The 107,143-nt window shown below is 45.6% G+C and overlaps 4 protein-coding genes and 1 long non-coding RNA gene across 8 annotated transcripts; 2 read left to right on the forward strand and 3 right to left on the reverse strand.

The window, feature by feature from the left end:
* Positions 1-2,316: 2,316 nt before the first annotated feature.
* AMPD2 (adenosine monophosphate deaminase 2) lies at positions 2,317-14,098 on the reverse strand. 4 transcript variants are annotated; one of them, XM_082687493.1, is made up of 18 exons: positions 13,528-14,098; positions 8,460-8,590; positions 8,110-8,240; positions 7,632-7,700; positions 7,420-7,531; positions 6,980-7,166; positions 6,611-6,752; positions 6,411-6,500; positions 6,063-6,192; positions 5,764-5,958; positions 5,546-5,677; positions 5,244-5,407; positions 4,865-4,991; positions 4,608-4,771; positions 4,268-4,388; positions 3,799-3,972; positions 3,483-3,593; positions 2,317-3,354 (listed from the first exon to the last, which is right to left on the reverse strand). In XM_082687493.1, exons 1-18 carry the CDS (start codon positions 13,535-13,537, stop codon positions 3,145-3,147), a joined length of 2,400 nt encoding a protein of 799 aa, XP_082543619.1. In that variant the 5' UTR covers positions 13,538-14,098; the 3' UTR covers positions 2,317-3,144. The 4 variants fall into 4 exon arrangements, with proteins under 4 accessions (XP_082543619.1, XP_082543618.1, XP_082543620.1 ...); XM_082687492.1 differs by lacking the exon at positions 13,528-14,098 and adding an exon at positions 12,516-12,752; XM_082687494.1 differs by lacking the exon at positions 13,528-14,098 and adding an exon at positions 9,824-9,842.
* A 3,618-nt stretch (positions 14,099-17,716) lies between these two features.
* On the forward strand, positions 17,717-31,871 carry GNAT2 (G protein subunit alpha transducin 2). Its single transcript, XM_082687500.1, has 8 exons — positions 17,717-20,663; positions 22,375-22,417; positions 22,706-22,847; positions 23,778-23,935; positions 25,834-25,962; positions 26,185-26,314; positions 27,961-28,114; positions 28,644-31,871. The coding sequence occupies exons 1-8, from the start codon at positions 20,546-20,548 to the stop codon at positions 28,832-28,834; spliced, it is 1,065 nt and encodes a 354-aa protein (XP_082543626.1). The 5' UTR covers positions 17,717-20,545; the 3' UTR covers positions 28,835-31,871.
* A 4,133-nt stretch (positions 31,872-36,004) lies between these two features.
* Positions 36,005-72,827, reverse strand: GNAI3 (G protein subunit alpha i3). Its single transcript, XM_082687499.1, has 9 exons — positions 72,558-72,827; positions 54,029-54,071; positions 53,775-53,916; positions 49,864-50,021; positions 47,541-47,669; positions 44,264-44,393; positions 43,673-43,826; positions 38,504-38,717; positions 36,005-38,416 (listed from the first exon to the last, which is right to left on the reverse strand). Exons 1-8 carry the CDS (start codon positions 72,673-72,675, stop codon positions 38,527-38,529), a joined length of 1,065 nt encoding a protein of 354 aa, XP_082543625.1. The 5' UTR covers positions 72,676-72,827; the 3' UTR covers positions 36,005-38,416; positions 38,504-38,526.
* A 56-nt stretch (positions 72,828-72,883) lies between these two features.
* On the forward strand, positions 72,884-73,739 carry LOC309842773. The gene is made up of 2 exons (XR_014299764.1): positions 72,884-72,956; positions 73,376-73,739. It is a non-coding gene; the product is annotated as an uncharacterized lncRNA (long non-coding RNA).
* Positions 73,740-74,266: 527 nt separating this feature from the next.
* Positions 74,267-81,975, reverse strand: GPR61 (G protein-coupled receptor 61). Its single transcript, XM_082687498.1, has 3 exons — positions 81,848-81,975; positions 76,712-78,959; positions 74,267-76,034 (listed from the first exon to the last, which is right to left on the reverse strand). Exon 2 carries the CDS (start codon positions 78,341-78,343, stop codon positions 76,988-76,990), a length of 1,356 nt encoding a protein of 451 aa, XP_082543624.1. The 5' UTR covers positions 78,344-78,959; positions 81,848-81,975; the 3' UTR covers positions 74,267-76,034; positions 76,712-76,987.
* Between the last annotated feature and the right edge of the window lie 25,168 nt (positions 81,976-107,143).

Below are 107,143 nucleotides of genomic sequence, written 5' to 3' on the forward strand. Positions count from 1 at the left end.
CATTTTATTTTTTACATATTTTATACATAGGCTACATTTTAGAGAGAATGCTATTGCACACTGGAGAGACTGTGGTGTAGTGTAAACGTAAGTTTTATACATACTGGGAAACCAAAAATTAATTCTACTCACTTTATCGTGATATTCGCTTCCTTGCAGTAGTCTGGAATCTCCCTGAGGTATGCCTGTATTTATAAAGGATATATATTTTTTAAATATTTTATTTATTTATTTGACAGACAGAGATCACTAGTAGATAGAGAGGCAAGCAGAGGGGGTGGGGAGAAGCAGGCTCCCTGCAGAGCAGAAAGCCCAATGCAGGGCTCAATCCCGGGACCCTGAGATCATGACCAGAGCCAAAGGTGGAGACTTAACCAACTGAGCCACCCAGGTGACCCTATAAAGGTTATTTTAATGAAACATGAAAGGACCTACATTAAAGTATTTTAGGAACATGAAGTTATTCGTATATGATCTAAACTCAAAAATGCCCTCTTAGAAAAGAGCTGAAAGGAATATATACATATGTATTTAAGATATATAAAGGGGCCCCTGGGTGGCTTAGTCAGAAGACTCTTGATTTCAGCTCAGATCATGATCTCAGGGTCATGAGACCGAGCCCGTCAGGCTCCACACCAGGCATGGAGCCTGCTTAAGATTCTCTCCCTTTCCCACTCTGACAGGATCCCTACATGTGCTCTTTCTCTAAAGATCCACACATGTGCTCTTTCTCTAAAGAAAAAATATATAAATAAAAATAAAATAAAATAAAATAAATAAAAATAAAAAATAAAATAAAATAAAAAATAAAATAACATATTGCAGACATGCCAATGATCAGCAAATAGTTGTTGAAACTGGTAGACTGTGAGCGGGCTTTTTTCTTCTTCCCATTTTTCTATAGTTTCCAAATTCCTCTAAATTAAAGTTATTTTCTTTTCAGATAGGAAAAACTATTATGGCCTTACTGTTGTAAAATTATTTGCTCTCAGTAAATGTTTAAAAGAGCAATTCTTGAGAAACTAAAAAACCAGAAACAAGTCATTTTTTAAGAAGAGGGAGAAGTTGCTAAGGAACTCTTCAACATTGGTCCTATTCTGAGGGTTAGGCCTCAGCACACACTGAGAATGTTACAAAGCATGAGAACATGTTATATGGAAAAGTCACATTCCTTGAGCAGACAAGGCCTGGGGTTGGGGTGGAGAGCCCAGGGCCCTGAGCCCCCGCCTTCTGCTCCAGGACAGCCAGCGTGGGACAATCTCTGGCTAGGCATTCTGCTCTCATGTGCAGCTTCACCATCTGGAAATGGCTAGAACGAATTAATAAATGAGGCCTTCTGGAGCAGGCCAGAGCCCTGGTTCTGGCCAGGCACAAGCCTGGTGGCTGGTGGCCCTCAGGAGGCAGGGGCAGCAGGAGAGCTTCTGCCCAGAGACGCCTGGTGAGTCTGCCAGGGAGAGACGGGGCTGGGGCCCAGCAAGCTGACGGGAGGAGAGGAAGCCAGCCTCCTGCTCACTCACTGGGCCCTCGGTTACTCCCACTCCTGTCCCAGGGCTGAGTGCTTCTGAAGCGCCAGCCCTTCTAGCTCTCACTCAGCTGCTGTAGACTTCTCTGTCACCGACCCGAGACCCTGCTCAGCACAGGTCACATTCCACTTTCCCCCTTACTTGGGCAGCACATTCCAGCAACCTCTGTGCCCACTCAAGGAGGTAACCCGGAGACTGCACGTAAAATGTGGACTGGAGCCAAGTCATTTAAGCCTGGATCCCAAAGACAGAGGCCTGCTCCCACCCCTGTAAGATCATGTGCGGGGGAGCCCGCCAATGGCCACGCCACACCTTCCCCCTGAGGAATCAGCATCCCTGAGGGTAGGACCTGGGAACGGCATTTTAAACAAGTCCCCCAGAAGAGCCTCCTGTCCCAAGTTTGAGAACCACTGGCCTCAAGTCTGCTTGTGAGTGCGGATTCCCACATTGACCCCGCGGTCCCGAGAGGCTGGAAGTAAGAAGTAGGAGACGGAGGGGATACCAGTCCTCCAACTGGTATGACAGGAATGTGCTCCAGACCCGGAACCAAGTGCCCACTTCAGAGGGGGCAGGCTGGACGAAGGCCTGGGGCAGCAGCTGTGTCCCCGGTAGGCCTCGCCTGCCACCCAGCTTCCTTAGTCCGTTTCCATGGGCACACACACACACACACACCAGTCAAGCACAGTCGCTCCCCTTGGGACCTGCCGTCTCCGGATCCATGATGCTCCTGGATCCTCCCTCCGCCACCAGGCCCAGGGCTCTCCCTCTCTGAACAGAGATCCCACCTGCCTCATTACTTAAATAATCTTTATTTCTCATGCACTAGGAAAGATGGGATTGTATGAAACACTGCATTTCACGGCAAAGGCCTCGGTCCAAAACACAATGCAGAGGGCCAGGTGGATTCAGATCTGGTCAAAAACTCTGGGGACTGTCGTGGGACTCCCACCCCCAGGGCTGGTGACAGATGCAGGACCCTCCACCTGCAGTGGCCCCAGAGACAACACAGGGCAGCTGCCCCCTCCCACAGAGGCACAGGAAGCTGACACCAGAGGAGCATGTGGACCAGAGAAAGGACAGAAAAGACTGCTAGGCAGTGACGTGGGGGAGATGGTGGTCCAGTGCCTCCGAGGCCCGAATCCAGGCTGCCAGGGGTGTGACTGAGATCTCCGTCCAGCCGTGCTCACTAGAACTGCCGGAGTGCCACAGATGCCCTGGCAGATCTGCTCGGGCCCCACCCGCCTGGCTCTTCAGCCACACACATGAGACAACATCTGCCCAGGTGGGACCCCAAAGGCTGGAGGGGCCAGCCCCCCTCAACCATCCCAAGCCCCTGTGGACACCGAGACGCCCACAGGACAGCCAGGCTTCAGAAGTTCCCGGGACAGGGCCACGGGCAGGGCAGCAAACCTGGGCCATCAAGTCCCATCTGAGTCAAAACAAGGGCAAAGCAGACTCTGTGCCCCACCTTCCCGGAGGTGGCACAGGGACACACACACAGGTTGGAGACATGCAAGACAGAACAAAAAAGAACAGACACATGCAGACACAACGGCAGGGAGAGAGGGGAAGAGAAAACGTGGTTGAGGTGCTGAGAAGCGGGGCACACGGCAGGCTGGGCTCACTGAGGCCCTGGGCTTGTCGTGACCCCGCTCTCCTCGGGGATGGTCTCCAGCATCTCACTCTGGACTGCCTGTGTGATGAGCGCCAACTCCTGGCACAGAGTCTCATAGCGGTAGCCCACTCGGATGTCCGGCACGTTGGTGCGGCGGATATCATTGCCCTCAGGGCCCTCCTTGGTATAGTTGGGTCCCAGCCAGTGGCTCTTCACCTGCAGTGGGCAGGGCTGTCAGGCAGGGCCACAGCCCCGAACCACCCCAGGGCCAGCCCCCCAGGGACCTTCCCAAGCGCACAGGGGAGGAAAGGGCCGGCACCAGGCTCCAGGTGGGGGGGTAGTACCTTGTGGGAGAAGCCGCTCATGAGCACGCTGTTCCGGGCCAGCTCACACATGTCGCAGGAGCTGAGCTTCCACACCTGGGTGGCGATGCTGTACTCTTCCATCAGTGGCTCCTGCGCAGGCCAGGTGCCCTCAGGAGGGTGCACGCGGACCGGCCACCCAGTCCCCGCCCACCTGTCCTTGCACCACCCCCTTCTGGGCGGGATCCGCCACAGTCACAAGATGTGCCACACTCCACCAGCGGGGGGCAGCACCAGCCCCCAGACCCAGGGACCCGCGTGCCCTTAGCATCCAACTGACCACCTCCCAGGCTCTGACCTTGGTGAAGTGGAACTGCAGGGGATCATCGGTGGACAGAGAGACCATGAGACCACGGGACAGGTACTCGGGTAGCGGGTTCCGGTGGTAGCTGAGGAAAAGACTGTTGTTGCTGAGTGGAGACATGGCGATGCCAATCTGGGCCAGGTAATACAGGTACTGCAGCACTGGGGCCTGGGCAGGCAATAGTGGGGGAGGGTCCGTCAGGCGGCCTCAGGTGGGCAGGACACTGGTTCTGGAGGGTACAGGCTGCAGGAGGAGGGGGTAGGGAGCCTGGGCTGGGCCTGACGTGTAGAGGGTCATTTACAGCCAAGATCTGAACAAGGCCCACGGTTTAGAAGCTGGGGTGTGCAGGGGGCCAAACTGGGGGTTTGGTGAGGAGGAAGATCAGTTGCTCTGTTCAAGAGACTTGAAGGGTTGAAAGGAAGGTGAGTGACTGGGAGGGGAGGCTGGGGGTGCAGACCCTGACCTTGCGCAGAAGCAGCCCGTGAGAAATGTTCTCGGCCAGCATGAAGGCCGACACCAGGTGGTGGATGGGCCCGGCTTCCCCACAGTGTGGCCTCAGCACAAACGTGTGAAAGCCCCTCTGCCTGGGGGTTAGAGAAAGCGTGTTAGTGCCCAAGCCCAGGTTCCCAGGCCCCAACCCGGTGACCCTGTGGACCTGGGAAAAAGGGCCAGGGGCAGATTCTTGGCTGTGAGGGCTGAGACCGGAAAGAACTCGCTGGGTCCAGGAGTGGGGGCATAGGTGGGTCAGGGCTCCGGGGGCCCCAGGGCAGGGGGAGCAGATGCCGCACTGGCAGGACGGGCACCTGCGCAGGTGGTTCAGCGTGGCCATGTTGGCAAAGGTGTAGTACAGGTAGTAGGCATAGGGTGGGTTGTCCTCCTCCACCCACGCTTCGGGGAGAGGGCTCTCCAGGTTGAAGACGTGATTCTCGGGCTTAGACTCATCATCCACGCTGTCAAAGCCATCCACCTGGCATGGGAGCCGGGGGTCAGGCCCAGAACTGCAGCTCCCCCAACCGAGGCAGGCCCCCTTCCTCTCCCCTGACCCGTGCAGCCCCCTCACGTGCTCCAAGAACAGGTGCAGCTCCGGGTGGCTGGCAGGGTGCACGGTGGCCTCGAAGAGCGGCAGGAAGATGTTCTCCAGCATCTCCTGGAAGTTGGCCAGCTGGCCCTTGGTACGGTACACGTCACTGCAGGCAAGACGGATGCACGCAGGATGTGTGGGTCAGTCAGCATGGGAGCCTGGCCTGCACTCACAGAAGCACTTCCGCACAACACCAGGTGGGCCAGGCTGGGCGGACCACGAGCGGAACCAGGGGGCTCCCCTTCCACTCTGATGTGGCTTGGCAGGGAGGCCCTGCCATCCCAGGCAGGCAGGAGGCAAGTGCCATCCCCTTGAACTCTGCCTCCGCATGCTCCCTCCCGCCCCAAAGGACACTCACAAGAGGCGGGGCACTTGCACGAGCCAGCGCACGTTGGGAGAGTGAACTCGGTGCTTCACAGCCCAGCATGCCAGCTTGTCCCACTCATCCCTCGAGCGCCCATAGATGGAGAGCCGCAGCTCTGCGTTCTGGTATTTGCTCTCCTCCAGATCTGACATCACCTCCTGAAAGACATGCAGGGGATAAGGAAAAACCGCCCCGCTTATCCACTCATGACACCGGGCTACTGTGCAGTCAGGTGAAGGGCTGCCCAAGTCTCATGCTGCCCCTGCCCACGGGCCTGGGTGGTCCCTCCTCCTCACCTTGATAATGTGGGCAAAGTACTTTCCAGAAACCCTGTTGTCGGTCTTGATGAAGATCTCTCGGAGGACAGACTCCCCAATGGGGTTGTATTTGGCATTGAACTTGTCAAATCGATGGAAGGTGTTCCTGTCCTGGGGAAGAGGGGCAGGCCCAGGTCACCCGTGCCCCCTGGCCACACTCTGACCCAGCCCCTCAGCCCTGGGCCACCAGGACAGACCGCGTGCATGTCCAGCGTGTCCACACTCAGGTCATATGCAGTGAGATTCATGCTCTCAAAGACCTCCCGCAGCGTCTGCTCTCGGCCCTGCTCCACGTGCACGATCTCCTCCAGGTGTCGCTTCATCGCACGCTTGATGAAACGCAGCAGGTGCTTCTGGTTCATGCAGGACGAGGCATGGATGTGTGTGTCCACCTGGGGTGCAACAGCGGGGGGATGGCCACTGGGTTCCCTGGAGTCCAGTCTACCAAGGGAGGCCGGGTGGGGGTGCAGGACCAGGCCTGCGGGGGAGGCCCCACCTTGCGGATGTTGTAGAAATCCCGGTGTGGCACCTTCTTCTGGGCGGCCAGCTCCTTCATCTCATTGAGCAGCACATGCATCTGGAACTTGGAGCTCAGGTATTGGAGCCGGCGATAGCAGAAGGACTTTCTGGGGAGGGACAGAATGCAGCTGAGGCTCTGGGCCACGTACGGCAGGGGAGAGGGTGGGGAGAGCACTGAGGCTGCTCACGGGGCAATGGATGGGGGGAAAGTCTGGGTTGGTAACTGTGAAAGGGTGTGAAGGGACGGCAGGTGTGTGCGGCAGGGCTGGGGTGGTATGGTCCAGGCTAGAAGGAAGCGGAGAGTCTGGGCCTGGCAGGAACTCACATGGGGCCGTTGATGATCAGAGCCATAAGCACATTGACGTCTGCCACAAATTCCTGCAGGTCAGGGTACGGCAGCTCCACCTCCAGGCAGCTGGCAGGTGTGGGGAGCTCGGGTGAGGGAGTAAGTTGTGCCCTGTGGGCCCTCCCCAGCCAGTGCAGCCCCCACACAGCTCCCCCCCAGCACTCCCCACACCCGCTTACTGCTCATCAGGTTCCCTGCGGGTGTAGACATGCACCACGCCCTGCACCATGCGCAGACCCAAGCCCAGGTCCCCAGGCATGGTGCTTGGCTCACAGTACTCATAGGGGTGCTGCTCCAGCGCGGGGGGGTGCACCGGGGCATCTGCGGGGCAGGGAGGGAAGAGTTAGGGCTTTTCTGGGCCATCAGCTGCCCTGCCCAGAGGCCCCATAGAGCGGGAGATCTCTTGCCCCTGCCTCCACCCACTGGGAGCCAAGAGGCTGGCATGAGCCTGGTGGGAGGGCAGGGAGTGAGAAGTAGGCGGGGTGGAGTTTCCCAGGGAGTTGGGGACATAGGGGTGCTTGGAGCAGGGCAGGGAGGGGAGCTCCCACCAGCGGACACAGGGGTGTCGGGGCCCTGCTCGTAGGTCCGTGTCTCCAGAGGCTTCTCAGCCAGCTGCTGCAGGTAGCGGCGGGTGGTGGGGCAGAAACTCTGCAGCGAGAGGGCCATGTACTTCTCCCGGATGAAAAGAGCCCGCACCACGCTCTTGGCTGCATCCAGCAGGTCTGTGAATGGCACCTAGAGACAAGGACCCTGGGGTCACTCTCCCTGCTCTCAGACTCAGACCAGGCTCACCCTTGCCTCCTCCCCGAAGCCTTGACCCTGGAAAAGAGTGCCTCCGCTAGCTCCCAGCCACAGACCGCTCGCCCCTCCTGCTTTTGGGAAGAGAAATGCCCTCTCTGAGCCACACCCAGCTCCGAGGCTGGGGCAGCCCACTGGGACACATGGGGATGACAGGGGTAGAGAGACCCAAGGCCCTGCCCACACTGACCCCACACTTCTCCTCGCCGGAGATGGTGACCCGCTGAAATTCCCGCTCTAGCACCACCTCTCGCTCTCGCAGGCCCCGGTCACCTTGCCCCTCACCCTGCTCCTTGTAGAGCCTAAAAGGGGTGAGCACAAAGGAGGGGGGCTAGAGCCCGCAGCAGGAGAGGCCCCAGCCCCACATCCCCACATCCCTCTGCGCCCCTCCACCCTCCTCACTGGAAGTCTGAAGTACTATCTGTCTTCAGGAAATCTTGCTTGGCCCGAAGAAGGATGTCTGGCTCCAGCCTAAAAGGGAGAGGCACAAGAGGTCAGGCCAATGACAAGGGATGCCCTGGCTCTCAGGTCCCTGCCCGGTGCTGGCTGCTGTGCACGTGTTGTTCCTCAAGGCTCCCACGTTATAAACGAGAAAGCACACCCCAAAGCTGAGTGACATGTTCTAGGCCACACAGGTGGGTACCACACAGAACCAGGACCCAAGAGCTGTACTCCAAAGCCTGTGCTTCAGACCACTGCTCTATGCTCCCTCCCTAGTGGGTCCCTGAGGGAGGACGGAGTGGGAAAGGGACAGGAGTGGGAAAGGGACAGAGACGGGGTTCTGAAGGTGTCCCAGTGGAGACAGAGGGACACTGGGCAGACTTCCCTGTGCCCCCTCCATGCCATGGCTGCCTGCCGGACTGTAGGGCTGGGGCCTTACTTGACATCCTGGCTGATCTGCCTCTCCAGGCGCTGCCTCCGCTCCTCCAGCTGCTCAATGGGGCTCTCCTCCGGAAACTCGTATGGGGCGCTGCGGAGCTCACTCTCAGCCAGGGAGCGGCTGAACAGCTCCTGGTGGGAGGGAAGGCAGGGTCAGTATGCCAGGCCCTCCCTTGCAGCATCTAGGGCTGGGGTGAGCACAGCAGGAGCTGGAGGTACCTGGGGGAGGCTAGGGGTCAGGGCACAGCCAAGCGTGGAGTAAGGGGATGGCTGAGATGGAGGGGGGTGGGGAGCAGAGACAGGACATGGGGACAGCAGTGGAGGGACATAGGGTGCGGTGCCAGGTGATACCTCGGCGATCTCCTTGCATTTGCCATCCATGGACGTGCGCAGGTCAAGTGGGAAGTGCTTGAGGCAGGGGGCAGGGCCTGGCAGGGATCGGGCCGACTGCAGCGGAGGGGCCCCCAGCCCACCCCGAGCCTCTGTGGAGACATCGATGCCAGGGTCAAAGGGTGGAGGGCAGGGCCTGGGTACACCAGAAGCCCAGGGCCCCCATGCACCCCAGGCCTTTCCCAGAGAGAGGCCAGAGCCTGCAAAGTGGGCCGTGCCTCCTCAGAGGCCGAGGAGTGAGCCTGCCTGTGACTCCCAGAGGACCTCACCTTCACCTTCTGGCACAGGGCCCCTCACCCATTCCAGGCTCAGGCATGGGGGTTCCTGAGGCAGCCTCTAGAGCTAGAGGATTCACTCACTCCGGGAGTAAGAATCCGAATTCTGCACTACGAAGTGCTGCCTCAGTGAGCAGGCAACCTCCTACAGGCAGGCACACACGTACACGTATGCGCACGCATACACACACATACACACACACACCCCCCACGTGCTCATGAAGGACCCAGTGACTGAGCCAGCAGTCCCCAGTCCACAGTTCCCAGGGCAGGCAGGCAGGCCGGCCCTGATCAGACCTGCTTCTGGACCCAGTGACCCTCCTCCCAGAAACCCAGGGTCCAGTGCCCGACATCCCAGACCTTCAGAGCATAGGCAACATACAGCTGCCACTCAGCTCTGACCTGGGCACCAGAACCCAAGGGAAGAGGACAGGAAGCGGAGGGCCTGGATGGCAGCAAGAACCCTACCTCCTCCCCAGGGGCGTGCCCTCTCCCCCAGGACCCTGGGGCTGCCAAGATGCAGCCTGGCCCCAGCTGGCCCCTCCCACTGCTGGCTGCCCCTCCAAAGGGAGCTGCCACAAACAGTCTGCGCCACTCAGAGGCCCCAGGATTTGGGCCGGAGGCCCCAGGGAGGGCCCGGGGAAGGATCAGAAGCCAGGGCCTCTCTACATGGAAGGCTGAACTCCTCAGCTGTACCACCAGGACGCAGGCACTAAAGGCCCTGAAGCTGCTAGTCTGGGGGCTGCCTGAGCTCCCAGGCAACTCAGACCTTCCCTGGGCTATCAGCCCACCCTCCCTACCCCCGCAAAGCTCTCCACACCAAACTCGGCTCTCCCAGCCTGCTCGGAAGGGGACTGCCTTCCAGCACCCTCCTTTCCCCATCTTAGGGATGGACTGGAGGTTCTGCCCAGGTAGCGTGCCTTTAAGTCTGTGGGCTCACTTCACGATCCTCCAGAGTTGGGTCCAGAGGCTGGACAAAGGGAAGCAGAGGTGCCTGCCCTAGAACCAGGACCCAGCCCCCGCTCTCCCTGGTGCCAGCCTGGGTCCTACCTACAGAGTTCGGGCAGCTCCAGCCAGCAGCCCTGGGCCCCTCGCCCGCCCGCCGCCTTGCTGAGTGGAGCAGTAGCCAGTCCCCCAGGACAGCTCAGGGGCCGGCACGGGCTGTACCAAGTGCTGCTGCATGCAGGGGAGACCCTAGGATGACAGAGAGCAGGGGGCTAGGGAGGCCCAGGGGAGCCAGAAATCAAGGGAAGGAGCATCAGAGTTGGGAAATAAAAGCCAGCTCAGAAAGGAACGGCTTTAACCTATAAGATAAAAAGGCCCAGTAAAAAGGCCTGGCCTACAGGGGAGCCCCCAGGGGGGTGCAGCAGGATAGGCTGATACAGGGAGGGTCAGGGCTGAGCCTCCCACCCTCTGGAACAGTGAGCAGGTAGGGTCAGGGCGGCCCAGGGGTAGGGGGGGGAGAAGGGGAGGTCAGCAGACCTCATCTCTGCACATAACAGCCCCAGGCCAGCCTTGTTTTGCTCACCAATGTCCCCTGTGTCCCTGTCTGTGGGGTCCCTGGGGACAGACAAAGCCTCTTCCAGGGAGAGAAGCTGGCAGGCAGTGAGGGAAGTGACTCAGTACAGGTAGGGACCAGGTACTGAGTTTCTCTGCTGCCGATGGGGCCTGATCCATGGCTCCCCAGACCTCCAGTCTCCTTTCGAAGCCTATCATTGGGAACAAACTGTCCAGGAGGAAAAGTGTAGGAGATAAAGGACTAGAATCTGGAGGACTTGAGTCTGACTCAGTTCCCACTTACTAGCCTGTCTCTGCCTCCCGGAACCTTCAAGTCCTGTCTATAAAGGGGCGATAAGCAGAGCCAGCCCCATCTATATCCACCAACCGCCTTAAGGCTCACAGAGATACAGCTCTGCAAGTGTTGTGTAAAACACCATTATCTGCGATTATGAACTCCTGGGACCCTCCAAAACACCTAGCACATACAGTCCAACCTACCAGGGAGACCTACTCGGGCCCAGTGCAGGCCAGCACAACCAAACCATGAAGGACAGGAAAGAGAATGGAACTTGACGGGAGAAGAGACTGGGAGGAGGTAGGGGGACACTATCTAGTCCTTGGAAGAGGGCAGAATAGGAAGAGGAAAGAAAGATGGGCACCTGCTCCATACCCAGAGTATAAGACAGAGTCCCAGGTCCTTGCCTGCCCAAGAACCTTGACCTTACACAACTCCTCCCTCCTAGCCCCCAGCAGGAGAGGCCGCCCACAGACCTCCAGGGCAGCAGGAGCTGAACTGAAGGTCCTAATCTCACCCTCCCGTCTGAGCAGGGTGGCCCAGGATGTCAACAGAAACACTGGAGTGACGAGGACAGGTTCCGGCGGCCAGAACCCTTCCTCCAGGCTGCAGGTCTCCGCACAGGGTTCACTAGAGGTAAGAGGCTCCATGCTCTGAGCCCAGGCCTAGAAGACCCAGCTTCCTGCCTACTGGTCCCTTCCCCAGAGCCTGCGCACTGCAACACACACACACACTCACACACACACACACACACACACACAAGTAGTCCACCAAAAGCCAGAGGGAACTGCTTCCACCAACCAAGATCTTGCCTCCTCATCTACCCTCTGACCAGGAGTCCCTCACTCCCTGCCAGGACTGCCTCAGTCGAGAGGCAGAGACATGCCCAAGGCTTCAACCCCTAAGTCTCAGATGCTCCCCCTGAGTGACCACCCAAAGATTACAGATCTAGCCCCAGGGGACACACTCTCTGGAGGGCCAAGACCTAGGCACGGAAAACACAGACCCTCAGAACAGCCCTGACCCCTGGGCAGGATTTTCAATGGCATAAGAAAATACAGGGGATGGATGGTCAGGCTATAGGTACAGATAGCTGCTGAGGGGAGGCGGGGGAAGACGCTGGCTTGACCTGGTCACCAAAATGGGGGGTGGAGGTGTCCTTCCTTAGCCACAAAGCCTGGGGGCAGCAGACAATAGGTAGATATCCCTCAGCTAGCAGACTCAGGCAGACTCAGGAGATGGACACAGCCACACCACGCTGCCTGCTCCGAATGGTGCAGAGATGCCTCCCAAAGCAGGAGCCAAACCAAAGGGTACAGGAGCACACAAGCAGGCAGTGGCCCCAGCCAGAACCCCCGAAACAGGCCTGGCCCAAGGACACCCCGTACTTCTGAGGAAGTCCACAGGAAAACCAGGAATGGGCCAACAGCAAATGATGGATATGGTTGAGCCCCCAGCCCCCAGGATGCCCAGTAGCAATGAGTGTGCCTGAATATCAGAGCCCCCTCCCCAGGAACGAGATTCCAGATCTAGGGTCCTAGAAAGAACTAACCACTAAGCCCGAGCCTGCCCGGTAAAGACACAGCCACCGGCAGTGTGGCCAGCCCACAAAGCAGCCAGTCCCACACATCACCCTCTCCATTCACACACACTCCACATGCACACGGTCTGAGCACATCCGCACGCTGACACGTGTGCAAACACACCTCTTGCTGCACCCACAACTGCGCCCACTCCTTGTTACCGAGGGCAGCACCCCCAACACAGAAACTGTCACCTTCCACCCCACCTTCCAAGCCAGCTGTCCCTCGGACGGAGGACAAGGAGGGGCATAACCCCAGAGGGGGTGCAGATGCAGCCCCTCCAACACACACATACAGGACCAGTGGCTTGGGCTAGCAGTGGTCGCGTAGAGCCCGAGCCCTAGGCTAGGAAGCCCACACTCACCTGGTACTGCAGAGGAGGCCTGCAAGCTGACCCGCTTCTTAAAGGGATATTTGGCCTTGGGATTGCCGGGGCCAGATGGGTTGGATGCCATGGCTCCAGCCGCGGAGATGGCGGGGGGAGTCCGAGCCGCTCCAGCTGGGCCCGGCTCTGCCACATCCAACCCCTTCCTCCGCCCCGCCCCCAGCGGGAGTGACTGATGCAGGAAGCAGAAGCCCCGCAGGCGGAAGAGGCCCTGGCCACGATTTCTGATGTTGTCTAGGCAACCTCGGGGAGGGGGGCCTTCATCCCCGCCTCTTATCCCCTCCCTTCCCTCCTCAGACCCTGGAGTGACGCGACTGCTGCTAGCTGGGCCTGGGGGGCGGGGGTGGAGGGTGGAGGTTAGCAAACAAGATGGGGAAGGGCCAGCCCCCAGCACTCCACTGACCCCTTCAGGAGCCCTTGCCCCTTGCCAGGGCTCTGGGGCACAGGAGTCAAAGTCCGGGCTAGCTGGTCCAGCCAGCATAGGAGAAAAAAATAGTAATAAACAGAAATCCAGCCCGAGCTCCCCCAAACTCAGAACACACTGTCTCAGAGCAAGCGTTCTCCGTGAAAACCCAGCCCCACTGGGGCACAGTCCCTTTTTCTCTTCTCTATCAGACTCCCAGCCCCAGGAGTAGTCCAGCTCTGGGAGGATGGGGGTAGAACTGAGAATCCCGGCCCAGCAGGGAGGAGCCTGTCTTGGGAAAATTCCACTGACCGGCAGAAGCTACCTTCTAGGACGGCAGGGAGGCCAAGAGGCAGGGGCTTCTGGTTGGGGGGGTGGGGGGCGGCGGCTAGGAAAAAGACACCAACAACTTCAGACTTTTCTGTCTTTTCGCACTCAGGCTCTGCTCTCCCAGGCCCGCCCCAGGAGGAGACGGCCACCTTCCCTAGGTCTGCTGGCTGTGCTGAGACCCCCACCCGCTTGTCATCCAGGCCATGCACTTCTCCGTCCCAGAGACCCTACCCCCAACAGACGCGCACATACACTCACCTGAGGCCATGCTGCCCGAGCCCGGAGGGGTACCGGGGAGGCTGCCCGCCAGGGTCTGCCCAGCCGGGAAGCGGAGGTCGCAAAGGAGGGGAGGAGGGCTGGGACCCAGATCCTGGCCAAGTCCCTCCGAGGTCCCCTGCCCCCGGCACGGATATGGAAAAAGGAAGGCAGTCTTTAAAAAATGCCCGGAGGCGGGAGGTGGGCCCCGGTAGACCTCGGCCGCTGCACGGACCTTTCGCGAAGACCCGGGAGTCCCGACCCCCAGCTCTCTGCTCAAGAGGCGAGCAGGCCACGTGCTTCCCAGAGAGCAGGACCCGGAACTCGTCTGAGCTTCTCTCCACACTCTCTGGGTGTTTGGGATCGGACTACCGAGGCTGGACTGCGGGGGAATCACGCAACAGGTGCGACCCCACCAAAGCCTTGTTAGAGCCAAGGCGCTTCTCCGACGCCTGAGGCCCCGCCAGATCCGAGGCCCCGCCCCCGCCGGGCAGGCCCCGCCCCCGCCGCGTTCCGCTTCCCCGCGCCACGTGGGCAGCCGCCACTCTGCAGTTGGCCGGGCCAGGTCTTGGGCAAGTCATGTGCGTCAGCTTCCTCATCCGTGAAATGGGGTGGTGTAATCGCACTCAAGGGAGTTACTGGGAGCATTGTTAAGCACATTTTCGTGGTGCCTGCCATAAAGTCGGTGGCTAGTAAAAGATAACTAGTAGTGTCTCAAGATTAAATCACTTTTAGAAGTCCTACCCCGGCATTCTCACTCTAGGTCGTCCGTTTTCTTCTGGCAGGCATAGATAAACAACAGGGTGTGCCCTACAATTCTGGCTCCCCTTCCCGCATTTACTTCTATATTTATTGGTTAAAAGTTTAGACTCTGAAGACAGAATACATGGGTTCAATTCCATACTCCTCCACCTACTTTGTGATTGATGTTGGTAAAGTTACTGGTCTCTGCTCTATTTCATCGGAAAATGACTGTGTGAGACACTGCTTTGTATTGTGGTGGTTAAGATAAATGAGTTAATTAAGTCAAGTCCTTAGAACAGTGCCTGGCCTGTAGTTACTATTCAGTTAATGTCTTATCCAGCTATGTCCTTGGCCTTGGTTCCCTGTTGACAACCTCACACGGTAATGATCCTCCTCGCAGCCTATAAAGAAGTGCAGTTTGGGCTGTTTGGGGGGACTGCAGACACTCTACCCAGCTAGCACTCCACTTCCAAGTGACAGAGAATCCTACCTAAAGGGAACTTGAAGGGGGTGTTCCTAAGACCACTGGTATCTTCAGTGTGTTAGCAGCAATTAGTCTTTTTCCTACTTCTCCCCATTGTGGGAGCCCTTTGTCCCCCACACCCAGCTGTACTAATGCTGTTTGTCCAGCTCCTCCCAGTTCTCACCACCCCCACAGCCAGATTCCTTCCCAAACTCTTGCCTCCTCCACCTCTCCCCAGGCTGGATTCTGGACCCTGAACCCTATTATCCCTGTATATCTGGTTTCACCTCTATTGATCTCTGCCTGCTGCTTCTCACCATGGGCAAGCTCAAAAAACCACGCGTCCACAGACCTGGGGGTGGGGGAGTTCACCTCACAAAGAAGCAACACAAGAAGGGAAATTCCATGTTTACCCATAAAATTAACAAAGATTAAGGGGGTCGTGAGATGGGACACACACATACTACTGGTGGGCACCACAAGCAATGTAACCTGTCTGAAGGCCATTTGGTAATACATAATCAAATGTCTTTAAAGAGTTCATTATTGGGCGCCTGGGTGGCTCAGTGGGTTGGGCCACTGCCTTCGGCTCCGGTCATGATCTCAGGGTACTGGGATCTCGGGCTCTTTGCTCAGCAGGGGCCTGCTTCCCTTCCTCTCTCTCTGCCTGCCTCTCTGCCTACTTGTGATCTCTCTCTGCCAAATAAATAAATAAAGTTCTTAAAAAAAAAAAAAAGTTCATTATTACTTGACCCTGTAATTCCACTTTCAGAAAATTGTGCTGAAAAGAGCTGTCAGAAAAATATGCACGAATTTGTTCATCACTGCAATGTTTATCACATAGAAAAGCTGGAAACATTAAGGTCCAACAACAGGGGGATGTTTCAGTTTTGTCAGATGCACGCAATGAAATACAACCATTAAAAATTGTTCTTGGAGAACTTCTTAATGAGGCGGATATTTATAATGTAAGGCTTGGTTTAAAAAAATGAACGTAAAAATCCATACATACAGTATGGCCCTAAATATGTGACATATATGCATAGAAAACAAACCACCAGAAGGTTTACAAATGATTATCTGTAGGCAGTAGAATGGGGAATTATATTTATTTCCTTCTTTATACTCATCTGCATTTAAAAAATTGTCTACAATGCATATCCATTACTTTTATAATCAAGGGCATAGGAAACAACAAATCTGTAATAGCCTCCACACCCCACCCCCAACAGACTCTCCTGGGTCTTAACCCCAGAATAAATTGGTCTTGGGATCTTTAGGAATTTTGAAGCCATTATGCCCTCAACAATGAGTAACAAAATAAATCTCAAAATTAAAAATCAAGCAGCAGGTAACCATGTAGAAGGTCATCTATATTCTGACAAAATGCAAATTTTGACATAGTTTTAAGGGGTGGTATCTTGTATTGGGCTAGGTCTCATTAGGATTCCCCCTTGATTCAGACCTACCTACCTAATCAGCCCATACGTGGCAATCCCTGCCCTCCTCCTCACACAGGCAAACTGGTTCACTAGTCCCTTTGTGCTCCTCCCCAGTCCCACTGCAACACACCCTTCACCTGGTAACCCTCCCCTATTTCCAGGCCATTTGGTACGCCATCCCTGCTTGGAAGTGTGCGCTGATTACAGCTAAGCATCGATCTCCCCACCTACACAACACCAGAAAAAATCTCAGCGGGGTTCACGGTCTACGAAGAACAGTTTGGGAAATGAGGAGTGAGTCATCCCCCTTGGCCTCCAGCTTCTTAATGTTGTCTTTGAGCTTCTGGGATCTTCCCTAGCTCTAACACAGCTTCCTCCCCTCCTACCCTATTCACCAGATGGTTCCTTTTAAATGGCCCTCCCAGAGCCCTAGTCCCCCACTTAATTCTCTGATAAATGCTTCTCTTAGACTCTGGCCTGCAGCCCAACTTCCCCCCAAGCCAGACCACTCTCTGCCCGACACTGGGCTTGGGAGGGAATGCCTGCAGCCTCACACCTGTCAAAGCATCCCCTATGCCCAGATCCTTCTCAAACTAAGCTGCTCAGCTCTTATTTCTCAGCTTGCCCAGACAGCCCTGTCACCCCTAACCCCAGTCCCCAAACACTGTTTATAGCACCATGCAGCTGCACCCAGCTGTACTTGTTTTTGTCTTCAAATGGTTTTAGCCACGCCCTGCCCTGCCACTCCAGGCCCTCACTGCCTAGCCCCAATGCTGCCCCTACACCATCCTCAACTGGCCGACATATCCCATTTCGTCTTTCCTGAGCACAGTTTGCACCTCAGACCTCCACGCCTTCTCTCATGCTTTCCTCTCCCCAAAATGCCTTACCCCTATTTCTATGTTCTGCTTCTCTAATCAAAGTCTGTTCATTTAGTCACTTCCTCCTTTCTTCTACAGAATTTTTCAGTCTGACAGTTAAATATGTTTATAATTTTCTTGCCTATCAGGGGTGGAGGCTGGGTTTTGAACAGCTCTGAATTCTCCAGCAAAGCGTTCCTTTCATTAAACTGTTTCTCTGTGAATTTACCTCTCCTCTTCCTTTGGACTGGAAGGTCCTGAAGTCAGTTCCTCATTCATGTGCTCCCAAGCCCAGCCAGGACAAGGCTTTACCCACAGTCCCCACCACTGAGGGTAAGACAGATCCTGAGATCTCCCCTTAGCCCAAGAAACAGGACAAAACTTGTTGAGAAATGGTGAGTCTTTTTCCACTCATTTGGTTATCAGGCTATTAACCAGGACTCCTGAACTGTAGCTGATCCTAGCTTGTCTATTAAGATGCCGATCCTCGGGGCGCCTGGGTGGCTCAGTGGGTTGAGCCGCTGCCTTCGGCTCAGGTCATGATCTCAGCGTCCTGGGATCGAGTCCCGCATCGGGCTCTCTGCTCAGCAGGAAGCCTGCTTCTTCCTCCTCTCTCTCTCTAAATACTTGTGATCTCTCTCTGTCAAATAAATAAATAAAATCTTAAAAAAAAAAAAAAGATGACGATCCTCTTTCTGTGCTTCTAAATGCGAATAGCACCTACATGCTTTACCTACTCCACTAGGACACTGAATTCAAATTAATAAAGTAGAACAGCCACAGGAAAGGCACAGGAGCTGACGACGGGAGGTAGGAGGTCACTGGCGCCAGGATGGGTCAGCACAATTAGAGGCCAGGCATGGGTCAGGAGCTCCCTTACCAGCTTAGTAGTGGGAATGGGAACCCAGCCAACTAGGAAACAAGTAGAAGCAGCACAGAAGTTTGCAAGGGTGGTAGCTGAAAAAGAAATAGCTCAAACATTTTCCCTATGCGTGAAACAAGTTCATGGTTCTTTTCAAAATGCAATCGCTACTGTTAGCAAGCTTATGCATTTGTCTTTTATGTCCAAGTGTTCTTTTACTGGCTGCTTATATGGGGGTAGTAGAAAGATACCCTGATGTATCTGTTTATTAAGCTTACCTGACCTTGAATAAGTTACTTAACCCTCAAGCCACTGTAAACTGGTGACAGAGTACTTACCTTGAAGTTAGCATTAGAATAAACTGATAGGAGCCACACAACTTGTCTAGCACAGTTCCTGGCAGTCCCCTGCTCCGAACAGAGAAGATTTCGGCACAGCTCTGGCCTGGGTATAGGTTATCAATATTGTGGGTAAGCTAGGGCAGGGTTAGGGAGGTATAATTACTGAAACTTTATAGGTGAGATTCCAAGACAGTCACAATTTCAAAGACACTCTCCTGTTTTCTCTTAAGTCAAGGAGCATTTGCCAAGTTTTGATTGGGAAAACATGATCGCTATGGAAGGCACCTTGGCGGCTACCTACTTCTCCATCAGCCCTGAGTGTCTGGGCTCCAGGCCCAGAGCTTCTCATCCAGATACTCAGATATGCAACTGAAAGGCGGTGGAAGGAGGAAGATGCTCGTGCTCAGCAGGGGCTCAGGGAACCTAGTAGGTAGGAGCCCCAGGTGCTACCTCCCACTTTTTCTGACCCAGTGGACAGGCCACTGCAACACATTTCCACACTAAAAGAAAAGAACACATTAAACCTTTCAAACTCAAGTTAAATCCTCAAGCCCTTGGCTGCACATTAGAATCACCTGGGGGAAATTTGGAAATCTTCATGCCTGGATTGTGTTCCAGGCCAACGAGATCAGGTTTTTTTCCAAACTTGCCACATGATGATAATCACCTATATTACCGATTTTAAAATAGTTTCTCAGGCTCTGGAATTAGCACCATTACCAGAAAATAATGATTCTAAAACACACCCTTTTAAAAATATACAGGATATGTTAACATCTTTGAAATCTGAGTGATCTTCCAGCCAGTGATATCTAAGATTTGATGATACACAGAAACCAGCATCTCAGATGATCCTCGTAATCAGGCAGGTTTGAGGGGAAAACAGTTCCCTAATACTTTCAAGGGCAGCACTTCCTGAATTTTAACATCCTTAGAGTCACCTGCAATTCTGTTACAACGCTGGTTCTGAATCAGAAGGTCTAGGTTGAGGCGTAAGATCCTACATTTCTAAGAAGCTCCCAGATGAACTGTGCTAGGCCTTGCACCAAATTTTGGGGCCACATTCTTAAGAATCTCCTTCTGAGGAGGTTCCACCAGCAACTCATTTAATTAAACTGAAATAACAGGCATAAAGAAATATGACCCATGGAGGGAGTCTCGGATAGGTCCGAGAGGCAACTGCGGGACTGCAGTCTAGCATTTCCCCCCAGGAAGGGGCAGCAGGGATGAGGGCCAGAGGGAGGGCCATCCCAACCTTTGCAAAGGCGGAGGCTAGAGTCCAGTTTCCCAAGGAAGCAGACCCCCAGTCTAAACAGCAGCAGAAGCTCACTCGCCAAGTGAAGGTGGCCTCAGGTGGCTTTAGTGGGTTGACAGGAAGCAGCCTCATTCTGTCTACACATACCCTTTATCTTTCCTTCCGTCACCAAACCTTTACTGAGGGTCCACTGATAAACCACCAAGTCAGAAGGATTCAAAGATGAATTACATCTGGTCCCTGACCTCCAGGGGAAGGAATTCAGCCCAGGGGGAACCCATGTGCAACACAAAACACAGTATGAAGTGGTAAGCGCTAGTACCAGAAGCATGAAGAGAGAGAGATGAGCCAACATAAAGAACAATATGCTAATAGCTTCCTGGTGCAGCAGCCACAGGTGGAGCTGGAAGAAACATTTCTAATCTTTCCACAAAGGGCATCACCCTAAACAAAACTCCTTGCCAGGACCAGCCTGGTATGATGGAGAGGGTGCTTTGATGCCTTGAAGCCTTTAAAACCAAGACTCTTACAATCTGGAGCCTCAGGATGGGCAGAGTTTCCTGCATTTATGCCTCTAATCTATAGCACTAAGATGCAAATGAATCCAAGGAAGTAAGAGACTTTTAGGGGATCAGCCCCTCCATAGAATGGGGCAGCCGTGATCTCATTCCAGAGAGCTTCAGTACCTGCCACCTATCCTCCTGTGCCAGAATCCCGCAGATCATTTTCCTAGTACAGAATCCCAAGTCCTTGCCCTTTGTCATACTGAGCTCTTAATTGGCTTTGACCCATCACACTGCTAGATATAAAGGCTACAATCCCTAGACTAAGTAGATCTCCAGCAGGGTAGGGAGTCTTAGCCAAGACAGGCCAGGCACAAAACCCTAGAGCCCACTCTCTCACCTAGCTCCCTATAGGACCAGCTTTTTAGGAGGACTACAACGAAACAGATACTCAATCCCAAGTTACTTTTTCCTTATCTTCCGTCTCATATAGGAGACTCTAGAGAAGAAGCATAAGGGCTGGAAGCAGCAGCCGAGAAGACAGCAGAAAGATGGGGAGTGGAGCCAGTGCTGAGGACAAAGAACTAGCCAAGAGGTCCAAGGAGCTAGAAAAGAAGCTGCAGGAGGATGCTGACAAGGAAGCCAAGACCGTCAAGCTGCTATTGCTGGGTGAGCGAGATGGGAAGCTGAGCAAGGGAAGGAGAAGGTACTGCTCCTTCCTGCTTATCCTGGATGGTTGGTGGCTTCTAGCCCACCCCGTGGGGAGGAGGGACAGCAGGTCATTTTTCTTCTCCCCAGCCAGTCTCAGGCTAGAGGATCAGGGCTCTAGGGCTGAGCGCAGCCACCCCAAGGAGATGCAGAATGCCAAAGCTACCCTGGAATTGTTCTGCTCTTCCTTGAATCAGGATTGTGCAAGGGCCGGGACAGAGCCATTCATCTCCAAATCTAAATATAATACCTCACAGTTTGGCAAATACAGTGAATCCTGGGCTTGCAGACAGCTACCCAATCTACAGTCAGAGAGCTCTGAGTCAAGGACTCAGGAGAGGACAGTGGACTCAGAAGTCCCACCATATAATCAGTGCCGTGTAGTCCTGGGGATAGGCCCACTGATGCTTGCCAAGTAAACTGGTTCCTTCTCCTTGCTTCCAGTACACAATTTGTATAAATTTTAGAACCAGGGAGCCCTGAGGGAGGAGGAACAGAATCTTTTTCTAGGGCAGTCCTTTCCTAGCTTTCTATTCAGGAGTTGCCTTGAGAGTCCCTGCCAGATCGTAAGTTTATCAACCCGATGAGCTCCTAAGCAGATCACAGGTCTGTGCTGAAAAAAGAAAAGCACTTCTGTTGGTCAGTCAGAGAAGCTGGTCACAGCCATAAATAGAACCAAGACAATGAAGAGTTTGGGACACCTGGCTTAAGGGGGAAACCTCCAGTAGTAGGACAGAGGTAAGTTAGAGCAGGCAGCATTTGTGCAACAGGACATAGCTGGCTGGGTTGTTTTGAAGCCCATGAGGAGCCAGGGAACCAGAGCCCCAGGCCACGGCATCTCCCCTTCCCCAGCTGCTCTCTGAGCATACCGCTGTACACTGGAACAAGATTCCAAGGAGCCCAAGAAGCTACAGAAGGGGAAAGAGATGGCAAGGCCACTGAGAGATCTTTTAAGCCTAAGCAGCTTTCTTCCACATTCAGGATAAGCAGCTTAGAGGGAAGAGGCGCAGGCTAAGTGGGAGGTGGTTAACCCATCAGGGCCACGCAAACTGGAGAAGAGGGTTGAAGGGTGTATGGAGGGGGAACAGAGTGCAAATGGGAGGACACTAGAACATTTTAGCCAATAAAGGAAAAAGCATGATGATGAAAAAAATGGTATTTCAGTGAAGTTATAAAGCTCTCTGCAATCCTGCCCCAAGATCACTCTCTAGAGTAAAAATAGGCAGAGGAGAAATGTGTTAAAGGAATTCCCCTGACTCTATCAGTGGTTCTCAGTGAGATTTTGCCACCACTCCCTCTACCTCCCCCGGACACTGGGAAATGTCTGAGACATTTTTAGTTGTCACAGCGGAAGAGAAGAGTGCTATTGGTCTCTTAGCAGGTAGTGGCCAGGAATGCTGCTCAACACCCTAAAATGCACAGGACAGTCTCCACAAAAAAGAATTGCTCAGCCCAAAATGTCAGCAGTGCAGAGACTGAGAAACTCTGCTCTACATCCAGACTGAATGACCCGAGCTCAAGGCTGGCAGAAATTGAGGGCAGCAGTCATCCCTTTGTGCTCTCCCCTAACAAGACTCACAAGCAAGTCCTAGCTTGGACTTCCCACAGGCCACCTACTGGAGGGTTGGGGAGAACTGGTGGAAAACTGAAGCATAAGAATTTCTCCCTGCAGGTGCTGGAGAGTCAGGAAAGAGCACTATCGTCAAACAGATGAAGTGAGTAGGAACAAAGCCCCAGAAGACAGAGGTAGAGTGAAGAATTCAACAGAGGCATGGAGGATGAAGGGCTCCTTGGCCTCAAGAAACCCATATGTAAAGGATATAAAGAACCTGATTCCCAATGCCCCTCATCTGCATGCCTTTCCCCCCTCACTCTCCACTTTGGGACAGCAATAGGCATGAGATGGGGTTCTTATGACCCTTTAAATCCTTCCAGATTCCCAATCCCTTAGATCTGGTTACTCAGGTCCAACTAAGAGCTGGGTGTCTATCTACTCCTTGCAGGATCATCCATCAAGACGGCTATACGCCAGAGGAATGCCTGGAGTATAAGTCCATCATCTATGGGAATGTGCTGCAGTCCATCCTGGCTATCATCCGTGCCATGTCCACACTGGGTATTGACTATGCTGAACCAAGCTGTGCGGTACGTGGTTAACAATATGTGGTTAATGGGCGCCTGGGTGGCTCAGTGGGTTAAGCCGCTGCCTTCGGCTCAGGTCATGATCTCAGGGTCCTGGGATCGAGTCCCACATCGGGCTCTCTGCTCAGCAGGGAGCCTGCTTCCCTCTCTCTCTCTCTGCCTGCCTCTCTCTCCGTCTACTTATGATCTCTCTCTGTCAAATAAATAAATAAAATCTTAAAAAAAAAAAAACAATATGTGGTTAAGGGTGGAAGGAAAGGCTAATGAGAAGAAATAGCAGCCAACAAGCTATGAGGAAACATGAGTCAAAAAAGTTTCATGTAACTAAATCTCATTTACTAAGCTTCCAGTCTTTTTACTTCAGTCTTGGAGAAGTATGCAATCCCTACCTTTAAAATAAATTACAAAAATCTGCTCTCAGCTTCCTCTGCCTTTTTGTCTTATTTTACCATTTAAATTCTTCTCCTTGGGCTCCTTGCCCTGGCCATGGAACTTTTATAAGCTAAATCTCTAGTTCCAGTTTTGGCTTTTTCCAAGATTTGAATTATTGAAAGAAGGTGATGGTTTCCTGTCTCCCGTGTTGTCTATTTCACGGTCAATCTGGTCTTTAAACATCCAACCTCCCTGTAGCAGAGGATCCACATTTGTGGTGGTACCCTTTTGGACAAAGGCTAGAAGATAGAAACACCACAGAGGAAGCTCCTGGAACCTAGGTTTTCCCATAGGCATCCCAGGATGGGATAAATTGCCACTCTTTATATTCCCGAAGCACACTCAAAATTAATTAGTGTTTTCTTAGCATCTTCACTGGACACTATCTCCATCTTGGGCTTTGGTAGCAAGGCAAAATGCTCTCCTTTCAGCAGTACTCCCAGGAGCCTCCTGGAAAGCCATTACTCCTGTGCCATTCTCAGCCAGGTCTCTGCCTTACAGGATACTGGGCGACAGCTCAACAACCTGGCTGACTCCACGGAGGAGGGCACCATGCCTCCAGAGCTGGTGGAGGTCATCAGGAAGTTGTGGAAGGATGGTGGGGTGCAAGCCTGCTTCGACCGAGCTGCAGAATACCAACTCAATGATTCAGCATCTTAGTAAGACTGACTGGGGATGGGGTGGGATGAGGTGTAAGCAACCAGGACTTCCAGGAGAAATCCCACCCAGCCTAAAATTTCAGGCTCAAAGCTGGAGTCCAAAGAACTGAATTCAGTCTGGATACCTGTTTTGCTTAGGCTTGAGCAGTGTTCTACTATGCTTTGAATGTGATGCCCTTAGAGATACGCCGCCATAGTCGTCACCACTCTAATGCTTTACACTGGCTCACTGCAGCATACAGAGCTGAAGACACCCAGAATCCAAAACAAAGGTGCTCTGTTTAGTAGCATTCAGACTGCTGTCCTCTTCATCAATTCATACACATAGCGTCTCCTTTCAAAACCATGAATGTGAAGACAGACCTGCAGTTCTGCCATGGGCTCTCCCTGGAGGCACTTGATCATGATGGCCTTTCCAGGGTGCCATTTTCTAGCTGGTAACATTAATGTCACCTAGACTCAGGCCACTTACAGTAGCGAATGCCTCATTCACCCATACATAGTATCTTATGCCAGGGTGCCAGGGCATGGAACACAGAAACTTCCAGGGGCAACCAAAGGAAGTTGGTCAGGGATTAAAAAAAACCAACTTTGCAAAGCTGGTTCCAAAATGATAAGGTACACATCAGTCATACCTCTAATGGCATGGAATCTATCATAGATGGGCATGAACTTTGCAGTCAAACAGACCTGGATTTAATCCTTGTTCTGTCACCTAGTTCTGTAACACGGTTCTCATTTGCCGTTCACAGAGCACTGACTCACCAAGGCCCAGGCACTGCTGGGTGCATGACGTACACGGTCTCATTTGACCTGTATAGTAAGCCTTTGAAGTGGAGACTACTTTGTATTAGTCCCATTTACAGATGAAGAACTGAGGTTCAGAGAAGTTAATTAACTTACCCAAGTCCTATAGATAAACAGAAAAGTCTGGATTTGAATCCAGGTCTATTTCACAAAGTTGAAGGCTTTTTACAATACACCACAATGTCTCTTGACCTTGGCCCCAATCATTTAACTCTTCTTAATTTTTCCTTTATCTGTAAAATGGGATATGAAACTTAAAGGTCTGAGGTTAAATGAGAATTTAAATGTGCGAATGCCCCACACGCAGTAAGCACTGTTAATTTTCCTTCACTTCTGTCTTCTCACTCCGTATTTGCCTTCTTCCTGTCTTTTAAGATTTTTTATAATAACTGTCAAACATATATGAAGGCAGAATAATATAACGAATCACCTGGCTTCCACTGTTAACTCACAGCCACTCTTGTTTCACCTCCATCTCCTACTGGATTACTCTGAAGGGAGTACCACATATTCCAACATCCTAAAAATTTCATTATGCATCTCAAAAAAAAAAAAAAAGACTTAAAGAACATAATCATCACACACCTAAATATTTAATAATTCCTTAATGTCATCAAATACCCAAGTAAGTGCTCATTTAAGTTTCCTAGTAATCTCAAAGGTTTGCTTCCCAACTTGATTCAGAATATAAATAAGGTCTCATGCTAGGCACTGAATCACATCTCTTAATGTCTCTGAAGTCCCTTTTAGTCTACTCCTGAGTCTTGATGGAAATTTTGGCACCCATTTAAACCACCAAATCTTGCTGAAGGGTCTAGAAAACCTTGAAGTCAGGCAAAACTTAAGGAAATGTTATCTAACTTGACTTATGTGATAGAACCCCTGCCTCAACTGGGCATGCCTCTCAGCCCAACCCATACTCCCTTTTGTAAGGACACATGAAGTTTGAAGGAATGAACCTGAGGTTTAACAGTATGGATTCTAGTCCTGGTTCTATCACCAAGTTAGCTGTATAACTTTGGGTAAGACCCTTTACCTTTCTTGGCCTTGGCTGTGGAAAGTTTATGTCAATTCTAAGCTCTTTTCCCTAGCTACCTGAACCAATTAGACCGGATTACAGCCCCTGACTACCTCCCTAATGAGCAAGATGTGCTTCGATCCAGAGTCAAAACCACAGGCATCATTGAGACCAAGTTTTCTGTCAAAGACTTGAACTTCAGGTAAGTCCACAGTTCCCTGGGGCACCACAGATAAAACACATGGTTCCAAGTACACCTCAGATACCAAAAAAGGGCAAAAGGACATGTTTCTTAGCCTTCACTAAAGCCCCATCTGAAGGACCTCCCTATTTCTCCCCTTTTCCCATCTCATTGCCAACTGGCCCCAAAGTGGCCACCTCTCTGGGGTAAACACCAAGTCCATGTGCTGTTTTTTCCCCTCAGGATGTTTGATGTGGGAGGGCAAAGATCAGAGAGAAAGAAGTGGATCCACTGCTTCGAGGGAGTCACCTGCATCATTTTCTGTGCGGCCCTCAGTGCCTATGATATGGTGCTAGTGGAAGATGATGAAGTAGTAAGTGGCCTTTGCACAAAGCAGCTTTCATAGTTCCCCTGCAACCCTTCCTCTAAGCTTTGCGTCACCAATTCTTCAACTTGGATGATTTCAAGACACTCTAGCAGTCCTCCAGCAGCCAAATCATTGTCTCAGGCAAACAATTCTAGAAAAACCTCTTTTCCAGGCTCTAGGTTAGCACTTTAGAACTCCAGATTTATTGGGAGTGAGCCTGGTCTCAGATCAGCCATCCAAGAATCACTTGGACATCACACAGCTCACAAAAGGAATTGAGAATTAAAGAGACAAGGGATCACAATGGGCTTGGTAAAGCATGGGAGTTACACTTAAGACTCTCCCAGGCTGCATATGGAAATAAAGGATAGGAGATGAAAATGAACAAGCAGAAGGACAATGTATGATGTGTATCTTTGTGCAACATGACAGAGGGGTTGGACTACTCATCTCATTTGCAAGCCTAAATATGTACTGTCAACAGGACTAAGGAGAGACTGGCAAACCAGGTTTCTCATGTGCCACTTAAGCTGGCAGCTGGAGGATGCCACCTCACCTGAGGGGGAGTCTCTTGAGCCTGCAGATTTTAACAGAGGCTCTGCAGGTCCATGGTCTGCCCAGCCTAGTTACCTCTGGAGTTTGAGACAGAGGATATCACTGCATGGAAATGCTAATGGAGGCCCACAGCTTATGGATATCAGACAAAGCACCTATACTCCTATTCCTTGCTCCAGTTCTTCTCCCTTCTCCTTAGCAGAGTTCAAGTTCACATGAGAGCTCTATGAGTATCTTCTGTGCAAATTGATTTTTCAAGATCTCTTCCATCTCTAACCCTGAAGTCTATGAGGTTTTAAGGGGTTCTGCAGGAGTATTAGCAATGATAAAAGGCCACAAAAAGTAGATTTGTTTTCTTTCCTCATTAGATGAAAAGACTGAGCCCAAGCCAACTAATAGCATACTTCAAATCCTAAAGATCTGCTCCCTGAAAACAGGCTGGTCTGGGGAACTGGAAACATCTAGACTGCGCAGATACACAGCACAACTTCTCAAAGTGGCACTCAGAGGAGGAAACAGGCAGAAGCGCTGGTGGTGTGGCATAGAGAAATTCTCTAGCCCTTACCATTTGACACCAAGGCAATAATCCCTATTGTTCCTGCCCAAACTGAGATCCAGTACTCTATAATAGAAGCCTATCAAAATCATCCTGAGAGGTGGGAAAAAAAAGTCATCGGAGACACAAACAGGCACATGAAAACTCAGGCCTAGCTTCAATTGTGTATCCACTGCACCTACGGGCGTTGAAGTCCCTGGCAATGCCCTGGCAGCCTAAGCTCAGCATAACATTGATTATACAACTCTACGTCACCCACTGCCATGCACTACATACACGATCTCATCAGACCTCTATAATAACCCTGATAGGGAAACTGAAACTCAGAAAAGCTCAGTAATCTGCCCCAAGTCACATGGCTATGACAGAACAATTAGGAGGGCAGCTACATCATCTGGGCTCTATCCCACCACATCAAAAGGAGATAAACTCTTCCTCTTACATTTGGAGCACTAGTTTCTCCAAGGGAAACAGGAACAGGAAGGAGAAAATATACCCGTCAGCTCAATCTGAAATCTCTGATGGTGTTTCCTCCTCCTAGAATCGCATGCATGAGTCACTGCACCTCTTCAACAGCATATGTAACCACAAGTTCTTTGCGGCTACTTCCATTGTCCTCTTTCTCAACAAGAAGGACCTCTTTGAGGAAAAAATCAAGAAAGTCCATCTCAGTATTTGTTTTCCAGAGTATGATGGTAAGTATCAAGGGCTGGAGACAAGGGTAACAATTTCTTCTTAATGACTGGTGATCACCTGGTTTCCTATACCAAGGAGACACGAAGGAACCTGTCTTTAAGGAGTACTAAGTCTAACTCCTTTGCTTTCCTGGGTTGATGATCCTTTACCCCTTTAACTCAGTTCTTATGTGCCTTGTGATATCCGAGTGATCCTTGGATGTCTAATCTGAGAAACTTGGGTATTCAGTCACAGGTTTAAATTCAGATGTCCCTGGAACAGAACAGATGTTAGATGCAGGAGAGCCGCCAACTGTTCAAATGATACCTACCAGAAATCAAGGGTGGAGACACCCTCTCCTCAATTTCATTGTCCAGCTCAAGTGATAAATACTGGAGTGCAATAAAGGAGAAGATCCTCCCTCTAAAAATAGGCCCCCAAGTGCAGCTGTCCAACACATTTCATGGATCAAATTGGTCACCTAAAAATGTAAGCAGTTATGAAGGGTTAATTTATCCCACTTCTTCACTATTTTTTCTGGGAAACCAGGAAACAACTCTTATGAAGATGCAGGGAATTACATCAAGAGTCAGTTCCTTGACCTCAACATGCGAAAAGATGTCAAAGAAATCTACAGTCACATGACCTGTGCTACAGACACACAGAATGTCAAATTTGTATTTGACGCAGTTACAGATATTATCATCAAAGAAAACCTCAAGGACTGCGGGCTCTTCTAATTCTCATTTCTCTTCATGTACACATTCCCTAAACGGGCTTGGAATTTGGCTAATTTCAAGCAGAAAAGCATAGATCAACATACCACGGCATGAAGAGTGAAATCAGTCTCCTTTAGAGATGGACTTATACATGATCGCAACTGTGTCCTGTTCCTTTCAAATTGGGATAGCTAGTGCAGTTTAAAGAGCACAACGCCGGAGTCAGGAGACCCAGGAGCCAGAACTGGTTCTTTTACTACAAGGTATAAATATTTCATTTCGCTGAGCCCTGAGTCACTCATCTATAAAATAAAGATAACTTCTCCACCACTTCACAGGGTTATTCTAATGATCACAAACATAAACTGAATGTAAAGAGCATAAAAGCTATGTGGTTAGAATCACATAAAAAAATCTATATAAAAGCAGTCACTTAAGAAATTCAAGATCAAGTTTTTAGATGAACTATCCCAAAGAAAGCAGCAAACCTTCCCTATATTCTGCAAAAGAAAACAATTAAAAACAAGACCTCAATAAACCTACCACCATTTTTTACAAACAGACTTAGCTTAGCTCAGAGATCTGAATTACTGGACTGGAGATAGGAGTTTCTAAGACACATGTCCAAAATTAACCATCTTTATTAAGCAGACTATCCCTCTGCAGCCACCCCCCCCCACCCCCCACAACTGCCATTATCACTGTAACTGTCTCAGATATACAAGACACTTTTTTTAAAAGTAGGCTCCAGGGGCGCTTGGGTGGCTCAGTGGGTTAAGCCTCTGCCTTCAGCTCAGGTCATGATCTCAGGGTCCTGGGATTAAGCCCCACATCGGGCTCTCTGCTCAGTGGGGAGCCTGCTTCCCCCTCTCTGTCTACCTTTCTGCCTACTTGTGATTTCTGTCTGTCAAATAAATAAATTAAATCTTTAAAATAAATAAAGTAGGCTCCATGCCCAGCGTGGAGTCCAGTGTGGGGTTTGAACTCACGACCCTGGGATTGAAACTTGAGCTGAGATCAAGAGTTGGACGCTTAACCAACTGAGCCACCAGGTGCCCCTCTGGTATACAAGACACTTTCTGAATAAACTTGGAAGACTTCAGCACACTCCCACTTAGAGTACTAATGATTTTATTGCTACCACTTACTGGTCACAGAATTTTTTTTGTAAGTGTATTTATTTAAGCAATCTCTGCACTGAACGTGGGTCTTGAACTCATGACCCTAAGAAGAAAAGCTGCATGCTCTACCGACTAAGCCAGCCAGACGTCCCTCAATCACAGAATTTAAGGTAAGCAAAGCCAAAATTTCCATTTCAACTGCTATTGTTTCAGAACCAAAAAAAGCAGCCGATCTTGCTTTAGGCACTGAAAATCTCTGCAGTTGAATCCATGTGATGCCTGGCTGCAAACAACATCTCCCTATACAGAACAACAAATAAATTATTTCTTTGAACCTCTCTGAGGGGAAACGAAGCTTGCATTTATCTTGACAGGAGGTGGTGAAGTCAAGTACAGATTTAGCATTTAAAACTACTAGTGAGGAAAGCTCTTGGCATCCAAGACTTAGTATATAAAAGAAAGTGTCAATTAAAATGAAACTGCTCCTTGCCAGAAACACATATTCACACTTAGGCTGCTACTAGCAATATTGATACTAGAGAGCCATATGAGCCTGAAATACACTGAAGAATAAATTTGGGGCTGTTAAAATTGGATTCATTTAATAGTCTTTCTGATTCCATGAAAAGAAATCAACTTGAGAAACTATCAGAGAAATAAGGGAAAGTGACTATTGCTGGTTAAAAAACTTCACCAAAGAAAAAACCTGGGCAATACTTCATGCATCCAAGAGCTGTTCGGGGACTACATTCCAAATGGCATATTCCTACTATACTAACCTGTTTGTTTTAACTCAATATACAGGGGTTATGATTCTTTTTTTGTATCATGGATCCCTCTAACAGTCCAATGAAACCTATGGCCCTCTTCTCAGAATATTTAAAAATGCAAATTTGGGAGTATTAAAAGGGAAACCAACATGATAGGAATATAGTTCTGTCTCCCCAGCCCTGAAGCCCCAGGTTAAGAATCCTTACTATGGCTAAGATCTTGTCTATTCAGGCCCCAAATTTAATGTATCTAACTTATTCCATCTTCAATTAGGGTAGCCCAACCTCACCACAAATTGCACCAGACTGTTTGCTTCTTTCATTATCTTTTCCTTGATCTCTGACTCCAAGCAGGACTTGGGTTATAGGCCAAACTATAAGAGACCAACCGTCTACGTGGTTATGGATGTTCATGTAGGACCAACCCTCTAGTCCCAGCATGAAAACAGAGCCAGTGGGCCTCATCTTCTGGTATTCTACTCACTTCACTATCTTTATATTTTTGCTTCATTTTAAATTTACACTACAATGCTGAATCTTATGCATCCTCAGAAATCTTTTTTGTAACAAGGTAGGTCAGAACCAGTTAAACCCTACTTTCACAAACTGTGATCTTTATTCTTAAAATGAGCAAACTTCTAGAATTTTAAAATAGTCTAGGCACTGGACTATTCACTAGCAATTTATGGGTAAGAAACTGAGGCCCAGAGATGTGGAATGTCTTCATCAAGATCAAACTGCTAGAAGTAGAACTACAATTCCAAAACAGGTCTTCTGAATCCCAAGCCAGTGTTCTCTACATGCAACACGCTACTGAAAGCCCACCATATACTATAACGTCAAAGTCAATTTTCTTATTTCCCTAAGCTCCTCCCACTCCCAACCAAATTCTTGGTTATTTTTAAATTACGCCATCCTAAATCATAGCTATTTAACAGTATCATCTCCAAACTGAATACAAATCAGCCTCAAATCTGAATGTGAATTTAGCATAAAACAAAAATATAAATAGCTTTATTTGTTGAAGGTGTAATTAATGATCTGTTCATATCCTTAGAGGGCAGAGATCTGAAAGCAGTTCCTTTGCAGTGCGCTGGACACTGATGTCAGTAAGCCAAATGTGAATTAGGTTCCATTTCTTGTGAATCTGATGACAGTTGCTTTTCTTTTTCTACAAAAATACAGTATGATTAACTCAAAAGGACAAATGTATGATTCCACTTATAAGAAGCATCACAGTAGTCAAATTTATAAAGACAAAGTGGAGTGATGGTTACCACAGCTGGGAAGAGGGAATATGGGGAGTTCGTGTTTAATGGATACAGAGCTGTAGTCTGAGACGGTGAAAAAAGTTCTGGAGATGGATGGTGGCGATGGCTGTACCACACAGTGAATGTTCTTCAGACCACTGAACTATGTACTTGAAAATGATTAAGATGGTACAGTTTATGTTATGTGTGATTTACCACAATAAAAAAATAGTGGAAAAAACACAATATAATTGGTAATGTGCATTTATATGTTCTATGGGCAAAAGCAGCACAAAAATCCAGTCTTAAAAGCAATATAAAAGACACATTTACTTGTAACAATTCCTACTCTGATAAAAAATTGACTTCCATGTACCCCAAACAGTTCCAATCAGGGTAGTCCCATCCCCTGGAGAAGAAATAACAGCATTCAAAACCCGCTCTACAATTGGAGATGTGCCGTAGACCAAAGTGTGCCGGCCATGCTGGGTGGAGAAGGTGGTGAAGGGTGAAGAGCTCTTACCTCCCACTGCCCTCTCTACCCGGCACAGCCCCCGGAGCACAGATTCCAGGAGGACTTCAGTGTTGGCCCAGGGCCCCAGCCTCTGGTGTTCCTGCTAGGTAAAAACATGAAGACATTTCTGTGAGGTCCAACAGACAGTGCAGACAGCAGAAGGGTACGTTTCTGCTTTTCTGGCCATGAAAAGCAAGCACTAGTATGAACAGAAATGAAGAAGTGGATTTAAACACAAAACGAAGTGAAGACCTTTCTTTTCACCCCGCTTAACAAATTTTAGAGCAATTTATAGTTGAACTTCATTTTAGGCATTCAAAACGAATATGGGAAAAGTAACGCTGAGAAGAAAACCGGCTACACTGAATACATCTGCTGGTATCACCTTAAAAGATTACTTGTTTTGCAGTACAGTACGTCTTGAGTGTCATTAAGAATATTTACAAAGCACTTTTAAATATATTATTTCAACTGTATCACACCCACAGTACATTATGGCTGGAAGGAATAATTTAGTCTACCTTTAGGTAACAAATAAGGATTTAAGACAAAGATTTCATAGCTGGTTGAAGCAGAGAAAAGACCAGAGCCGGGTGTGACAAACAGCTCTCTAAGATTTCGAGAGGTCTCAGGACCTTTATTCTCCATAAGCAAATATGGAAAGTTAAAAAAAACAGTTAATTTCTTGTGATTTGAATTATGTCTGCTGGGAACCTTACATTTAAACAAGCCTCTAGGTAAAAGTTTGGATAACCAAAAGGAATATGGGGGTGGGGGACAGGGGGTTAGTAGAGGATAGGTGAGAGATAAATCACATTTTACAGAATATTCCACCTGTCAAAGGTCTTACATCTGGATGCTGATATATGAGATGGTGTATCCCAGCAGCATATTTTCTAATACTGAATTATTTCTGCTACCTTATAGATTCCCATTAGATTTCAGGGCAACATTAGCAGCAAGCATACAAAGACTTTTCTATTTGACTCCTCAATCATTCCCCTTCCCTACTCCTTCCCCAGCCTTGTCTCAAACAGATTTCCCAGTCTATAATCTAGAGCTAAGCTTTGCTCTTTATCTACCAACTGTAAATGAATATTCATGTTATTACATATATATAGCTAGACCTCTATCATGGGATTTTATCTTTGATGTTTCTTTCAATTTTCACTGAATAAATGCAGTAACACAAATGAAACAAATGTTTGGAAACTCCAAGTCTCTTGTTTTGTCTTAATCTTGTATAAAAACTAAATACTCTGTAACAAAAGTGTAGGAATATTCTTTGACTAAACAGTTCTCTTACTAATTTTTTTTGTGACGAGCACTCCAAGTCATGTACAAACGGTACAAAAGCTGCTTATTTATTGGCAAATAAAAAATACCTCAGTTGTTTACTAGTGACTTTTAAGGTAATATGTCTACTATTTATGCTGATCTTTTTTTAAAAATGTATTTATTCATTTTAGAGGGGCAGAAAGGAGGGAGGGAGAATCTCAAGCAGAGTCTGAGCAGGGCTTGATCTCTCAACCCTGAGACCATAACCTGAGCTGAAACCAAGAGTCAGATGCTTAACTGACTGAGCCACCCAAGAACCCCATTTGTGTTGATCTTTAACATAAGGTCCTATTCAGTTATTGGCAAATGTTGCCCCAGTTAGCTCTATCAGAACCACAGAGGAGTTTATTTAAAAATACATGTTCTCAGGACCTGTCTCCAACATCTTAATTTAGTAGAGTTTAGCCAGGGAATCTGTATATGTAAATTTTGTACTTCAGGTATCTACTATTATAACCTTCTGGATTAGCTTTAATTCCTAAGAAGACTTGAGTCAAGCCAGGTATGTAAGCTTGACATAGTATCAGGAAAAAAACTAGCCTGTCCTGACTTGTTCTAGAGTATGCTCTCCTAGCAGAAGTAATTCATAAAAGTTATGAGAAAATGCTGGGCGTGGGCGGGGGGGGAGTAGTTAAAAACTAAACAAAGATAAAAAAACAAAGATCCAGACCATCCAGGAAGTTTGTTCCCCGGTGCCTCACCTAAATCTTCTATTTCCTGAGGGTTGAAGCAAGACCAACTTTTAATTTCAGGTCTCAAAATAGCCTAGTACACTCTTGTGCTTAGACAGCCATAAAGCTACGTGGAAAGCTGTGGCTGGTCCAGGTCAGAGCTCTACTTGTATGTACTATGAAGCCTGAAGAACACAAAAATGACCTGGCAGTACTGGGAAACTGAAATAACTTTGTTCTTAAATTCAGTGTAAGATATGAAGGAATTCACGAATAATAAGAGTGAAGAAAATCAGTGCTCTTTTAGGTATGTTTAAATGAGTAGAGGACTGTGGTTTTTTCAACATCTGGAAGGGGAAAAAGATCAACCAAAGGGAGGTTTTTAATTAGAGGGAAAGAGTAACTTTACCTTATATGTAACTGCTAATACAGCAACCAGCTCTGCAACAGGATGCTCCAGAACCAGGCTAAACAAATGCATACATACATGAAGTAACTAGTCAGGCTAGGCAAGGATTTCCAAAGAAAGTCACAGCTATGTATAGGAGAACAGTGGCCAGGATATAAGACTATAAGGTGGGCAAATGAATTAGAAGAACCAGCAGTTATTTTTAAATGCTCTAAATAATGTGCATGTAATACAAACAAACAACACATAAGAGAGTAGGAAACAAGGCAAGAAGATACTTTTTTTAAAATTTGGTTCACCTCTTAGAGTACAGCACCTTGTAAAAAAAATAACAATCCATTACTGGAAATAATAATAAAACGATCCACTGAACTAGAGATTTAGAATTCAAACTATCAAGATGAAATGTCATCCCAAGATCCACTTTGAATAACTGTAAAGGGTTTTTTTTGTTGTTGTTGTTGTTTTTAAGATTTTATTTATTTGACAAAGAGAGAGAGAGTGAAAGAGGGAACACAAGCAGGGGGAGTGAGAGGGGAAGAAGCAGGCTTCTCGCTGGCCAGGGAGCCGGAGGGATGCAGGGTGCCTGATGCAATGCGGGGCTCAAGGCTCCATCCCAGGACCCTAGGACCATGACCTGAGCAAAAGACAGACACTTAACCGATTGAGCCATCCAGGTGCCCCAAAAGTTTTTGGAATATTCATGTCAGGAGGTGCAATCTGTTCCAAGTGTGAATTTATATGGTTGGGGAGGACTGGCCATTAAGGAGAATACTTCCTCTTTACACAGAGCCTAATGAATGGCATTTTTTTTTTTTACAGCCCAAGGTTTTAATCAGGTGAAGATGTGACTGTCAACAAAATAAAACTATTGCTTGCAGTCTTTCCTACTAGAGTCTATTTACTGTTCTTTATTCATTAAAATTTAATTTTCCTGTATGTGCTGGTTTCTTAGATGGTCCAAAGCCTGGCCACATGAATACTGAAATGCGGTCCATCACAAACCTCCAGCATTCTCCACAGAAAAGATACAGGGCAACTTTTAGTTTCATTGATTACAAGTATCAATCCTTTTTCTCCAGGCTAGTACACATGATGTTTCACCCCCACACTCTGGCTCTGCTATTAGAAAAGATCTTTATTTCAAAATAACAACAGTGATTTGCAAAGCAATGATCAGAATCACCTTTTAAAAATTATATATCACTAGCCCACCGGCCAAGAGTTAATCACTGAGATGGATCCTGATTCTGACTTAAGGCATATTTGAAAACCACTGACTTGATGAACTGTGTGCCTGTGTCCTCAAGGAATGTGTATTTAAATAAGTTACATGGAATGGTGGGGTAGGAGGTGATCTTTAGAACAAACGTAAATGGTATAAAAGCAGAAAAGTGGAGAACTACCATTTTTCATTAACAGAAAAGCTAAAAAATGAACATATCAGACAGACATATTTGAATGAAAATACAAAGTGCATTTCAAAGTATAATTAAAAAAGTATAATTAACTTAGATTATTTGTTATTTTGGATCATCAACAATATCATCCCATTAGCTCTGACTGTAGAAAAACTAGTTAAAACAATTTTCCACCAATTCTCATTTCCAGATGATCCTGTATCACAGAATACAGTGAGGAAAAGATATATTCAAAATGCACATGGACTATCAACTTATGTGGGCATAAGTTAATCATCACCAATTGAAGCTGATCGTTTTCTTTTAGATCCAGTTTTCCCAACCCTAAAAAAAAAAAAACTGTTCAGATAATAACAGTTATACCATCTGCATAGTTATACTTTTCCAAAAAGAGTAAGAAAAAAATTCCAATAAAGGCACTGAACTGCTGTCACTTGCTTTTCTGAACCAGCTTTGATGATCACCAATCTTTTTGTTTTGTTTTAAACTAGTAAAAGATTACATCAAAAAATGACACAGAATCCAATCCAAAAAGACTGGACCCCAAAAGGCACTGCTCAATCTGTTGATTTGGAATGCTCAAAATGCATTCTCTTTATCTGCCTTCCCCCAAAGACCCACTCCATATTTAAGGACATTTGCTGTACATTATACAAAAGGACCTGCAGGCTGAGGTGAATAAAGCTCTCCACAAAACCAAAATGTAAACCTGGAAAATGGATTATGACTGCATGTCACTTACACAGATAGGACATAAGACCCTCAGTCAGACCAAGCTTCAACAATACCACTACACCAGAAGACTAGCCCTTCAGGGAACCCTCTACCTAAACCCATTCTTAGACAAAGGCCAAAGCACATTCAGTGGGGACAAAAAGAAACAGAAAAAAATATTTCCAGAAAGAACTAGTTACAAACAGGAACAAACCTGGACTCTTTACTCACCATTTTAATACTGCTGCCAACTATTACAGATTAAAATCTGTACACACAACATTGTGGAAAAAGTCCCAAAATGCAATAGTTTCGGCAAAAGAAGGTACTGACTAAGGATTACTACAATTAACATTGCTACAATAAAAACAATGGCAAACAGGGATTTGGCACCACATTTACAAAGTAAAAGCATGCATTGTTAATACACTTTAGATGTTTCCCAACAGAAAAGGTCATGGAAGATGGAAAACAAGGGGCATCTTTTTTTTACAGAACTCCCTATGACTGAGACAAACAAGCAAGAACCAAAGTGGTCAATTTAGTAAATCTGTAGCAGCAAAGTCACTGTTTCTGTTTGGAATTTAGCAATTCGCATTTCTAATCAACAGCTGCCCTGGCTGTGTCTGTATCCAAGAAGCTAACTTTACATACTACATCAACATTTACCTAATGATTTGGTAATCAGCATAAACCAGGTTAACCTTACACCATAAGCTTAAACAAAAGTTAGAGAGCTAGAGTCTTATTACAGAACTCTCCAATGTAATTACCATTTAGAAATCATAATGGTACTTTGAACAGGAGAGTAACGTAAATTTCATCCAAAAAAGCTACAATCATAGCCCCAATAACCATAAAGAATTAAGTAATTATGGAAATATTATGTTCTGACCATACCAAAAGTTAAAAACAAAGAGTTCCTACTAAGAGGAAAATTTTTAAGATGATCTGGCCACATTGTGTGCATAGTTAAGATTGTGTTTTAATAAAGATTCTTTTGCAAACAAATAAAATTTAGTCACGTTATTCTCTCGATGAAAAAAAAAAAACAAATCTTTAAAAATGAACTACTGGTGGTCTGTTAAGGAAAAAAAGAATAAGCTACATATTAAAGTTCTGGAATGCAGCACCTCAACTTCACATCAGCCCTAAACATTTGAGATTATGAAATCCAAGTGATGTCTTGATGATCAAATCATACTTTACAGCTGTTCCAATTCCAATGTCTGACTTTAGCATCTCGTGTCAATTAAGAGTTCCCTAATACAGAAGATTGTGCTAAAGAGTGCTAAGATTCTGCATGCTGCTGCCATTCCCTGGTCCCGTTCATGCTTGTAGCTGCCCAATGAGACAGCAAAAGAAGTCTGGTCTCAACACTCCACACTGTAATAACTAGAAAAGAAGAACATCCTTAATTAGAAAAGTTTACAGTCAAGAGACATCATTATAGCACTAGAACTAAAATGTCTGAAGTTTTACCTTTTATTAACATCCACCTCTTTTCAGTAAAGTCCACATTCCTTTAAGTTGTTTTTAATGATGACATCTGTAACAGCATCAAAAACAAACTGCACATTCTTGGTGTCTGTGGCACAGGTGAAGTGGGTATAGATCTCCTTGGTATCTTTTCTTCTGTTCAGATCTTCAAACTGGCACTGAATATAAGCAGCTGCTTCTTCATATGTATTGGAACCTGAAGCAGACACCCAATATTCTCAGTTCAAATCATTACAGCTGCCTGAATGTAACTATGTCAGGCCATCACCACTTACTTATATAAAGAGAGGGATTATGACCCAAAGGAATGTAAGACAGATTTACTTCTGTAATCACTAGGTTTTTCTCTAATCATTAGATTTTTCTTGAGAGCAGACACCAAAAAAAAAAACAAAATCATCACACAAAAAGATCTAGGGAAACAAAATTTTTTCTTTTTCCCCTTCCATTTAGATATTTCAACTAAAAAACCTAGAATGCATAAAAGGAAATTAGAAAAGCAGGAAGATGAACTGCTAGAACACAACTGTTGAAAAGGTCAGAGAGCCCACGCTCCTTGGAATGATCTTGAAATAAAACAATTCAAAAGAATTAAAATGCTTCTTTTCAAAAGCATATCAATCTTAAAGGGCTTAGCTTCTGAGCCTTATGGCAATATGATGAAAAGTACTAGTAAACTAGTATGATGAAAGGTACTAGTAAACTAGTACCTACTAGTACTAGTAAACTAATATGATGAAAGGTACTAGTAAACTAGTACATGTAAAAGGGAAAGGGGCCTGAATTATACACTTTAAAATGTGTTTTTATAAAAATAAGTAAAATGTGTTTTTGTGACATATAAATTATTTCTCAATGGAGCTGTCATTTTTTAAAAGGTGCAGGGTCTCAAAAGTAAACCTTACTTTCAACATTTGTAATTAACACTCTTAACCACAAGCTTCCTACACCATCTCATCTACCTGTGAACCTTGAGAATATCCCTAGAAATTGACTACAGAACCAGGAAACCTTGAAAAATTAAACACACAAGATTTTATTCCTGTGAACTAGAGGCTGTTTTCAACAAATAACATCTATGAAGTTAAGTGACACTAAGCATGACAACAAATACCAAGCACTAAGTGGTTAAAAAAAAAAAAAAACTAAACAAAGAAAAGCTTAAGAAAGAAAGGATATTATTTAAACAGAATACTTAGAATAATAAAGGAAGATAGCTTGGTAGGTGCCTGAAATAGGTTTTTGTTTTTTTTTTTTTAAAGATTTTATTTATTTATTTGACAGAGAGAGAGATCACAAATAGGCAGAGAGACAGACAGAGAGAGAGATGAGGAGAAGCAGGCTCCCTGCTGAGCAGAGAGCCCTATGCGGGACTCGATCCCAGGCCCCTGGGATCATGACCTGAGCCGAAGGTAGAGGCTTAACCCACTGAGCCACCCAGGCGCCCCCTGAAATAGGTTTATTGAGATCTGAGAAATTCCGTAAATTCAAGGAGAGCTCTGAAAAGAGAATTGTGTCTGGTAGGAAGAGATAACTGATACTTGGGCAATGAGGACTGTGGGAATGAAGTCAATGGAAGGCAGGCTTGGAAGGTGTTCCCCCCAACCTCGTCCCCCAAAAAAGATATGACATGGAGGGCTCTTTGCTATGTGGAAGATTCCCAGTTAGAACACTGTCAATCCTGTTACTTAAGTTTTCTTTCCACTTTAAAACCTGGCTACTTTCTATGAACTCACCTAACGCTCACCTCCCTCCCAATCCTGGCCACATTTCCAACTTCCCTGAGAAAACAAAGGCCAGGGGGCTTAAACTACATCTCAACTCTTGAGCCTACCACCTCACTTATAAGTCACCTATATCCCCCACACATTTGTACCTATGGTCTTAGAGTGGTCTTCCTGGAAGTTTCAAAATTTAACTCCTCTACCAAGATTCTTTTAAGCTGAAGTGAAATTTATGTAACATACAGTAAGACATTTTAATGTGTACAATACAGTGACATTTAGTATATTCACAATGTTATGCGACCAGCACCTTTCTCTAGTTTTAAAACTTTTTCATCAACTAGAAAAACACCCCATTACTATTAAGTAATCATTCCTCATTCCCCTCATTCTAACCACCCCCCCATCCTGGTAACCACTAACCAACCTGCTTTCTGTCTCTACGGATTTGCCCATTTGGGGTATATCATATAAAAGTGATCACACAAATGTGACCTTTTGTGTTTGGCTTCTTTCACCTCACATACATTTACGAGGTTCATACAAGCAGGAACATGCATCAGGACTTCGTTCCTTTTTATAGCTGAGTGATATTCCATTGTATGGAATTCCATCTGCTTACAAATCTTGCTCCACCAATTATATCCACTTTTCACAACTTCTCTTTTGCTATAAAAACTTACCACTAAGCCGATGAACATTCTTCAATCTTTCCTTCCTCTGTAATCCAAGTTGCTTAAGAGCAGGCTACACTGCGTTCATTTCTCTACTTCCCATTCAGTAACTCACAACCCTGGCTCTATGCTCACGGACAACCGCTCTCAGTAACACTCATGATCTCCTTGACTGCTAATTCCAGAGGCCATTTTCCAATGTGTATCTTACTTTATTTGTCTGCACACAACATTGCTGACAACCCCTCACTTCTAAATTTCTTAGTTTTTGATACTTTGGCTTTCTTGATTTTTCTCTTTGCATCCAGCAAAAACCTTTCTTTCTCTCCTGCCAACAGAGTCTGCTATTTCTCTCTCATTCTGCAACATCAGGCGTCGTCATCTCATCCATTTCCATGTTGTATTTATACAACATCTCAGATGAACACATGTAACCGTCAACATCCCACCAAACGCCAAGGCCACGTATATATCTGCCTATTAGATACTCCACCTGGATGGTCAAAAGATGCATCGAAATCATCAAAAAATGCTTCGAAATTTCTAAATATCAATTGAGATCACAGCACCAGCAGCCAACCAAAGCAGAACTCTGGTAGTACTCTTCCCACTTCCTTACCCTAGCTGTACTCTTTCACTTTATTACAGAAAGCTTTACAGCATCTGCTCAGCTAACAAGAATTCTCCTTCCCAGAGTTGGGAATACCCAACTCTGACCTAAAAGTTATAGTGGTGCAACACTGGCATTCATATTTGTGTCCCTGACTTTGACTGACTGGGCTAAGGATTTTTGCTGGCCTTAACCTTGGCCAGAATCTCTCTCCTAAGAATTTAAACTTGGGTCCAACCAGTTTCAGCATAGCCTGGTCTTTATTTCTTTTTAAGATTTTACTTCTAAGTAACCTCTACACCCAATGTGGGGCTCAAACTTAACAACAAAGAGATCAAGAGTCACATGCTCTACATGACTACTGACTAAGCCAACCAGGTGCCCCCTACCCTGGGCTTTTTTTTTTTTTTTTAAGATTTTATCTATTTATTTGACAGACAGAGATCACAAGTAGGCAGAGACAGGCAGAGAGAGGAGGACGCAGGCTCCCTACTGAGCAGAGAGCCCGAAGCAGGGTCCTGGGCCTGAAGGCAGAAGCTTAACCCACTGAGCCACCCAGGCGCCCCTACCCTGGACTTTTAAATGCAGCAGAGACACTGTGGGAGGGCCATCTTGTATCACATAAACTGAATAGCATAGAAAGCTGTTAAGCAGAGAGAGAATGAAGAAGATGCACAGAGGGAGGGAGAAAAAAGAGGAGGAGAAAGAAGTGCTTCCAGGGTCTTTGACAGCTTTCTATTTCCTAGTTCTAAACTCATTTCTTTTAAAGATTTTATTTAATTATTTGACAGAGAGAGGCAGTGAGAGAGGGAACAGAAGCAGGGAGAGTGGGAGAGGGAGAAGCAGGGAGCCTGACATGGGGCTCAATCCCAGAGTCCTGGGATTAAGACCCCACCCGTATCTTAAGATATGTCTGCATTCTTGCCCTTCCCTTCTAGGATATATCCCAGTATCTTCACACCCATGCCAAAAAGGTTTTTTTGCATCCTAAGAGACTCCTTACTAATTCAACTCCCTTACTATCTATCTTTATTGCCATTTATAGCATATCTTTCTAAAGCACAGTTTCCATTACCTCAGGGACCCCAATCAAAATCCTTCAATAGTTCCGCACTATCTCAGCATCAGATACAAGGCTCTCCATGAGCATCCCTGCCCACCACACTAGACTCCTTCCTACCACGTTAAGCTCTGGTAATATCAAATTCCTTCTAGGTTCCAAACATATCATGTAATTTTTTTTTTAAACAATTTCATTTTTAAAAACAATGAGGAGGGGCGCCTGGGTGGCTCAGTGGGTTAAGCCGCTGCCTTTGGCTCAGGTCATGATTTCAGGGTCCTGGGATCAAGTCCCGCATTGGGCTCTCTGCTCGGCAGGGAGCCTGCGTCCCTCCCTCTCTCTGCCTGCCTCTCTGTCTACTTGTGATCTCTCTCTGTCAAATAAATAAATAAAATCTTTAAAAAAAAAAAATTTTTTTTAAATAAAAATAAAAACAATGAGGGGCCTAAACTCGTGACCCTGAGATCAAGAACTGAGCTGAAATCAAGAGTCAGACACTCAACTAACTGAGCAACCCATGCACCCCTCATGTCATTGTTTTTTTTTACCTCTGTATTTTCATATATGCTGTTCCTTCTTCCTAAAATTCTTTTAATCCTGTTTGCCTGGTGGTTTCTAATTCATACTCTCATTATCTCACTACAAGTGTCATTTCCTCTAGAAAAAAGAGGACACTGAACCCACAGTAGTAACCCCTTCTTCTGCTAGTGAACATTTCCGACTACACTGAAATTCTTTGTTTCCCTCTTTCTACAGCTTGTGCTTAAGTGCAATGACTGCATCTTATCCTTGCACTTTTTTGAACATACATAGACCAAATTTTTATCTTTATCTTTTTTCTCTTTTCCTCAAAAAATGAGGAGGACAGAAATACAAAATAAACACAATAAACTCAATTATGTATGGAATAGCACTTTGGACTTAAGGGGCCTTAATCACATGCTTAACGTTAATACCACTACCAGTGAACAATTTCCATAAGGATATACATGCACTGTTCAAAATAAAAGGCAGGTGTAGCAATGTCACTAAAGTGTTCATCTAGGATGTATACCTCCAACAAATTCGTTCATGATCCCTTACCCGTGTATTCTGGATAACAGATAGTTAATGGACTCCTCTTTATTTTTTCCTCAAAAAGGTCTTTCTTGTTGAGGAAGAGGATGATTGAAGTGTCTGTAAACCATTTGTTGTTACAAATGCTGTCAAACAGTTTCATGCTTTCATGCATTCGGTTCTGAGGGGGGAAAAAAAGGGTGTCAATAGCAAAAAGTAAAAGTGAATGAACTTGTTAATGAAAAAAAAAACAAAAAACAAAACAGACCAACAAGTTTTAGAAGCACTGATTGGCACGGATGGAAATAAGCTAGACAGATACCACAAAAGCTAAGTCGGTCCTCATTTTCCTAATTCTTAGAGGCTGAGAGCTGGGAAGAGACTGGCTAACAAGAGAACCTAACCCTGCCCACATACATAGTCAATACGTTGTCCTATCTCTTAAGAATTAGTAGGGTGCGGATCAGTATTTTAAAAATCTAACTCATAGGGGAAAAAAATAAGGAATCAAGATTTGGCTCAATGAACAAATGGATACACAAATGGATATACAAAATCTTACACAAAATCTTCTCCCGGCTACATGAACCAGGCTTTTTACCAGAAGATCCAACATACCATCTCCTCATCCTCAGCCAGAACAAGGTCATAATCACTGAGGGCCACACAGAAGATAATTGCTGTCACTCCCTCAAAACAGTGAATCCACTTTTTTCGTTCTGATCTTTGGCCACCTACATCAAACATCCTGAGTAAAGGGAAAGAATGCACAAACTCAGCAAGGTCACAAATTAACACCTCTCCCTAAACTGAAATGGTTAGGGAACCTCCCACTATTGCATATTCAAAACCCCATTTACAATATAAAAGACAAACAAGAAGCAGATACAATATAGTCAATCTAATACTCTGTGGTACTCTGTGGTTAAAAGTAAAAGAAAACAACATGTAAAAATAAAATCTAGGAATAATTAAAATTCTCATTTTAAATAACTAGTTGCACCTTCTCTCTATCAAAGCTTGTATCAGGTGTGCCAAAAGTCAGCAGAATAAGCATTGAAATGGATTAAAGGGCGGGGGCGGGGAGGAAGACAGGAAAAACAAAGAGCTGAATAATACAACTTAAGGTAATAAAAAGAATACTAACTAATATTTATTGTTTACCATGATGCCAGACATGATCCTAAACACCAAAAGTACACTAACTCATTTGATCCTCACAACTCTCCTGTAAGTACAATTATTTCCAGGGCACAGATGAAGAAACTGAGGCACAGGTATGTTAAATACCTAAAGGCACACCACTAACAAAGGGGGACTGGGGCTTTGAAACCAAGCACTCCAGCACCCAGGCTCTTAGCCATAACACCACTCTACCCCTCCAAATGCTTTACCTCTTCAGTTAAAGAGAACTATGAAAAAATACAAATCTCCAACTTGCATTGTGCTTCCAAAAAGTTTGTTTTCCTTAATTTTTAACTTACTTTCTTTTTTCTTTCCTTTTTTTTTTTTTAATTAAGGTATGGCTGAGATATGTTTTCCTTACTTTAGGGAAAAAATATTTTAGAGATTAATTATGGGGGAAAAGTAAATTATATTTCAGGGTAGGGCTCTAAGAACCCAATTATCTAAAAACAAAACATAACCAGTATTTTCCAACTCTACATCTTACTTGAGCGTAATTCATAACAACAAAGCCTCAGCTGTTCACAAACTTTATGTTCCAATCCAGATTAGTTTTAGTCCACCACTCCTGTCTGGGGGGCTTCCTGGATATCCTGCCTCAATTGCTGTACTTCTGTCAACAGTCCTCATCTACCGCCTACAGTAAAAGGAACACATGCAGTGCTTTTTTTTCTTAGCTGGTACCAGCATCTGAGGAGGTATGCATACAAATGAGTAGATACTCTGAAGACAGACGTGACGAGGACAAAATTTTAAAAGGTAAGCTTTGCTAAGCGGTTTAGTATGTCAGATCTAAAGTGACTCGAGGTCTATTTCCAAAGAATTTTTCCCTGGAGACTGAGAGAAATAAGACATAACTGAGTAATTTCTCAATGTATGCTTGAAAGAGAACAGTCATCTCATCTCTTTATGACCCAGCCTTTTCTTTTGGTTGATCTAGCAGGGTTTTTTTCAGTCTTTGGTCATGACACCTGGAATGATGCAGTCACAAGCTGGCTTTAATACACGGTCCTATTATATGTTTTAGGAAAGCAAACATCATATATATCACTACAGAAGTCTTTCAAGGGGAGACAGACACGCTGGTACACCAATAATTTCAGTTCAACCCTCCATTTTCTTTTACAAAGTCCATAAAACTGGTAGAATACTGTGACATCCCCGAGGTGGACTTTTAGCACATTTAACATTTACAATATAATTCACTAACAGATCAACATTTTATAAACATTACCTCATAACCGAGAGGCAAGTAAGCAATTACACAATGCCTTGCATATAGTAGATGCTCAATTAATGTTTGAATGAATGGATAGTGGTTCTGCCTAGAGAGAAGAGGAAAAGGAAGAAGTGATAGTACTTCATAACAAGGTATCTACATACCCACAATAAAGCTGGTGCAGCACTTTAACTACATCTGGCTGTTGATCCTGACATAAGAAGACCAGTAGGATTTACCCAACTAAAGATCAATCCATGAGAACATCAATAAGAATGCTTCCCACACTAAATAAAGCTCACCACATTTAATTATAAATGAATTACAAATCTTACGGTACACAAAAAGACATCTCATTCTTATGGTGCAAGGGTGATAAATCCATATAACCTTTGCTACTCTAATTAAATAAATTCATCAGTGCTAAAGATAAGCAGCTCTTCTATTCTACAAATATTTAGCTGAACTGCTATTTTCCTGCACCATGTTTCTGACCTATTTTGGTTTACTAAGATTTCAAGACCTCGAGTGGTATCTAGAAATACCTAAACTTTGTGTGGATTTCACAAATCCTGTGAAGCAACTATTTTCAGAGAGAAGAACACAGAGAAGCTCTCAGCTAGAAGTTACATCTGCATGCAACAGTGCTGAGTGAAACAGACCACATATGAACATAAGGAGGCAGCTGGAACAAACATCATATATTGAAGAGGAAAGTTTACTCCCAATCTCAAAGGTCACAAAAGCAGAAAGCAGGAAACAAAAAGACAGTTCTAATATTTACAAAAGACCATTAATGCAGAGACAAGTTGAAGTGTATATTAGAATGACCTATGCTAATAAGAAAGTCCTTTGTATTTTGTACTAGAATTTTCTCTCTCTAAAACAACCACTTGTTATATCTCGTACTTCCCCAAAATACCTCTATCGCCGTATCAATTTTCCATTCTATACTATAGTAAGAACTTAGCTGTAATTGTGCACAAATCAGTCCAAGAGCCATGACAATATTAGCTCCATTCCATTAAACCTAAATGTGCTTCAGGAAGGATCGACACACTGGTAAGCAAAGCATTTCTATTTTAATATCAAAATGGCAGAACAAAGCAACATCACTAAGTATCTATCCCTAGTATTGTTGTTACCCTTCTAAACAACAAACATTCAATACCTGTTTTGATGATTCCAACAAAAAAGCAGCTGAAAAGAATAAAATTAAAAATAAAATAAATTGATAACTATTGATATTTACAATTTAATTTTGAATTTAAATTCCTCCAAATGGACAAAAGTATTCGATACTATTTTGGACAAAGAAGAAAGGTGTGGGCCCCCATTCAGTTAAAACATTCAAATACTGACTAATGAATATGATGGTAGGTTTTTAAACCGAAGTATATTGCCTAGAGAAATTTTACCCTGATTAAGAGATACAAACTAAAGGAAAGATATTTGTCTTTCACACATCTAGCAAAAAGGCTAATGACTTACTTGAAGTACAGGTCTTTGAAGGTGAAATGCGTTTCCACAATGCCTGTGGTCTTTACTCTTGTCCGCAGGACATCTTGCTGAGTTGGAATGTAGTTGGTTTGAGATATTCTATCCAAATCATTTAGGTAACTGAATAAAACACGTATTTGTTACTATCTGGGGAAGTCAACCATATATACAGCAAATCAACAGACTAAACTAGTTCCTTGCCAAAAGTGGATTCTGAACCTGTCATTAAAGTGGCAAAGCAAAAATCAGAGCTTCAGTATCAGAGAAATGATAATGAGAAAAATATGAACCTAACATAGGACAATTAAAGTAGGTTCTATATATGCTACACAAAAGTGGTTTTAATTCTACCAAAATTAAGCTGTCATGGCCAATTAAAAGCAAACAAATATGGAAATGTTATTATTATAAAAAGATTTCTGGGGTGCCTGGCTGGCTTAGTCAGTAGAGCATGTGACTATCTCCAGGTTGTGAGTTTAAGCCCCATGTTGGGTGTAAATATTACTTAAAAATAAAGAATCTTGGGGAAAAAAAAAATCTTGGAGAAAAAAAGAAGATTCCTGAGACTTAATGCTAAATACTGAATCAACAGTGTATTGCACAGCACAAAAACCAAACCAAAAGCCCTCAGACATTTAAAGTTAATGGGTCATTTGTGTTTTCTGATATTTGATAGGACATTTGACAATGTTGTTTGAATTACTAAAATTAAAATTAAGAACTATGTTCATTAGGAATGACTATTTCCTGTTTTCATTCATAAAACAGAAAAGTTGTGCATTGGTATTTATTTTTAAAAAGATTTTATTTATTTATTTGACAAATAGAGATCATAAGTAGACAGAGAGGACAACAGAGAGAGAGGGGGAGGCAGGCTCCCTGCTAAGCAGAGAGCCCAATTCGGGGCTTGATCCCAGGACCCTGAGATCATGACCCGAGCCAAAGGCAGATACTTAACCCACTGAGCCATCCAGACGCCCCAAGTTGTGTTTTTTTTAAATCTAAGTCAAAAACAAATTGTAAACACTTCCAAAGAAATTTAATTTATTCAGTGGAAGAATTAAAAGACTGCTTCAAAGCTAAGTTAATTTTTTTTAAAGCTCAACTAATTTTTGGTAACTTCAGGACTCCTACTAAAGATTTTTTGGTCAGAAAACTGAAGAACAGGTTGCACTATTCTAAGTGCAATCATTAACAAGCTTCTATAAAACTACTTAGTTTTATAACTAAAGTGGTGGTACTTACCACCATTAATGTTAAGGAAGGAGTCAAGCCTTGATCAAACATTATGGAAAAACCCTATATAAAATCACATGTTCTCTGGTATAGTTACAGGATTCAGAGCTTAATGAATGTATGAAATAAAGTAACAATACACCTTTCATGATTATTGGGAGAGTAACTGAAACTACCAACATATGCAACTAAAAAATATTTTAAAATGTGGGCAAGAATACTGAAATGTTTCTCAAGTTAATTTTTCATTCAAGAATAACTAAGTTTTTCAAATATAAATTAACTCCTTCCTATTACAACTTAAACAATAATGAAGGGGTAGGATATAGAATATTGTTGAAAATACCTTAACGCCTAAAAGTGTCCCCAATTAGTACAGATCTAGATACACGGACTTACCAAGTCCCCAAAGGGCACATTAAAAAGTACATTCTGAATATAGGTCTTTATAAATAAACATGTTGTAAAAGGAGCAAAATAGGATAGCATGTAAAGCTTTGCTCAAGTATTAATTACAAATTCTCTCAAACTATGTTAACACTTAAGAGAATTTCCTTGACAAACAGATGCTTTGACTTCCTTCCAAGACTCAACATTCTCTTTCTGTACAAAGTCTACTTTGTGATCTGGCAAAAGAGATGTTAGTGGTGACTGGTACCAAAGACATCCACAGTGCAGCCCAGCCACAGAGCTGGGTGCATAAAAAAGGATATCACAATTCTAATTTCCCTTACGAGTTGGAAATTAATGTAAAGTTCTTATGTAGAGGGAACAGCACTGGAGGAGATCCAGGATCCAGCTCCAAAAGATTTCTCTCCTCTTTCACTCACTTATTATAAATAATAACCACAGAGCTACTTTTCATGGTGCCAATTCTCCCATTTGCATTCCAAGAGGCAATGTTTTACTCCGAGTCATACAAATTGATCAGGGGCCATATAACCCTAAACTGAAACCATCTTTACAAGGGATGCTATAGAGTTCTAAGAGTATCTGTTACTTACATGTTTTGTTAAGGACAGAGCCTAAACTTTCTTAGGGCCACCCAATTATTTCCTGTTATGGAAAAATTACTTACTATGAAGCAGAATCATTGAGCTGATACTCCCTGGATCTGCTGAAGCAAGCTTGCACCCCACCGTCTCGCCATAACCGTTTAATCACTCCTGCTAGTTCTGGAGTCATGACTCCTTCTTCAGCACTGCCAGCCAAAACAAATAATTGCCGGGCATCATCCTGAAGAAAGGAGTTAAGAAAGAGAGACAAATGATTCTCCACTTCTTAAAGACTTGACTAGAGTCTCTCCAAACACAAGCACATTATATGTTTCATTATTTTAACAGAAGTATTACAGAGACCTTTCCAGGCAGGGCAGTCCGAGAGAAGCACAATGAAGTCGTTCCCCCTACTCACTGCACTGTAGTTAGAAGTGCAGAGCTGAGCTGAGGAATGATTTTGGTTCCCCTACCACATACCACCATCTCTTAAAAAGATCTCTTCTGAATGGCCTACAGATCTCTATCCTGCTTACTCATGATTTTTTTAAAAGATTTTATTTATCTGACACAGAGGGAAGAGGGGGCAGGCAGAGGAAGAGAGAGGAGCAGGCTCCCCGCAGAGCAGGAAGCCTAACATGGGGCAATCCCAGAACCCTGGGATCATGACCTGAGCCAAAGGCAGATGCTTAACTAAGCCACCCATGCGCCCCTACTCATGATTTTTTTTTTTAAGATTTTATTTATTTATTTGACAGAGAGAGAGATCACAAATAGGCAGAGAGACAAACAGAGAGAGAGAGATGAGGAGAAGCAGGCTCCCTCCCGAGCAGAGAGCCCAACGCGGGACTCGATCCCAGGCCCCAGGGATCATGACCCGAGCCGAAGGCAGAGGCTCAACCCACTGAGCCACCCAGATCTCTATCCTGCTTACTCATGATTTTTTGACAGAAAAACTGATAAGTTTTTCTGATAGGCATATGTAACACATTCCCATTCTGTCAAAGGAAGCCTACAATAAAAAGAGAAATGAAAAAACTAGCCTATAAGAAGTAAAATCTAAACACGTCAGAGGGAATAAAATATTAATCGAGTTTAAGGAAAAAATACTCTCTTCTCCCCTCTTCAGTTCAGACAGAGGAACAGGAAGAAGAGGAGACTGAGTTATTTAAGAAGCCTGGAAGCCTAGTGAGGGAAATAAATCCCTCAGGAAAAAATTCAGTTTCTAGATTCCCCAAAAAATGAAAGTCCAGGGGCACCTGGGTGGCTCAGAGGGTTAAAGCCTCTGCCTTAGGCTCGGGCCACGATCCCAGAGTCCTGGGATCAAGCCCCGCATCGGGCTCTCTGCTCTCTGCTCCACAGGAAGTCTGCTTCCTTCTTTCTGCCTGCCTCTCTGCCTACTTGTGATTTCTGTCTGTCAAATAAATAAGTAAAATCTTAAATAATAATAATAATAATAAAAGTCCTGTAAATAAGGGGAGGAGGAAGACAGTAAGAGGAAAAGAAAGTTACAAAGAGATTTGATCAAAACTCATGAGTCATAAAGCTCGTAAGTGACTAGTTTTTAAATCTAAAACATGAGATATAAAGAGGACAGAAAAGGGCTATGCAAACTCTGATAATTCTGCTTTATTCTACCCACCCTTACTTGTCAGGTAGTTTAAAAATAAACCCAGGTCCCAAAGAATGAAAAGAAAAAGGAAAGATGAAAGGGAAGGGAAGGGGTAGTGCTCTTAAAAAGGGAGTCCTGAGAGCTCCCTTCTCCTTCTGCCATGTGAGGACACAGTGAGAAGCCTACAAATGATCAGGGCCCTCACCTGACCATGCTAGCATTCTGACCTCAGACTTCCAACCCCAAGAAGTGGACACAATAAACGTCTGTTGTTTATGATCTACTAAGTCTGTGGTATTTTGTTACAGCAGTGCAACTGCACAAGGACAGAAAATGTCAACTGTATTGGTGACAAAGTAGTGTGAGGACCCAAACATTAAATAACAACAAATTTGACAAGGGAAAGAAAAGAAAGGAGGGATGATCAAGAGATATAAAAGAGGACAGACAGTGAGAAATAAAGAAAGAAGAAATGAAAAGGCGGCATAAGTAACTGAGATGAAGAAAAAGCCAACAAACAGAAGGAAGGGACTAAATGCAGTGGCATAGACCAGTTTCTGGATCAGGTGAACACAAAAGAGACACAGAGTTAGGTGACAGGGAGGCATGAGGAAAGGGAGGAAAATAACACTGGAGAGAGCTTGGTGGGAGCGGGGTGCAGAGGGAAGAAAGAAAAAGAAGGAAACAAAAGCAGGAGGTAAAGAAATGATGGAAAGATGTAAGACAGAAATGCACTGCTTATTCTTAGATTCCTTATCCTATTTCTCCCTCTCAGAGGCTTAGAAAAATAAAGTCTCTCATTGTGATGCAGCACCTTTTTTTTTTTAACAAAAACATAAAAGTCATGCCTCACACATTTCCTTGTCCCCTCTTCTGCTGCTCTTCTCTCCAATCATTTTATATTTACATTTTACAATTTCACATTTTACGTTTACCCCACCTCCTCTCTTCCCTTATTTCACTTCTAGGATTCTTAGCCGAATACCATCCAATTATAACCACTCTTTTATGATTTCTCCCAACAACAATTTCCCCACTTGTTTACTGAATATTAATCTGCATTAATAGCTTGTTAATTGATAAATTAAAAGCAGCTATGAGTTCCTAAGCTACCTCACAGACACATGGGCTTTGCCTTCCCAGACAGCCTCCCCAAGTCACTTCCTTTTATTGTCCATAGCACCTACGAACAGCATCCTGAACACAGCTGATGACTCCCTTAGTTCTAGGAAATTGTTCTAGCGGTTCCATGGTATAATGGTGAGCACTCTGGACTCTGAATCCAGGAAATTGTTCTATACATCCCCAGCCTTCTCTTAGGAGTACGCTGGAGATACAATAGATCTCTTGCCTTCATTTTGGCCCTCCCCCTGCTGCATCAAACATCCTAATTTATAAACAAGAACTTCATGGCATACTAAGTATTATAATTAATGAACACAACTTTTAAATATCTGACATGTACAAGAATTATCCTAGGACATGATATAACCCAACTGTGTAGGTTATTGTCCAATGTAGTACAGGGATATGGTATTTTTGAATATCTAAAAACTGTCCTTAAAATTTTGACTTAGGGACACCTGGGTGGCTCAGTGGGTTAAAGCCTCTGCCTTCAGCTCAGGTCATGATCCCAGGGTCCTGGGATCGAGCCCCGCATTGGGCTCTCTGCTCAGTTGGGAGCCTGCTTCCTCCTCTCTCTAACTGCCTCTCTGCCTACTTGTAATCTCTGTCAAATAAATAAATAAAATATATTTTAAAAAATTTTTGACTTAGTGTTCATGTCCTTTTCTTTTTTTTTTTTTTTTTTAAGATTTTGTTTTTTTATTTGACAGACAGAGATCACAAGTAGCCAGAGAGGTAGGCAGAGAGAGAGGAGGAAGCAGGCTCCCTACTGAGTGGAGAGCCCAATGCAGGGCTCGATCCTAGGACCCTGAGATCATGACCTGAGCTGAAGGCAGAGGCTTAACCCACTGAGTCACCCAGGCGCCCCAGTGTTCATGTCCTTTTCAAGTATATTTTAGGAGACTGAAATGTGCCTTTTATCTTTACACCACAGAAAGCAGAGCTATCTCTTTTAGATTACTTCAATTTACTAGCATTTACTCCTACTAAATAAGACTGTGCTATAATAGAGTGAATAAAAAATGGCTGTCACAGAAACCTACAGGATACCCACACAATCCCATTTCCTTGACTCCTCTTTGTGGTGGTAATCGAGTATCTCCTAAAGCAGATGGCTAATACTTTTCGAATGAGCACACAGTACCTGGCTGCATCTTAGCTTGTTATTTAAATTCATTTCCCTAAAAGATGAAACAAATTCTGCTTAACCCACCTACTAAAAGAAAGTTAAGTGAAGAAGAAATGAGAAACACTTACTGCTCTGGCAGCTTCCCCAAAATCAATCTTTAGCCGTCCCATAGCTCTTATGATTGCGATGATGGACTGTATAGTATTGCTGTAGACAACTACTTTATATTGTTTACATTCTTCCTCTGAATAGCCATCCTCATGAATGATTCTTTAAAAAGAAAACCACAAATCATTACCATGGACCTAAAAAAAAAAGATACTATGGACTTTCATGCATTATGAGGAAATGTGGTTTTATAAAATGCCATGTTCCAACTTACTTCATCTGTTTCACAATGGTACTTTTACCAGATTCTCCAGCACCTGAAAGAAAAGAAAACCAGACTTTGAACTCACTTGTAATCAAACACAAAGTATAAAATCAACATGAGTGATAATCCTAGATTAATGGAAACCACAGGTCCTAGGGAAAACTTTAAGTGAGGCTTTCTAATAAGAAAAATTACAAAGCTTTCCCTAATAGAGTTTTTTACTTTAACATAATTTAGCAGCCAAATATAATTCACTAAAAGTAGCCCAGAACTTACTTGATTTTGTGTAAAGTAGGTATGCTCAAGGAGATATGGCAACATAAACACCTCTAGGAACTCATCTTCTATGTGAAATATATCATGATACAGAAACTGAACATAGGCAAAAGTGAAATGGCTCATTTTTTGCCTATTCGCTTTAATTAATTACTCTGTCAATATCCATGGATCTGAGGAATGTTCCAAGAGCAATCCTCTCAGTCATGTGACAAGAGTTCAAAATAGAAGCAGAGAAAGCACTGTCCCCACTGCTTTTTCACTGCATATGCTCTCAAGACCACATTTCCTGGTCCTTCAACTGGAATCACTTTAATGATCACCAACTGTCAGGTCAGCCCTTGGAACTCCTTGACATTTCACCTGCATTTCCCCAGTCAATTCACTTTCCATCTTCCAAGATGACTATTTCACACCACTTCCTCTCCCTCTCTCAAACCTTACAAACTCCTTCTTGCTTCTGACTCTCACCTGATGACCTGTCTCTCTTTTTTAGAAAAATTAAAGCACTCAAAAACCAAATCTACCAATCTATCTGTAGCCCCCCCCCCCAATAATATTCTCTACCTTCAACAATGGATGAAGAGTCCCTGCCAGTCTCTAAAACTAATCCCTCCAGTTGTGCCTTAAACTACCAGATTTTACCTACTCAAGGTCTTGGATACTGTAACTATCCCAAGTCACTCATATGTGAAGCTTTCTCTTCCCACTGGGGAACTCTCATCAGTATAGAAGCTTGCTTGCTGCATTATCTTGCATTTTAAATCAACACACACCCCCCACTCCAACCTTCCCTCGACTCCACATATTCCTCTACCACTCTATTTTTCTCTCCTTCTCTTTGCAGAAAACTCCTCTGAGTTGTCTATACTCATGTTCTCCAATTCTGTACCTCCAATTCTCTCCTTAACCCACTCCAACCAGATATTCTTATCCACCACTCTCACTGAAACCACTTCTCATGGTCACCAACAAATTCCATTTTAACAAACCCACTGATCAATTCCAGGTCCTCATCTTACTCGACCTCATCTTACTCGAGCAGAATTTGTCCAATGATGACTTCTTCCCTGGAAATGTTTCCTTCAGTAGGCAAGCTTCCAGACCCCACAACTTCCTGGTCAGTACCCCTACCCTACCCCTCAGTCTCCTCCCTCCTGTCTCTGAATCTTAAAGGTTCTACTATTTGAGCACTCCTTCATTGGGCCCTTTTCTCTACCTACATCCATTCCCTAGCTCATCTCATCTAATCTCCTGGTCTCAAACACCATTCATAAACTGATAATAATAGTATCTATTGGGTACTACATGCCAGATGCTGTTCTAAGCACTCTGCTTTTATTAATTCATTTAATCCTCACAATAAGGTGAGGCAAACACTTATTTCCATTTTATAGGTGAGATAAATGAAGCCAAGAGATGACAAAGTTAACTTGTCCACCATTAAAGTCAGTAAGTGACAATGCTGAAATTTGTATTCACACAGTTTGGCTCCAAAGTTGTTGTATACTGCCTCGACACTAATGATTTCCAAATTTATTATCTCTCACCTTGGCACCAGAGTCATATATCTAACCACCTACCTGATAAATCTCATTAGATTTCTAAGAGGCATCTCAAACTTAAAATTCCCCAAATTGAGCTACTGTTTCCCTGTGCTTACCCCCAAACATGAACTGTTCCTCCCTGTTCTCTCACCTCAGTAAATACCAGCACTCACCCAGTTGCTCAAGCCAAAAATGGTAGGTCACATGTAACTAATACACAAATGGAATGTGGCACCAGTACCAATATGTGTATCAAATATTAATGAAGCTTAATTTTTTTCCCTCAATACTGCATATACATTTTATTTATTTATTTTTGGTTAAGAATCCATGTTATGGATTTTTATTTTATTTTTTCAGTGTTCCAAGATTCATTGTTTATGCACCACACCCAGTGCTCCTTGTAATACATGCCCTCCTTAATACCCACCACCAGGCCCTCCCAACTCCCCCAGCTTAATTTAAAAAATAAAAAAAAAAAAAGTATAAATATACTGGTAACATTTTTTCTTGTACCACATGGACCATCATGAATACACTGGAAACCACAAGCCTAGATCACTGTTAAAGCTTCCTAAATGGTCCACCACTTGAGACCTTGCCTTTCCTACAGCTAGTTTTCTACTCAGTAGCTGCGCTGAACTTTGTTTTTAAAATTTAAAAAAAAAAAAAAAATCAAATCATGTCACAACTCTGCCCCCATGTTTGGACTACACAGGTCCACTTAACACATGACTTTTTCTTTTTCAATAAACACAGTACAGAATTGTAATAGTTTCTTCGTAAGTTTCTTTTCTCTAGCTTACTTTATTGTAAGAATGCAATATATGATGCATATAACAAACAAAATATATCCTGACTATATTATGGCAGGACTTCCAATCAACAGCAGGTTATTAAATTTTGGGGAGTCAAAATGTTTTACAGAACATTTTTCAGTATGTGGGGTGTGGAGGTGTTGGCACCTCTAACTCCATATTGTATCTCAACTGTACACTCAAAATAAAACCTATAGGCAATAAGGTCAGACATGCTCTGGCCCCTGCGTATCGCTTCACCCTCAATTCCTATCATTCTCAACTTCATTCTCTCTGCTCCTGTCAGACCAGTTTTCTTGCCTTTCTTCCAACATACCAAACTGGTTCTCAGTGAGCTAGATCCTAATTCATGCCCTTTGCCATTTACTATTCCCTCTGCTTGGAGTAACTTTTTTTTTTTAATATTTTTTAAATATTTTTAATTATTTTATTTTTTTTATAAACATATAATGTATTATTAGCCCCAGAGGTACAGGTCTGCGAATCGCCAGGTTTACACACTTCACAGCACTCACCATAGCACATACCCTCCCCAATGTCCAAACCACCCCCACCCTCTCCCTACACCCCTTCCCCAGCAACCCTCCTTTGTTTTGTGACATTAAGAGTCTCTTTTGGTTTGTCTCCCCCCCCCATCCCATCTTGTTTCATTTATTCTTTTCCTACCCCCCTAACCCACCCGGAGTAACTTTTTGTAACACTTTATTCTTCCCTCAAAAGAGCCTTCCCTGACTAATCTAAATAGTCCCCACCCCATCATACTCTCTCCCCACTCTAGGTTATATTTTTTCAAAGCATTTATCACTTCTTCACATTACAATCTGTTCATTTTCTATCTCACTAAAATATAAACCCCATAATGGTTTATTCTTCCTTGTATTCCCAGGGCCTAGAACTGGGTGTGACATAAATTGGCTAGGCAAGAAAGTATTGTTGAACAGATATATTACTAAAGCTTAATAAGCATGATCCTTTACTAAATATTTCTCAACACTACCAATCCAAACTGTTAGTTAAAATAAAATTCAAATAATTTAAGAATTCCAGGCATCTACATTTTTACAGACTCAAAAAGGAATTGACTTTATCTCTGCTCTTAATAATAATAATAATAAATCTAATAATAAATAGGGGTAGCACTAATTATTTATGTTAACTAACAAACAAAGAACTTTTTAATGATACTGCTAGAAAGAAGTGCTTTCTCCAGAGGTGACTGGGGAGCTCAGTCCATTGAGTTGCCAACTCTCGATTTCGGCTCAGGTCATGAGGACTGAGCCCTGTGTCCTGTTGGGCTCTGTGCTCAGTAAGGAATCTTCTTGAGGATTCTCTCTTCCCCACTTCTGCTTTTCTGCCTGCATGCCTACTCACTCTCTAATAAATCTTTTTTAAAAAGTGGTTTCTGCCATGTATACCTACAAAAAAATAAAAATAGTGATTCAATTCTGAAGAGAATATAAAAGTATACCCGCTATATTTGAAATACTAGTTTAAGACACAAAATTCCCAGATGATCCCATGTTAGCACCAGTTATTAAATTTACTACGAAAAGCAGAGGTCAATGAACTAATGTTCACATTCTTTTACATATTGAAAACAGGATTTCTACCATTTATGTTGGACTGAATGAAACAATCAATGAGTCTATTACTCTCTGAATCAATTTCTAGGGGCGCCTGGGTGGTTCAGTGGGTTAAAGCCTCTGCCTTCGGCTCAGGTCATGATCCCAGGGTCCTGGGATAGAGCCCCAGAGAATCAGGTTCTCTGCTCAGTGGGGAGCCTGTTTCCCTTCCTCTCTCTCTGCCTACCTCTCTGCCTACTTGTGATCTCTGTCAAATAAATAAACAAAACTTTTAAAAAATTTTTAAAAAGAATCAATTTCTACCCATTTCATTAAGTTAATCCTATAAACGTGCTGATTTTAAAGAAGTATGTTGCCCTGCCTCTCTCAAGTTTTTTCAAGGTTCCCTGATGTCCCTTTGTCCTTTTCTTTTCTTTTTTTTTTTTTTTAAGATTTTATTTATTTATTTGAAAGACGGAGATCACAAGTAGGCAGAGAGGCAGGCAGAGAGAGAGAGAGAGGGAAGCAGGCTTCCTGCGGAGCAGGGAGCCCGATGCGGGGCTCGATCCCAGGACCCTGAGATCATGACCCGAGCCAAAGGCAGCAGCCCAAACCACTGAGCCACCCAGGCGCCCCCCTTTGTCCTTTTCTTTACTATCAAACTACATATATCCACCCAAGGTTTTACTAGGCATCCAGTGTCACCTCTTAAAGGCACCTCTTACTGAATACAAAACTAAATATAAGATTTATCTTATTGGGCATTCCAGGACATTTTACAGAAATAAAGAATAAATGGGGGGGGGGAGAACTGCTTTATACCTAGTCTTTGACCCATGCAGCTTCCACATCATCAAGAAGTGCTACCATCTTACCTTTCTTCCAAGTACGAAATCTAAGAATCATCTGGAACCCACTCACTCTTCTCGCCTTACATCAAGCTGTAATGAAATCTCTCTTCTTATGCATTTCTCAAATTAATCCTTTCTATTCTTCACATGGCTGAGCCTGACACTGCACCTACTGTATGTTACTGCTCTAATTTTTTGAAACTTCCAGCTCAAAGCCCCTCTTCTTATCATTTCCAAATGGCACTAATAATTCTCTAACATTTTCTATAACCCTTTATTATTAGGTCTGAACGCTTCATTTTTTTAATTTTTTTTTTTTTTTAAATTAACGAATTCAAAGGAACTGCAAAGATACAACCTATGGCTTGGAGAGGCAGGAACTGATGATGACTTCAGGCAGGAGGGAAGGAAATGGGCAGGGGACAGGATTTACAGAGGATAGGGTCTGAAAGGTCCCAACAACAGGAGGGAATGGAATCAGTTCGACTTAGAAGACTCATCCTTAAAACAATATATATCTAAATGACATCTTACATAAAGAGGAAGAAAGGATAAAGGAGGAAGCTATAGAGATTTTTGAGAGAAAAGGGGAAGAAATATCCAAGTTAGATGGTCTTCTCAATAAAAGAGGGCAGGTAATCTGCAGAGGATAAAAGGGTAGAATTAATTTAGAAAATCTTTTTTTTTTTTTTTGAAGATTTTATTTATTTATTTGACAGAGAGAGAGACAGCGGAAGAATGAACACAAGCAGGGAGAGTGCGAGAGGGAAAAGCAGGCTTCCCACTGAGCAGGGAGCCTGATGTGGGGCTTAATCCCAGAACCCTGGGATCATGACCTGAGCTGAAGGCAGACACTTTATGACTGAGCCACCTAGGCACCCCTAGAAAAATCTTATTAACAATCAAATAGGGGCAACCTGGGTGGCTCAGCTGGTTAAGTGTCTGCTTCCGGCTCAGGTCATAATCCCAGAACCCTGGGGTGGAGCACCATGTCAGGTTCCTTGCTCAATGGGGGAGCCTGCTTCTTCCTCTCCCTCTGCCATTCCCCATGCTTACACTTGCTTGCTTGCTCTCTCTCTCCCTCTGTGAAATAAATAAATAAAATCTTAAAAAAAAAATCAAATAGAATGAGTAAGAAGTATGTGTGCAGGTAAGTATGATCACCAACAAGGTCTGATGAAAAATAATTCACTAGTACATAATCTATTGTAAAATCATATTTACCTAAAAACGTCTTAAATTTTATTTTTAAGGAGCTACTGGACAGCAGACACCAACATGTGTTCTCCCTATTTCTTCCTGCAATATATACTACATTACAGGTATGAAAAACAAGAGATGTTTATAATGTCTTTGTAAAATTTTTATAGGTCAGTGAACTGCTAATCTAAGTAAATCATCATGAGTAAACATATTCAACTTACATACATACTGATGTTATTTTTTTAAAGATTTTACTTATCCGTTTTTACAGGAGAGAGAGAGTGAGCGTGTGCATGACCAGGGAGAGGGGCAGAGGGAGAAGCAGACTCCCCACTGAGCTGGGAGCCCGATACAGGACTTGATCTCAGAACTCAGGAATCCTGACTTGAGCCAAAAGCAGAAGCTTACCAACTGAACCACCCAGGGGTCCCGTAACACTAATTTTAAAAACTGATGCCAGGCATGCCTGGTGGCTCAGTCGGTTAAGCATCTGCCTTCAGCTCAGGTCATGATCCTGCAGTCCCAGGATGGAGCCCAGCGTGGGGCTCCCTGCTCAGTGGGGAGTCTGCTTATCTCTCTCCTGCACCCCGCATTCAAGCTCTTGTTCTCTCCTCTCTCTCTCAAATAAATCTTTAATAAATAAAATACACAGAAATTAACATGAATAGATGGTTGATACGCAGAAACATGGTGTCACCTGGTATCTTCTCTTTTTGCCTCTTTCGCTTCAATTAAAAGAAAACTTAAAGCCAGTCCAAGAAACTACATTATGCTTTTACCCTCCCTGCCTTCCAGGCACAATGAACTTACTTATCTGTAAAACAAGGGTCAACAGGAGATGCTTAGAACAGTACCCGCTGTAGTAAATATTCAATAAATGTTACCTAGCTATTATTCATGAATGCTGATTTCACTGGAATACCACTCAGTAATGTTAAGTCCCCAAAAGTTTAACTTAATAAAACCTCTTTATAGATACTGAGGTTGGTTTGGTTCAAATTCCCAGCGGAAGTGATATAACTACTTATCAGCTAGGTCACAATAATAAACCCTAGATGAAGTCTGGATTCACATGCTAAAACAGCAATTTAGACCGTAAATGCCACAGCAAACTATGTCAAACCATTAACCATTTTCTCTACCCCACCATGAGGAACAAAAACAGTCTCTTCCTTAAATATATTTTAAGCCCTTAGACACTCCTAACTACTTCTACCTCCTCTCCCACATTCTCACCCATCTGTACTCATTACAGCTTTTCTTTGAATGTTCCTCAAAGTTTTCTGTACCACTATCATGAGTACTTGTGGTTATTCCAGGAGCAACTGAAACATCTTTCCTTTTAAATACTCCTTTGTTTCTGTGGAGAAATCCTGAAATTTCTAAAAGCACACATTATAACTAGGACATAGCCCTCTTTCTGGAGGTCTGCATAGCTACATCCCAGTATGGCACTATTTTTAGATAACACTCTAGCCAGTGCTAGACCAAGGCACTCTTCTTGGTCTCTCCAGAGCCCACCCATTAGCAGAATTACAATTGGGAAAAACATCATGGAGCAAATTTTTTTAAAAGGTGTTTTTTTTGTTTGTTTGTTTTAAACAAACACGTCTCTTGTATGTGCCTGGAACTGCAGGACACAAATACAATAAAGTTAAGGAATGTGTGGTCACATGGTGCAGTTAGATCTATCTGTGAAATCAGCAAGTTTCCATAGCCTAAAATATCAAAATAATCACTTTACCTAGGCCACTGTCCCTCTTAAGTGTGCCAAGCCTCTACTTATGAACATCCCTGAAACTTCATTCAACTCAAACTTCCAACTCCTTGCCAAAACCATCTTCATTCCCTCTTAAGGGAGATATTACTCCTGATGGCTGACACCGAGTCTTACCTTTCTGCAGAAGTCCTAGAGATTAACTTCTAAAACTAAGTCCTAAACTGTCCTTTCCAGCCTCTTTTTATCTCTAGCCAGGTCTGGCTACTCTAAAAAAAAATTATTTGACTATCTTTCCAGATCCTAATCTTGCTTTTCATAAGCTAATTGGTTTTCTTGATTTTTACTAAAATGATAATTAAACTCTTTCTAGTATGACCTGAAAACCCTTCCACATCTGTGTACTTCTTCCTCAAAGGCATGCTGACAAGGCTCAACCTGGTCCTTTAGCTAGTGTCAAACACCACAACACTAATACTTGGTCAAATTACTGTAATTACTTGGGTTTGTACCTGTTTATAACTCCATTAGTCCTAAACTCAAAAAAGCACACTCCTCGAAAGCACAAAACAATGCCTTCTTTCTGTTTCTACTACCCCCCCCATATCTAGGACAGAGTAGGCACATAATAACTGTGGGATGAACAGCTTGAGTTTCTATGAGATTCCGTAGTTGCCTAATCACATTTTGTAAATGCCAGCTGCCATGAATGGAATTTTCAATGTGGGCAGTTAACAGAAACAGAAGATTTCCATTCCTCTGCTATCTTTATTCAGCGCCACACCCCTTCCTGGCAGAGGTCTTCAACTCTCACCCCACAACTACACCTGACAATACAGTGGAACTCACTCACAAGCTCTATTCTCCTTATTCCCCTCTAAACCTCTCAAACCCTACACCCCAGCTCCCTTGCACCCACCATCCAGTTCAGTGAAATAAACTGCTACAAATCTGTCCTGAACATCCTATATCCCAACACCTAAAAGAGTGCATGAAACATACTACTCAAATACTTGTTCAGTGAATGAATAAATGAATAAATATATTAAAGGTAAAAGCAGTACATTGAGATTGGGACAGAGATAATGGGTCTCTACTGTGGAAAAGATTTTTTTCCTTTAGAGAGGGAGAGTGGAGGAGCAGGAAAGAGAAGGGAAGCAGGAAGAGAAAATCTCAAGCAGCCTCCTAGCCCAGCATGGAGTCGGATCTAGGACTGGATCTCACAACCCTGATATTAGGACCTGAGCCAAAATCAACAGCTTTACAGGCTGAGCCACCCAGGTGCCCCTGAAAAAGAGTTTTCTGGGAAGCAATCACATACCAACAGCCAAAAAGGCTTAAGCACATATAAGAAGTTTTTGATAAAACTTAACTGATACAGGGGTGCCTGGGTGGTTCAGTCGGTTAAGCGTTTTACTTCAGCTCAGGTCGTGATCTTGGGTTCCTGAGATCAAGCTCTGTGTGAGCTCTGTGGTTAGCCAGGAGTCTGCTTCTCCCTCTGTCCCTCCCCCAGCTAGTGCTCTGGCTCTTTCTCTTTCTCTCTCTCGCTCCCTAATAAACAAAATCTTAAAAAGAAAACAAAAAACACCTTAACTGATATATTAAATATAACTTCAGAATATATGCCTGCCCATAACCCCTGGAGAAATCCCTCCTTAGCCTCCTCAGTAGGCAATCCCCCACATAACTGAGTCACGCCTCTCTCTGTGACTAGATAGGGGTAAACACCTGACACAGAAACCACTCAGTCATAGGCTGACAGAGGACCTACATCCTGTGTGTCCAAGCTCCAAAAGATGAGTAAAACCAATCAGATTATCTGAGGACTCTGCCCTAGAAGATACAGAAAAAGTCATCCTGAACTTCGAGATCACAATATGTGAAATCCTAGACTAAAGCAGCTCACTTCGCCACATAGCTCTCCTCAAAATGTTATCACTTGAGGATATGAAAAAGGTAACTTAAGTGTCACTAAAGATCATGTGTTCTCTTGGGGCAACTGGCCAATTAGAGGGAGAGTGGGATTTCTTCTTCACTTTTGTGATATATAAAAAGAATGCTTAAGGGAGCAGTTATTTGTGAGCAAGAAGAGGAATTATCCTCTGGCTGCCTCAATGTTCTAATTTTGGCCTCTGGTGAGTAAGTTTCCTTTTATTTCTTTAAAAGCAGGGCACCAAATAGCCATTTTGGTGCTAACGCTAAATTATATGGTATGTACATTGTACATGACTGAAACTATTTTTGCAAAGGTGTATTTCTTTCTAGCTCTGCCTCAAAATTTTCTTGTGATAGAAATGTAAAATACTCAGTTTTAAACCATACAAATAAATTTTTATATTTAATGGAGTGTCCTCCAAATTTAATTGTAATATTACATCCATTCACCAAAACCCCTATATCCCTAAATTTTACACTTGAAAATGTTAGAATTATATCCCTACCTAAGTTTCCCAAACAATGATGCAGCATACAGCACTTTTCTACACATCTGTTCAATCGAATGCAAATACCACATTTTAAAAATTCACAAATAACAAACCATTATAATCTGAGTTGCCAGGTCATAAGGATTCCTACAATTTCAATTTCCCTTACCATATAAATGTTCATCAGTGCTGTAAGTCAAAACCCAAAAGTTTGGGATTCACACATGTATTTACTTTTACTAACCTTTTGTTACAGCATAAATTAGCAGTGAAATGAGGGAGGAGAATGCAAAGTCCCTAAATGATTTGCCCCAAATTATATCTATATTTATTTCTAGCTATAAAATAAAATATGGTTTTAAAGACTAAAAGTTCAAAAGAACACTCTCCAAATCCCCTGCATACCTTTCCAGCCTTATCTCCCATACTCTTCCTATACTAACCCTTTATCCCAGGCAAATCTATTTGCTCACTCATACTTCTGAGCCTTTGTACATATTATTCCCTCTGTCTGGATGCACTTCCCTCTTGTCTTTGTCTTAAGAGTTCCTATTTGTCCCTTAAGGTCCATGTCAGATATCACCTCCTCTGGGAGTATTTCCCTGACATGTTTCTTCATCCTCTTCCCCAAATCAGCTACTCCTTCTGTAACTACATTCCATACATATTAACCATTGTTTACTCCTGTATCTCCACAACTTTAACTGCTTAAGAGTTGTTTTTTTTTTTTTTAAGATTTTATTTATTTATTTATTTGGCAGAGAGAGAGAGAGACACACACACACACAGCAAGAGAGGGAGTACAAGCAGAGAGGAGAAGCTGGCTTTCCACCCAGCAGAGAGCCCAATGCAGGGCTCGATCCCAGCACCCTGGGATCATGACCTGAGCCAAAGGCAGTTGCCTAACGACTGAGCCAGCCAGGCACCCCTATCTGCTTAAGAGTTTTGTCTATTTCTCAATTATCTCCAGGCTAAGAAAGTACCTGTGCACATAAAAGAGGATCAGAGATACCAAATCATAAATAAGTTAATAAATGAGCTTCCCTGGAGATACTGCCAACACTGAAAACCAAAAAGCTCAATAAAAAGGAGCCCTGACTAAATGCAATGCAGCATCCCCCATTGGGTCCTGAAGCAGAAAAAGAACATTAGTGGAAAAACTGCTGAAACCCAATAAAGTATGTAGTTTGGTTAACATTAATGCACCAATATTGTGCAATGTTGAGAAATGTACCATAGCTATGTGAGATGTCAACATTAAGGGAAACCAGGTGAAGAGTATACAGGTAATCTATGTACTTACATCTCTACAACTTTTCTATAAATGTGTAATTATTCCATAATAAAAAGTTAATTAAAAAACTTGTAAGGGTGCTTAGCTGGCTCAGTTGGTTAAGAGTCTGCCTTTGGCTCAGGTCATTATCCGAGGGGGCCTGGGATCAAGCCCCATGCAGAGCAGGGAGCCTGGTTCTCCCTCTCCCTCTGCTCCTCCTGCTTGTGCTCTCCATTAAATAAATAAATAAAATCTTTGAAAACAAAACACACACGCACACAAACTTGTAAGGAGTCTAGAAAAACTCAAAAAACTATAAATACTGATGAAGATGTGAATGTGGATTTTAGTTATTTTTTTTTTTAAAGATTTATTTATTTGACAGAGAGAAATCACAAGTAGACAGAGAGGCAGCCAGAGAGAGAGAGAGAGGGAAGCAAGCTCCCTGCTGAGCAGAGAGCCCGATGCGGGACTCGATCCCAGGACCCTGAGATCATGACCTGAGCCGAAGGCAGCGGCTTAATCCACTGAGCCACCCAGGCGCCCTGGATTTTAGTTATTTTAGTTATTACCATAGTAACAAAAATGAAAGGGTAAGAAATATATTTATTATAAGATGAAAATATAAGATATATTTATAATATAGAAGATATAGAAAATAAAAATAAATATTATACATTTATATAGATATAACATAGATAATACAATAAAGATATTGTATAAAAATATCTTTATATAAGATAAAAAATTAAAACAACAATAAAAACCCAAAACAAACAAACAAAAAAAAGCAGAGAAGAGGGGGTGGCGGGGTGACCTAGTCGGTTAAGCGTCTGCTGGCTCAGGTCAAGGTCCTGGGATACAGCCCTGAGTGGTGAGCTTCCCTGTTCAGCCGGGGAGTCTGCTTTTCCCTCTGGACCCCTACCCTGTGCTCTCGCACATGCTCTCCCACAAATAAATAAATAAAATTAAAAAAAAAAAAAAAAGAAGAAGCAGAGGAAGGAAGGAAGGAAATTAGTTTTTAACCACCTGAAATTAACTAAAGTATGTGAGGATTTATTAATGCTAAGAAACGGTGAAAGAGATTTGTATCACTAACCTGAAGTCATTCAATGTTTATTTTCAAAAATAACTAACTCAACATTGAAATAACTGCCATGGAAAGTTTAGGACTGCATTATCCTAACACATACATCAGAACCACTTTACCTATATAAATCATGGTAGTGATTATATCATTACATCAAACAGAACCCTGTTTTGAAGTTATCAGTTCTGATGTTCTAACTTCATGAAACAGAGGGGGAAATCTTCCATCAAAAGCATGTCACTCTAAAACAATCCTATAATTTACATCTGTAAAATATAATTTCCAAGATCCTGGGAAAAATCCATTTCCATACAACATTCTCCATTTAATAAAAAAGTATAAAAACTAGGGATATCAATACATGACTAAAACAGAAATCCAAATTCATTATACAATCTCCATAATAAGCTCTTAAAGTTCAAGTGATTACTATTTTGATTTTAAAATTCAACTACCAAAGGAAATTACAAGATGACAAGAAGCAAGCTACCTTTCTAATTAGCTTTAAAGAAGTCTGATTTATATGGTCCGCATGTCACCAGAGTAGTAACTATTAATATCAGACCACATAAATAAAAGCAGGAGAGGGGCACCTGGGTGGCTCAGTTGGCTAAGGGTCTGCCTTAGGCTGGGGTCATGATCCTGGGATTGAGCCCTGCCTCTGACTGACTCCCTGTTCAGTGGGGGGTCTGCTTCCCCTTTGCCCACTACCAAATAAATAAATAAATAAATAAAGTCTAAAAAAAAATAAATAAATAAGGGCAGGAGATACAAGCACAATTTCAATACAAGAGGGTAGGGACACCTCCGTGGCTCAGCTGGTTAAGCCTCTGCCTATGGCTTAGTCATGATCCTGGGATAGAGACCCACATAGAGCTCCTTGCTCAGCAGGGAGCCTGCTTCTCCCTCTGCCTGCCACTCCCTCTGCTTGTTCTCTCACACAAATAAATGAATAAAATCTTTATAAATAAATAAATAAGTGTATGTTTTAATCAAGGTGAGACTTCCCTGACTATACAGCAGTAGATTTATTTACATGAGCAACTAGAAAAACTTTAGAATTAAGCAACAAAATTTTTCTAGATATAAAACACTAACAATGATCCCAAAAACTCAAAGTCTTTTTGTATGAATATTAGAAACATTTACCCATTTGTGAATTACACTTGGTAACAAAAAAAAGTCCCTAACAGCAAAATAGTAATGGAACAATGAACACACTAATATCTCCACTAGCCCTTAACAAATCTCTTAAACTTTTTTTTTTTTTTTAAGATTTTATTTATTTATCAGAATGAGAGACAGCAAAGCAGGGGGAACAGCAGGCAGAGCAGGCAGAGGGAGAAGCAGGCTCCCTGCCAAGTGAGGAGCCCAATGCAGAACTTGATCCCAGAACCCTAGGATCATGACCTGAGCTGAAGGCAGCCACTTAACCGTCTGAGCCACCCAGGCATCCCACAAATCTCTTAAACTTTTAAGTATCTTCCAAGTCCAACTTGAAAATCAAAGGAAATCCACTAAAGACTATACCCTCCTGAAATTTGTTTCTAAGATTACCAGGCCATTATTCAGGTACAAGTCAAACAACGTTGGTTTTCTGGTTCTTCTTTGTTTGGTTTGTATCTGATATATTAATTTCTGTTACAACTTACTAATACCAAGACATGAAAAATAGGTTACTTCATCTACATAGAGAACTGTATCAAAACTGGGGCAATTAAACAGTGCTCCAAAGACAATGTTACTCAGCTCAAGCAGCTTCAATTACATGTATGATACAGATGACTGCTAAGCAGGTAACAGATAGCCTGGAGAGATAAAGGCTTAAAGGTAACTCTAACTTTCTAAACACTGAAAAAAGAATTTTACCAAAATGAAGACAGTTAAAACTGGAGGGAAAATCAAACACTACAACATTTACATTATGTGCACTTTACAAATTTGTGTCTTTAAGGTTTTCCTAAACAGCATTATTACATTAAACTAATTTCAGTCAAATTCAAGAACAAGAGAAATACCACCACAAAAATTACTTAAGGTTTAAGTGAATTAGAGGATCCTAATTCTTTGAACACAACTTAATTTCTGACATACTACCACCAAAAATATCATAGAGAACAAAGCATTAATCTCATTTTGCATAATAATGTTTTCTCAAGATCTGCTAAGGGGAATTATCAAGAAATAAAATCTGAAGATAGCACAGGAGTAAACCATTCAATAACTTACAAAACTAAATTATAGTACCTAATTCTTTTTAATATCACAAGAGTGATATTTATTAAAACTCCTTGAAAACCTTTGAAAAGAATATATTATTTGAAAAAAATCATTTGTCTGAAACACCCTTGAAAAAAGTAGCTAAAATGAAAAGCTTTCACAGACATTATCATAATAACAGAATTTACCTATACTCAATACTTATTGCTAAACATTTTACATATATTATCCTATCGCATATTATAAAACAGACATCACCCCCACCTTATATATGTGAAAATAAGATTCACTGGCTAAGTTATATGCTCTGGGTCTCACACCTAGTAAATGAAGGTGAGAACTGAATTCATTTCTATGTGACTCTGAAAGCAAGTACTCTTATCCATTCATTATACCAGTGCTTCCCAACTTTTGTCACATGATGGCACACACTGAAAATGATAGTATTTCTAAGGCTTACTAAAGTAAGCTGGAAGGGCTTGGAAAAAATAATATGTATTTTCTTCATATCATAAAATTATGACATGAAAAAATACGAAGTATTACAGATGATAATAAATACTAATTGGCATAAACCTTCCTAGTATTTGCAACTGCCATGTTTCCAAAGTTTAAAGAAGAAATCATACTAAAAAATGTTCAAATATCATTTCAACTGTTGCAAAATTTCAAAAAGTTATGAAAATTATATAAAATTTCAAAACTATAGGGGCGCCTGGGTGGCTCAGTCGATTAATCAGCCGATTAAGTGTCTGCCTTCAGCTCAGGTCATGATTCCAGGGTCCTCAGATTGAGCCCTGCATCCCCTGGGGAGCCTGCTTCTCCCTCTCCTTTTGCAGCTCCCCCTGTTTGTGTGTTCTCAAGCTCTCTGTCAAATAAATAAATAAAAACCTTAAAAATTTTAAAATAAAAAAATGAAATTTCAAAACTATAAAAAAATTTACAAACAGCACACTTGTATACCATCCTATATACTGCACTCCAGTTGGGAAGCTTTGCATAATATAATTTTGTCTTCCTACATAATATTGTTATTAAACATTAATTTGACATTATCAAGAACACACCAAGAAACTTCCCAAGAACACACCTAAAGGAAATTCAAATCAAAGGTAATCAAAAAACTGTAACACTTAGGTATTCCTTAACTAATAGAGCCCACCCTGGCTTCTTAATTTGAATTTCTATAGTACCTATAATCTGTAACATTATTTTTGATTTAATAATAACAATAATCCCTCCAAAAAAAAAAATTAAAAACCCCAGTACTATCTAATGAACACCTGTTAGGTGAGAGGAAAAACACAGGTAACTGAATATACCTCCACTTAGACTAAGTTTGACAGTTTCAAAGTGATGAAGTAAAAATGACTTGCATGTGCATCAAAGGAGGTATTCTACAGCAAAAAAAAAAAAGTTATCCATATACTTGATGAGTGTATTCTGCTTAAAGAAAATAAGAGATGACTTTAACTTCTGTGCATTATGATATGGTTCAAGCAAAAACATCTGTGTCTGCAACTATTTATATCTGTTAACTTGCTCAAGAATATTAAAAAATCTTACTTAAAACAATGAAATTGGTAAAAATTAAAAGCAAATGTTTTAGTACTTTGATTTTTACTTACTGCTTTTGCAGTTTGCTAAGTCATCATGTGTTTTATTTTGTTTTTAATTAAATACACTATTTATAAAATCCCGAATAAAGATTTTTCCAGACATTTGCCTGCCTAAATTCTGCCTGCCAAATCCTGCCATTTGGAAGAAAGCCTCAGTTTATAACTGTATTACAATAGGCTAATGTCCTGAGGGGATCTCTGATGGGCTAACGTAAAACAAGGCAAGATGAAAATACACCTTTAATTTCATAACCAATCAATCAATACAGACAACATTAATGCCTTGAGTATTATGGCTTATGTTAAACATCTGAAAGAGCCCAAGGAGCAATCTCCAACATTAAGTGGTTTACACTAGTAAATATTTAAGAAGCATCTACTATGTGCCACGGACCATGTTCATCCACAAATGATACCTGTTAAACAGAGAGTGGCAGTCTAGAATTACAATTTGAATCCATTGTTATGAAAGGTCAGATAGTCAAACCAAAAGCTCAAGCTCCAATGCATAACTTTCCCCCTATATCTGAAGAGCTGTTCCTAGGGCTTCTGCAATCTACAAACCACTAAATATGTCAATATGAAGATACTGGCATGGGGACCCAGCACAACCTGGAATACAAAATAACCCTTGGTTTATGGTGGTGCATTCTGTTCTCCAGAGCTTTATACCATGAAATTTGGCACTTCTCCTAAAGCAACTTCTTTTTCTCAAAAATTGTTTTTAAAAATTTTATTGGGAAAAAAAAAAAAGAGGTTCTATTGCTTACAGAAACCATTACTCCTACTTATTCTTCTCTAACAGAACTGTAGAAAATACTCATAGTAAAGAAACTGTGACTTAACTAATTGGTATGCTGATGCCAGGGTACTTTATATGATTTACTGAGGCTCTAGAAACCAGTTTCAAAAATGTTTAAACTAATCGTGCTGAGTAAAATGCATCTGACCGTACCTAAAAGCTGCTCAAAACGAATGTCAGGTGAAATAAACAGTAATTTTCTGAAGCCAATGTTTTTAGTTTGGAGAGACAGCTCACCAGAAGTCTGTCACAGCTTTTTTAATGTACCAAATTTCATAATTTATTCTAAGGTAACTCCATTCCCACTGTCCATCATACTTAGCAACTATTCAGCAACTCTCAGTATGTAATCTATTGTCCACTACATCTTTTGCTACAAACCTCAAACCATCTAGTCCTTAAATTTCCTCAGCTCACACCACCTCCCCTTTTATAAAAACAGGGAAGGAGTTATAAAACCTCAAGAGAGCAAAAATGATAGAAGGTGGAAAAGGATAGACAGCCTCTGCACCCAAGCTCTTTTCCTTTATACCTGAGACTTGTAAATTATCTCAACCACACACCTTCATGTTCCTGGTTAATCCAAGGTTCCTCCACTTATACAAACAGTTCAAAATGCCCACTTGCTAATAGACGACAGGGTCCTTACGTGACCACTCTGTACCTGCCCCTCCATTTACATTAATCATTCAAGCATCCCAACTTCATCCAAGAGTATCACCATGTTCTAAACTCGTAATCCATTATACAAGCCCCACACACTCTAACCCCTTGCAAAACCTTCCCTAATATCGGCTCTTCCTTTACCAGCGTTTCGCGTACTCCTAATACAGTCTCACTGTCCTCCTGCCGCGTACTCCCAAGCTCTCTACACTAAAGGCCAAATCCAGCTCGGAGTCACACCCTCCCTCCAGCCCAATTCCTACAATCCTAAACCCCACCCCCTCATCACGCCCTCCCAGGCCTAAACCACCAACCCAACACCCCGCCCCGCGGCCGTCACGCCCTCCCGATCCCTTCGGGGTCCTTTCAGCCGGCCGGGACTGACTCCCTCCACCCCCCGCTCCCGCAAGGGCTCCCAAGTGCCTAGGCCCTCCGGCTCACCCCGCCAGCTGCCCCCCCTCAGCCCCTCACCGAGTAGCAGCAGCTTCACTTCTTTGGCCGCTTTCTCTCCGTCCTCCCGCAAGTTGCGGTCGATCATCTTGCTCCGCTCCACCGCCGCCTTGTCCTCGGCGCTCAACGTGCAGCCCATGGCGGCGGCCGGGAGAGGGGACCGAGCCCGGGCTCAACACCGCGAAGTCTGCGGCTCTGCCGACTGAGACAGCGTCTACTGCTGGGCGGCGGCCCTCTCCGTCAGCTACTTGAGCGCCCGAAGGAACCGGATATCCGGCGTTTACGACACTTCCGGCAACGCCCCAAGGCGGTTGCTGCTCAAAACTCTTTGCTGGGGTAGAGGAGGAGTGACGGAAGGCGGAAGTACGGGGAGAGTACCGGTGAGTCCGAGCGGAGTAGCGGTGTCTCGTGGAGTACCTGGTACGCGCGGCTCGACTTTAGTGCCTCTTTTCGTTTTCGGCTGCCTTATTTGAGTTAATGTAGAAAAAGCAGGGACTGGCTTCCCCAGTTGGTGGCGCCTTCCTGAGGTCACACAGCAGGCTTTGGAAGAGGGGTGGGGATTCCCAGATACGAGTCCACAGCGCGCACAGGAATTTATGCTGGGAATTTCTCACTGGCCAGAAAAGCCCCCTTGATTTCTGGCTGTGGAGACCCGAAGCCCCTTCCCAAGTGTACAACACTCTGTCGGGGTTGTCTTAACCCGATCTACAGGATGAAAACAAACAGCAGAGCCTAGGGCCGGCCACGCCTCACATCTTGAGATCTGTAAGGCTGACCACGCCTAGGACCTTAGCATCCCCTTCTCCCCTCCCCTTTGTCCTCCCGTTTCTTGCTCTCAGGATGTATCCAGGTCCTTGTGCCGTTATCTACGAATTGCCTAGCGACTGTGTTGACAGAGGGCCACCTGAAATCGCTAAATATTCTATTACCTGAAAGGTAAGCGTGTAGTTCTCCACAAGATGTCCGTGATACCTTTCTCCAATATAAGCCACTTTAGCGCAGATAAATGACTGATTCCGCGTTAGGTGCTTCGGACTTCTACCAAGATCAGTTAACCTCGGGCCCACACCCCAAAACAAACCAGTGCCTCCTGTGAATCTCCCTACTGAAATTTCCTGTTGTGGTACTACCCGAAAAGGGAGGGTCTAGTAAATTTGTCTGTCAGCTCTAGCATCACCTGAAAATAAACCTCCATGAAAAAGCCCCAGTCTCCGAGCCTTTTCATTCATAATCCTGGGTACTACCCATGTCAGTGGCCATGAATTACCTTTACTGCCAAATAGCTGCACAAATACTATCACCATACATTCCAGAGAGAACTCTTGTTGTCCCCCAAACCGTTCCCTGAGATTACAAACTATTTCCCTAATAGAATCTAAACCTTAGCATATAAGGTCCAAACAGAAAGGTCTATATTATGACAATTCATTAATTAGGGATTTCTTGAGAGCCACCGTAAACAACTTCATCCACTATAACTTCATAATGCCAGTTCTTGAAAGTTTGAAAAGCCTCCTACTCATTCCCAAATGACTGTTAGAATAAAAAAGGATGGCTTTGCCATAATCAATACTTGTGGGGGAATAGGGCAAGAGGAAAGGGTAGAACCAATTATTTATTGAATACCTATTTGCCAGGTATGGCTAGGTGCTTCCACATGGTCATCTCTTTTAATCCTCACAACAACCCTGTGAGGTAGGTAATGTTACCCCTGTTTTTACAGATGAAGAAATAGGCTCAGAATTTAAGCATCTTTCCCAAGTTCACACAGTGAAAAGTAGATGTCTGCCTCCAAATTCAGCCCTTTTCTACCATGCCACTGGGGAAAACTGACAACAGAAAGTTTTCATCTAGGCTTGGAAGTTACCCCAACACCACCCAGGTGCAGGAAAAGTAACTGACGGGTCAGATGTCTCAACCTGTTGATTCTTGAGCCCACTAGAGAGGTCAGATTTTGTCCAGCAAGAGCTTTCACAGCCAAGAACTACACAGCAAACTTTACCAAGTGGTCCTGGTGATTGGAAAACAACTGGAAGATGGTCATGGCAGAAACTGTTGGGAGAATTGTCAACATAATAGAAATTTTTATTTCCTTCATGATCCACTCAGGGAAAAATAAGTGGCAAATGAACCAGCCTATGTCAAATTCTGTAATAAACACCAGTGATTTCAGTGTCAGGAAATACAAGCCTGAGTTAGAGATATCCTTGCACTTAAAATTTTCTTTTTTGATGTATGTGAAGGAAGGGCTGGAGGGCAAGGCAAAGGAGAAGACAAAATAAATTAACAAAATGGCTGCCAGACGATGTTTCCTGTTCTCCCCTCTCCTCACTCCCTCTCCCCACCCCCAACTCCCCCATGCAAGCTCCTTTCCTGTTTCCACTGGACTCACACTGCCACCTGCTGGCGATGCTTAAGGCCTACTAGCTGAACCCTGATGTTTGAAGAGAACCCCTTATCTACAAGTGAGATGTCTCCCTTCTGAGTTTATCTTAAAAGGGAGGAGAGTGAGAAGAGCATGTTTTTCAATCACGAAGGATTCTCCTTGGTAGATGTACTATCTAAGGGATTTCTTCAGTGTAATAGGTTCTAGACTAAAGTAAGTTTGGTGGTAGGAAGACAGAAACCTGTAAATTCTCCTACATCTAAAGGGGGAAAGCTGTTTGCCCAGTTTCTTAATAAATTCTTTTCTGCAGCTAGAATTTCATTTACAACCCTCACACGTTCCACAATCCACAGGAAGCTTCCATGTAGGTATCTTGCTGCAGTGGACTGAGCTCCAATGTATTCTCCAATATATTTCTCAAACATTCTTTAATGCTTTACCAGATATAAGTGCTCTGTAAAAATACAAGATACCTGATAAAATTAGACTATGAACTCCTCAAAGGCAGTGACTGTGTGGGTCCCAGAGAATACTAGGTATTCAACTATTATGCACTGAATTGAACTGAAATAGTAAATGTTGATATCAGAATAACTTTTTATAATAAAAAGTATTTATTGGCCATTCAAAGGGGAAACTATCCCACTCCCACCAGCCCGTCTTCCCTTTAATGTTCAGTGAGCCAGGAATTTGTTCAAATACAGATCAAAGCACCCTCTTGTCCTGCCTCAACCCTTGAATGTTACTTGATCCAACTGAGGGAAGTGGATAGACAAGTAGTCCCAGATGGGTGTCCTGTCCAGTTTGCAACTATTCCCCCTCCCTTGCAAATACCACCACTGATACCAACCAACAAGTTCCTACAGTCTCAATTAGTGAACATCTGAACCCAACTCTCGGGCCCTCTCTCCAACCCAGGGCTGCAGATAGGAGAGAGACTTAAGTCTTTGTCACTGAAGCTAATTTTGAGAGCGATGGATGGGAGTAGGAGGCATTTAATGGACCATGGAAACCCCACCCTTCCCATTCCCAACCTTAGTCTCTTGTACCCGATAGTCCAGGGGGCTGGAGGTGGGTCACTGCCATGAGGAGAGAGATCAAGGAGGCCAATCCTAGGAAGAAAAAACATTTACAGTATTATTGGTCAAGATGATTTTCTGGCTTCTCTGTATGCATCCACCTTAGCAATTCAAACACTAACCCCCACCTTCAGCCACCCAAACCCCAATCTCTCCACTTCTTCATTCTAAAAAATAAGGATAAAGAGCCATCTTGTTGTATCCTTGCCTTTGCTGAGATCAAGCTGGAAGCTTGATCTCCCATGTGCAGGAGAGAGACAGCAAAATAGAACAGAAGGGCTGTTCCCAGAGGGTGGGACAGAGCTGCAGTCAGCTTTTCTGCCTTCTCCTCTTTGTACCCTGCCTGCTATTTCCCCTTGCTTCTGGCCAAACTTAGGAAAGGAATATACCCAGCTGGCCCTCTCTGGTTAAGGAAACCTCAGTTCTAAAACTAGAAAAAGATCCATTAACTCAAATGGAAACACTTAGCTGTACTTCATTTAGTTCTTTTTAAACCTAGCAAGGAAAGGAGAAGACACAGGTCATTTTCTTACCTTGCTTGAATACAATTACTGCCCTGTACAATTACACTGAAAAATGAAATACCCTAAGGGATTCCCAGGATAACTTCAAACCCGGCCTGCTGCTCTATATCCTCCAACTCCTACCCTTGGAGAGTTTCCCTGCTTCTGAGGCATGGAAAATTCACTGGTTGAAAGGCATCATCTCACCTTCGTGACCCTTTATTCTCATTACCATCTCACCAGGTTCCCTCCCCCAGTAGTCAAGGATCATAGCCATGTCCAAGGCTTTTGCCACACGTTCATCCTCTCTGTTGGCATTGTTCCTGACCCAGAAAACACTAAGCAAAAGCTGTGTGTAGAGACCCCAGCCCCAGCCCCTGCTAGCTGGGAATAGGTAATCCCACAAGGTGGGATTCACTTCATTGAATAACTTCAGTTATAAGTGGCCCCAGCCCCATCTCCCTCCAAGTGGCTAGAAGCCCTTCATGATTCCAGTCGAGGTGAGGGGGCGGGACGGAGGTAGCTGTCCGACATGATGATGTCGCTGGTGAGTTGTTGCTCCAGGAACTCAGAGGTCTCTTCAGCTATCTGGCCTGGAATTCGAAAGTCCACAGCAGGTGTCTCCTGCTTGGGGCTGGGGAGGGGTCGGGAAACCCAGGACTCCGTGGGACAGCCTGTACCCTGAAGGAACTGCAGAAAGTTCTCTTCAATGGAGCCCTCCCGGCTTGGTAGCCTCAGCTCCTCCTCTGGAGCCGGCTTGAAGAAGCAGACAAACTGCTTGCTGAGCTCCCCTCGGATCTGCCGGTTGAGACATCCATAAAAGAACGGGTTGGAAGTGAAGCAGAAGTAGCCTATCCAGGTCACGACATTCTCCACCTGCCCAGTCGAAATGGGCTGAGCACTCAGGGCAATGTAGAGGTGGAAAGAAAAGTAGGGCAACCAACAGAGCAGGAACTGTCCCCCCACAGCCAGGAGGACCACTGCAGCCTTCCCTCCCCCGAACGTCCGGTGTGGGGTGGTCTGGGGGGCCCCCGAGCTGGTGACCATAGTGGAGCGGCTGCTGAGAGACTCAGAGCGTTGCCGGGGTGTCTCCATCCACGTGGGCAGCGGTCCGTGCTGCATGGCTGCCACTCGGGCTACTCGGAACATGCTGCAGTAGACCACAAGGATGAGGAGCAGAGGCAACAGGAAGTAAAGGACAGCAAAGACCACCACGAAAAGCTGGCAGTAGGCACTGCGGCTCCATTGGAGTGAGCAGCCTGGGGGGATGCTGAGAGCTCCCTCCTCCCGGGAGGCCCTTCCCAACACTGGCACAGAAGCCATGGCCAAGGCTTTCACCCACACGCCCACCAATACAGAGGCCACCAGCCCCAGCGTCATGCGCACCTCATAGCGCATGGGATGGACAACATAATAGTAGCGTTCCACATTGATGGCCGACACCGAGAGAATGGCCAGGCTGACGAAGCATATGCTCAGGAACAAATAGAGGCGGCAGGCGACCTCCCCGAAGAGGTCATGGTCAAAGAGGGCAGAACTGGAGAGCATGGCCAGGGGCATGAGGGTCAGGGCGGCCAGCAGGTCCACCAGGCAGAGGTGGAAGACGAAGACAAATTTTCGGAGGGCGGGTGTCTTGGCGATAACAGCCATCACAGCAGCATTGCCAGCCACAGCGATCAAGTCCAGCAGGAGCATGAAGAAAAGGGCTACAGATTCCGAGGCCACGTCCCGCAGCCCCACCTCTGGGACCCCACTGGCAGTAGAGGGACCTGGGGTTTGAGGGACCTTCCCCAGAGTGGAAGAGTTCCCTGATGACTGGGGGATGGGAGAGGACTCCATGGGGCCGAAAGAGGACACCCAGGGCACCTCCTGTCACAGGCCCATCCCCCATCCTAGTCCAGTGACCCTGGGATGGCCAGCCCAGGCCCAGGCTTAACAGGCTTGCCAATTTTGTGTAGGGGGATGGGGGGAGAGGGCGCCTCCTGCTGGAGCCTCCCGGACAGGCTCTAATCGCCAGCCTTCCAGGCCTGGCTGTGCATGTAATAGAACGGAGGGCTCAGAAGCTCATCTCTGCTTCCTGGCTCTGGTCTGCCTTTGGTGACCTGGAAGAAGCAGGAGACATGAGAGATGCCAGAGCCTCACTCACTCAGCACTCCACCTTCTGACTGGTCGCCGGTTCCTTTTTCTTTTTCCTTTCCTCTATTCTCCATGCCCTTTTCCTCTCTCAGGGACTGTTATCCAGAGATTCTAAATCCTCTGTCTCCCTCTCCTAGGGTCCCGCTGAGCTTCAGGATAGTGCCCCAGTTTTCAAGTTGCTTATGTAAATTTCCTGATTTCTTGACTCTCAGAATGGCAGGAGCTGTTGGGGCATAGAAGGGACATGAGATCCGGTTTCCAGTCCCAGGTCTGGGAATTACTGTGACTCTTTAGGATTTCAGTTTCCTCATGAAGGCATCTGTAAAAGGAAGGGAATAACGGCCACTTCATGACTGTTTGGAGGATCCTGTGAGACTTCATAACAATACCACCCATAAGCGCTAACATTTATAAAGGTGGTTTCCAAATGCCCAACCCTGTTCTAAGCACTGTATGTAAATAAGCTCATTCAAATCCTCACACAATCTCTGAGGCAGGTATTACTCTCATCCCCATTTTGCAGTTGGTGAAACTGAGGCCCAGAGAGGTCAAGTAACTTCCAAAGGCGGCAAGGTCTGGGTATGTACCCAAGAGCTCCGGCTTCAGGATCAGTACTCCAGCCCACCTGACCATGCCCTCCACAGCAGCTGGAATGCAGTAGGCATTCAGTAAATAGTTGTTGGATCTGAACCGTCTCTAAAAATGTCTGTCAGTGCTCTGGGACTACCACTGGGAAGAGATCACCTGAAAGGGGGGAGGACTGTACTTTAGTCTCCTGTGATATCACCAGCCCCAAGACAAAGAGCTGCCATCTGGGGAAGGAGACTGGGATGTCAGCCGTCCAGGCTCCACTGCCCCCAAAAGCCGGAAGGGCATAGGTCACTTGAAAGCTGCCCTTCTTCACCCACTCATCAGCCTCGCAAGGCCACTGTGCTCCTGCAGGTGGGAGAGGAAATGCTCCTAACCTCCTACTCCCTGGGTCTGGATATCTCTGCTCATTGGAGCAGATCCCTGGCCCAGAGTCCTCTTGGCCCTGGACTGTTAGCACACTCCAAAGCAAGGATGAAGAAGTAGGTGTCTGGGGGGGGGGGGGATAAGAGTGGGGAGGAAATGGGTGACCATAAAGCAGAGAAGACAACTGGAAGGAATAGGGAGGGGAAGAAGTCTGGGGTTTCAGCATCTCTCATTTCTCCTGACCAAATGACAGATCAAATGTTCTATGTGTCTCATTATCCATATTAAGTTTGCATATAATTGAAATAATAATGAAATTAAAAATTATTTTCATTTCCATATCCGATTCTTGCAGTCCAGTTTCTCCCAGTATGATGTGTGACGGTATGCAAATTTGAGGCAAACTGTGGGCATGCCAAGTCTGATGGGCTGTCTGTAGACAAGTCACAAGTTTCCTGGATCATGGTATCCTCGTCTGTAAAAATGGGAAGGTTGAACTGGACGACCTCCAAGATTCCCATATCAGACAACATTTGATGACTCTTGAGTTCCTGGGCCACCAAGGGCCTGGTGGTTACTCGGTTTAAAAACCCACACCTCTCTGACTACAATAAAGTGAACCACGTGCGGCAGACCATCCCTGTTCCCTCCCCTTTGTGACAGCCTTAAAATCACCCTTGGGTTTGGGCATTACCACTAGCTATGCACTAATTTAACTTCAAGCCTGCCATGAGTGCAGTAGGTGTTCAATATAGCTTTGTGAGTTGTATCAAATTCAAACTGGTCTGTTGAGTCCCTGCCCCTTCGTACCAGCTTCAAACATACTCAGTAGGTCAGCTGTGTGCCAGCCAGGGGACTCTGCTCTGGAAAGGGTAACCTGGTCTCCAGGTGCCACCCTAACTTTGGACAATTGCCTAGGGATGTGCCTCTCCCCGGGGATAACAAGAAGCTTGTTTCACAGTTAAAATGGCCACATAGACTCAGGATCTACAGAGAAGGTGAAGAGAGGGCTCAAAAGTGGAGACATCAGCTGCTCATAAGACAGTCTGCCAGGAAAAAGCCAGAAAGCTACGGGAGGGGAGGCATCTTTGCCCCTTACTCTTCATGCTGTGGCTTCCTCGTCCCTTCCAGCTGGGATTGGGGCCCAGAAGACGTGGCTCTGAGGCCCTGGGAGCTAAAGGAGTAAAGGCCCTCTGTGTCTGCATGGACATCAAGAGTCTGCCAGCTAGGCCCTCCCAGGGTCCCAGACTGAGGGAAGCAGACATGGTTTCCACGTGGAGATGGAGAGGCTACTGTGCAGCCATGATAAAGCCCTAGACAAGAAAGCACTGGACATTTCTCGTTTCCAGAGCCCCCTTGGCCTGGCCAGGATCTCTACCCTGACTCCTAAATTCCAGGATTCCCATTTCCGTCATAACAGATGGACCAACATTCCTCCTCCCCAGCACTCCCTCACTGACGGATGGGGGTTAAGGAGGGGAAGACTGTACATCATGGTGTCAAGGGGGAAGCCCAGAGAGCCTCACTCCACTCCTAGCTCACATCATCATGCCTTCTCAAACGCTCTTGTCTTTCACACTGCTTCCTGCCAGCAAGCCCTCCCTTTCCTCCAGGACCTCCCAGTACCTAGCAGGCATTGCCCCCACAGGGGCTCAGGTCTGGCCCCCTAACCAGGGCATGGTCAGGTTACAAATATCCTTGTGTCAGGATGCAAGATGTGCATAAGTGCCCAGCCCAAGGCCAAAGAGGTGTCATTGGGATTCGCATGCACCTGTTCCCCAAATACAGAGAGCTTCCATCCCAGGAACCTGAGCACGGCCCTTCTCAGACAAGAGCATGGCCCTTCTCAGCCAGGGGAGATCTCCAGGGGGCAACCACACCTCTCCCCAGTAGAGTTGCCCACACCCAGGATGCAGAGCTGCCCATCAGCCTACATACCAAGGGACCTGTTCCTAGGATGCGGGGGACCCATTTCTATGACATGGAGTAAGACAGATGGGGAACCCTGCCTGTCTGTAGGATGTGGGTACTCCGTCTGGCAGGAGATCAACCCCCATCTCTAGGCTTCAGAGGTGCCCACACCCCAGTACTGCCTTTGAGATACCTGGGAGCCCATCCCTCAATGAAATTGCCCACCATAAGGTAGGGTGGGCTGGTCCTTGGGACACAGAGCTACCCTCCTGCAGAGTGCCTCAGCGCAACCCAGCAGGCCCTGGGACTGGTCCCATTCCTGGCCTAGTCGGCAACTCCTACCTTTGCTGAGCAGCTCCCGGCTCCCATGTGATAGCTCCTCTCAGCTGATGCTTCTCCAGGGCTGCTGAAGCCTGAACCACTGCAGTGAGCGGTGAGAGGCAGCCGGCAGAGCGGCATGCTCAGGGAGCTTCTGGGTCCTAATGGCCTCCTGCTTCCCACCCAGCCCCTTGGAGCCACTGAAACAAGGAGTCAGGCACCAGTGCCCCTGCGGCTGACGCTCGGGGGTGGTTCCAACCACTCTCAACGTCTCTGGGGGTGCTGGAGTGGCATGTCAAAACCCTCATGGGGCCAGGTGACTGTGGTCAGGAGAGAACTTCCTGGCCCTCCTAATGAAGTATAAAAGGTACTTAGGATCAGAAAATCTAGGTTTAAGTCCTAGCTCTGGCACTTACTAGCTGTATGAACCTGGGCAAGTCACTTCCCATTTCTGACTTTGGTTTCTTATCTGTCCAAAGAAAATATAGGCTAGACAATCCTGAGGCTCCTGACAGCCCTGCCATTGTATGCTTTTGTGTGACGTCAGAACAAAGATGCTCTTGCAGCAGGCCAGTCAGTGGAGACACAGAGTACTAGGGTTAGGCCTGGCTCGGGCTAAGGTCCCAGGGGCTGACTCCTTGGACAGCTGCCAAATGTGTACAGTGGACAAGTTCAAGAGCAGCATTCAGGCTTGGAGGGGAGCTAAAGGACTCGTCCTAACCCTGCCTTTGTCCCCCAGAAATCACATTACTATTGTTTTCTTAGATTGTATGATTATTTGGTGTGGACTGTGAGAACTGATGGAGATGGGGGCGGGGAATCTAACATCCCCACGAACCTCCACAGGTGCTGCCACCACAGACTGTTCCCTGAAGACAGACCGGGCACCAGGAACTCAGGAAGGTTCAGATCACTCTGGATCTGTAGGACAGGACTGAGCTGCGGAACACTATCTGTAGAGGGCCCAAGGCCACATGACAAGGCTTTGAGGGTGACATGGAGGGGCATGGCTTCCCACCATGAAACCCTCAGTTCCCCCAGCTATGTGACTGACACCCAAGGACGGGAGCCTAACATTGCAGAACTGTAAGATACCCTACAGGCCAGAGCATCTGAGTCTTTCTGAGACTCAGAGAGGTGAAGGAGTTGTCCAAAGCCATGCATAGCAGAACCATGAGCCTCAGCCAGGAATTCGGGTATGATACCTACTCCAGAGCCCTCTACCCTGAGACTTGCCCATCCACAAACTCTTTCTGCCTCCAAAAGGGAAGGAAGACCAGACCCAACCCAAAGAACCATGAGAACAATGACTTACCCAGAAAACCCAGAAAGGGCAAGGTGGCTGCCCCGGCTGCAAGTCAACCGCGGGGAGGCTACTGACCAGCCCAGAGGCAAAGCAGTGATCACCAGTATCCCCCAAAAGACTTTCCCCAGATCACACAGATAGGAAGTGCCAGAGCCAATATTTAGACCCAGGCCTGTTTGAAGCCAAAGTATTTACCCCTTCCTCCATGCCCCCAGGACCTCTTTGGAGACCTGTCATGAGCCTCTGGGCTGAAACCCTAAAGCCTGTTACATAGAAGTAGCCATTGGCCTTCCAGGAAATAGCCAAAACCAAAACCTACACCTTAGTATGGGGAAATCAAATGAAAATACCAAATGTAAACCTGTAGACAGTAAAATGTTTTTTTTTTTTTTAAAGATTTTATTTTATTTATTTATTTGACAGGCAGAGATCACAAGAAGGCAGAGATGCAGGCAGAGAGAGGGGAGGAAGCAGGTTCCCCGCTGAGCAGAGAGCCCGATGCGGGGCTCGATCCCAGGACCCTGAGATCATGACCCGAGCCGAAGGCAGAGGATTTAACCACTGAGCCACCCAGGCGCCCCGACAGTAAAATGTTTTTATTAACCCCTGTGCTGACATGTTGGCAAGATTATCTTGAGATCGGTCAAACCCTCTTGAGTCAGGTAAAGCCTGATTAGCACCCATATGCTTCCTGCAGGGGCCCGGCCAATGGTCCCCTTCCAAGGACCAAGAAAGAGCTAGAGCAGACATAGACTCGCCAGCACTATAGAAAGAGAAAGAGCACTATAGAGGAGCACTGGATTGGGAAGAAAACCTTGATTCTAGTTGGGCTCTACTCCATTGGTTGGTGGTAAGGCCTTGGCTGGTGAGTTGGCCATCTGTCCCTTAGTTTTTCTATCTACCTTAGTTTTACTCTCTCTAAAATGGGCAACACTTCCTTCACACACACACACACACACACACACACACACACACACACACAGCTTATTAAATAGGGATATGAAGCCTGCAATATAAACATAGCCTTCTTTTCAGGCCTGGGAAAGCTAGTATAGTTTACCCTGGCTGGCCAGGCAATGGGCATGGTAGCTGGAGAGCCAAGCCTCCAGGTCCTGAGGCTCCTCCCAGAGAGCTGTTAGGAAAGGTGGTTCATCGAGGCCGCAGATCCTGGAGCATCCTCTCAGTTGCTGGAAGCCATTTTGGCTTGGGAGTGTGGAGAGAGGGGAAACTGTCTGTCCTGGCCCAGGGGTAAGTGGCTCAGTCAGGTAAGCATCCAACTCTTGCTTTTGGCTCAGGTCATGATCTCACAATCCTGGGATAGAGCCCCGTGGGGCTCTGTGCTCAGTGGGGAGTCTGCTTGAGGATTTTTCTCTCTTCCTCTCCCTCTACCCCTCCCTATGCTTGTTTTCTCTCGCTCTCGCTCTCAAATAAATAAATCTTTTAAGGAAATAATAATAACAGTGATGATGATGATGATGGTGATGATACTAGTTTTGGGGCACCCCGTCTGGGGAGGCATTGCTGACGCCGTATCTCATCAAATGATCTCAGTCAGGGTTTGGGGCCGCTGTTGACACTCCATCCCCAGTCCACCCAGGTGATCCCTCCCTTCAGAGTTTAACGTGAAGGAGGATGTGGGAAGACGGAGGTGGAGAAACTGGGGTGGCCCCACAACCCACATTAGAGATCCATCACCCCGCAAGCAGCACGCATGCCCCGGAGTGACTCCTGTCCCATGGGGGCAATGGCACCACCTCTCATCAGTATCATGGTGTGTCCCTTGGGGCTGAGTTCCGATTTCTCCATTCCAGACTTGCTCCTCGGGGCAACACTGTCCTGCCCTTGCCAATCCACACCTCTTGACCTGGTCACGTCCACCCCCAGCCACTATTTCCTACACCCTCAAGAGGAGATCAGGAAGCTAACCAAGTTTCTCTCATCCATCCATCCACTTACTAAGTAACTATCTATCGAATGCCTTTTACACACCCACAGCATCCTCCTGGGAGCCCCTCACCTGCTTAGTGGCACCCACTCCCCTATTCTGTTGTCTCTGACTCCATCAAAACCTGCTCTCAGGGGGCGCCTGGGTGGCTCAGTGGGTTAAGGCCTCTGCCTTCGGCTCAGGTCATGATCCCAGGGTCCTGGGATTGAGCCCTGCATCGGGCTCTCTGCTCAGCGGGGAGCCTGTTTCCTCCTCTCTGTCTCTCTCTCTCTCTCTCTCTGCCTGCCTCTCTGCCTACTTGTGATCTCTGCCTGTCAAATAAATAAATAAAATCTTTAAAAAAAACCTGTTCTCAGGAAGGAGGCAGATAAATCCGCTCACACTGATAGCAGCTAATGTGTTCTCTTTCCCAGGGATATTAACAATGTAACAGGGAACAAAGGGAAGAAGCTGAATGCTGGGATTCCAGCATCCACCAGGGGTGTCCCTGAGATCCCACAACACAGATTGTCCATTCAACCGCCTGCTCCCCCAGCCTGGGCTTGCCCCCCAGGATGCCAGCATCACATCCTCTCTGCACCCCCACATAACCACATGGACATCCAGCTCTCCCCACGCGACAGCAGGCTCACAGCTGGGACCTCCCCACTGCAGCTTCCGGCTGCCCAGAGTGCCTGTGCCAACACCAGCCATGCCTGCTCCCCAGGCCCCCACCCCTGCGCCCAACATGTGGGGACCGGGCTGAGGGGGCTGTTGAGGAAAACAGAGGTGAGAGCCTTTCCATTCCCTTTATTCCCCCACAGTCTGGCCTACACCCCCTGCCAGGAACCAAGATCCAACGGTATATTCAGCCTGCAGCTGCCACTGGTCATGTGAGCCCATTGCTAGGTTACGGGGACCCAAAAATAAATCCTTCCCAACCAGATTAGAAACTGGGGGCCTTGGATGAACCAGGCTCAAAAGAGTGGCAGGAACACCCACAGTGCATGTGCAGGCTAGGCCTGTTATGAGACTGGGGAACCTTCCTCATACAGCACCCTCTTCATCCATCAGCTGGAGCTCAATGCTGGACCCCCAAAGAAAAATTATAGAGAGTTCCAGGGTCCTTGTTGATTACACAGTGAATCAGTCTATAGTGGGGGGGAGTTCTTCCTCACTAACAGTCAGGGACTCCTTGGGCAATACCCTTCTCCCTCTTCTTCCCAGCCAACTTCCCCACCATCTGACTACCCCTCGCCACACCGCACTCCACCGCCAGGGCCCTTGCAAGGCACCATGAACCATTGGCCCTGTGGCTTGTGAAGCCATCTGTATCAGTTGTCCTTTTCCAGACTTAGAAGGGGAGATCCGCCAGGACACACAGTCCTGGGCACTTTCACAGAATTTTATGACAATCTGCTGAGTTCATTTTAGTCACTCCATTCAAAAATGTGGAAAGCGAGGCTCAGAGAGGTTAAGTAACTTTCTCAGAGCCACACAGTCAAGCAGCTGGGCTTCAAATCCCAGATCTATATTTACTGAGTCTGGGGAGGTGGCAAGGACGAGGACAGGGAAGCACCCAACAAAGGAAGGAAACTCCCTGAAAACCTTGCCCTGCGCTCTGATTACTGGATGCTTTACTCGCTCTGAATTGGGCACACAGTCTTCTGCTGCCCCATCCTCTGCATCGTCTGAGTCAGGCCACAGCTTTGGGCTGTGTCACCTTCTCTGGGGCTGCCCAGGACCTAGTCAGGGTCATTTCCAGTGCTTGGGCCTGGAAGGGAGGCATATGCAACTCCCCATCGATCAGCACCCCTCTACTTCAGAACCTTGACTGGAGTCAGGCTTGCAGAACTCAAAGGGTCATAGGAGGTCAGGTACCTATTTTACGATGAGGAGGCCTGGAGAGGAGAAGCAACTTGCCCAAGGTCACCCAGCTGACCAGCAAAGGAGACCAGAATTCAAGCCTCTGGATTCCTGCTCCCTTTTTTGCCTGTCATTAGGGCAGACAGCTGAGGTCCACCAGACCTGAGGCTGGGGTCAACCTGTCGTCCCCTTTTACTTGGTGCTCTTCTTTAACCCACTGCATCTCCAAGGCCCGCCTAGCCCCCTCTTCTCTTCAGCAAAGTGCTCCTCTTTAGCAGCAATGTTCTGAGGGTGCCCAGAACCCCCAATCACTTCCCTATACAGGTCCTTGCCTTCCCATTTCGCCCACTCCGATAGTCTCCTAAAGCTCAGGAGCACCCCATTCCCACCTCTTTCAGCTCCCAGCAGCCCAGACGGCAAGCTCCATTTCACCCAATATAAGAAGTGTTTATTGAGCATCTACTGTGCACGAAGCTCCGTGTAGGGGATGCGAGGAAGGGGTACAAAAATGAAGGGGATACAATCCCTGCCCTTTTGGTGCTTACAATGTAGGATGGGGATAAATCAGGTTATAGGCTTCCAGGGAGACTCCAAGTGCTGGTGGAGATTTAAAGGGAAAAAAGTGAACCCACTCCCACAGGAAATCTGGGCAGCCTTCATGAAGGAAGCGCATGGGTCTTAAAGGAGGGGTAGGATTTTAACTGGTGGTAAATGAAGGGCATTGAGGAAGAGGAGAATCAAGGAGGAAGGAGCTGGTCTGGAAAAAACATGGAGACAAGCAAGTTTAGGGAGTATCAGGGCACTGTTACTTGCCCAGTTTGACTGAAAAAATACCCCACATGTTGGGAAGAAGGGAGAACAGACAGGTAGGTTGGCCAGGCTGCGGGTAAGCCAGTCTGAAAAGCCAACACAGCAAAACTGTTTTAAGCAGGGAACCGAAGGGCCTCAGACGTGCTATCCTTCTGTCTTTTTGTCGAGTCAGTCAATAAGTATTTACTGAACTCATAAGTTCCAGAGTGAGGGGTTGAACTCCAGGCTGGGAATTTTCCTTATCCTTCAGGCCTGGAGGGAGGAGGGAAAACAAACAAGTCACCAAGGACATTGTGTCGGTGAGCATATAACCCAGTCATCTCAGAGGAGAGGGGAGGTCAGAGATGAAGCAGTGAGATCCTAGGACACTCGTGCCCCAAGGTGGGGCTCTCAGAACAACCTGTGTGTCCACTCTATGGGGAGGAGGTGGAGGATGGAGAGGGAAGGTAATCTGAGTGCTTGGAACGTCTCCTCTCTGGATTCATGATGTCATAAAGCTGCCCAGCCTGATCTGCAGAGACACCCCAGACCACCCAGCTGCTCATCCTTGTACAGGAATGAGGTCCTCTGCTCTGGCCTAAGAACAAAGAGCGGGGCTGGGTTCCCCAACTTGGGCTCCACAGAGCACAGCAACAGTGCCTGATCTCTGACTTGGAGGTGGCGGTGGGGCGGCCCTGATCTACATTTCTGGGACAGTCCCATCTAAGCGAGGGGTCCTCACTTAGGACCACTCCATGGAACCCTCAGGCAGCCCGATCCTTCCTTCTGCAGGCTGGACACTGCTGGGCACAGAGATACTGTGGCCTCTTTCCCAGACATTCTCTTTTTCTACAGGGCCCTTCCCATGGATTCCTGATCCACCTAAATGCAGGACCCTCCCCCACAGTCGACTCTTTTGCCCCTCAGTCTAATGAAGGGCCAGGGCTGCTCAGGGATTCAGAGAGATGGCTTCGAAGTGGCCCTGGGGCACAGGGGTGCTCATGGTCAGCCTGAGGACTCTATTAGAGAACGGTGTGTGAAAGCTCAGTCTCTCAATGGCCTGGCCTGGAAGGGTAACTCTGTAGGGTCTAAATCCTCCCATCACTGGGGCAGGAGTCCTTGGAGAGGGAGGACCTACCTGGTTTGGGGAAAGAAACCATCCCCCAGGCTGCCCTGACAGCCAGGAGCCACAAGAGGGCAGTGTTGGCTACAGAGACTGAAATTCTCCAGGGAACAGGCTGCTTCTTGGAAGCCCCTACCCTTTTTGTCTCTCCTGGGGTTCTTGATGTCCTGGCGGCCCCGACCTTTTCACCTCTTTGACTTCCCATAGTGTCTGCTGGGAGGTCCAAACAAGAAGGCCAAGCCCCCAGGAGAAAATCCATCCTACTCTTAGAAGGGGCTTAGGAAGAGATGGACAGCCTGGCATCTGGGAAGGAGCCCTGAACTTGAAGTCCAGAGACAGCCTCTGCATAAGTGAGCAGTGCACTTGGGGTTGCTGCTCTCCTATTTTCTCAGAGCCTCCGTTTCAATTGAGGGCTCGGGATAGGCTTGTAGATTCCCTAAGGTCCTTTGCAGCTCTAGATTTTGAGTCTGAGTCAGCGGCTGCCCTTGAGAGGCATCTCTAGCCAGGGCCCTGACAGCTTGAATGATTCAGGGCCCCAGGGGCAGGGGCCAGGTGCAGGAAATAGCAGTGGGCACTTCTACTTTCCACATACCAGGTCATTCCACCGGGAATCACAGTCAGGAAGAAATGCACTGCTGGGACTGGGAAGGAGCCCCAGAAAGAGCTCCCCTCTAAGCACTCCAACGGACTGATTTGTATATGACTGTCAATAGGAGAAAGGCTGGAGGTGGCCTGAAGGATGTCACCTGCTAGGCTCCGGCTACCCAAAAAGCCTGGGGCCACGTTGGGCTGCCTAAAGTGGAGATGGGAGAAAGCCTAGATCCCTTCCTCCCGGGCCTTTGTGCCCTGGACTCCCCAGCAGTCATCTCCCCCACACCCATTGCTCTGACCCCTGCTTCCAGCTCCCTGCCCATACCCTCATCCCCAGGAAGCAGCACCCAGAGCCTGGATTCCAGGGGAAGGTCCTCACCCAGGCCCAGACAAGTCTTTTTGACCCCAGCCATTCTCATGAGACCTGTAATTTCACACCAGGCCCCTGGACACATGGGCCAGCACCTACCCTGATGGGGCATCTGATCTGGCTCCTGGGGCCCAGCTCTACCCAGCACTGGGTGTGTCCTGCTTCTTGGATCGCAGCCCCTTTCTTCCCCATGGCCCCATTTCTCCCTTTCCTGTCTCTTCTTTGGCTTCCCTCTTCCGATCTCCCTCAAGAATTTGCTCTCTCCAAGTCCTGGGCCGTCTTCACCATGGGCCTCTGCTGCCCACCTCTCTGTTTCTTTGCCTCAGTGAACACCTTTCCCTTTCCAGCTCTCTCCACCCTCACGTCCTCCTCTGCAGTGCGCACATTGAGAATCCGATCCATCCTTCTCTGGACTGAGGGTATAAATAGCAGAGGGAGGCCGGGCCGGGAGCCAAACTTGCTCGCAGCCTCTTCCTTACAGTCCCAGTGTTGGGCATCCAGGATCAGGGCTGGGGAGGGACCCAGGCAGGGGCAAGGGGTCGGAGGGTTGGGATTGAAGGCCACTCTGTACAGAGTGACAGACACAGATGGAGGGGTGTGATGGCACCCTGGGAATCCAGGGCTTCCCCTGCAGCCCAGGCTCTCCCCACTAGCCTCTCCACCACTGGCATGGTGACTGAGTCCCTGCTTCTACTGCTAGAGAAGGAGCTCTGGTCAGGAGACTCCCTGGGGCCACTGGAGGGCCCTGCCCCCTCCTCCAGGGCGCAGATGCATGGGCCCAGGTGGCTTCCAGCAGCCAGCAGCTGGGGACCAGAGTGGAAGTGGTCCCCTCAGGAAACAGACTGCACTCTCACCCCAACCAGCTCCCCGGCCTAATTAGACACCGGAACGGGCATTGATCGTCCCTGAGCTCATTATGTCACAGCTGGGGAACAGCTGGCCAGTTTTTTCCAGGCCATTAGCTGCACCATGAAGTGAAGAGAGGGAGGGGGGCGCGCAGGCATGATCAATACCCCGTAGCAGTCTCCTTCGGCACTCACTGGCATGTGTGTCTCTCCAGGCCTGGGCTGCCAGGAGCTGAGCTCCTTGGAATGCTCCTACAGAAGCCCAGCTCCTTCCAGCCTGGGGTAACCAACCCGTGGCTCCCGAGCTGACCCTGACCAGGCCCACTGGTACCCTCGAAGTCTCCTCCTCAGGGCATTAATGAGGTAGGAGAGAGGTTCGGGTTACCCATGTCAGTCTCAGAGGAGACCTTCAAAGTCCAGCTTCTCTCCACCCCCACAGCAAGATGACACCACCTGCAGCTGCTTCTGCTGGCCCCAGGCCCACCTCTCCATGCCTCTGGGCTCAGCGGGGTCTGGTTTCCTGTGGGGTAGGGAGATGGCAGGGGAGACTCTGATCCTTAGGGGATGGGGGTGGGGTGGGGAGAGGAGGGAGCAAAGGGGTGATAGTTCTCCTCTTTCCCTCTCCTCTTGGACCGGGGAAGCAGGTCAGCTAGGCGGCACCCAAGCAGGAGGAAAACTATCCCCACGGCCTGACCCCAGGAGGCCCACTGTCAGAGGCGAGTTCAGGGTGAAGGGAACTGGTTTTTTATTTATGGAGTCATAAAGTGTCAAGGCTGGAGGAGACCTCCAAAATATCCTGAGCTACCCTCCAGAGGGAGGAAGCAAGCTCTAATATGCATTAAGCTCTCCTCTGCCTGGCTGACTATGGTCAAGGGCTGCTAGTTCTCTTTGTTCCTCTCCTGCTTGTTCTGTACTGAGCTCTAACCTACCCCGAGGTCTCTCGGGCACATGTCCTCAGAGAACACATGGAAGCTTCACTCACCAGCAGAGTCCTGAAGACTGTCGGACTCCAGACTCTCCTCCCCCCTGCCTCCATCCCTGCCCCCAGCCCCACCACGGGGGTAGGGGGCTGGGGGGTGGGGAGCCCCAATTGTGGGAAGTCCTGTTGGGTCCAGATACAGAGTTCCTGGGCAGTTTCCCTGCCCTGCTGAACAGAGGCCCGACATGCTCTCTGCACCCCAGATGTAACATGGTAGCCTTGGTTTCCAGAATCAGCAGTTGATAGAGCATAAGAGTGAGAAGTTCTGATTTCCAGACTTCCTGCTGGCTGCGCTCCAGCCCTGAAGAGCTTGCAGACTGATAATAATAAAAAGTACAGAAAAGGCAAAAGGGCCCTTAAAATGTACTCCTCGTGTTACAGATGGAAAAACTGTGCCCCAGTGAGGAGAAGTGAAGCTTCACTGGTTAAGGCAAATCCAAGACAGGTTTGCCAATGACCAGATGGTTGGCTGGTCCCATCTCACCCCAGGACCTCAGCTCTAGGTTCCAAAAGCCACTGATCAAAGTCTAGTGGGTCACCCTTAACCCATCCGGCATGTCCCAACAAACCCAACAAATCTGTCTCTAACACACCCAGAGTGCATCCTCTTTCTCAGGGCTCTCAGAACACAGAGGTGACCTGGGGCCCATCAGAATGCTCCCTGATCACCCATTGCTACCAGAAGTAGCCCCTTCTCCGCCGAGCCTCCATCAGGTCAGGAGCTGCTGCTCCAGGGATCAAGCCAAAACTAGCCAGGCTTTGCTGTGTCTGATGTTCATCTGTCTGTCTGTCCATCTGTCTGGGTCCAAACAGCGCTTAGGGCAGAGGGAGGCTAGTGATAACAGGGGTCCCCTGGAACTTCCTCCAGCCTGATTCACTGGGATGGAGTGAATTAGAAGAAATTAAGCATTGCTCCTTCTGCTGACATTGTGAGGAAGGAAAGGGACTATAGGAACTAGAAGATGATGCAGCAGCTGGCCTGGGTATTAGAAAGGATTCTAGATGAGCTCTTGGGGACAGCTTCCCCAAGCCACTAGCAGGATAGCCCCATCCTCACTCTCTTCTCTCGTGGCTCCAGACAGGGAGTGACATCCGTAAGCAGCAGGTGCAAAGACCCCCAAAACCCTGTGTTTTTCCCAAGACTATGTGGGTGAAGGGGGTGGCCGGATGGGCTGGAGAGGAACTCCAGCAAAGGAGACTTTGCAGTGGACCACTGTGGAAGCAAGTTTGCTGCGAGCAGAGCAAGAAAAAAGCAGTGCACCAAGGTCAGCGAAGGGTCATGGAAAGGTAGTGAGAGAGGAGCCAGGGACAGACCATCTGTAGTCAGAGTGTCACAGGAAGGAGGGCCATCGTTAAAGTCCTGGCTTGAGGTCCCACTGGTGTCGTTTATTAGCTCTGTGGACTGTGGCCAGTCCTGGCCTCTTGGACCGTCAGCTTTCCCTGATCTGTGAAAAGGTACAGGGAACAATGAGAAGCGTGGGTTGCTGCTCTAAGGCCCTCACGAGGAAGGTCAGTGGTATTGCCATCAATGGTCCTCTTTCCTAGGTGCCTCTGTTCTCAGTCCATTAGAAGAGCAATCTTTTTGAGAATAATAATGTCATGATGGTAACCAAGTGAATAAGATGAAGTGAAAGAGATGTCAGGCCCCAAGGGGGAGTTTTGCAAGCCTCAATCATAGTTTGCTGAGAGAAAGCAGATACCACTAATGATTATATTTGTATAACATGTTTTATAACTTTCGAAGGATGGTTCCATGTACTATTATTTAAGCCACATGTCATTTCTGAGAGGCACATACAATCATCTGAGGCTTGGAGAGGTGGAGCGCCCCATTTTTCCAGATCACTCAACTACTAGGTGACAAGCTCAGTCATTTATCCCAAATCCTGTGTGCTTTCAATAACACTATTGCTTCTCTCCTCCCGTGAACTTCCACCCCCACCCAGGGTCTCTCCTGCCTCAGAACAAAGGCACACATGTTCTTCCTGCTATACTCCTGCCCTATACCACATACTACTACAGCCTATGATGTTTTTAACTTTTGATTTTGAAATAATTTCAAACTTATAGAAAAGCAGCAAGAAGGGTACCAAGAACTCCTCCATGCCTTTCGTTGAGTTCCTTGATTTATGTTTCCTTTTTACGCTTCCTTCATTGCTAGTACGACTCACACCTACCTTCCTGCTGTCTCTGCCCCTCCTTTCACATACATACGTATGTAATTTCTGAACCACTTGAGGGTGAGTTGCAGGTATGGTGCCCCATTAGCTCTTTTTTTTTTTTTTAAAGAAAAGATTTTACTTATTTATTTGACAAAGAGAGAGAGAGATCACAAGTAGGCAGAGAGGCAGGCAGAGAGGGGGGAAGCAGACTCAATCCCAGGACCCTGAGATAATGACCTGAGTCAAAGGCAGAGGCTTAATCCACCGAGCCAACCAGGTGCCCCACCCCATTAGCTCTTAACTCCTCAGTATATATTTCTTAAAAACAAAGACATTCTCCCACATAACCACAGTACAACAATTACAATCAGGAAACTAACACCAAGACAAAACTCCCATCTATTCCAGAGAACCCCATCCAAACTATCACTTGGCATTCTAATGTAAGATAGTGCCTTCCCTTCTGCCCATTTATTTACTTGTATCTATATTAATTCATCTGTTTCCATGCATTGAGTTACAACCTAATGATAAAATTATTTATTTTGACACTTCGGTTGTCCCAGTCTTGGCCAGTAGGTAACCCTTCTATATATTTTTGACAGGTTCCCATCATTCTGTGAGCACATCCTTACTTTGTAGCACAAACAGATGTTCCAGGCTCATCTAGTACTTTCCAGGCTGATCAGTCCTGGTTCTTTGTAGTGGAAAATGATATTTAGAAGCCAAGATCTGGGTGCTTGGTGTCCTCACTGCTTTTGGGTTATCACTGTCCCTAGGACCTCATAGCAGACTAGACATTTATTTCTAGCAGAGCTAGAAATAAGGAAAGAGGACAGGAAAGGCACACTTATAGTTTTTTTTTTTAAAGGATTAGATTTATTGAAGAGCTTGTCTTCATCACACATTGAAATCAACTCCACATTCATTCATATAACCTAAAGATAGCTGTTTCAATAACAGACCACTTTTAATGTGTTCAATCAAGTTATGGGCCAATATTTATGAAGTTCTTTCTGGATGAATCTGAAAAACAGATTATAACATGTGTGCATTCATTCTGCATCTCTAAAGCTCTCTCACAATCTGTTTTATATCCATGTTAACTTAGGGAGATGATAATACAGAAGCCCCTTGCCCTTACTGATAAGTTTGGAAACAAAACTTCAAAGAAGGTGTGTTTACCAAACCATTTTCTTTTACCTTTTGCGTGCCTTGCTTGACTACATTTCCTAGCCTTCCCAGTGGTCAGAGATGGTCACATGACTGAGTTCCAGCAAGTGGAAGGTGGGCAAAATTGATGAACCCCACTTCCAGACCAGGCCCATAAAACCTTCCACACAACTCTGCATGCTCCCTGTCTCTCCCCCCATCTGCTGACTGAATACAGGGAATCCAGTGGAGGATTCCAAAGCCTGTAGCAGGTAGAAGAGCCACAGAATGAACAGTGCTGGGTACCTGAACCACCACATCAACTGAAGGCCATCAACTGCACATTGGTATTAAATTGTCACAGGAGTGAGAATGTCCACTTCTATTGTGATGAGCCACCAAGACTTGGGGGTTGTAAGTTACATCAGCTGGGTCACCCTAACCAATACAGAAAGTAAACGAGTGGTCCAAATTTACCCTTTAGAAGCAATGAAGCTGGCTGATTCAGTTGCAGAATGATCTCAGGGTTGTAAGTTCCAGCCCCACATTGAGTATACAGATTACTTAAAAATAAAATCTTTGGGGGGAAAAAAAAAGCAATGAAGTATAACGTTCAATGAAACCTTCTGATCCCTACCTGAGGGTTCTTCCCATCAGATATGGCCAAGCATGCACTTGACACCTCAAGACATTGTAACTCTATCTTTTAGAATCTCTCACTATTCTAAAAGTGACATTTTCCTCCTTTGCTCAAGTATATTACTAGCACCCCCCCACCCCACCCCACTCCTCCCTTTTCTTTCCCCAAGGGAACTGTGGCCCAGAGTTTGCTCTTTCATGGGTTTACTTTTATCAGATGGAAACATCTGGTTTGTCTAACACCTGATCTCTGGCAGAGAGCATCTTATTGACCCCGCAGAGCTGAGTATTCCCAGTGAAAGGGACAGCCCTTTTAAATTTCCTATAAGCAGATTCTGTGGTTGGTGTGGAGGTAGGGAGGTCTGCTAGTCTTGGGATGAACCAAAATCCCTGGGGTGCAAGTTGATTTCTCCCTCTGAACACAGTAGGCCAGCAGTAGTATGGGTCACCTCCACATCCTGCTTTTCACAGGCTGATAATTGCTGGTTCAGCAAGTTAGCCCAGCCCAGGCTGCTAGAAATTTAAACTTTCCCAGAAAGGATGTTCCTCACCCCTCTCCTTTAGGCACGACGTGTTTTCAAGTTTTGAGAGAGTGAGAGAAGTCGGGTAAAGTGGTGCAGGGAAGGTGGGGAACTATGCAGTTTTACAGAGGAAAGGAAAACTCAGCCTGGAAATGTGGACACAAGAGACATCAGGAGATTTCCTAATATCACGGTCCAAATTACAGAGTCAGAGTCACACAGGCCTATTTCTGAGTTAGCCAAAGCCCCGAAGGTCGCCTCACCTTCCATTCATAGAGAGGGAATCAAGGACCAGAGTGATGAAGGAGCCCATCCAAGGTCACAGAGGTAGTCAGGGCTAGGACTAGAACCCAGACCTTTCAAGTCCCAGATCAGCGCTCTTTGCACTTTTCTTCTCTGCTTGCCTGTCTGATGGGAGCCTCTCAGTTCTAATGGTTGGAGAGCAGATGTAATTAGGATACTAAGTGCTGAAGAGTGTGTTCCCTAAGGACCTATCTTTCCATGACCTTGGCCAACCCCCAAGCCTCCCTGAAAGCCTTTCCCAGCTTCTCCCATCACCCACCAGGGTCTGACACAAACAGTCTTTCTGGGGTGAGTCTCTCAATTCCAAGGTGAAGCGGGAGTGGGAACATCTCTACTTAGAACTCCAGAGTGTCTGGGAAGGGAAAGTCTCCAGACTGGAAAGGCATGGAAATTTCCCTGAACCCAGAAGCCTGCTTGGAATAGTATCAGCAGCCGCATCTCCACTCCAGCCTGGCCTTGTTAGTGAGGCAAGCCACAGTCAGGAGATAATTAGCTTGCTGTTATTTATTCCCCACACTAATCAGCAGCCCACTGCTTGCACAGTGGAGAGGGCTCCCGCCCTCAGAGCTGTGGGGGTTCTCAGGGACCTTTAGTTACCAGCCAGGAAACAAGTAGCAGACAAAGGGCTGGGGAGAGGGGGAGAGGGAGGAGGAGCCCTGACCACAGGACTGGGGAACCGCAGGCTTCCGCAGGGCGCACACTCTCCCTGGGGAGAGGCAGACCTGGAATCACCAGGAGCCCCAGGCAGTGCGACACCCCTCTCCGTTTTGTTCTTGGGTTTGGGCTCTGGTCAATAAAGGGCGGCTGGCCTTCAACTCCGTGTTCTGCCTCATTGCAGTCAAATTGCCTTTTTCCAAGGCGACTTTCAAAAAAAAAAATAAAAGATGACATTTATAAAAGCCTGCTGAGTGGTGACCTTGGTGGGAGGGAGAGAGGGCGGGTATACTGTCCTTGGAAGCAGGCAAAGAAAATAAAAACCCAGAGGGAAGGAAATGCTGTCAAACCTCAAAGTTTTTGGAACAATCACGGGAGAGATGGCTGTAGGTTTGAGGACAGACGCTGTGTGCTCATTGGCACCAGCTCCTGCCTCCCTCCTCCTCCTTACCAGCACATTCTCACCTACAGTCCCAGTCTTTCCAGCCCAAGGAGGAGACCAAAGGTGCTCCATTCAAATAACAATCGCTGGGTAGGGCTCAGACTATGACTTGATAACTTCCCGAGGTACTGAACCTTGGATCAGTAGCAGTTGCACAGTGTCTCTATAGGACAGTCTAGGAGGCTGCCATATGGTTGGAAGGTGGGGAGTAAGGGGAGGTGAAAGGTTTGTCCTGAAGCTATGTTTGCGTAGCAGCACGCTGGGATTGTTTTCCATATATTTTTACATCTGTTTGGAATGGTGTAGATAAAGCCTTTCCACATCTTTTCTTGTCCCCAGTTGCCACACAGAGGACTTAGGGGGCATCTGGTCAACCTCTGCCCTTAGGAAGGAGTCCTCACCAGTTCGCTTAATTCTGTCCTCTGGCCTCCTACCTTTTTATACATGGGCTCATATGTCGCCTGTAACCATGTATTGTGACCACTTGTGTCTCAGTTTCCTTCACCAAACCCTGACACTTGAGAACAGAGACAGTTTCTTATGTGTCTACCTCAGTATTGCATTTTTCTATTCCTAAACACTCACAGGAGTTTTTGCTATATGTGAATGAGGTGTGTGTGACTGAATGGATGAACACACACATGAAAGGACGTCTGTGCGGAGTAGTCATCCTTCCCCTGCTTGAATGTTTCCTGCGATGAGGAGATCATTACCTCAAGATGGAAATAATCCATTATAAGACATTTGAAATGTCAGAGGATGTTTCTGCCCATGGGATAGAAATCTGCTTTTCTGACATTTCTACCCGGTAGCACAGTTCTTCCCTTTAGAGGCCCAGAAGAGGTCCTCCACCTAGGATTCCACGGATGAGCTTCTTGAGATCCCTGTTCCAAGAAATATGTGTAAAATTGTGTGTGTGTGCCCTTGTGCTTAGGGAAGGGAATCCATTTGTTTCACAAAGGAGTCTGTATCCCCAAATTTTACAGCCACTCTGCATTTGCTTACTCCCTCTTCCTCATGAAAATGTACACTAGACAAATCAAGTGGCCTCAAAATGCTTGCTTTTGTAGACTTTTCCCTCCTTACTTTTCCAAAGAAAGCAGATCCCCCAGTTGTTATGTGTCCTGAACAAAATTAACTCGCTACTCTAACCTCAGATGATTGGATGGGCGTCAACTCACATACTCAAGTTGACCACGTATGGGTGGGGCACACAGGAGGCCAAAGGAAAGGGCTTGATAGGAATTCTGCTCAAAAGGGTTCTCCATATTGATGGCAGCAATCAGACTCATTTAAAGCCTTTTACAGGGGATATACACATCCTACTGGTACCCACAGAAGGTGGGTTCATCTGCAGTGACAAACCTCTTTCTGCCTTCTTTTTTTTTTTTTTAATTTTATTTATTTATTTGACAGTCAGAGATCACAAGTAGGCAGAAAGGCAGGCAGAGAGAGAGGGGGAAGCATGCTCCCCACTGAGCAGATAGCCCAGTGCGGGGCTCAATCCCAGGAGCCTGGGATCATGACCTGAGCCGAAGGCAGAGGCTTAACCCACTGAGCCACCCAGGCGCCCCTCCCTAGTTACAATAAACTTCTCTGTGGGGGGTCCTACAAACAACCTGTCTTCTAAAAACTATGAGGTATGAGTCTTTGTGGAACCCTCCGGCTTTTCAAAGTGGTTATTATGACTTCCTCCCAAAGTAGAAGGTCTCATTGTTAAGCCATCCCTCATATATGAGCTACCAAAGAATTTATATCCATTCTCATTCAATCCTCAGGAAACTCCTGTAATAGTGGTTCTCAAATTTGGGGGTACCAAGAATCACTGGGCTTCATCTTACATAGATTTCCCAAGCCCCCATCCCCAGAGGTTCTAAGCAAATCTGAGGTGGGCCTTGAAATACTCTTTTTCATCAGGTTCCTTGGAGATTCTGAGGCAAGCAGTCTGAGGTCCACAAAAGGTGAACACTGCCCTAAAGGGTAATGTTTCCAAAGTGTCCTGATGATCAAAATGATTCCCAGACTCCTCTCATGAGATTTCCCGTTCCATGGATCAGAGGCTCTGGAATCTGTACCTTTTATAGGGCAGGTATTACAGCTTCCATTCTGTATGAGAAACCCGAGGCCCAGAGTAACTGATCCACAGCCATTACAACTAGTTGATGACAGGGGTGAGACTAGAACCCAGCTCTCTTGACACTCAGGCCAATGCTCTTTCTACTGGGCCACAAAGGTCATACCGCCTACCTAGAGTCCTGACTGTAAGAGGAAATTGATAGATGTTTGCTAAATTGAATCGAACCCACATACATACATGCAGGGTACTAGAGGGAAGAAAGGATTTCTAAAGCCTATTTGTATCCCACTCCACCCAGCCTCCCCCCAAGGCAGACCTAGGGGTTCAACAGATGTTTGTGAGAGAATGCCTGATGATAGGATTACTGGGCCATAGACCATGCCATCAGCTACCTCTGGCTGTGCTCCAGACTGTAAAGGAGCTGTCCAGAACTGAACTTGATACTCAGCTATGGTCTGACATGGAGCTTCTTTGCGGTTTTAAAGGAACTGCTGCCTGTTCTGGGAAGCTGGACCTTGCCCTTCCTGCTGGTCTGGTGTGCTCTCGCCCAACTAATAGGAACTGACTGTTCTATTGCTGACCCTGGGCCCTTCTCAGCTGCCTCAGTTTCCAGCATAGCTTTCTATTCATGGAATTCTGCTAGGCCTCTTGGGACACCTGGGTAGCTCAGTTGGTTAAGCATCCAATTGTTGCCCAGGTCATGATCCCAGGGTCCTGGGGTGGAGTACCGCATCAGGCGCCTTGCTCAGTGGGGAGTTTGCTTCTCCCTCTGCCTGCTGCTTCCCCTGCTTGTGCTCCCTGTCCTCTCTCTCTATCTCTCTCAAATAAATAAATAAAATCTTAAAGAAAAGAAAAGAAAGAAAGAAAGAAAGAATCCTGAACAAGGACAAAGTATGCAGCCCACTCCTACCCCCTCACATTTATAGAGCGCCTACTGCATGTTAAAGGCCTTATTAGGTACATGAACTCAATGAATCCCCACAATAACCCCATTAGGCAGGTCTTCTTATTGTGCCCATAAGTAATAGCTCAAGTTGCAGAGTAAGTGGCAGAACTAGAACATAATCCCAAGAAGCCTGGCTCCAGAGATTGTACTCTTAACCACAAAGCCACATGCCCTCTCCAGGTTAACTCAGCCCTGGTGTGAACCAGCTTGTGAACTTGACTGCTAAGGTGTCTTCTAGGCCTGGTGGTCTAAATTTCTGTCATTATGGGTAAGAAGCCAGACTGTCTAACATTATGATTATTAGCCTTGGAATCAGCTAAGAATAGTTTATGAGGTTGAAGAGTGAAACTTCAAGTATAAATGAATAGCTAGGGGCACCTGGGTGGTTCAGTCATTAAGCATCTGCCTTTGACTCAGGTCATGATCCCATGATCCTGGGATCCAGCCTCTAATCGGGCTCCCAGCTTGGTGGGAAGCCTCTTTCTCCCTCTCCCATGCTTCCTGCTTGTGTTCCCTCTCTCGCTGTCTCTCTCCATCAAATAACAAACAAACAAATGAATAGCTGAAGACTCAAAATGCATGATTAAAGGAAAAAGATTAACGCAGAGACTTAGTCAAATGGCCTTAGGTAAGGGAGAAAAGTTAACAGTAAACTTAACATTTTGTTTATAATCCTTCCCCAAATTACAAAAGCACTGACTTCCTAAACTAGAATATTAACTTCCCAAATGTATACGAACTAATCAAGGATTCCTATGATAAGAACTTGCTATTAAGTCTCACATTAGTTAGAATTTAATTTTAGGTATAAAGCCTTTAGTAATCCAAGGAGAGGACCTCAGCTACAGGAAAATGAAATATTTCCAGACTGATCACAAAACTTGCTTTTTTTTTTTTTTAAGATTTTATTTATTTATTTGAGAGCAAGAGAGAGACAGTGAGAGAGCTGGAGAATGAGCAGGCAGAGAATGAGCAGTCAGAGGCAGAGGGAGAAGCAGGATCCCCGCTGAGCAGAACCCTGGGATCATGACCTGAGCAGAAGGCTTAACCGACTGAGCCACCCAGGCGCCCCTGATGACAATACGTGTTAATGAAAAATGTCCTAAACTCCCTTTGGAGGACCTCCTGGTTACGCAGGTCCACATGGCAGGAACTCTGGGGGAGTCTTATTTATAACACTGCCCTAAAACGAAGTCTTCCATCCTTGGGGCGACTGGTCAGCTGCAGGGTGAAGGTAGTGGTGGAACCCCGCCCCTGAAGGCTGAGATAACATTTTGTACCAGGAATTTATTTGTCAGAAATATTTCAAAGACACATCTACCTGATGACTCAGTACTGGGTTATTTAGAGACATCCATATGTGAGTGTCAAAAGTCAAGAGAATGTTGGTGATTTAGCCATCAGGCATGATCACTTGCCTACTGAAGGAGAATAACCCTGACCAAGAGCCTGAGCTTTAAATTGAACAAACTGCCTTTGGATTTATTTGACAAGCCTGAAAAGCCCAGGACCCTGAAAGGGGTCTATGGCACACCTCCACCGGCACCCTGCCTAGAGTTAACACCCATATCCTTGGGGTTTCTCCAGATCAAGTGGAGCTTCGAGGCACATGGGCAGGGTTGAGGGGGAAAAGGGTAAGGAGTAGGAAAAAAAGGGAGTCAGATGTCAGTTGTCCAAAAAGAGGAAACACTCGGCTCCTGGGAAGTAAATAATGGGAGGGCACACTAAGGGGCAGATTAAGAGGTTAAAAGCATCAGTGAAATGAGTGGGTGGGCTGGGAGGATGGCAATAGGAATCCTCCAAACTGAGCACCTTCAGGGACAAACCAAAAAGGGAAACATCGGTGAACTGCTAGCTATAGATACAGAAAGGGCTCAAAGCAAAGCTAAGAGCTTACAATTTTGCCCTTTAAGCAATACTTCACAAAGGGACCCCTCCCAGAAATAGCTTAATTTTAGAGCCCCCTCTTTTTGGAGACCCTCCAAGAATTACAAAAATGGTGCTGATAGTAGTAACACCACTGCGGTTCTCCACAAAGTATAAGAATGTTTAAAATTTTTTAAAAAGATTTTTTATTTATTCATTTGAGAGAGAGAGAGCAAGAGCATGGGTGAGGGGAGGGTCAGAGGGAGAGGGACAAACAGACTCCCTGCTGAGCAGAGAGCCTGATGAGGGACCCGATCCCAGGACCCTGGGATCATGACCTGAGCCAAAGGCAGATGCTTAACTGACTGAGCCACCCAGGCACCCCCAAAATGTTTACAATTTAAAATTTTTTTTAAGTTTAAATCTTTTTTAAAATTTGTAAATATTTTAAAATTATAAACAATAAACCAGTGAAGAAGATCTTGTAAATCACCTTGAATGTATGCTCCAAACAGGCAATACCCGAGAATGTGGGTACAGGGCAGATAACTGGGCAAGGTAATTTATACACATGTTGACAGCAAGACCAAGGGATCTCCTGACTCTAATGGGAAAAAACTAGGATTTTTTAAAAAGGTAATATCTACAAATGATAAAGCACTTTCACGAACGTTGACTCATTTGATCCCTAAAATAACCCTATGAAGTAAGCTCAAGTGCTGTTATTGTTCCCATTTTACAGATAATGGAATGAGATTTAGTAGAATAAAGTGAAATACCCAAAGTCACACAACTGGTATAGAGCTATGATTTGTCGGAGCCCAGATCCTATGCTTAGCCTTACTTCCACATCAGGCACTAAGACTAACATATAATAAATGCACTAATTTAGTGCAATTATTTACTAATGTTAATTCAACAAACACATTTTGAGTGCTTACTACTAGCCAACCCAGGGCAAATCCCTGATATCAAGGAGCTTACAATCTAATGGAGTTTACAATGCAATCCTTTTTTTTTTTTTAAGATTTTAAAGTGAGAGTGTGCACACAAATGGGGGAGGAGCAGCAGAGTGAGAGGGAGAAGCAGGCCCCCACTGAGCAAGGAGCCCAGTGTCTGACTGGGCTTGATCCCAGGACCCTGAGATCAAGACCTGAGCAGAAGGCAAATGCTTAACCAATTGAGCCACCCAGGCGCCCCCTCGTGGAGTCTTTAGAATGGAGTCAAAGGTAGCTTCTTAATAGGGTGCCTTCCACCAGTATTCTCCACTTCTGATTCTGCTGGCCAGTACTATTTATTGAGAAAAGAAAAAACTACTTTTAGTATAGAAAGAAGTAATTCATCGAGTGTCATAACCTGGTAGACCTATCCAACCTCTTTTGCTCAAATACTGAGCTGCCCAAACAATCTTCCAAATTTTATTTAGCAACACTAGGTTAAACCATTCCAGCAAGAGGAAATAAATACCCACTATAAATAACCTGTTTATCCTACCAAGGTCTTCTTTTTGTTGCGAATTAATAGATAGTTATTCTGGTCTAGAAAGCAGCTGTGGGAGAGTTAGCATCAGTCAGTCCTCAGGGCCAGTGCCATCCAGTGGAACTTTTCGTGATTCTGTTCAATAGGGTAGCTAGCCACATGTGGCTATTGAACATTTGAAATGCATGGAGGGAAACTGAAGAGGCGATTTGCAACGTTATTTAATTTTAATTAATTCAAATGATCACATGTTGCTAGTGCCTCTGGATTTGAACACCACAGCTCTAGATCCTTGCTACTCAAAGTGTGGTCTGCATCGTCTTATTAGGTTACTAGAAATACAGACTCTCAGGTCCCACCCTAGCCCTCTAGATTCAGAAACTTATGTTAACCAGACCCACAGGTGCTCCGTATGCACATTAAAGTTTGAAAATGGCAGCTCTGGATGAGCTGAAAAATAAAAGGATTGACTGAAGACCGTATTTGTGGTAACCTCTCCAAATTGCAGACACCCACACTTGAGACTGGTGTCCAGCATCAAGGGCCTGCTTTCTTTTCTTTTCTTTCCTTTTTTCTTTCTTTCTTTTTTTTTTTTTTTTTAAGATTTTCTGTATTTATTTCAAACAGAGAGAGAGTAACAAGAGGTGGGAAGGAGCAGAAGGAGAGGGAAAGAAACCGACTCCACTGCTGAGAGGGAGCTCCACATGGCTGGAACCAAGGGCCCTGGGATCATGGCCTGAGCCAAAGGCTGACATGTAAACAGCTGAGACACCCAGGTACCCCTAGGGGCCTTCTTTCTTTGTATCTTCCTCTCCTTCATTCCTTAAACAGAAAGGGGGAAAGGGAAAGAAACATGGAATATGGGGTCCAAGGAAAGTTAGTGTTGGATAGGGGGTGGGAGATGGGATGGGAAGAGCATGTGATTCTCAGGGATACATATACAAAATAAATGATGAACTTCCCTTGATAATTACTGAATATGGATGACGGGTATATGAGAGTTCATTGTACTATTTTCTCTGCTTCTGTATAACTTGGAAATTTTCAAAATTAAAAAATAGATGTGATTTCAAAGATGATGGGTGTGGGGGCACCCGGGTGGCTCAGTTGGTTATTAAACATCTGTCTGGGGGCACCTGGGTGGCTCAGTGGGTTGAAGCCTCTGCCTTCAGCTAGGGTCATGATCCCAGGGTCCTGGGATCAAGCCCTGCATCGGGCTCTCTGCTCAGCGGGGAGCCTGCTTCCTCCTCTCTGCCTACCTCTCTGCCTACTTGTGATCTCTGTCAAATAAATAAATAAAATCTTTAAAAAAAAAAAAAAAGATGGTGTGTGTCCTAACCTCCAAGATGGCCCCCAGTGAGCCTATCCTTCTAGTATTCATGCCTTTGTGTAGTCTTTCATATTGAATCAGGGCTGGTCCGTGAGACCAAAGTGGAAAGAGCAGGCATGACACTAGAGAGGTAGTGATTTCTGCCTTGCTCTCTCTTGGATCTCTAGCTCTAAAGGAAGTCAGCTACCATGCTGGGAGGACACTCAAGCAGACTTGTGGAGAGGACTTTAATAGGAGCTAAGACCTCCTGCCAACAGCCAGCGGTGAGAGCAAGCCACGTGAGCAAGCTTCTGTGGAGTTGGTTTTCTTTTCTTTTCTTTCTTTTTTTTTAAAGACTTTATTTATTTATTTGACAGACAGAGATCACAAGTAGGCAGAGAGGCAGGCAGAGAGGGGATGGGGAAGCAGGCTCCCTGCAGATGCAGGGCTCAATCCCAGGACCCTGGGATCGTGACCTGAGCTGAAGGCAGAGGCTTTAACCCACTGAGCCACCCAGACGCCCCTGGAGTTGATTTTCTAGCCCCAGTCAAGCCTTCCAATACGGCTGCAACTGCCTGAAAGATCTCCAAGCCAGAAGGGGCTGCCAAGCCACACCCGAATCTCTGACCAAAGGAAACTGTAAAAGGCACTCAATGCATATGATTGTATTAAGCCACTGAGTTTTGCAGTAATTAGTTACACAGCAATAGAGTACTGAAGCAACTTCATCTCAGCATTTCCTACTCCTTGAATATCCTCTCCACCTTATCACTAATGCCTCAAATGAATAGGACAAAACCTTTCACACAATGCGTAAACATGCTAATACCCCTTGAAGAGATAATACATTCACTTAAATTCAAAGTAAAACATATGTGACAGATATAAATTCTTTCTTTTTTTTAAAAAAAGATTTTATTTATTTATTTGACAGAGAGAGAGAGAGAGAGATCACAAGTAGGCAGGGAGGCAGGCAGAGAGAGAAGGGGAAACAGGCTCCCCGCTGAGCAGAGAGTCCGATGCAGGGCTCGATCCCAGGACCCTGAAATCATGACCTGTGCCAAAGGCAGAGGTTTAACCCACTGAGCCATCCAGGCGCCCCTAATGATCCCAGGACCCTGAAATCATGACCTGTGCCAAAGGCAGAGGTTTAACCCACTGAGCCATCCAGGCGCCCCTAAATTCTTTCTTTTTAAAACTTAGCAAGCTAATAATGTATTGAGACATTCACTTCAGTCTCGCTCCTGCTGTTGTAAGAGACTGGAAAGAATAAAAAGGTAATTTCTCCCTCAGGGTCTACCATCCCAAGAACAGCTATAGTCTTGAGTTATAAGGTCTAAGATTTTCTTACATCTCCCTCACTTCATGCCCAGCACGTGCACCCCCCCCCCCCGACACACACATACTGGTTAATAGCTTCTTGATGCTAAGAGGCACCAGGGTGGTTCAGTTGGTTAAGCCTCTGCCTTCAGCAGGGGTCATGACCTCAGAGTCCTAGGATCAACCTTGGGTTCCAGGCCCACTGGGGAGTCTGCTTCTCCCTCTGCCCCTCCACCCCACTCATGCACTCTCTCTCTCTCCCTCTCTCTCAAATAAAAAAATCTTAAAAAACAACAACAACAAAAATGCGGCCTCTCGGTGGCTCAGTGGTTTTAGCCTCTGCCTTCTGCTCAGGTCGTGATCTCAGGGTCCTGGAATGGAGTCCAGCATCAGGCTCTCTGCTCAGCAGGGAGCCTGCTTCCTCCTCTCTCTCTCTGCCTGCCTCTCTGCCTATTTGTGATCTCTCTCTGTCAAATAAATAAATAAAATCTTAAAAAACACACACAACCCTCCCCCCACCAAAAAACAGCTTCTTGGTGTTAAAGAAGACCACCACCCCAACCTCTCACTCACCAACCCTTCATCCCAGCTTTATCTTGAGGATTAGGTAATAGAGAAAATATGTTGGAATTGCTCCATAACGGGAGGGGAAGGAGC

This window comes from Mustela nivalis, assembly GCF_964662115.1.
Source record: "Mustela nivalis genome assembly, chromosome: 10".
Classification (NCBI taxonomy): Eukaryota; Metazoa; Chordata; class Mammalia; order Carnivora; family Mustelidae; genus Mustela; species Mustela nivalis.

Bases quoted from the DNA above. Each gene is read 5' to 3' on its own strand.
- AMPD2 (XM_082687492.1), bottom strand. From the start codon at position 12,606: ATGGCATCCAACCCATCTGGCCCCGGCAATCCCAAGGCCAAATATCCC. The intron at 7,701-8,109 runs GTAAGGCCCCAG...TCTCCCTTTTAG, and splicing joins CAGATCAGCCAGGATGTCAA to GCTGGAGCCAGACATCCTTC. The intron at 6,753-6,979 runs GTGGGAGCTCCC...CCTGCCCCGCAG, and splicing joins CGACACCCCTGTGTCCGCTG to ATGCCCCGGTGCACCCCCCC.
- GNAT2 (XM_082687500.1), top strand. From the start codon at position 20,546: ATGGGGAGTGGAGCCAGTGCTGAGGACAAAGAACTAGCCAAGAGGTCC. The intron at 22,848-23,777 runs GTACGTGGTTAA...TCTGCCTTACAG, and splicing joins ATGCTGAACCAAGCTGTGCG to GATACTGGGCGACAGCTCAA. The intron at 25,963-26,184 runs GTAAGTCCACAG...TTTTCCCCTCAG, and splicing joins GTCAAAGACTTGAACTTCAG to GATGTTTGATGTGGGAGGGC.
- GNAI3 (XM_082687499.1), bottom strand. From the start codon at position 72,675: ATGGGCTGCACGTTGAGCGCCGAGGACAAGGCGGCGGTGGAGCGGAGC. The intron at 54,072-72,557 runs GTGAGGGGCTGA...CTTTTCTTTCAG, and splicing joins AGTGAAGCTGCTGCTACTCG to GTGCTGGAGAATCTGGTAAA. The intron at 43,827-44,263 runs GTATGTTGGATC...TTCCCCCCTCAG, and splicing joins TGGCTGAGGATGAGGAGATG to AACCGAATGCATGAAAGCAT.
- GPR61 (XM_082687498.1), bottom strand. From the start codon at position 78,343: ATGGAGTCCTCTCCCATCCCCCAGTCATCAGGGAACTCTTCCACTCTG.